This window comes from Anguilla anguilla, chromosome 3, assembly GCF_013347855.1.
Source record: "Anguilla anguilla isolate fAngAng1 chromosome 3, fAngAng1.pri, whole genome shotgun sequence".
Lineage (NCBI taxonomy): Eukaryota > Metazoa > Chordata > Actinopteri > Anguilliformes > Anguillidae > Anguilla > Anguilla anguilla.
Window position 1 is genome coordinate 13,629,010 of NC_049203.1, and position 121,717 is coordinate 13,750,726.

The 121,717-nt window shown below is 40.6% G+C and overlaps 2 protein-coding genes across 5 annotated transcripts; one reads left to right on the forward strand and one right to left on the reverse strand.

The window, feature by feature from the left end:
* Positions 1-34,702: 34,702 nt before the first annotated feature.
* On the forward strand, positions 34,703-68,115 carry LOC118222716 (relaxin receptor 2-like). Its single transcript, XM_035408497.1, has 18 exons — positions 34,703-34,919; positions 42,388-42,543; positions 43,976-44,047; positions 45,283-45,388; positions 48,530-48,601; positions 52,204-52,275; positions 52,442-52,513; positions 52,999-53,070; positions 53,502-53,576; positions 53,969-54,040; positions 58,268-58,339; positions 58,878-58,949; positions 61,680-61,751; positions 61,892-61,963; positions 63,171-63,400; positions 63,927-64,337; positions 64,851-65,066; positions 66,662-68,115. The coding sequence occupies exons 1-18, from the start codon at positions 34,868-34,870 to the stop codon at positions 66,853-66,855; spliced, it is 2,160 nt and encodes a 719-aa protein (XP_035264388.1). The 5' UTR covers positions 34,703-34,867; the 3' UTR covers positions 66,856-68,115.
* A 3,453-nt stretch (positions 68,116-71,568) lies between these two features.
* LOC118223610 (stAR-related lipid transfer protein 13-like) lies at positions 71,569-118,234 on the reverse strand. 4 transcript variants are annotated; one of them, XM_035410355.1, is made up of 15 exons: positions 117,575-118,234; positions 115,971-116,004; positions 91,318-91,389; positions 87,475-87,556; positions 86,190-86,253; positions 84,453-85,735; positions 84,053-84,226; positions 83,467-83,626; positions 82,979-83,177; positions 81,190-81,400; positions 80,184-80,298; positions 78,840-79,061; positions 75,486-75,703; positions 74,620-74,796; positions 71,569-72,993 (listed from the first exon to the last, which is right to left on the reverse strand). In XM_035410355.1, the coding sequence occupies exons 1-15, from the start codon at positions 117,617-117,619 to the stop codon at positions 72,879-72,881; spliced, it is 3,171 nt and encodes a 1,056-aa protein (XP_035266246.1). In that variant the 5' UTR covers positions 117,620-118,234; the 3' UTR covers positions 71,569-72,878. The 4 variants fall into 4 exon arrangements, with proteins under 4 accessions (XP_035266246.1, XP_035266245.1, XP_035266248.1 ...); XM_035410354.1 differs by lacking the exons at positions 115,971-116,004; positions 117,575-118,234 and adding an exon at positions 112,388-112,743; XM_035410357.1 differs by lacking the exons at positions 115,971-116,004; positions 117,575-118,234 and adding an exon at positions 103,222-103,332.
* Positions 118,235-121,717: the final 3,483 nt, after the last annotated feature.

Below are 121,717 nucleotides of genomic sequence, written 5' to 3' on the forward strand. Positions count from 1 at the left end.
AAACCTCCCCAGTAATATGAGAATATATTCAGCTTAAATTCACATGATAAATCAAATTATTTTATTGTAAGTAAAGCATTACAGGCAATGCACCTTTGGTTTCTTTTTTGCATACATGTTTCTGAAAGTACATACATTATATTACCTTGTTATACTGATTGATTTTGCACAAACGATACCGTGGGCCATTTTCTGAAAGTACAACATGCAGTTACTGAAAAAGAAACACGATTTTGATGAGGAGGAAGGAGGACTGGATCAGGCCAATGAACATGTCTACTGCTAAGCAAACAAAAGCAAATTTACTGCAGCTGTCGCAGTTCTAAAGGGGCAATCTGCACCTGAAACAATCTACCGGCTGTTACCATGAAGTAGAACAAAGACAGATGAAAAACATATTATTCTTTGACCCTCTTTCAGAAATATTCTAATATTATATACTGCATGAAAATAAAACAATAACATTATGATTTCTTTTACAGTTTTATTTATTTTACAGCTGGTTGGAAGCATTTCTCAATATTGAGTTTTTTTCAAAAGCCTTTGCACAGTTCCCAGCACCAACATGCAGCTTGGCACAACACATAATTTCACACTCAAAATGCACCAAAATGACTAACTTTGTCACTCATAAAACTGTAGTGAGGTTTGATCAGGTTTATTCAACAACCAGAATTCTGAACATCTCTACAGCCTAATTTAATGAAATGATGTAGACAAGGCAATGGTTTGGAAAAATTATATTTATGTAGTATTGGCTATGGTAATGAATATATGAATAAGCTAATTGAAACAATAATTTGCATAATATGAGGAATAATATTACACAATTCTTAATCAGAGGAAATTATAATTCTGTGATGGCTAAACATAGAGGTTAACAGCACTACCCTTTAACAAAGGTTAATTTGTGTTATAGGTTAGTGACACGCTACTCTATATTATGTGATTAGTTCATTTAATCAGTCTCATAAAATGTCCTGTGTATAGTTAAACTGTTACAAGGCACTTTGTCCCTCATAATGCAATTACTTAATACCACAAATAACAGGTAGCATTACAGTTGATGCATCATTGTATGTCAATCTTTCAAGAAGTCAATCATTTTGTGCTCTGTAGTCTTTTTTTTTCATAGTTTAAGAAATGTATACTGGAAAACTCTTACAATAAATGCCATTGTAAAGTGGTTCAGATTTGGCTGCACTTTTGCGCTAGCCGCTCTGATTGAAAGGCCATGATTTACCTCATCATAAATTACAGTAGTCCTAATCTAATCTGAGACTACAGCTCTTGGTCTTCTTCTTTGTTGTCTTCCGTCATGCCATGTTATTCTCCCTCTCCAGGCCAATCATATTCCTTGGTCTCTTGCTACATCCATCTACATAAAAATAAGTCTGAAGATGCCTCCTTTTACTGAATAAATGGTAATGAAATTGAAAACATGGTAGGTCTTCAATTGAGATGGAAATCAGCTGTGATTAGTCTCATTCAAATAACTTCAATCAACAGTTTTCACAATTTCTCACCATTAACATATCTACTTTTTCACTATTTTTTATTTATTTCAATGTTGTATTTGTGATGTAGGAAATCATTGTCCACTTTAATTTTATATGTTTTATAGGTATAAAACATATACATGTTTTATATGTTTTGAACAAAAATTTTGAAAACAGTGTGTAAACATTCGCAAAATGGGCTGAAAATACATGCTGTCTTTCTGGTGGTTGAGTCTGAGTCAGAAAGGAATACGAGAATTCGGAAAGTAGTAGTCATTGAATGCATTTTGTGTCAAAACAAAATATAATTCAGTTTAGTCCATGTAGACTGTGTGAAGAGTTTTGAAAACATGAACTCTGTATTCAGAAATGTTTGAAACCAATTGTAAAAAAAAAAAAAACTTCCCCAGACTGGATCAAATTCAAAATGGCATGTAAATCCATTTTGGAAAATTGGACCATATATGCTCAAACCCAACAAAATCTGGAAGTCATTTCCATTCCATTTCTGAGTTCATGATGCCAAGCCCACTTCATTTCCTTTGAGGAACACAGCTTGAGGGTATCAAAAGACCTTTATTGCACACACTGAATCCTAGGATGCATCTTCAATATAAAGCACAGTTCAGAATTATATTAATATATGAATACTTAAATATACATATACAGATAAGATACATATCACCTTTTGTTGTGTTACAAAACACATTAGAAATAGGTGAGGGGCAAAAAGAAGAAGTACATGATTATCAGAAAAATATGTTACAAACTGGGTGTGTGTGTGTATGTGTGTGTGTGTGTGCTTTTGTGCGTGCATGCGTGCGTGTGTGTGTGTGTGCATAAAGGGATGGACTGTATCTATATCTGAAATGCTTTTGAGCATTCTGTCATTTGTGACCTTAATTTGTTACAATACATTACAATACATGTATAAAAATTAATTATGTTACAAAAATAAATGTTATAAAATTTGCAGACTCAAATATTAAAGTGTTTGCTGAGAAAATAATGCTCTAATATTCTGATTCTACTATGCATTTTAAACAAATCTTTAAAGTAACTGTTGATAGCACATGTTAAACAAAGTTAAATAAGCCTATATTTTGCCAACCTGCTGTGAGACCAGGTTAGTTTTTGATTTGCATCACTCTTAAGAGCAGTTTACCATTCAGCAATGTATGTTTGTCTAATAGATATCGCTACAGTACATTGTCACAAACACTCCATCATCACTCATTTTAGATATCGAATGCTGTCACTCATAAAATGAGTAAACACATAAACGATAATAAAATTTTTTGCAGAAATGGAGTCACTTGCACTTCACACTAATGATAGCTGACTTGCAGATGATGAAAACGTTTTACGTTGTTGTCATGACAACAGTGCCAGCGACGGAGTCTAAGTTCAATGCAATTTAAGACTGGGCACAGCCATGATCGCGACAATGACAAAGCACCCTTTCCTTTTGCATAAAACAAAAGTTGTTGCAAGCGAGCATCATGACGGTGGCAACGACCACGCATTGCCAAACTGTAAACTGCCCTTTAATCAGAGCATAGTTTTCTCAAAAGCCAAATTGCAAGGGTTACCTTGGACAATTGTCTTTAGTGGCTTTACGATTATCTAGTGCGTCATCGGTTATGGGAATTTTAGCACTGACCAATGTTATTCTTCCTCAAAGACAGAGACGTCTGCTTCTTTGTGATTGTAGACAGTTGTTTGTTCAACTTTTACAAAACCTGGCTAGACATACAGGACTGTTAGGGGAGTTAGTGATATAATCCAGATCTTTAATATTTAACAAAAAAATTTGACCAGGATGAACTGGAAGTAACAGGGAAAAAATGGCTCTATGCCCTAAACATTATGCTTTTCAAGAAATATAGTTCTGTATTTTCAAACTACAAAAGATTTGTATCTGTGTCTGTGTCTGTGTGTACACACACACAGACACAGATACACGCACACACATGTATACTCACATGCACACACACACACACACATGCACACACCCACATGAATACACTCTCACACACACACGCATACTCACATGCACACACACACACATATTATTTGTAACACACTTTTCTGATAATCATGTACTTTTCTTCTTTTCTCCCCTCAGCTATTGATGATGTGTCTTGCATTCCTGATATATTACGTTGCTGTGGTACAATCAATACCATGACTGGCTCAAAGGAACTCCAACTGCACAGGCCTTCAGTAAACTACAGCGGGAGACAGCTTTTAGTTAGAGGTGCCAAAAACAGACATGGAGAGATAAAATGTTTTTTTTTTTTTTTTAAGTCAACAGTTTTGCTGAAAATCAGTTGCAAATGATACCATAATACTTCCATATGTTATCCTAGCTATTGACTTCATAAGTCACACTCATGCACACACACACACACACACACAGGGCAATATCTTTAGCATTCCCTTTGCCTTCCATGAAGTACACACCACACACACACTCGCAAAGATTTTTGCTTAATTCTCTCCAGTGTTTGATTTCACGCCACTGTCTAAAACCACCTCACCTCACCTCACCTCATCTTCTATCTCATCTGCACCCTACCCTGGGCTCTCTGTTTGAGAGAGATCATATGCAAGTCAACTAGGGTGACTCAGTTTCCTAATTACCCAGCTGGCCCTGGGGAACAGCACTGATAATATAGAAAATTCACAAAAGAAAGGCTGTGCCACATTCAAATATCATTTTCTGTCATTATCTTGTTTATTGTATTTCATTTCATATAACGGTTTTTTTTCTCAGTATAATGGCTACACCACATAATAACTGGCCCAGGTCCTGATGCTCTCCTTGTTGACCTACACTAACTCACTCCTGTTGGTGACTAAACCTGTGAAATTCCCCCAGTTGTACATGAGTATATTTGCAGGTTTATTCACAGAAAACATGACACAAAATGAAATTACACTCATTTTCAACCTATTGTTATCCTTCTATCACACCTGTAACCAAAAATTCACAAAACAATGTGAGTCACAGAAAACGTAAGAGGATAGCAAAATAAAGCCTGGATATTCTGGCTCTTTAGATTAACTGTGTTTGCCATGCTGAGCGGTCCACTCAGTTTTTGGCTGTAGGAGATTTTAAAGGTAGAAACCTTGCTCCACACATCCTGATCTATTGAACAGTTGCACCACACTAGCAGTATCCTACATGATGAGGAAGAATTTATATATATATATATATATATATATATATATATAAAATTACTGCAGTGGTTACTAACTTGTGGATTGAGACTCATTGCTGGGGTCATGTAAAGGGTCACAAGCTACATATCGATAGTACTGGTACATACGTATATCATACACGTAACCCAAAATGAAGGCATCCAGTTGCCAATATGGAATTTAAAATATTAAAATTCCATTACTGAGCATATGTTATTATTTGGAATAAGACATGGGACATACAATATGTACTTGTACAAATCAGAGAACTTGGCCTCAGACAGAATGTTCAACAATCATTGCATTACGGTATCATTACTGACGGAACAATTTGCAAATTGTAGCTATTATTATAATTAGGGCCACCAGTTTGTCTCCACCATGTGACCTGCAGGGATTTAAACTTGTATTTCAATGGTTATCCTCCAGTGGTCCCCATAGGCACTCCAACAGCACAGTAAAGTTACTAATCACACAATTGAGTTTTCAATTTAAATATTTGTAAAAACAATGAATAGATCTAATATGTGGAGAGTCAGGAAGGAAAGTGAACATAGATGGACGTTTCAATTCTAGGAAAAGTATATCTTTGAGCCAGTGATCCTCATTCCTAGTTATGCTGGGCCACAGATCCGCTGGTTTCCTTGTTACACAGAACTTGAGTTACACAGCAATTGATCAATTAAAACAGTTGAGTATACAGTTAACCCAAGTCATCTGGTTTCTTAGGTCTGAATCGATCGCAGATCTTAAAGAAAAAAATGAAAACCTACAGACTCTGTGGCTCTCCAGGAGCAGGACTGAGTACCACTGTAGTTAAAAGAAAAACGCAACTATATAAACCAATCTTATCTGAAAAGGGCCAGTGTGGGTGCAGGTGTTTGTTTTAGCTCAGAACTAAGACACCCAAATCTACTTAAAGTCTTCATTGAAGTCTATGATTAGTTTAGTTTTTTCCCATTTACTTTTTTAAAAACTTTTTAGTTTTTAGTTAAATTTAAATATGTTACATTTTACATAACTGGTCTCATTATCAATTTGAGCATTTCCCTCAGCAACCTATCATGCCCCCCTACATTAAAAAAAAAAACTGCAGCATGTCCACAGTAGTAAGTTTCAGATTCAGCTGAGCAAAGTGACTCCATCACCTTGCTGTAATCATAAACGCTCCTCACACATGTTGCCTGATTTGAACCCCTGCTCCCACCCACTTCAAATCATCAGGAATTCTACGCCATGGCCCGTCTCCCCCAGAACCACATTACACCTTTCACTTTCCACAGCTGTGGGCACAGACCAGGAATTAAGCTAGGAGATAAAGGGGGGACATATTTATGCCAGAGAATGCATTAATAACTCCAGATACTCCTCAGAGCAGGCTGTCCCATCTTAAGTGGCTCTGCCTCTTTGAGCCAGGGCATCACCTGCCCCCCCCCCCCAACCCCCTCCCCCCAGCTGCTGCGGACCAGCGGCGGCTGTTTCTACAGTGCCCTTACATAAGCATTTATGCCTTATTGCCGCTTTTTATGAGCGCTTTGCAGCAAATGTACAGGAAGAGATCCATTACGCTGTTGCGGTTAACGCCATAACACTTCAAACCTGAGAGGTAAACAGCGATGCGAGGGAGGGTTGTTATTTATTTGATCCGAGACTTGCAGAGTTTCCTGAAGTGGAGTCCCTGACACGAATCTGCGACTCTCCACCCCCTCGTTCCAACCCCTGCTGCGATTCAGCACAGAAATCACGTATGTCAGCCGCACCAGAATCTACCGCTTGGCTGACACTAATACTCAATCGCAAAGTTCTTTGTAACAACAGACAGGAGATGCCCCTTCACCAACCAGAAAATGGATTGAGTAGCCAGCTTGCGAACTTGCTTGAGCAGCGCTACGTATTCTGGAGACTACAGAGAGAGGCCAGCTTCTGCATTTCTTCTGTGCTCCCTTCTTATTAACTCCAGGAGGTTCTAATTTGTAACAGGAGTTTCCGGTGCTGTTCTGCGGCACAGAATGTCGGTTGCCACAGTTTTGCTTGGTATTCTCCACTTCTGTCCATCGCTATGGATAAGTCGGTCTGATAAGTGATTGTAATGTAAACGTAATGCTACTGTACGTTATGACCTTGAGTGAAAGTTCTTGAGGTGCTACAGTTCAGAATGTTTCAGCTTCAGTGGTCGGGGGACATGAAGTTCGGTGTTAAGAATATGGCAGCAGAGTATCTGCTGATTCTAGGGCATCTGTGGTCTCAGCTGTGATGCGCTGTGACTGCAGGAGAGGTCAAAGGGCACTGCATGGCACATTGGAAAACGCAGTCGAAATGAGCCTTGGGTCATTAGGGAAGGAAGCGGGACATCCGGAGAGGAGTCTACATTTCACTCAGAGGATGACCTCTGAGGATGACGATGGGCTTTCCACAGGCTGCATGGAGAGAATATGCTCATTAACTATGCCCCCCACCCACCTCCTACATCCCACTGCAAACCTGGGCTCGAACCCGGGGCCACATACTCGTATTCCATAAACGTATAACCGACTAGAACCAGCTAATCCCGCTCTTGTTAAAAAACATGCCAGCGCATCAAGGTGATGATCACGGTTCTTCCATCTCCTGGCAACAGGGTGTATGAACGCTCGGCTACCGCCTGTGAGGGAATCCGAGAGAATGCTAATGTTCACCCTCCACTTCCACACCAGTGCTGCACCATGGGAGATCCAATACCCCCACGTGACTAAATATTTAATTTATAAATTTGTATATTTTTTTAAAGGTTTCCTTTTTTTACATTTGTATCATGCTGAAATTCATTACGAGTTCAAATGAAACTTTCAAGATGCACCTCTTTAATAGGGAAAGCTGCATCTCCCTTATCGTCATGAGTTAAAATAGGCAGTAGGAAAGTTAAAAACAGCCCTTTTTTCCACAATAAGTACATTTATAATAGTGAGAAAAGAAATGTTAAAGCCAACATTATACAGACTGGAGTGCTTCACTCCGAAAAAAGTTATAAATATATGTAACGTACATCAAAGCAGGAGATTTCATTAATGAGAAGATGGCCCCTGGCCCTGAATTCTGGATTGTATCTAAAAAAGTGTTCTGGGTTTTTCAGTACAAGTCCAGACACTTCAATCATGCATAGGCAATGGCTCCACATTGACTTCCCTACCATGGCATACAGATGAAACTAGGAATGGGAGCACGAGACCATACCAACCCTATAATAAACATGACTACCACAACCCATCAATCACTGACTCGGCTCACACACCCAAACCTGGGACAAATAATTATTTTAGACTTTAACCCTGTAGACACCAGTAAAATCCTTGAGAAAATTTATTTCATCAATACTCCATTGAAGATTCTTATTTCAGGAGATTGTAAATTCATTTTGGAACATGTTTTGATAGAAATTCTCAAGGAACTTCTTTACTGCTAGGGGGAGTTAGGGTGACGCTAAGGGCCCTGACAGACAGGGGCCCTCAAAAATATTAGAACATAAGATTTTCTGGGGTGGTGGGACCCAATTTGAGATCCTTTTATGGGGTCATACCTGGTGGCGCCACTACATATCACGCACATACACACAAACACACACACACAAACACACACAGTATCAAGACCCAATAAAATTATAATGTGGCATATCTGTGAATAAGACATGAGACCAAGCCTAGGACAGGGGAAGCAGGTTAGATGTAGCATGTGCATTGCACCTCGTATGAAACATTATACGCATCATTAATTTCACAGAGTACAGCCTGTTTACTGGGCGCCTGTGAAAAATTCCATGACCCATTCAATTCCAAAATAAAAAGTGTTTACGCACAGCGCCAGAGAGAGCCTCGATTAATCAGCCTGATAAATGATGTTTCCAGTGAGACTGTGAATGCATGTCCCTACATTTATATGAACTTTCATATGCATGTGTGACCGTGTGTGTGTGTGTGTGTGTATGTGTGTGTGTGTGTGTTAGTCTGAGTACATGTGTACGCATAAAGTGTATGAGTACACATAAACAAAGGTTTTGTGTGTGCATTGTGGTCCTCCAAATCCATGTTAAATGCAATGATCATTGTGCAGACGTTATGGGTCTCCCAGCCCAAACCAGCACCGGCGTGGTCCATAGTCAGATCTCGGTTATCAGGTGGATCGCTGTGCCTCAGACTAGCCAAATGAGAATGCATGATGCTTTTTTGAAGCACTTCAAGGCCATTGTACTAACGAGATCACAACAGTATTGCTTCTCCCGAGATGCATATTCACAGCCTCCTAAAAATCTTCAAGCCAAGTTGTAAAACACTAATCACACACCACTGCCCCACATCACTGCTTATCAGCAGTCCATTATACAAGCATTTAAAACATCTGCTTTACCTCTCCCGTATAGCTTTTACACAGTGCAACACTGAGTGCATGTCATACCCTAAGTGCCCGTAGATTACTCAGAACAAATTCCAGACACCCTTTTTTATATATCTTACAGTTCAAATAGCACATTAGTTGCCAAAATAGAATATGAAGAGAATGAATCAGCATAGTAGGACTGAGCTCTCGGTCATCTCTTCATATTAGATTAGAAGAGTGAAAGAGGACAGCTGTGTTCTGTTTGAGCTGTGATCTTCTAGCTCCTCTAGAGGTGACAGGATTGAGCATGGACATGTGGATGCAACCATAGCCCTCTGAAGACCGCACCATGGGTGGGCTTCTAACCCACTCGTTAACATTTGCCATCAACTGTGCACATTAGCACGCTGTTTGGAGAGTGCTCATTAATGCAGCAAACCATGTGTGTTAATCTTACAGTAGGTGTTCGCGTTAATGTTCTGTGCAAGCTTGGACGGCATTAATGGTGAGCGTTAACCCTTGGTTTTCGTGATGTCCAATAACATGCTGTGTGAAAGGTGAATGTGAACATTCTGCATTAATGGCATGTGGTAATGGACACAATTCACAATGAACATGAATGATCTTCCTTAAAAGTATGCATTAGCGCATGCAGTAACAATTGGATGTGCCAATGGTTGGTTACTTGAATCATGAATCATGTAGGACAAGGATAAACTTCAGTTGGAGGTGGCCATTTAATTCATTGCACTTATTGACCCATAACATTACACTGGCTAAAATGTGCTAGAACCAATTAGATTGTTGGAAACTTCCAATGTCTAAGTTCCCCTTCCAAAATCTCTATAATTGTGCAGTAATTGTGCACTGGATGAGTTGCCAGGAAAATTCCTACAGCCCAGCTGTAGAGGGTTGGCAGAGTGCTCTTCATCAGGAATGTTACTGTGGTCTGGCAGGGACAGCCCACAGAGTGACACTCCTCTTTTATTGCACATCATACAGTAACACATAAAGTGAATCAGTAAATCATTATTCCATGCTGCCCTCCAACATCATGCACATTAACCAGGGACCGAGGCACAAATCCCTGCCCAACTCCCAACTCTCTATAAATCTCACCAAAGCCCCCCAAACTTAAAATGGGTCATTTTAACTTTCACATAGTTCGCTAAGCACTCTGAGCAGCTGGGCCATTCAGCCTCACCGCAGCAGTATGCATCCAGTACAGTCCCCCAGGGCAAGTGTCACATTTTCCCTGAAAGCTTGCACACCATCTGGGTGTGGAAGAAATAGGACTCATTCCCAAAAATTTGATTGTTGTACATCCATCTTATTTCCATCTGAAATTATGACCCAGGGAAAAATGTGACCCTGAAAGTTTTGGCTGGCATTTGTGCAGCCTAATCTCCAATTCCCTCCCTGTGCAGAACCATTTGAACACATCCTCAGAGCCACCATTTTGTTTCTGTTCCAGATATCCCCGCTTCTAAATCAGCAACTGACCCTGGTGTGAATAGTGTAGAATAAACTACAATCAAAATGGTGGAGGCGGAGTACACTTTGTAGATGAAGTCGAGCGCAGTATAAACCATTTAAGAAAGTGGGGCACAACCTGTATTACATATGAAATTCATAAATATTAAATAATTATTCACATATTTCAAATGCTTGTATTTGAAAGCTGTACACTTGCCTCTCCATCTCCCTGCACACCTAATCTCATGACCCACGTCATGAAGACGGAGAGAGGCAATTTCAAGACTGCCAATGAATAAACCATCACCCTCCTGATCTTACTGGATCTATTTAACAGGATTCAGTCAAGATCTGAGAGAAGGCCTCAAAAGGATATATATAGCTACTTTCAAGAGTGGTCTGGCACTGACAAGTACGGACTGAGCGGCTCTGTCATTAACTCTTACAGTACATTTACATTGCTCTGTTTAAAGTATAGCATTATCATTATTATTGTTTTTGAAACTGTATTTATTTTTTGTAATAAGATATGCACTGTAGTGACTGTAAGTGCCTTGGCAAACATCTGAAGGGGGTGAGCTGCAAACTTCAACCTGAAAAACAACAGATCAGAGCAATATTATATTATGTTATGTTATAGAGCATTTATGTATGAATATATATATACTGTATATACATATATAAGTATATAAGTATGGTTGTTTAAATGGGACAGCAGTACGTGGATCATTCAGGCAGAATTCTGATAAAAATGAACTTAAACACTTACTGATCCTGTAGGTGAAAAGTTTTTTTAAAATAAGAAAAATGTAATCCCATGGGTTATTATTATTATTATTATTATTATTATTATTATTATTATTATATTATTATTATTATTATCTTGAACAGGAAATTGTGTCTGTGTACAGTATATGTTTGCCAGTGTGGGAGTTTATGTTTATTCATAAATACACACAAACACCAGCATTACATTATGCATGTGTGTGTGTCTGTCTTTTTTCACACTCACTCTGTGTTTGAGCACATTCAGGATGGGAAAAATGAAAGAACCAGAAGGAATCATGCAGAGACAGAAAGAATGTCAAGTGACCAATCAATCAGTCTTTATTAACCCTAACAGGAAGTACACTTTGTTGCCTAGTTGCAGCTCTCAACATAAATAAAACAATGTAAATGAAAACATAGAGCCTAGAACATATTGAATGCATATAAAGTGAGTTCATTTGCAGTACAATTTGCCTCCCTTTAGCTTTTTGCTACTGTCAAAAATAATTGTTAAGATTCAAGTAAGGATCTGGGCGAGAGTCCAAGCATTTTCACTTGACTTACTGAGCGGCATGACAAACACTGCAGCTTTAATTACCAAGGACCGGAATAAAAGCTTGAATCATTCAATAGACAGTGGTGCAAAATGACAAAATTTACAGTCATGGAGCTCAATATGATATTCCAGGTTTCGTTGAAAACCGAGCGAGATGTGTACGCCTGCCTGCACCCGGTTTGGCAAGATGTAAATGCCTTTTCCCATTCGTGAGAAATGCCTGCTTTGTCTCACGTTTCAAACCAGCCCATGTAGGATCTCTTGCGCTCTGTCAAATTTCAGACATTTCAGATAATTACACGGTGAGAGTCTATCTATGGCACCTCATCCATTTCCTGGGATTTTGGTAATGTTTTGACTGCTGCTAGACGTTATTTTTCTTCTAATTAGGACCTTTGTTTTTTTCCGTTAGAAATACAGTCTTCGGGAGGGGCCTGAAAAAAGAAAAAAATGCCCATTTCCCCGTGCAAGAAGAGTATAATGTGTTCCCCCATTAATCATGAGATTTTGCAGCCAATTAAAAATGCATAAAGAGGCCTGCAGTGGTAGCTGTGCTGTTTTGTCCATTTAGATATCTGTTTATGCACTGGTCCTGTCCACTGGACCGTAACACATTCAAAATGGCAGGGGCTGGGAAGGCTTAACTCTTAGTGCACACTGGTCTATTGTTTAGCCACAAGTTCATTTAGCTATGTTCTCCCTTGTCTATGTCTGCGACCTCAAATTAACATCAATAATAAGAGAAATACATATATTAAGTAAAAATAAAAAATCAAGAGTCAGTGACCTTGTGTCATTGTTATTATTAAAGTGTAAGAAATTTAAATTAAAGGCACAGCTTTCCTGTAACCTTACACAGTGATTTTGGCTGTTGTGGTTAGGAAGTTAGGAAATGTCTTTTATAATTTTATCTGTTTTCATAAGTTTGCTTAAATTGTTTTCCTGCAGTATAAAATGAACAAACAAACCAACAAATAAATAAATGATTTTTTTAAATGAATACAGGAGAATTGTGGGTTTGGGTGATAAAGTTTGAAAAAATACTGCTCTGTTTTTATTCACAAAAGTTGCAGTAATGTTAGTGCTTTGTGAACAGTGAACTCATATATGGCTTACAGCATGAGACTAAAAAACCCATAGAGAAAAAAAATAAAAATCATACGCAAGGAATGTTATTTGTTAAAGTTTTTTTATCAACTGTCATGTTTTTTTCCACTCTCAATTTTCCGATGATGTGTTACAGCATTGGCAGGATTAGCGAGTGGGAGTGACCCTGAATTATGTTCCGATACCGGCCTTATCAGACAGTCTGGGGCCTGACTTAACCTGGAGAGGCATGCGGACAATAATGGTGAAAAAGCGCTCTCTCATGTGAAGAGGTAATCTTACACAGTGAGGGAGATCAGCCAGAATTAATGGGTTATAAAGCTGACAGTTCATTTGAAATGGGAGACTCGGGGAGTGGTTGCTCGTTTACAAAATGGACGTCACTGCGAAATGACAGACTCTGAAACCATACACTGCACAACAGACCATTAATAAATAAAACAGCCCTGGCCCAAATAAAGTTACTAGGAATGGTAGACAGGAAGAAATCACTAGTGGCAAACAGTCATGAGCCCCACTAACCAGCACATATTGAATAACAAGCAGTTGTAGTATACAGGTATATAACTGAGCAAAAGAAATCTGCAGTCTTAATATCCTGTATGTGTCATTTTCACATGGTCTGAAATTTACAACTCAAATGTTGAAAATTATATTGATTTCTGTGATATTTTCCCTCATCAAAATTGGAACCTATGTGCCACTCACAGTAATGAAGAGGCCTATTTCCAGCACATGTGACATTTATTACATATAGATTTAGAATGATTTAAGATGCATTAAGGCATCGAGCCTTCTCAAATAAGCTTTATGGTGTGAGATTAGTGTTTGCAGGAAAATGAAATTATCTGCTATGTATTCACAGCCTTGTGTATTTGTGTATGTGTGTGTGTGTGTGTGTGTGTGTGCGTGTGTGCGTGTGTGGGTGGGTGTGCACGCACGTATGTGTACGTGGAACATCTCCTTGCAAATATAGTATACCATGTTTCCCAACACTACCTTTGAGTGATGGCACGCCAATCAAAACAAGCTTTATTTAATCAGTTTTGACTGTCAAATGTGTTTGTTCCCCAGTCTAGCATATTGCGATTGTCATTATCATTAATTAAAATGTTTTTCATTGCCATAGGTTTTTCAGTCAGAATGAAATTAAAATCATATCACCATGAGTTTATTTTAATGTGCACACAAGCATGAAGTCAGCGTCTGCAATGGCTACCACGCCCCATTTCCCCCGTCCCTCCAAAAAATGCAGCCGATCAAGTGAAGTTCTGTGGGGAACAGCGCCCTCTATTGGCGGGGCTTCCCTTTCCTTCACAAAGGAGCCGAAGACTTCTCACACAGAACGTTAACTTCTCTGACATTGAAAACTTTCATGCTATGTTGTGTGCAGTTTCTCAGTGATTCAACACTGTCAGGTTGCATATACCTGTCCTTGATTCACAGGCAGACGTGGCCTACAAATAATGCACTTCTAAAGCGCTGTCGCCTAAGGAAAATGTGTGAAACTTTGTGAGACTGTTATTGTACCATCCTGTACTTTTAAACACTACTTGCCCAGGGGTCAGCTGCTGTAGGTCTGTCCAATCACTGTGGATCTGTCTTCCCCCATTATGTAGCCTGTGAGGAAGAACAGGCTTCATGGGTTATTCATGCAGGAATGGGACAGCGGTTCAGACAGCCATCACTTAAAATAGCAACACTGATAATGACCAACAGATTCAACTAGGGGAGAGCCATCTGCGTCAAACCTTTCCCGTTTGGTTGCTTTTGAACAAATAATACTTTTCCTTTCTCGTTTTAAGGGCAAAACCAACGGCACGATGAGCTGAATGTTTGCGGCTGGAGACCCGGGGCTGGGCCGTGGGGGTGTGTGTGTGTGTGGGGGGGGCGAGCGGTCGGCGCAGGCGATTGGGTGTACAGGCTTTCCGCATGGCTACGCTCCGGCTTTAGAGCTCGTTTCGCTCACTCTCCGACGTCTCCGGAGATCCAAGAGCCTCTGATGGAAACCGGGGTCCGGAATCTGACAAGCGTGAAAAACCCGGCCACTGAGATTATAGCTACTCACTTCAGGCTATGTTTGCTGTCAGACAGCTTGCGCCAGGAACACGCAACTATTTTTAAGTACCGCCTCCTTTCTCTTTCGTTTCTTTTTTATTTTTATTTTTTTAAATGTAATTTCAAGCAGGGACTGAAAGAAGTGAAATTCATTGTAATGACTCAAAAGGGTGGGATGTGACATGTCAAAAACACTGGTGGTATGATTCAGCAGCACAAAACAGGCATTAGTGACAGGTTCGTGCCGTGTCAAACCACCAGACGCGGTTCTGTGAGAACCAGAGGTCGCGAAAAGGGCACCCCTTTGATTCTCCGTTCCCCCTTCTGAGGGCAGAGAAAGCAAATTTGAGTCGGACGCGATCTCCGTCTGTGCCACAGAAGGGCTGCCAAAAAGGTGTGCCACAACAGTACGCCCCCACACCTTTTTTTCCCCCACAAAAAATACTTAAACAAAGCGATTTGGTTGATTTGTGCTCGTGGAATGGCAGTTGCCACTTTTCCACTCTTAAGAAGATCACCGCGAAGCACAAAGGAGCCTTTCATTCACCCGAGCCGCTTCGCTCTGGCAGCACTCTTGCCAATCCACATTCTTGTGCAATCAAGATAATTCCATGTTTTTTAGGGAATGATTCACTCAAGGAGGCAATGCCACTTCAGGTTCTCAAAGGCTAATGACCCGGAATAATAGTTTTAAAATGTACGACATATAGAGCATTGTTCCATTAAATATTTAGAGTGAGAAAGTTTGTCTGCTGTTTGAAGATACTTAAATTTTTCTCCTTCGAGCATGTACAAAAATACAACACGTCCGATAGATCACACAGAATTGTTCTTATTAAGCTTGTCTCCAAGGGGAAGAGGAGAGAGCGAAAAAAGAACAGGTGACATTTTATCATAGTGGAGCCAGGATTGTGCTTTAGGTCAACAAAATCGTACCATGTCACCTCAAATTACTGAAAGTTCTTGTTCAAGAAAATGCAATGAATCTGCCAATTGTGGGGTGGTGGGGGAGGACGGGTTGTGCCCTGGGAGGGAGGTCAGGGGATTCTTAAATCTCTCATCATCAGTGTTGGTGTCATTGGGACATGTGGTAATCATAAACAGTTTTGAGGTGCATGTGGTTCTGTAATGGTCTGTAGGTCTGTAGAGCCAAAGCCCTTTGTCATTATTGGTGACAAAAATTCCAAACATTAAAACACATTAAAACTGTAAAGAAACTTCCCCAAAATGACAGAATCATCAAAAACTAACATGAAAACAACAAGAACCCATGTTAAAAATCAACAAATACATGTACAACCAAAAAATAAAAGAACCACAATGACAAAATCATTTAAAAGTATAATGTGGTTTTACATTAAAAGCAGTACAAGTGACAGGTGAGTTTTACTAAAGAAATTGGTGTCCTTCTCAGGGAGGTGGGCTGGATGATCATTTCTTTCCTGCGGTCCACCCCCCATTTCTCTTTTGCCAAGGTTTTGTTTTTTGAATGTCCACCAAAACATCGTCTTGGAGGAGGCTCTGGATCCTCCTCTGGAAAGTGATCAGGTCTACGGATGTCTTCTGGTGGACCTTGACGTTCTTCATCTCCCATAGGACCTACCTGATGGTGTCAAAGGCCTATGGCACTAACACTAATGAAGCCATTGCAGCGTGTGCCCTATATACAGTTTATAAGATCATGTGTGCCTGTTACCACTGTCTGTGACCCTTTCGGGTAACGTATTAGAGCACAGAAGGCTTGCCCGGGTCTCCTTGGAAGCCAGTTAAGTCTGCAGAACTGATTGGAGCTGATGAGGTCAGTTTCAGATAACCAGGTCCATGTGGGCCAAGTGACAGAGTCGATTGCTTCCTTCTCAATGACTCTCAATGGCTGGGACAAAGGGCTTGTTTGGAAATTTGACTGAAAATGTCCAGGTCAGCTACTTCATCACACTGCTATTATTATTATTATTATTATTATTATTATTATGACAAAGATTCCTCATATTTGTGCAGTAATTATTTTTGTTGCGCAAAGAGTGACATATATTTATATTATTTCCTTAAAGTGTTTAAAATAAATCCCTACTTCATTGTGTGACCTAATTTTAGAGTCAGCACCAATATTAGAGGTGGATGCCACTGTCTCACTCATAAATTTGTGAATTTAATATCTTAATAAGGAATTTTTGCTTTAAGCCGTATACAACTGAAAACGTCTAACATGATATGATTTATTCAGAGCTATCTGATTGCTTCACAGACAGGGCTCAGTCGCCCAGTCCCTCCCTTCGTATGTAAGGAAGAAGGGGGAGGTGCCCTCATACACTCCCACTGTCTGGAAAACATCACCCTACAACGCCGCACTCTCAATATGTAACTTACCGTTAATTCACAGGCTGAAAGTAGGAGTGCTGGGTCACAGGAAATGCATTCTTCTTATGAATAACCTCTTTGAAAAGCTTGTTTTTTCTGTGCAGAGTGAATAAGGCCTTCGTGTAGCTTCGTCCGTCGAAGAGACAAATAAATAAACATTTTACAGGGAGTCAGTTTTGTATTTCAGTTCCTGGTAATGGGAATGGGTTTTGTATTGGCAATAATTTACACAGAGGACATACTTTACTACGCTCATCAGTTCTGCCTGCTGAGCACATTTCCACAGTGTAGGTTCCAAGAGGCAAGCAGTAAAACACATTTTAATGGCTTTTATTAGCGTTGAAACTCATCCTCTGACTAATTAATCACGCCAGCAGCTATTAGCCACTGGTGTCGGCTTCCCGGCGTTAACCCCCCAATCTAATCTCTCCCAATAAGATGGGTGTCGTAGTTAAACGAGCGTGTTTCTCCAATGACCTTCTGCGCACCTTTGCAAATTGACTAATTGCATAATAAGCTTCCCTTGATTAGTGATTAGCTCATTTTATGGTTTCGAGACAAGCTGAGTACTAAAACAAAAACCATCACTCACGGGAATTCTTACAGTATCAGCAGTGATTGTTTATAGGGGAACAAATTAAGGTGAGTAGGCTACTAAATTCAGTGCTAAAATCAAACGCACTGAATTACGTACTGAGTTAGGGTTTGGGTTTTAAGTCATTCAAATATAAATGTCAATGTTAAAATGAAAACGTCAACATCCCTTGCTACTGTGCTGCTGAGAAAGGTACATGGAACAGCCCGTTTGGCATTCGGTGACATGGCTGGCCCGCTAACAGACCAAGGTCAGAGCCAATAGCGGTGATTGCAGGAGCGGCTGACCCAGTGAACTCAGCGTATTAGCCCTCAGTCAGGGGAAGCTCGGTGCCTGGTGAGCCGCAGTGAAGCGGCAGTGTTTGGCCACCTGCCACCTCATTTCCCATCTATTTCCCTAGCGTGCATGCTAGCTGTGAGCGCAGCTCCAGCAAGCCTCACAAACATGCAAATCTTTAGCGGTCCCTGTAGGGATTAGCAGGATACCTGGGCATTTGGCTTCATAATTCCCTCTAAATGGATACTCATATCTCTTCATTAATGTCCTCATCGAGGCATGAAGTGTTTGCAGCATTAAACGATCGCTCCACATTTTTTAAATAAAATGTTTATAAAACTGAAATATCCTTTCTGCATTTATTCTACATAAAACATAGCTTGTAATGAAATATTTAAATAAAAACGCAATTTCGTTTATTTCTCTAGTTGATAGTGTAAACGTAGATCATTGAAATATATTGTATAATATATACTGTTTCCTAGTCATGGTATCAATATAAAATCCTTGTAGTATCAGTGAAATGTTATTTATAAGACAGATGAAAACAGAGTTTTCATCAGTTGGATCTATGCTCCTGCTGACATTTCTTCAAAAGCACACTGCAATGTATTAGTTGTGTTACCTTAAATCCATTTTACACTCAAGGTTCTAAATCTAAACATGTAAGTACAAAGAACTGTGATTTTTACATATGTGATATATATGTGTGTGTGTATGTGCATGTGTATATATAGCTGTGCCTTGGAGACATGGACTCTACTGACAGGAACAGAGCAGGGTTTATAAATCCATTATTCATTTCCTCCATAACTTTCTGAAGTCAGTCATTTCACCTTCATCCAAACCCCAAATATCAATATTCTCTGGACCTGTAGCTATGAAATGAAAGGCATAAATATCAGCAGGAAATATGCAAATGAGCACGAGTGGCTGTTGGTGGGAGGGTGGGGGGATGGGATGGGGTGTCTCTACATCTATAGCTGTAGCTTAAAGAGGACACAAGAGGATGGTTTCTCTTGCTGACAGATCTGGGTTACCATCTGGGTTTCTCAAAAATAGTCTTAAAGAACCATTCTCTTGGGACTTGTTTTCCCAGCATCCCTAGGGGGGTGGGAGGTTGGGGAGGTTTACCTTATATACTGCTGATTAGGCAACTGCCTTGAATTCATTTTTTGCACACATGCGTACACCTTTTGAGTCGAGATGGCTTAGGTGTTCAAATCGTCATCACTCTCTTAAAACACAAACACACAAACATACGTGCATACACACAAAAACACACGGACACACGCACACACACACAAACACAGACATATTTACACACAAGCACACTAGCACACACAAACACAGGGGCACAATAAGGTATGCACACACGTACACACACATACACACAAACACATATACATACACAGAGAGATGATTACGTGCCTCTCAATTTCAGTCTCTACAGACACTAACTACTGCTCTACAGTTGTTATAAATGTTCCATATGGCTCTTGATGTTGCTATAACCGCTGCTCCACAATCACTAGTGACGTAGCATCTACGTCACTAGCGATTGTCTCATGGACACCGTTTTTTTTCATGACAGGTTTACCAGAATCCCACCAAAAGTTAGAAACGTGCAGTTCTTCTATATCCCTTGGCTTACTTTTTGCGTCACCATAAAGCAAGGACGTAAGTTTCAGCAACAAGCTAGCTTACTACATACAGTATCATTTCTCACAACAAGCCAACTACCCGGCTTTCTGCTGAATAATTCAGAACATGTTGTTCTTTGTTGCATGATACATGTTAGGAAACAGGCTAGAAAAAAATTTTGTTCAAAGTTCAAATCGCATCGAATGAGATAACTACTTCATAAATTATTTACCTTTTTAAGAAAATAGTGCTGTCCTATATTTTGACTGACTAGGCCTCTCCTAAACTAGAAATACTACAAACATAAAATATTTCAGGTAGGTAGACTACCCTTTTGGAGAGGTTTGGCTGATTTTCTACTGATCTTCTGTTTAAACAGTTAAACTTTTAAACAGTACTTATTTTTTTGGAAAGCAACCGAATGCCTGCGCCATATCAAGTAGCCCTGCTTCCACTGCCAGATTCATGCTCCTGTTGCAGTTTCTGGCCTCTCTCTCTAAGAACAGGAACACCAGCGAGCGTCTTGTTCAGTGCACGTGTCTGAAATCGATTGCCACAGATGGTCTATGAGATAGAGGTTTGAATTCACTGAACAATTATTGGAAAGGAAAACAAGAAGAGAAAAAAAAAAACAACTCAATAGCTCTACAGAGACAAATCGGAATTAAGAACCACATGAAATCCATTCTCCAGAAATAAGTCTTGTTTTTACCCATAATGCTGCAAAATTACTGCTAATGTACTTTACATGCTATAGAATCTCTTTAAATATGGGATAAATTCCTATGTGATTATGCATTTATGCATACATTTATGCTGGTGTTGTATTATATTATATTACATTATATTATATTATATTATATTACAGTCTTTTACCGAGCGCTCTTATCCAGAGCAACGTATACAACTTCCTTTTCTTTGTATGCAGTTCAAGTTATAGAGCATTCTTACTGTAACTACTGAAGTAATCAAGGTTAAGTGCTGTTCTCAAGGATACAATGACAATGCACCACCTGGGAATCAAAGATACAACGTTGCAGTTACAAGCATGTTTCCCTTCCCAAGGATCCAAGCAGCCATTTTTATTTACTTAATCCATTTATTGTAGTCAGTGTTTTCTTGGCACTATTTCAGAATGCATGGTACTGTAGACAAAAGAGCCACACTGTATCTGCTGAATTGTTTGGAAGTAAAATATTATTTCTTGTTTGGAATGAATCATTAACAGTAAACAATCCTAAAATCCGGTCACATCTGAAAAGTGCTTGAGTCACTCTCTGTGTGTCTTTCTGTCTGCAGCCTCCCCTGACAAAAGAATGAAAATGCTTTTTAGGAGTTCTGATGCCCCAGTAGCCTACATTTAGGACGAACCCCTCCGGCTGTTCGGAGAGTCAATGCCTACACAGCCACACAGCTTGCTCATGGGTATAGTTGAGGTTTTCCAGTATTTTTGGCCCAAGTAGCCTCTGTATGCATTACACACAACTTCAAAACAAAACATGCAACACAGCCTCAGAGTATTTGGGGATTTCAGAAAATAAACATTCATGAACTAACAGCTTCAGCAGAGAACTGACTAAACTTCAGTTATATTTAGACATACAAATATATTATGACAAGAACAGAATACACAGCAACATTTAGCAATAGTAAGTATTATCAAGGCAAACAAAACAATACAAATTGAATTTCCCTTTAAATAGACCCTGATTTTTCATTCATTGCTCAAGTCAGACAACACATCAAATCAAAGATGCTGAGAGTATTAAGCTGTATAAACACGTGTGTAATTTTCTTTGCCTATGTGACTGAAAGAACTCTGTTGCCATATTTCTGCCATATTATAGCCACTTAATGAACTTACCTCGAGCATCCAACACTGCTCTTTTGATTTGACCTCTCGGAGTAAAGAGAGAGATTAATAAAAGGTCAAGATGAAATGTTCACTTTGTTTCTGGAATCTGCAGCCTGGCTCAAAACAGGAGGGAAAAAAGTGTTATCTTTACAGACTGGCTGTGATATGTTCCATACCACATCATAGGTACACTTATTCGATCTTAAACAAAAATCTGGTTTGTGCTTCCTCCATTAACCGACTGGGGTCATGTATCTAGCAGCCTGACAGAGGTAGTGTAATTTTCTTATGCTTTTTTTTTTTTCTCTCAAAATGTGAACTGCTCTGTGTGTATTTTGATCAATAAATGCGTTAATTGCTCCCTGGCTTTGATGTCTGAGAGAAGTCACATGGAAATGATCTGTGGTCCAGGCTCCACAGATTTAACTCTCAGTTGAGGAGGAATTGGCAGCGCTCCCCGAGCAATGCGCTATGTTTACTCCTTTCCTGGGTAGATGAAGCCTAATCCATCAATCTGTGAAAGGTGCAGAGAAATTTTCTCTCGAGATGATTCATACTGATTCAACACATCTATAACAATTACATGGAAGCTTTTTATTTTTTTACTATCGTCATTGTCCTTGCATCAGGAAAACATAAAGCACATATTGCAATGCATATTCTACAATGTAACAACTGATATGTTTGCACGAAGCATGCCAAGTGCTTTGACATTCTCTTTAATAAAAGCTTTTACATTATGAAGAATTCATCACAAACAAACCTTTACATTCACATTCTGGTTGTGCAGAGAAGTTACATATGATTGCCAAGCTAGCAGGAGTGAATAAATAGAGTCGGCTCCACGCACAAGTCTCACCAAGAGGTTAGTTTTACACGAAACTGTCATGTGCGAGTTTCCACTTTCTGTCTGATTTTGTTATATATGCAGTTTATGCCTTTTATTACCATCACATTCACGTTTGTCTCTCCATATATATGCTTTTAAATTCCAATCTACAACTGTTTGCTAACAATGACTTAATTTTATTTTTATTTTTTATTTTTTGGGGGGAGGGGTCGGGGCGGGGGGGGGGGGGGGGGGGGGGCGGTGTTGGGTAGCAGGGCTTAGGGTTGGCACAAGAGAGCAATCTATAAATGTAGATGTATGGTGACAATCATCGATTCCATTTTGGACAAACTACTCAGTGTTTTAAAAGCTGTCTGTTGCGCTGTGCATGGTTGTCATGGGTGTCCAAATTCATTTTTTAATGGCAGCTAATCAATGCTGGAATAATCTCTTTTGTTTACTTTTTTCAGTGATTACATATTTTTCATCTTTGAGTTTTAAATTTAATATTTTTCTTTATTTATCCAGGTAAAGTCCTCGACAGCGATGGCAAATTTCCATCAACTGAACTGTATCATTTGCATGTTGCTGCCACCAAGTGGCCATTCCTTTCACTGTATTATGCATTTTAATGCATAACCTTTAGATAAGTCAGCAGTCCTGTATATGTTTCCGTGGTGTTCTCTGTTTGACGGTTTTATATCTGAAAATATTAAATCGCCTTCAAAAAGGTTAATTCTTGGATGTTTCAAAGGGTCCACATGTGCGACAGGTACTGCATGGCAAACAGGTCTTTAATCTGCACGGAACATCATTATGCACTAGCATCAGCCAGACAGCTGAAACATGTATCACTGGACTCATACAGATACACGCACACACACACACACACGTAAGCTGTAAGCTCTCTTTTAATGTGCTCTGAAATCCTTATAAAGTAAAATGCATCAATGCTTCAGTGGAACTTTTCTGGAAGAGTGTAATTACATGTTACTCACTGCCACCCATACAAACTGGTTAGCGCAATAAGCATGTGTCTGATGAATTGCATCTGCTCTAATTGCAGTCATGGTTAAGATTCAGAATGCTATTTAGTCTATTTCCAGCAGTGTTTGCCTGGAAATACATCCATAGTGTGTGGTGTTTGCATCCTGTTCCTAGTTTCATAAGTATTTCCTTTTGGTTCTCTGGTGTCCTCCCACAGTCTAAAACCTCACCAAGTAGTTTCTTCGGCTTCTCTAAACTCAGAGTAGACCAAACAATCCCTTGCACTCCCTAATTGCCCACATTGTAACGGCAAACTGTCCTCAGTTGCCCTAGCTGGCGAAAGCAAAAATAAAGCACAAAAAAAGAAGTAAAGCAAAACAAAATGTGTACAAAAAAAATCAATCCCAATAGCAAAACAAAATTTGTAGAGAGAAAGAGAGAGAGAGAAAGAGGGAGAGAGAGAGAGTCACACTGGCCTGCGGTATGGAAAAGAGGAGCCAGTGGCTTGCCGACAGGTAATGGCAACACTGGAATACACGCGTCTTAACCACAGTGCTCCAAGCGCTGGGGTGGAACAGCTGTGACTCATCAGGCATACTTTCTCATTTTGGGGACAAACAAGTTAAAGACAGCATTTGTGGAGAAACGCAGGGTGGATGGAGGGTATAAGGGTGCAGGTAGGTAGTCCTCTGTTATAGCAGCCCCCACCACACCATCAAGCACCTTCAAGCACCTACAACAGTATGGAAGTGTTCTTTTTGTGGAGTGTGTTGTTTTCACTATGACATACTGCATGCAATTAGAATTTTACCTGCTTCCTTCAGAGGCATGCTTGGATAAATGTGTTCTATTCGGCCCATGGAACACATGGCAGAGATGAGCTGTAGCCTGTAATCTCTCTCTCTCTCTCTCTCTCTCTCTCTCTCTCTCGCTCCGAGTGCCCATGTGCATCAGCTCGATATTTGCGTTAGCCGTCCCGCCATCAGGCTCAATCCGGCGCAACCGACGGGCTATCGGGTTGCATTAGCACTCTCCGGTCCATTACAGGAGGCCTCTTTATGTTCTACTAAAAGCACATCATGTTGAGACACATCGGGTGAACCCTTCCATAAAACAGTGCGTAAGGGATGCGACACGGGGAGGTAAAATATTAATAAGCTGTTGCAGGCTCGTTAATGGGTACGTGTTGGGAAAAGGCCGGACCCCTTTCCATTAAATCTGCCATGGGACCGGTCATCTTGTGGTTGTGGTATTGTGAAAACTCAAAAGTGATTGGGGTCATCTTTCTAGCAAAGTGAAAAGGACTTGAACGAAGTACAAAGACCGTTTGGAGAAAAGTGTTCAGAACTGTTGATTCTTTGTGGACACACTTTAGTGAGCCAATCAAACCAATACATTTTTTCTGTTGCTTTACAATTTTTATTTTGTAAATAACAATAAGAGTGAAGGGAATCTCTGGGAATTGTTGTTTTATTGTTGAAAGAAAACAAGAATTATGTCATTTTCTGAAAAGGTAAAAAAAAAGTGAAAACAGGAATAAAATTTCTGGGATTAATTCAGCAAAAAACTGTAAAACACTAACAGAATGGTATATATGTAGAAGGCTCAAAATTAATGTTTTACCATTAAAGCCACCTAACAAATTCACACATATAACTTTAAGGTTTAAAAAAGTTACACGGAGAAATCTCACATGGTCAGGTTTGCTTAAATGCAAATTAGAAATTGTTTTTTATAATCTGCCATTTGTACAATAAATAATTGTGGCTCATAAATGTGTGCAAATGTTAAAGCACAGAAAACTTTTTTGTCAAATCTCAAATCTAAGAGCTTTGCAACCTAAAAATAAAGTTTCAGTCAATTATTAAATTTTTTAAGTTGAACCCCAATGTTTTTATGCTTTTCCTTCAACACAAAAAATATTTCTCTGAAAGCTTGCTATTTTTATTTGCCATAATGGAAAAAAAAAAAAAAAAAACATCTTGTAACCTATTCATGTGTTATTACATTACACAAACAGTATTGGAGTTGAAAGCAAAAGTCCATCAGAGCATATAAATGTATAAAATGTATTTCTTTACTCACATAAGTCACATGATTCAAAACAAACCATGCAATGGGCACTACAACTGAAATGATGAAAAATATATGTATCTGGATACTTTTTGGGAAATGTCAGAAATGGAATTCCATTAAAAAGAGCTTTTTGATGTTTTTTAAAGCATTTTCAAGGCACTAGTATTTCCTTTCAGATAAAATCTTTCTTTGTAAAAGCAGTACAGAAAAAATGCAGGATAAAGCATAAGTGCTTCAGTTCAGTATTGACATGAAAAGTTTATTTCACTTCAATCCATTTCTGTAAACAGAATTTTAACAATATGCTTTCTCTCTGTCTCTCTCTCTCTCTCTCACACGCACACACACACAACACCCTGTTCACGCCAAAATACTGTATCTTCATTTACGGAAGCAGTATTTTTATGTTTCTTGTGTGTCAATAATGGCTTCAGTCAATGCAAAAAATAATAATACATTTTCATCTCATGCATATTGCTTACTTACATCTGTGCCTCCAAATATGTATATTTCATATATTTATATTTAGATTTATCATTTTAACAATTTTTGACAGTAACTTGTTGTTTTCTCTTGTTTCAGACTGCAGGGAGACAGAATTCATTTTTCCGCCAAGACAAATGGTGAAACGGCTAGCTATTAAAAAAAAAAAAAAGAATATATATATATATATATATATATATATATATATATTTACGGTGTTACAATTGCTCCCACTCAGTCTAAATCCAAACCACAGGTGCAGATGTTTGTTCCAGAAACTGTAAGAGATAGTGGGCTAAAAAAAAAAAAAAAACATCTCACACTGAATGAAATGATGTTGTCTGAGCTGAAACGGACAACACGTTTCCTCAGGGAGAAGTTAATTATACGGCTCTTCCCAGCAGGAATGAACAAGCGCTGTGGAAACAGAACAGGCCACAGGCAAAATGTTGCCACAGCCGTTCTCATTCAACAAAATGTGCACATTGCATGAAAATGTGAATATATGATAGCAAATGCTTGCAATTTTGTAACACTTTTTGAAGCTCCAAAATCATGTTCTGGTGTATGTTCTGGTGTGCTTTTGTTCCTCAGCTATGATGGATGGAAAGTCACAATCAGCACATTCAAAGCCTTGAAGTCCTTTCTCTTTGTGAGTCTCTCTGTGAATTTAGAGGTGGGCATGTGTGTGTGTGTGTGTGTGTGTGTGCTGGGGTGGGGTTGCCTAAATCCACCTCCCCTCATCATTGGGTGCATTTATTCAGCATTTAATCAAGACCATAACAGAGCCGGTGTCAACAGGTCAGTATATTCTGAAAAGTCAGGGATGGATTTTGGTGGACAATTAATAAGCACAACCACGGGGTAGGGGATCAGTTTTTATAAAATCAATCAATCAATCAATCAATAAATAAATAAATAAATAAATAAATAAATAAATAAATAAATAAATAAATAAAATTTGTTTGTCTTTTCCAAAACTTCTAGTTTGGAGTTTGGACAATGGAGCCATTCCATTCAGAAGCAGTCTCCTCACTAGAGTACAAAGGGCCTGCTGTCAGATTAATAATTTATGAATAATTCATAATATACAAAGCATATGAGAGTTTTGTTCAAGTAGAGTACATCTGGTTTTGTACAAAGACATAAATAGTGCTTTGAAGCTAACTTTGAACAAGGAGACAAAAGCACTTGTAGCACCTTTCTACTTACTTCGCAGAACAAATAAAGTTTTATTGCGGAAGCTTCACATTAAAAAAAGAAATTTAATGCGTGTGAGCTATATATTTCAAAACAAGGCAATATCGCCACCTAGTATACAGTAATTTGAATTTCAAGCCAATAATTAGACACTAATCTTTCCTCCTTTACCCCCAATGGACAGTGGGCTCAAGCCTCAGGATGAAGGTCAGTGTTACACAAGATAAAATCAATAAAATAGATTTTTTTTTCTTCTCTGGGCCAACATTCACACTTTGGAAGCTTATACACCACTTATAATGACCTTATCGACAGTATGAAAGGACTGTTGTTTTATCCTATAATTTTACTTCTGATTTAGCTAACTATCGATCACGGTTGCGACATCCAAGAAAGCCTTTATGCCGTGGTCTCTGTTGTTTCATCGAATGGGATGGTTTTATAAATTTAACCTTAAATGTCTCAATGAAATATGCAGCCATATAAATTTGCTGTGTATATAAAAATGTTATCCATGTTAGTCACTGTGGATAAAAGCATCTGTAATGCTGAAATGTAATGCATTTTCAATGCTCAACAGTGGGTTTGTATGGCTGTGTAGGAGAGATACTAGTCTAACCCTGACCCCTTTATTAAAAAAAAAAAAAAAAAAGTTTTTAGTTTCCTCTGGGGGGCAGTACACACGTTTGATTGGCATCGTGGTCATGATCTCCTGCCTCCCCCTCTTTGCATGTGTTATATGCATCTGATAACGCTGCACAGGTGCTGCAAAGATCTTGTATTTGTCAATGTCAAAATGCTACAGAGAGAACTTTGTGAGGAAATGGCATACTCAAGTACTAAGCTGACAGCAGCTGCTGTGGAGTCTGCAGCTGGTTTAGTATGTGGCGACTCTCAGGGTTGATACATCAATCTAGAACAGCGGTTCCAAAAATGTGGTTCAGGAGTCGCTGATGATTTAATGATGTTTCCAGTGCATTACGCTTTTGCAATTCAATTATTTTTCATATATAATGCACTTTCCAAGCACTTTCACGCAATATGCTTTGAACACATTTAAATTCTATTTATATAAAAATGTATTGATTATTTACATTTCAATTAGTGGTGGAACGGATTCACAGATTATATGTGTTGGGCTTACTTGGATTGTGGGCTCAGATTTTGGAATCACTGAGCAAAAGGACCTTCAGTTGGCGTAGTGAGGACCTCCACACTCAGACAGGGTCCATTCTAGTGTTGGGGTTCCTCTGAGACAACACATAATTGGTCACATAGTGTGAGAAGGGCATTCTATGGTCATATGTTTGTAATTCAAGTTCACCGAGTGGGTGTTTCTCATCACACCAAATATGTTGTCAGTTGAATTTTCTCTGAGAGCCACAGGATGGGGCTATTGCATTGCTTTTCCAGGCCCCTGGCTGCTTACGACAATGTGTGTTTGCTACAGATCATTTACGGATGCTCTCTATCCAGAGTGACTCGTACAGCTTATCTGCTTTTACATAAAATGTATTTGTACAGCTGGACATTGTTTTCCTGAAGTAATTAAGCTAACACAACAGTTATTGTAGTGCCTCATCTGGGAATCAAACCGATAACCTTAGAGTTTGGAAACCCAGTTCTGCATGTAAATCTATTATTATTATTATTATTATTATTATTATTATTATTATTATTATTTTTTGTTGCAGTAGTAGTGTAGAACAGTAGTAGTGTAGAACAGTAGTAGTAGTACCGATTGGTACCATGTGATATTTCAGTTTGTAAAAGCTTTCAACACACTAGTTACTAGCACAGTATTGAAAGCTATGGCTGCAATAATGGACTGAGAAATGAGATTTAAAAATTTAAGACCAGGAAATGAGGTCCACAAGCAGGTTATTGAGAATGGCATACATTTACAACAAATTTTAAAATGAAATGCAAATCATCCGTCCTGCAGTGTACTGCAATGTGAATAAATTAACTATTGCATATAATTAGTTTGAATTCTTCAGTGCCTGATGTGATGTTCAGTGTGCTTACATGCTGTGTAGTGAAGCTGTGTGGACTCAGATAGTACCTAGTTATTCATCAGCAGCATCCATCCGCATGACTGAATGAATTTATGAATGGGGTAGGGGTTATTTTCTAATTTAGCATAATGATTCACCCGTGATGACTGTTGAACATAAATAAAAAGCAGGCTGTTATGCCTGAGATTCGTATGTTCTTGAAACATTATGAAAAATTATCATGTAATTTATGGTATCTGACGCAAACCAAGAGATAACGCACAGAGGTTCAGTTAAATAATTTAAAGGTACAGTACATTACAAGCATTTAGCAGATGCTCTTATCCAGATTTCTTTTTATATAGCATTTATATTGTATCCATTTATACTGGATGTTACACCTTCATGTTACAAGACCAGCTCCTTACCCATTATACTACACTGCCATCCAATTATGCCAGACAATATACTTCACTGTGATTGCATGAGAGGGGATATTTTGCTTTTCTTACTTCTTTGTTGTCTCTACTGCCTGGCAGTGGCTTTAACAGATCAGCCCTTGACACTTGTAGGTGAGTGGAGGAAAGGCAGTAACTTGTCTCCTTACTTATCCTTGCACATAAAAGGAGGGAGAGAAAGTGGGCACTAGATCTTGCAGGAAAACATTCTTGCACACTCGATAAGAGAAGTTCAACATGGAGGCCAGTTTCTGTTTAAGACAATTTCATTTAATTGTGAAAATGGGGGTGAGGGGGGGGGCAGGTTCAGGATACAATTAATACAATTCTTCTTCTTCTTCCCCCTCCTCCTCAGACAAATACAAGATAAATTGAGTTCAGTCTGCCGCTACTATACAGATGAGCTTTTGAAGCACTAGTGTGAACAGCCTCCATGGTGAGAGAATGAAATAAAAAGCCCTTGCCTCCAGTACACTCACTAACTCTCAGCTCCATCAGCTTGTGACATGGACACAAATGCAAATACAGAGCCCCACCTCTGGCTATAACATGGCCTCCTTCAGCCAATAAACGTGCCTGCAGTCCGTGGCAGTGCTGGCCGTGTGCGATGTCATAATTGGGCCGGTGCACAATTCATCATAGTGCCAACTACGACGCAAGCAGGGTCTACTCTACCCTCGTCACATAGCAGGCTTATGTACTGTAACAGCAGTGGATGACATGCAGCTCTCTTGCTGCACAGCTCAACTTGTGGGTTACAGAGTGAAAAGGTGCAACAGCTGGTTGTGTGTACTGTATGTTGGAGGAGGCAATGGTCTGCACCCTTGCAACTTAACAGAGGATGGTGAAGCTACAAGACATGTGATCGATACTTGCTAGTGAGCATTCCTAATTAGGAAAGAAAAGACATTTTGAGATAGTAACACTGATTGTTTAGCCTCAACAGATCACCAGCTCCTGTACTTCTGGTAACAGGTGTTGGTCATACCCCTTGTGTGAATTTTGAGATCTGCAATTTGGAATGTTTCAGCTCTGAGGGTAGGGAGACACTCTATGTAAGGATCGTGAACCTGAGTATCTGGTGGAGCTAGAGAATCTGCAATAATAAGCTGGTGAAAAGGTTGCTTCCTGTCATTTTTATCCGTCTGCAGAAAAGATGTGCCCTCTCTCCCCCATACCTGTCAACCTGAAAGACGAAAAAAAAAAAGAAAAAAAAAAACTGAGCAGCCTTCAGCCATGTAACAAATGCCTGGGCCAAACACCCAATTCTTGAGACGCGCACTAAATTCCTCCTTCACCCGAAGGGAAAGTCCTGGACAGTCTGCACAAAGCAGAAAACTCCCCACGGACGGCGCAGCGTATCTGGAACAGCGGCTGAAACGAACCCGGCGGTGCGTGGTGAGATAAGCCTGCCGCTGCTCACAAACATGTGAGGGAGACGTCAGCTCACGTCTCCCAAGGGGAGGGGTGCCCGCGGAGGGGTGCCCGCAGAGTCCGGGGGCAGTGTTGACATGTGCTGTCACCACTGACCACTGGACACACATTTCCAGGATTGCAGATCAGACAATCACCACAACAGTTACCTGAACAACTTATAGATAACTTGTGTCATGTAAAACTCATAAATTGTGCTAATTATTATTATTATTATTATTATCATCATCATCATCATCTATCATCATCTATCATCCATTGTCTATTCCTGTTTGTTCCTGGTCAGGGTTGCAGGGGGTGCAGCTTACTCCTTCTGCAGTGTATACTACATATTTACATATATTAATCTTTTTTTTTTGTTGATCAATTATTCAAGGAAAACTATTTATAAATACTCATCATGTATGCCACCACAGGACGCATCAAAAGAGGAAGCTAATTATTCACCTAATCATGATTATAAGTGAAGCGTATAACTTTGCGCATTATAATGCAGATTTAGCATTAGGCTTTTGGCAGAAATATTACTTGGAAAATGTAGGAGATAAAAAGCACATTTAGAGGACATTGTCAAAGTTTCAGCTTTTCACCACGTGGTTAAATTAAGCTTGAGCCGTGTCCTTCACTGCAACTACTATAATTGATGCTTTTGATGTATTAGCAGTTAGCCCCCCCCCCCCCCCCCCCCCCCCCCCACCCCCCACCCTCCAGGTTTTTTTTTTTAAATGTTTGTAATTGAAGACCAAAAAAATCATATTTCAATGCAATCTACATGTGAATCTATTTAGAAAATGAAAAAAAAAAAAGATTTGGATATTGAATTTATCAAAGTAGTAATGTTTGAGGAATTTTAACTGTTCACTGTACAAACATTTTTTTTTTTCATCAACCCACTAGTATCTACTTCTTAATGTTTAAAAACTGGCTAGAATGGAAAATACATATGCGTACAGCACATGTGTCGGAGTACTTCTAGAAGTCTGTGGAAATTCCCAGAAAATAATACTGTTCTATTGAAATCAGGTTCAGCAGCTTGCACAGTCCCTTTGCCTCATCAGTACATCTGTGGTAAATACAAATTTGTCATTACATTAGCTGAAACAACAGCACACCATTACACCTTGCACATATCCAGTTGTAACATACTTGCGTAAACAATGAGAAATCACTAGCATGCTGATTAGTTTACTGTTTATTTTAGCTGGTAATTGGGCATGCATTATCACTTGCATTAGAAATAGGCGACTTTCATCTACAGGAGATCCTCCATGCTACCAATCTCAAAGTTTAAGACCAACCAATCAATCAAACACTGCGCATACCTATATCATAAGCATATTTTGAAGGTCACGAACATTTTAGAATTCCAAATGGCCCATATTGCCAGACAGTTGGAATCTGCCCAGGTTCTATATTTGTGTTAGCTGGGGGGGGAGGGGGGGGGGGGGGAGTACAGATTTAAAAAATCAGATGAGCTGCAGTTCCAAATGGCTTCACCGTGTGAATTGAAAATGAGTGACTGGCAGGCAGCAGGACGATTTCATCGGAGAAGTAATTTTCAAAGGAAAACTGGCTACCACGCCAGCCGCATATAGAATACATTTTCGGAGATATTGCTAGCAGCGAAAACGAAGTTATAGCCCATGGCCTTCCGTGACGCATACGCGCTAGCACGTGCTGCCGGAGGACTTCCGGCTGAGCTGCATTGCACATGGTGCTCACGGCAGTCTGGCGTTCCCCAGCGAGCTCTCTCTTTGCCCCAGCGGGCAGGACTTAAGCCATGTACCTGCCTGCGTCTGTTTCCTTCTTCAAACAGCTTCAGGATGTGAGTGAACATTGCGTCTCCCCTTTTATGAGTTAACTCTGATGGATTTGAATCTCCAGCACAACCAACAACAAAAAGCATAATCCTCAATTGTCCAGAGATACAAAATATATGTCCGTGTTTTATTTTAGTATTTATACAAATGAAATATAAATAAAATAAATGAGAGAGTTTGATGTTATGCTGTGGTATTTCACAGTGAAATATTCAGCATAAAATATTCTCTTACAGAGTACATAATGTCCTTATTGGACTCAATTTTACTCTGTTAGAGTTGAATTAACACTGGACATGGTGCTGTGTATGTACAGGACGCTTCATGTTTCAGCCAGTAGATGTCAACCTAAACTTCCACAGAAGTTGAATCATTACCTACAGTCTTAACTACCAAAGAGCAGTCAAAGACAAAATGTCAAACCACTCAGTCTGACTGAACCAGTGAAAAAAAAAAAAAAAACTGAACCATCGAACAGTCTTGCCATCGACATGTCTTACATAATATCAGTTCCTCCTGTTCTGAGATCTACGTACATTCCTAGCATTCTAGCATCTACATAGCTAGTTCTACTGCTGTTATTATAGTTAATAACCTTTTTAGACAGCAATTTTGAATGTGTGTCTATAGAAAAAATTATTATTGACATGGCACTCTGTATGTGATTCATGCGTTTTCAGGTACTTTTCTGTAGGAGAAGCTGTAGGAGACTTTTTGCCCATAAATTTCTATTGTTGTTCAAAACCCAGTTTAGATCAAAAAAGCAAACACTTCTGCCTAACATATTAGGAGCTACAGAGATCTCATCCCAATTCACACTGAAAACACCTTTGCCTTTTGGGTCATTTTGAACAGGCAAGCACCTTAAATGTCATTGTGCTCTTCTTGAATCAGACTATGAACTTTGCCTCTCAATCTGATTCTAACAGCTTGTATGTGGCGAGACAAAACTATATTCCCTCTCTGGTTCTCCTGGCTGTGAAGGTATTTTTATTTATTGATCTATTTGTTTGAATAGTTATCATTGCATGAATAAAGAGGGAAGTCAAATCAAACCCTGTGGAATATGTTTATATAAGACAAGCAAGGCACTGGAATTTGTCTGTCTCAGAGTGAGAGTGGATGTGAGTGTATGCGACAGGGATTACCCTAAGTAAATGCATGAATATGTGTGTGTATGTGTGTGTGTGTGTGTGTGTGTGCATGTGCATAGGCGTAGACTTCGGGGGGGATGCACGGGATACGTCCCCCTCAATATATAGGACACGTGCATTTGCCCCCCCCCCAGTGAAAACATGAAAGAAGCAGAGTACTTTTAAATTGATGCAGAAAAGGAACAAATTGGTGCATAAAAATTCACCAGAATGCAGGAAATGATTGTGTTTGATGCTAAAAATTTCCTGGACCCCCGAATTAATGTGTCCCCGCCCCAATGTTCAAACGAAACCTACACAACTGTGCATGTGTGTGTGTGTGTGTGTGCAGTTAGTGCTCCAGCCTGTGTTATGGTAAGCGTAATAAGTACATGTACGTGAGTGCGCGGTCAGTGCAAGGCAATGTGTGTGCGTGGCTTTCTGCGTGCGAGCATGTGTTCGGCGAGTGAGAGTGCGTGTGCTCAGTGAGGGTGCATGTGCTCAGTGAGAGTGCATGTGCTCAGTGAGTGTGCATGTGCTCAGTGAGAGTGCATGTGCTCAGTGAGAGTGCATGTGCTCAGTGAGCGGTCGCCGGGAGCTTGAGCGTGCGTCTCTGTGAAAACGCCAGCGCGTGGAATCAGCTCCTCAGCCAGTCGTGTTTCCGCCAGCCCAGTGAGAGTGTGGATTATCAGGACGCCGGTGCCATGTCTCCTCTCTCCATCCTGACACACTTCACTGCCCTCATTGCAGTCGCAGGTAAGTCTCTTATTGCATCCCATAATAACCAACAAAAATTTATTACAGGGTAGTAGTAGCTTGGGGAGATGAACAGAGTAACGGAGAGATGCAGAACTATTTGGAGTGAGATTAGGATTCCTTTTCTTACTGTAATACAGGCGGGGAAAGGTGGAATGAGAATGTATATGGGACATTGCTGGTCACAGTGATGCTGGTCGCAGTGACATGGTGCTGTGGACTGAAATAGCCAGAGCTTTGAGGAAGATGAAATTCAATATGTTGATGATTAGCTCTGTGGGGGGTTTGTTTTATGAGTGTTTCAATTTTCCCTAGAGCTCTGTTATCTGTCAAACCATGAAGATAATAATAATAATAATAATAATAATAATAATAATAATAATAATAATAATAGTAATAATAATAATAATAATATGGGAGTCAAAACACATTAACTTTCATCAGATCAGGTAAAAAATAATTGCATATGAGCAAATGCATCAGAACAGCTCACCTGTTACAAAGGAAGGGAAGAGATTATTGAGTGATTAATGAATAAATTACTCTTTGAGTCATGGTTAATTAAGGTGAGAGGCTACCATCTGTGCTTGACAGGGGGAACGAACACAAACCTAAAAATAAAATGACAACAAAATAAATACTTTTTAATGGCCACGTTCTCTAATGGAAGCTGTCAAGCAGACATGTAACTTGTTGACGACCATCATGCTTTCTGTTTTGTTTTCTTTTTTTAATAGTAAGCACAGTATCTTGGTTGATTTAAAAAATGTGAGTAATTGACTGCTCATTGTATGACAGCTCACTCTGCCATCTGTTTTTTTATGTATGTATTTATTTTTGCAACCAGCCTGTAACTGACAATAAAGCCAAAGGGCATATGGAAACATAGAAAAGTTTTGCTTTGCTGTATATCATTTTTATGATACCATTTGTATCATTAACAAGTGTTCCAGAATTAATCAGTTATGTTTCAGGCAAGCGATTCATTTTGACTGCTGCAAATGTATGAATATGCCAAGTTACTGCGACAAATCAGGGAAATTGCCAAAAGCCACTGGGGATGCGGCAGATTAAAATAACTGCAGACTGAAAAAGTGTGAATTTATTTTTTGCCTTTTTTATGAGAAACCAAAATACTAGAGCAAGCAATTCACTACATCTAGATCTCTTCATTTTGCCTGTCATCTAGAGTGCGTGTATCCTGATGCCGTGCCTGGTCTTGAACAATCAAAAGTCTCTGTTTCCACAAAGTCCTGGCAACCTATCACATGCATTGCAAACAAAAAAAAATGGATTACTTCCTATTGTCACTGAATCTTCTGTGACTACTCCACAGTGTCCTGTTCTGCTAACAGAACTCTTTAAAAGACACGTGAACTTGACAAAGATGGCTTTTTGTCATTCCTAGGGTGAGGCTGTGAAATGATAAACGATTGTGAGGGGAAGAGTGGTTCTGTGCATCTGTTTTAAATCATTTTTCTGTACAGAATAAAACTTACACTGTGACGGGCTGACTTATATAATAGTTAGCTTACACGCTTGAAATACAAGTTATTCATTGTGTCTACATGTACTATTTTTGTATAATCCACTCACATGCATACACACACACACACACACACACACACATTCATAAACATTTCCTCATGCACATAAATAGTATTTTAAATATCCTTTATGTTGTGGCATATTGATTCTCATGTTATAACAAGGTATCTGAAAATAATAATGGTGATGACTGAATAACAGCTAATCACAACCCATTCACTTATATTGACTAGTAATCTTCAGGATTACTCTACCCAAATAATTGTTTACCTTAATTACTTAATCATGTACAGTAATGGCTAGGGAAGGTTTTGCCTCTGCCTCTAAAACACAGAGATACTCTAAAGAAACAAAAATCGCTTTGCTCTGTGATGTGGATACAATACCTGGTATCAGAACTGTCAGCCTAGGTTTTCTTTGAAGAGAGAATGCAGGGAAGCTTGTTTTTTTTCTGCCGAATGCAAACAATCACTTAGCAATTACCCCAGTATGAGAACATTTAAAGGTTAATCCACCCACACTCGAGAGCGCGGTTCCCCAGCCCTGGTCCTCGAAGGCCACAGAGTCTGCTGTATTGTTCTTTAACAAGCAATTTAGACCTTAAAAGGCAGGTTAAGGTGGGCAGGCTGTGTAATTAACTGCTTTAATTGACCAAAAAAGTGCTCATTAACAATAAAAACCAGCATATCCCACAGCTCTCCAGGAGCAGGGTTTAGGAGTCTTGCCCAGGAGAGAATATACTGAAATAGCTCACTGGAATAACGGAACAAAAGTAGCTCATGGTTTTATTGCATGCATCATTTCCAAGTACAATGAGCAAGCTGAGACAACCCAGTATGTATTCAGATATTCAACCCCAGGCTACCTTTTTGAGCTATGGTCTTGATTGAGTTTGGTTGCGCTGGACATTACGATGACTCATTGATGCTAGGGTGGTACTATTTCAGAAATTCTAAATGAGCAAATTATTGTATGAAAATGACTAGATACATGTTTTAATATTTTAATATTATTAAGGTGGTTTTCTTGAGATTGCAAGATGAAAACCTCTGGATTCCAACCTCGGGATATCAAAAAACCACAATAATGTACAAGTTAATCTCCACCATGAAGTGTGTTGGTGAAAAGAGCAGCAGCACACAGTAACACACATAGTTTTAGCAGTTGCGCTTGTTCATTATTATTGTTCTAATTTAATACGTGTGATGGAAGGTTGTGGCTGTTCATTTGAATTTTGACACGCCCTAATCATACTGAAGTCAGAATGAGCCATCATAAATTAAATAGACATGGTCAGCCAAAAAAGTTAAAAATCAAAAAACCAGATATGTTGCATATTTTTCGACATCACAAACCAATTTATTTTTATTTTACCATGGTCGCAATGGGCCACCATAGATTATCTCCCAGTCTGTCTTGATTTGTTTTCCTCTCTGTGTGGAAAGAGTTCCTGGATTATGAAGCACTGGCTGGAAAACCTGCCAGTCTAGCCCCTGTGGACTGAAGCCGAGAAACTCCAGAACACAGCCTTTTCAACCAACTGCCTTGAAACTATACAGATGGGCTGCAGAAGAGGACTAGAAGTGGGGTTATTCCCTTTCTTCCAATGGTGACTGTACTAAGTCATGTGGGACTACTGAAAATACTGAGGGTACTGAAAGACCATTTCCTTTGCAAGACCAGCTATCCGTGGTACCAGCTTTCAATGTGTGAATCACAAGTGTGAGGTGGTGAGGGATATTTAGAAAACCAATTGGACCCCAACAACACCCTACACCAGTTCATAGAAACCCCCCCATCTGTGTATATCAGACCGCAAGGGGTTCACTGTAAGTTGCGGAACCCGTTGCAACTTTGTCTAAACAACTGCGATTAAACGGCAATCTCCAGATAAAAAGTCCAGATAACACTAAAACTGAAGTAATTGTCAACTCCCTTTGCTTGGAAATTAATCATGTGTAATTAATAAGATGAGAACAGTAATAACTAAGTATCATTTACTGTTTTTTTTGTTTGCTATTTCTAAGTTTCTCTGGGTAAATTACTAAATGTGGAGGTAAAATGCATGTCCTATAAGAGCTCAACGCCGGTAATCAGCATGGAACGTGTTTCGTGAATAGTTTGGCCTTGAAGGATTCCAGAGGCCCTGACTCGCCTGTGACTGTCGGCAAGTTATTTCACATATTTATAACTCTCGCCGTGGGGATATGTTTTCCGGTGTCAGTGTAAACAAAGGGCGTGCATGTATTGGGATTCCTCTGACCCCCCTCCCACAATTTCAGCATGTTACTCTGACATTAATCATGGGATCGTCCAGCTGATCCAAACATTAAAGCATTTCAGTTTCACCTCTAATGGCCTGCAGAGTTTATGTGTATAAACACTGTTAAATTTATTGACTCATACCATCACTGGTTACCAGCACATTAGTAGTTCAGAGGTATCGGCAAGGAGGTTAGCATCTGCTATAAAACACGACATGACCGTTAAGGAACTACAAGAGTGTGATTATGTCCCTCGGCTTTTGAACATTGGTGCTTAACTCAGGGGGCTAATCGTACCTTGTTGTGGTACGATTAGACTTTGTGAACCAGTTTATGGTTCACAAAGTCTCACTCTCACAGTGATGATTCACTATTGCATTTTTCCGAGGGATATTCAGAAAGCCAGCAGTTGGCTGGGTGACTCATTCAGTTAAGGGGCCATGCTGTGGTGCAAGGATGAGCCGTGTGGTCTCGGGTGTGATCTAGACTGTGCCAACTGGCCAGTATCTCAAAAGGGCGTTGCGCGATTGGTGAACGTTTCACCCTGGAGTATGCAAGGTCAGTATGTCAAGGTTCAGTCAGTTAGGGGTCCTTGTGTCATCTCTCAATATCGGGCACACGTAGACTGCATGTCAAAGCCACATATGATAGGTCTTCCTCTGACTCCACTCTATACAACCTTAGCCATAGTCTGAGATGAAAACAAACAGGCTTGCAACATGACGTGTTTTCCAGAGGAGAACAGATGTCTACAATCTCCCTAATTGGGGCTGCAGTTTCAGATACTTACACATTACAAATTAGGTTGGAAATTGGACATGTTCAGCCTGACATTGAGTGGCAAATTTAAAAAAAGAAAAAAGAAAAAAGAAAAAAAGAACAGCAGTCCTGACTAAACCAGTACACAGAAACCCTTCAGCAGTCTGTAATAACCTGTGCATCAGTATGCATTGTAATTCCCAAACTTTGAAGCCATTAGATTTAACAATAGTGGGCAATACATCAATGCACACTGTCAGCTACGGATTTTAAATCCCAATTACAGTTGTTAGATTTCCAATGTGTAAAACAGACAAATTCTCTCAGTTGTCCCTTTTAAACTATTTTAAAAAAAATACAAATCTGGTAATTAAGAAATAAATAGAAACATTTAATTTATTATTTAATTCAAAATGATTAATCACAATAATGTACATATTTGCAATGATATAGTCATTAAGCTGAAGCAGAGATATTGTGGTGTTCAAGACCAAGTTGGGCACAGTGTTCAGTACTCTTTACATAAATTTAATTTCCTGACCACTACCCTACTGTTCTCTGCTCACAAATACCTGTCATCACCACAGAGCTTCAGAACCTGCAATCAGAGATTTACTTTAGTTGAACAAGAGTGATATGATGAATGGATAAGAACTAATCCTGCCGTTTGGTCCATTGTAGTTTATGCGTTAGACCACAACTGCATATGAAAGGCACTTCCTCTTTTCTATGCGGAGCCAACAGAAGCCCCACCCATAAAGGCGGATGCATGCAAATGTGGGCCAGGAGTGAGGTCTTGAGGCTGTGAGGTCACGCGAGTGGTGGCAGAAATGGGATCATTGTTGAGGATTACTTCCATCAGTCATGTGACCTGACAGCAACATGCCAGAGACACCTTGGAGCCAATGACATCGCCGGTTACCGAAGCTCATGAAGCTTAAAATATGTATGCATTATGAGTGTGTGTTTATATGTAGCAGAACCTGTATATGTGTGTTTGCATTATATTTATGTGAAATTGGATGTTTTTTTAAAATAAGAATTTAAACGCTCTGCTCTTCAGAAAAGAGCCACAAATTCTTTATGAAAATACCGGCCTGATCCTAGATCACCACTATGTGCTACTCAAATGTGAGCCGCCATTTCACTGATGATATGCCATCAAAGTTGATAATATACCAAAATTTGTTGAAAAGGTGTCAATAATTTATTTTTATCACTCTATAACAGGGGCCAATTGTCATCCATCTATCCATCCATTATCTATACCCACTTATCCTGGTCAGGGTCACAAGTCAATTATCATCATATAGTATTTTACATCTAAAAGAAAAAAGAAAAATTGATTGCCTCTAAATGAAATCTTGAATATGCCATGTAATTCAACAAATTATACTTGCTTTCATCATATTGCACATTTGAACACATCTGTCTTGGCACGTATACATGGTTGCCATGTCAACAACAGTGTTGTCATTTAGAAGGGACAGTAGTTTGAGTTCATACAAATGGATAAGCGTAATTTATTTCATTACATCCACTATCCTCATTGCCTAGATTTTGTAACTATCTGGGACCTCAGGTCCTCAATGGCAATCTCTGTTTTTTTTTTTTGTTTTTTTGGCTCCCTGTGACAGGTTGTTTTTAAAATCCTACGCACGCCCCAGGTATATGAAGAACATTTTTCATACAGATCACACAAATATTTGAATGACTTTAAAAGTCAGTTGAATTATTGTTGTCGTGATACAGTATATTCATAGAGCAAGTTAAATGTGACAAGTTTTTTTCTGTTTCTGCTTTGGTATTAGTAATAGTGACATCAAACTACACTATCTTCTACCTGTTTGTCATTGCCTCATTTTGATGTCTCGGCAGAATAACAATGAAGGGGATATTTTGTCTCCAGTCCCATCCCCCCCCCCCCCCCCCCCCCCCCCCCCCCCCCCCCCCCCACATGTGTTGTGATGTAGATTTTCTAGGTTTTTCAGACAGGTGCAATAACAATCTCCCCTATATTGCATTCAAGACAGAGAGGGATTCATGGGGATGGGCCTGAATCCAAAATGTGGTTTTACGATTTAATGCAATTAATCATTCATCTTTGTCTTCAATAATTTAATTCAATAAAATGATGATTTGGCATTTATTCAGGCTAATATCAAGGAAGAAAAAATTCTAATGACTTTAATTCAATTTTAATTTATCTGCTGAGAGATGTTATATGAGAGGAGATCAGAGGTTAAATTGCACATCCTTGTTATAATTTACAAATTTGTGTGCACAACATGCTTATTATTTTGTTTCAATGGAACATAAGATAATTAAATCAGTATTTGTAATCAAGAGGAAGAAAGTGCTATCTTCTGTAAACCCCCTCCTTCCCTGTCTGTGGCTAATTGCACTTAAGCTTGCTAAGTCCATCTTAATATGTCAATGTCAATGTGCCTCCTTCAAAGGTTTGTGTGTGCAGGGAGGGGGGGGATACCAGTGGTCTCTCCCACAATGCACTTGGGACAGCTAGAAGAATTCTCTCTGTGTGTGTGTCTCCTGCTCCCCCCTCTGTCAGTCTCTTTTCCCGTCCCTCCCTCTTTCTATCCCCTTCCGTCCATCCCCCTTTATTCTTTTCACCCTCTCTCCACCTCTGTCTATTTTCCACCTCTATCTCTATCTCCAGCATGCCATGATTTCAGCATGTCACTTCAGACGGGTTGAGTGAGGAGCCAAACGGTTCCTTCTTCCCCCTCTCTCCTTTTCTCTCCCCTCCTTCCCTCTTTTGCCCACCTTCTCTCTCTCTCCCTCTCCCTCCCTCTCTCTCTCTACCTCTTTCTCCCTCTCTCTCCCTCCGCCTCTGCCTCTCCCTTCCCAGTTAGAAATGCTTTAGTATCTCGTTGTAGAGGGATCCGGTGAGGAGCCGGCCGTCACGCTCGCGGTGGCGGACGTGTGCCCGCTGGGGGAGTTCCCGTGCGGTAACCTGTCGGTGTGCCTGCCCCAGCCGCGCCACTGCAACGGCGTGCAGGACTGCGCCAACGGAGCGGACGAGGAGAACTGCGGTGAGCATCGCGCGCACGCGGTGGACGGGCGCCATCCAGCCAGAAGAGAGGGCACTGATGCTATCGTGGCTTTGATCTCATCCCCCTGCCGCTCATATCTCCTAGCTACCGTATGACTTACAGATAGTGAAAATATACGCGGCCATCATTTGATGTTTGCTATTTGTCCCCCGATGCTTTGGACCTAAACCTCATCAGATGGGCTGATTTACATATAATTGATATTTAATTCAAGCAAATTTCACACTCATAAAAAATGACCTATTTTGTGAGAGGACTGAGGGAAGCACTTGTTCAAGAGAGCGGGCTGATGGGACGGAGGGTGTACTGCCACCAGTGACCACCCAGCAACATGAGCTCATCACTGATATTTCTGGATATTCATTTTTAATGATTTCCTCGCCTCCTTCTCCCTTCTCCACTTCTGACAGTTTTTTTTTTTCTCACATGGGATTAGAATAATAAATATCCAATGCAGAAAAAGAGAGAGAGAGAGAGAGCGAGAGAGAGAGGGAGAGAGAGAAAGAGAGAGAGAGAGAGAGAGAGAGAGGGAGAGAAAGAGAGAGAGAGAGAGAGAGAGAGAGAGATCAAATAATTGTGCTTCCCTTTTAAAAACAAAGCACTAATTTGTCAATGTTAATATTACATTTAGCTACACATGTCCATATGTTACATAATATGACATTGATACATGCAAATTGTAAAGGAAAGGAAAGAGTGAAACAGAAAGGAAAGAGAGAAAGAGAGGCAAGGAGATGCAGAAACAGTCACCAAAAGTCACAGGAGGCACTGCTAAAGCTATTTAGTCTGGTCCAGAAAGCGGGCTCTTTTCTGACACCTAGAATGAAGGACTAGTGACCCCATTTTCAAGAGCAGAGGCCAACTACTGGGGCATCTGTGTCAGCAGCAATCTGTGAAAGACATTATAGAGCATTTCTTCTGTAAAAGACAAGTTAGTTGACCCGGGACCAGCAAAATAGGAGTAAGAGTGTAAGACATAATGGACATTACCTCATGAGCTTAATTCCTACAGAATTTGGTACAGGTTAGATGTGTGTATATAAACACTGTATTGTGACACTTCTTAAGATTTGCATTCTATTGAAAACTTTTTAAAAGCAAAATAAGGTCAGAAAATGTACATCAGAGTGAATATGTTTGAAGATGTGTTTGTTTTTGATAATGGCACAGCGTGCAACAGTAATAATTAAATATGTGACCATGATTCAAGTTATGACCAAGCCATAATATTAACTGTTGGCAAGCAACTGATAATATAAGACATTGATGTTTAGTTGTATTGTACTGTATATGCGCATGAAAAACATAATTCCATTATTATGTGCATGAACACTCATACACACTCACAAACATACACAAATGATACATTCTTTATTCCCTTTTACCCATTTTCCCCCCTTACTGTCCACAGTTGATAACAGCGGATGGCCTCACCTTTTTGATGCTTTTCAGAAGACAAATGTCCAAAAGTCAAAGGACTGCTGTGAGTAATATTATTTCTCTTCTTCTTCATTTACCAGAAGTATGTAGTACAAAGAGAAAAACAAGAAGTTCTTTGTGAGGCCATGAATATATATATATATATATATATATATATATATATATATATATATATATCTTGCACTTATGTTGAGAAAACAAGCTAAATTCCTTGCTAATTTCTTACTTCTGCAGTTTGTGTAAGTAGCATCACATATCAAGAAAGGAAACATATACACTACTGTATGCTACTACTACATATATGTCGTCCCAAGAATGTGAGAACATTCAGGGAATTCCTAAGTGTACTTATACTAATGTACTTGAGGTTTGCAGCAGCACTTGATTCTTCAGTGTCAAAATTCCCTATTTGTAAGTCCAGTCTTGTCCAAGAAGGGCCAGCATTCTAAACATTCTGGGTAGTATGCAGGTATGTGTTTTGAAACACAGTTTTGGTTTGACTACCTGGCAGGCATCTGCTATTGGCTCATATGAATTATTTGCACATTTGCTATGGGTTGGTTTCTGTAGACAGAAAAACAAATAAAGGGATGTTTGCAATGGAATCAGCTTTCTAAGTGTTTTTTTTCCATCCACTGTGCAGATTAGACTTTGTTAAAGATTACCTAATTGTTCCATTATTGCTTTAAGTCTCAGAACAAAACAATAGATTTCTAATTAGGGAATGAGGAGACAGGTGCTTCAAATTAGTTTAAGTGTCATGTAGTTAAAAGTCAAAAGTCCCCTTTTTTACATCTGTTATTAGCACACACACATCTTCACTGACACCTCGATTTCATCTCTTTACGTTTGACACCAGCATTTAAGCAAATTCATTAAGAGATGCAAAATTCATATTAGCATCCAATTAACAGTAATCTATTTTTGAGGTTGTAAAGATCAAATAAATTAACAAATAGAAAAAATAGCATTCACATGGACCAGTAGTGAGAATGCCAAGGTAAACATATATATATATATATTTTTTTTAGAGGTAAAATCCCTGAAGCAAAACACCATTGATTGCTTGTGTGTTTCCAAACACTATGCCAATAGCTAGAATTGAGTTGATGTTCTGTTTAATCCACATGATAGATTGATTTCCAAACTCTGCCTTGTTCATTCAGGTTACGTTTCTTCTGGCTTTATTGACAAACCTCACTAGAATCCTCAATCCTCAGTCCTCACTTGAATCCTCTTACTGGGTTTCTGACTGCCCATTTGACTGTGGTGTTGCAGTGCTGGACGTGTTTCCAGAAGCCTGCCACTGTGAGGACCGGAGGGTGAACTGCAACAGCAGAGGGCTCCGGGATGTTCCGGCGGTGTCCTCCAACGTCACCGCGCTGTGAGTGACTTCACTCCCCTCTCATCATCTGCTTCACCGTTTCCTCCCTCCACTGAGGGTTTAATTCATCATACCACCCCCTACGCAGTGACATTTTCAGAGGAAACGACCATAGAAATGACACTGGCCTTCACCATGTCACTAGTTTTGATCCCGCACTCTCTCTAGGGAAGGGATCTCAAACTCCTGGACTGCAGGGCGGCAATGACTCATCTGGATTTGTCTAAAGAAGTAATCAACAGTTTATTTATTAGCAAAGTACTTCCCCGGAAGTTGTGCTGACTTTCCTCACAACAGAGGGTCAACGTGGTTGTTCTCCATAAGTCTATAAGGCTATTAGGTGACACTGCTGTATCACTGGTTGAGTGATTAACTGGTAGGCCCTATTAGCACAATTAGCAGTGAAGGGCAATATTCAGTATTTCAGTTTGATTATTAACTGAATTGATTGAGCTGTAACTTTCAGTCTCAACATGAAAATGTGTAGTAGATAGTTCTCTCCACTACAAAGCTCCACACTAAGGTACTAGCTGTACCACTACCGAATCAATGAAATGATGTTGCAAGGGTGTGCCAACATTAGTCTCAATATCATCAGAATAGTAAAGCCATCATGCAAAGAGTTCACATTTCCCCACACTCTAGAAAATGCAACAAATAGTAGTATAAATTGCCGAAATTATGTTCTTTATTATAGCCTCTGTAATTTTAAAATCCTATCATTTCCATTTTTCAATGTGGTGATTCAAGTCATCTTAAAACATCGGATCTCCGCAATCTCATGCTTTCAGTTTTTTGTCAGTGACTGTCTGTTATACGGAAAATCTCTGATCGGTTGTGGCAGAGCAGAAGATCAGCAGCTTAGTTGTTCTTACAGCAAGTTTAAAATCAGCGGGGCTGCTACTCAGATGATGAAAGGTGTCAGCGATAAAAAAAGAGCTGATAATGGCTCCTCATTACAAATGCATTGCAGTCACCGATCTTGTGCTGTGCCACTGCTTTGAAATGTCACTCAAGTGCCACACATATTGAGGTCAATACTCACCATCAGAGGGGGCAGTTAAGCTATGATTACGGTTACTTCATCTTTGCTTAATATACATCGTCATTTCAGTATGCATATACCTGCACGCAATGCTATAGTATACGGAACATGAATACTGTTTACCCTCCAGAGATTCAAGTCACAGCTCAGAATTCTATACATTCATATTTATTTATTCCATTGAATATTTTAAAGTTTCCGTTTAACTTTGATATTTTTTCAGAGCGGATTAATGCCGTCCTATCCCTGAGACAGTACAATCGCCTTTTCAAGGGGCTTACCTTTCATTTGTAGCCATACTACCCCTGTCAGCTCAGCACGCCAGCATTTATAACATTGACCTTTTTGAGGAGACAGCAAGCTGTCGGGCCATGTTCCCTCCATCACCGTCAACACTCAAAACCTGATGACAGAAAATCATACGAAAGGAAGAAGGAGAGAAAGCGGCAGGATAAAATTTGAAGAGAAGGATACAGACTGCAGTCAAAGACGATGGGAAACAGCCCTGTTGCGGAAGATGAGATTGTGTTTATGTGGCCCCCGCAGTCATTTCCCTCCAAATACTTTACCACAGCGCCCTCAAACTCCAGTTTCATAAAGCCACAGTGTCCGCAGGTTTTGTGATTTCCTTTCATTCATCTGTCAGTTTAAGCCCCAGAAGCCAGGTGTGTGGACTGTTTAGCCAATCAAGCACTTAAGTGATGAAACACACTACAGTATAAACCAGCAGCTTTACAATCTCCAGGAGAGCAGTATGAGATGGGTGAGTTGACTCACCTTTCATCACTGCCAGTGTGTACCCATGATTTGGGTGCAGCATGGCAGCAGTAATTCTCTTCGAGGGCGAAATGAACATCACTTGACGCACAACCTCAATACCGTGAATGCGGGAAGAGTGCTAAAAGTGAAGTTTATAAAGTCAATAGTAAAGTTAATGCTGTGAGTTTTTTTTTTTTTTTTCCTTTCAAAAAAAAATAAAAAAGTAATAAAAGTCACACTGCGCTTTTATTCACTCAGAGGGCAATTTGAAATGAGCATGAGCTGAAGGCCTGGAAAACACATTCAGTGTGTGGCAGAATGCGTCCTTCTTTTGCGTTTGCAGCAAAATGGCCAGAGCCAAGTGATTTTCAGCAATTTGTACCTGAAGTACCCAACCGAATATCGATACAATTTGTCAGTTTGAAATCCAGTGAAAGTACACTCAGTAGTTTTGTATAAAAATGGATTGCACCAATGAACAAACAGCAGTTAGATTTAAGAAGCACGGACACTTTCTGGAAAGTGTCGATCAGCCAAAAGCAAAGCTTCTGTCTACTGTCAGCGAAAGCCTCAGTCGAGTCGGCAGCCTTGCAATGCTAAACAACTTTATCACTTTGGCACATTTGTATAACAATATAAGAGTTACTTCCTGGTGCTGCACATGGTTGAAATGAAAACAAGTGAAAACAGATTTTTTTTTCTGGGTTTGAAGCAGAAAGCAGAAAACACTGCATGTACTGAATACACTTATCGGAGGTGTGGAAGTTTCAAAAAGACAATACTTTCTACACCTCTCTCCACCTGGCCACCGAACATCCCCTTACATTTAACTGGCTGTTGAATCTCTTGCAGTCCCTTCCCACTTTAATTCTATTGGTTGTCACTGAAAATGAGAGTTATCAATTGACCTGGTCAAATTAGGACAATTAATAATGTGGGGATGTCTTGGACTCCCCAGGGGCTCAGTCAGTATGGAGCGAGCAACAAGCACAACGTACATTGTCCTAGAGTTAGGGTTAGGCTGATTTAGGGTATGGTAGGTACCCAGTAGTCTGTTATGGTGGAACCAGGGTTCAACCAGGGTTCCTTGGAATAATGCAGCCTTAGTTCCTTCCACTAAAAGTAGCAGCCACCCACAAGCTATAAGCTGTCATCAGTGAGTCATACAGCTCTCTTACTTTTCCTATATTTTCCAGCTATAGAGTGGTGTTATGGGCCAACCTGCTCTACAAAGGGACAAAGGTATAATGAGGCAGGCTGGATCTGATTTTGCAGTGGATTGTGGGAATCACAATGATTTCAATATAAACATTGTCTTTTCTTTTTTTTACATCCAGTGAGCTGAATAGCAACCAGATAACATCCCTTCCCCCGGACCTGTTCATTCGATATTGGAATCTTGAGAGGCTGTGAGTGAGAGCTTCTGTCACTATTGACCTCTGACCCATAATTATTCTCCCAGGGGTTTGTTGTTGTTATTAGGAGGTGGTAATATCCAGGGCCTAGCTCAGAAAAAAAAATGTGCATGTGTGTGCGTCTGTGTGTTTGCCTGCATGCAAGTGCGTGCATATGTTAAGTGTATGCATCCATGTATCAGGAAACAAGACTGCATTTTATATATATATATGTGTGTGTGTCCTATATATATATATATATATATGAAGCAATACTGTGAGTAATAATGATTTGTTGTGCTTAATATTGTGTTAAACAGAATAAAAGCACATGAAGTAATTATGCAAGCATTTCAAAGCACTACAAAACAGAGCTAGAAAATATAAATAAGTTTGAGAATACTGTAGATGATGAAATTTTCCATTTTTGATCATTGTAATGTTTTAAAAATAAGTAATGTTTCAGGAGCTTTATTACATTTATTATTTTTATGTTTTCACTGCTATTTCAAGAAAAAGGAATGTTGTTCAAAGGCATAGAGATTGTGCAATTTTTTGAATCCTTTCTATTGAGTGGTGCACTATGAGACAATTAAGAGACTGAGGAACTCATCTGAAATAGATGGTCATTGTATGGCATACTGAACAACCTTTCAATTACACTTTTATAAAATGCTTCCATAGTTTACCTGGCTGACTAACAGCTTACATTTTAATAATTTTTCTGGGCCTAAAACTGCATTAAACTGCATAACTGTGTTAAATAATAATTTGAAATGGTTTAAACCTTTTGCTATCACTAAAATGTCTACAGATTGTGGGCACTTAATAAACTAAACCATCAATTATAAGTAAATACAACCTCGATTTTCACCCACATAGTGCTTGTGTGACTTGTGTGCTTGTGAAGTCCCATTTGGCTCAAAACATTGTTTGGATATAAAAAGCATTATTGGCAGTGTGCGGGCATCTCGTTTAATTTGCATTGCGTTATTTTACCCTGCACCTGCTTTGAGAGTATTTGAGATGTTCGTACTCAAGCCTCTACATAGCATCAGAGGAATAGCAATTAAGGCGGTAGCCATAGCCGCTGCCTCCTCAGTCACTGGCTGCATGGATGGGTCGTATGAATTGTGCTGGCAGGGAGCAAATGGAAAGGCAAGTTTACGGGCCAGATTGCAATGCTGTGAACTGCAGGGTGTTAATAATGAGGGTCAGCAGGGTGTCTTATCCTGTTAGGGCACGGTTATAACGTGTGAATGGGCTCCATGGTTTGGTTTTGAATCTGGACCATGCCAGTGCCAACTGTGACTTGTGTCCCCACAGGGCAGAGCATAATTGGCTGTAGCATCATGAAGGGAGGGAAGAATTTCCGTCAGCAGGTTATCTGTGTCTCATCACAAATTAGCGAAATCTCTCAGTTTAATTGGGAGCCCACAGTCTGTCTGCCAGAGCTGGCCCTAGGGTCTTTGGTGGCCCTGAGCAAGAATGATGTTGTGGCCTCAAAGTTCTCCAACGTAAACCACACAATTGAATTGTGTGGCTCGGGGAAGTTTGTGGCCATAAACGACTGCATAGATTGTTTATGGCAGCAGCTGGCTCTGCTGTCTGTTCAAGGTATACACAAAGTGTGCTATTCCAACTCAATGTCTGCGCAAGCTTAACTGTTGAGCAAAAAAGGTCATGTGTTGTCATGCTGTCCTGAATTAACAGTGGGGGTTGCAGAAATGAGCATGAACACATTTTAGGCATTCCAAACAAGGAGGACATACGGGTAAAATTTTTACAAAGTAAAAAATGTTAACAAATAACTTATAAAATACTTTTCAGTTACCATACTGAATATAAGGCCAAAGGAAAGTATTTGGGAGTAATGCTTAGACTTCAGTTTCTCCAAACTCCACACAAGTAATTTAGAGCAGTTTCTAATAACACATTGTGCTTGTCACTGTTTTGTAGGAGCCAGGTCAAATGAATTGCCATATTACTTCTTTTCCATAAGCATTGCATATTTTCTTGTAACAGCTCAAAGTTCTGGTCTGAAAGACAAAGGGCATGTTAATGATTTGGCAGTAGTGTGAAACAAACATGACTTTATTTAACGATCAACAGTGCAGTACCAAGTAACAAGTTGAGATCTCTGAGATATGCTTGTCAATGTTGTGTACAAACCAAGCAAAATGAATCACCATAGCTGTCCTTTCATATCCCTGTTAAGCATTAAGAGTAGATTTTTTCTGGGAACTCTGTGTAAATTGATATGACTTTTTGTGGTGCGCAGTTACTATAAATTTGCTCGGTAAGATTCAGTGAATTCTAAATTTCAAATACAGTAGATGACATTCACTTGAAATAGATATAAACAACCTGGTACTGTCTAGGATTTGACAAATGGGAAACTCAAGATAGGTATAATTTCACATTGCAGAATGATGAATCTAACAGGTGGTAGTTACTTTATGGAAGCAATCATGCATTGGCAGTGACTAATATATTAGATCAAACATATTTAATAATAATGTTATTTTTAATGGATAGTTCCCGAGTCATTTCATGACATCAAGAATATTTGCTGCTGATCATATGAATGTTCAATTGAGCATGTTGATAAAAACCCAGACAAAATGTAAATTGTAAGAGTCATAGAGGCTGTCTTTATAAAAGGGGAATAACAGAACTTGATGACCCCCCCCCCGCCCGCCCCCACAAAGTGGGTCAGGAAGAGGGGGAGTCAGTCAGTCAAAATAATAATAAAAAACACAGTATTAGTAATCTTTGCTATTATCGCCTCAAATTATCATCAGTAGAAATAGAATACATGCTGAGTGTAAAGTTTTATCAATCAATCAATCAAGTAATGCAAGTAAATGCAGTTCAGACTGCTTTGCTTTTCATACAAATAGTGATGCTATAATAATGCTTTTTTCCCTCCAAAAAATATTTTATTATTATTATTATTATTATTATTATTATTATTATTATTATTATTATTATACAAAGCACTGGCCCTTGCTTCAGACAGAAACACCATGCTTTTCCCATTTTATTATATGTATTCTCTATTTGCTTGCTTTTGATCTCAGATCAAAGCTTGAAGATGCTTATAATAATGGCATTTCTTGTGACAAAGATAGGGTGGGCTGACTTATACATACCCCCTCCCTGCAGGATAAAATGGGTGGGTTGTGAACTTGTGCTTTGCACAAAGAAGAATATGAACTTCAAAGCATTTCTTAAAAGTGCAAATGCAAAAATGAATAAAACTATTAAGCCCATAATGAAAGAAATCTACCAACTGAGTCCAGTGGTTTTTTACATGTCATGGATGGGCCCATATGCACGTTGCACGTTTAGACACATTGAAATCAAATAGAGTCTACAAGATAGCAAACTTTTCAGGGAGTCTGGATTTATATCAAGGTAGCGTTTACTTGCCTTTTTATACTGCATAAAATCACTTGGCAAGAGAAGGGCGCACAGAAGCATTACTCTTCCCATATATAGGATGTATGTGAAATGAATATGGAAAAAGTGCACCATTGAAATTTGAAAATGTAGCAACCAAACACTTGCACATAAAATAAATTTGGCTTTTTCTTTCTTTCTTTCTTCTTCAGGCACTTGCAAAATAACAGCATTAAGTCGATATCCAACCGGGCTTTTTCAGGACTCTATCACCTACGGAAACTGTGAGTCATGCTTTGGTTCCATCAGGGTACAAAAAAAGAAAGGTTTGTTTTTTTGCTTATAGTGCTTGATAATAAAAAAGTAGCTTTGTGTATTCAGGCAGATACACTACCAATCCGTGTGCATGCATGCGTTCTCATGTGTGCGCATGCATATATATATTCTCAGATTTCTCAGTCAGAACAGGATCACCAAGCTGAAGACTGGAGTTTTCAGAGATCTTCACAACCTGGAGTGGCTGTAAGTCTTTCTCAGAGATGCACTAGCTCAAAGACACTGAAAACCAATGGCCGGCAGTACAAGTGCTTCCCCGAGAACCTCTTTCTCACTTATCTCCTTCCTGCAACATTGCAAATTTATGAAATCCTTCAACTCTTTCAATGTATGGAATTTCATTGTATTCATAGACAGATGGTTTATTTCCATTGTATAATGAATGGATGCTGTGGGGTGTTGTTCCCTCTGGTACTTGAACAATACCATGACTACACAGTCCAGTTGGTGGACTGTGAAGGAATAAGTAGGCCCAGCTGGCTGAAGACTGTTCAGAGATATTGCGGATTTGCTTGTCCTTGTTCTCCCAAATTTATTGACAAATACAGTAGCAGTGGGAGGGGGGTTGTAAAATATGAATTGCCTGGTTTTATATTTAAAATATATATGTTTATCTATTTATTCTCCATACTCTCCCATTGAATCTAATTACTTATTTTGTTTGATTTTAGGATAATGGATGACAATAAAATATCTTCTATAGGGCAGAAGTCATTCATAGGCCTGAGTTCATTGTTCTTCTTGTAAGTATGATATCACTGTGGTAGACACCAGTCAGCTTAAGGAAATACATTCCAGAGCAAGATTTCTATGTTTTATAACCTTTATTACCTGTCCCTCATCATCAGACTCATCAGAATTATATATGTGTGTGTGTGTGTGTGTGTATGTGTGTGTGTGCATGCTGGCATAGTGCCCTGCATGGAAATGGACAACAAAATTATAGATTATAGATTTACTTCCACCTCATGCCTGATGTGCGACATCTCCGTGTGTGAACATATGGCATGTGGGGTGTTGATTTCAGCACAGGAGAAGCACAGTAATGAGGGGTTTGTTGTGCATTTTCATAGCAATTAGTGAAGACGTGAGATTTCTCCCATCCTTGCTGTCAATTTGCATTAAGGCTGATCCAGGGCTTGAGCATGCAAATTCTACTCTTTCGGATTTTCAGGTCTATGCTGAACAATTCACTGGAGCATCTGCCAAAGAAGTCCTTCTGCCTAGAAATGCCCAAGCTCAACTGGTTGTGAGTAGCATTGATGTGAACCCTGACCTGGTCCTGCATTTGTGTATTGTAAAACATTATTGTGCCAATGGAAAAACTTTTCAGCATCTCATATAAAGTTGTCATAGACAACATACAGCATGAAGGGGATACAACATGGGCATAAGACTTATTTCTGTCAAAAATATACTCATTTTTTGATTTTGCTGTCCTTTGTGAAGCACAAGGACTGATTCTTTGTGGTGATGCATGTGGTCACAATTTAGAGTCAGCTTCACTTTAAAGCCTACTGCCTTGATGATACCATTGCTGTGATTAAGTATGCTGGGACATGTGGATCATTAGCCTTTTCTGTTTGGAGGGTTCTAGTGAAGATCTTTCATTGATATTGTGGGTTTGTCTTTTCTGCACAGGGAACTGGAAGGTAACAGGATTTCCACCTTGATGAGCTCCAGTTTCCAGGACTGCAGTGCCCTGACTGTCCTGTGAGTTTAATTTATTTATTTTTCCTTGCCACACCCAAGTATGTGTCACTGCCTGTCTCTGGCATAGTCTCATATAGCCAATCCACACTAGAACAGTGCCACAACACTAGAAAGGCCACATTCTTTTTATTTCCTATTACTGCCATGCCTGATGCCTTTTTGTAATAAAGAACACAACTGAATCAATTTCAACATTAGTATTTATAAATTATAGCGGTTATGTTCTGTAGGCTAAGGGGGAAATGGATCAAGGCATATTACAGGCCCATTGAGAAAAGTTATTTCTTGAGTCATAATGAATCCAAAATGCTTCTGCCTTCCCCTGCTCCTCTTACTCATCAATTCAGCAAAGAACGCCCAGCTTTGGTGGTTTGTGTAAGCAGGGATCGCACACAAATCAGTTCTATTCCATATAGTTGTCATGTGGCCTATTCAGTTTCTTCGAAGTCTCCGTTTCAGTGAAACACTGATAATATATCAGAGGCATTATCTCTGTGGAATTATCGTTTCTATGACTACAACATCAACTATTATTCATCCCCACCCTATAATCTTAATCAGATTCATCACACGATTTCTCTGAATGAATTTTGGGTGATTATATGTGTGGAATTAGTTTTGATAGCGCTTCATCAAGCAATTTGTATCAAAGCGTTGGTCATTCATATGCTGTTGTGAGGAGAGAGCAACACATTCACACCTGGGTATTAGCATCTGTTTCAAATTGTCTGGCAGGGGTGCTTTGTGAAGAAAATTATACAAACTACCTGTATTTAATTACTCAGTCAATTTTTTAGAATTTTAAAAAATGCAGTTATTTTAAGCAACCAAATATTAAGGAGAAGTCATAGAAGCAGAAGGGTATAGCATTTACAGTGTTGGAGTAATGTTCATTTTAAAGTTTAAATGCCCAAAGGCATCACCTCTGGTCTTTTTAGTGTTAAAATGATGGGGCAGCAAGAAATACTTGTGATCAGTTTGCAATTTGCCTTTTCACATTTAATAATACATTTTTCCTATGACTCCATTTCCAGAGCAGCCCCTCAGATTTACCCAACCCCCATAGATTCCTACAGTCCATTAGGTTTCGAAACTTCACAAACCAGTAGCAAGAGTCAAGCCATTGCTCAGATTCTATTAATTGGATTAGTTGAGTGCAAGTCTGCACTGCTCCTTGGGGGTGTACTATGAAGCAAGATTACAGAGTCAGCAAGCTTTACTTAAGCTTTAACCCTGGTTTTTCCATATCGCAATGATTTTACTTCAGTCCATTTTCCAGAGTGAAACACATAAAAGCACTGCCCTTTGACCGATCAACTCCTTGAAAAAAAGTATCTCCATCCCTGGAGATCCCATGAAGCTCGGGGGCCTCTTTGCAGGATGGCAATTATTTAGAGACCGTATTAATTTGCTTGCTTTCTCTAATGATGCCCTGTACAAAAGATATAAATTCTTAAGCTTCTGTATATATGCAAGCTTCATGAACCAACCCCATGCGTCCATGTCTACTTCCCCTAATTATGTGACTATGGCCTGAGTCCCTTAAATCTTGAGTTTCTGAATAAAGTTTGGTGTGACTGCTTCAGGCAATATTTAGGCAATATTTTAAATATCCTGTATCAAGTTTACTTAGAAATAAACTGTAGGGCAATTAGTGAGAGTGTAAGTTTATTTGTGAGGAGTGGTAATGTAAATAAGGTGTTAACCAACAAACCCTCATCCCTGGCTTTGTTGGCCTCAATGGTGTTACACACATTTTGACATTATGATTGTTATGTTCTTTGTATTGGTCCATTATATCCATCCATGTCCATGTCAGTCTTTTTTCCTCAGGGGAGAATTACACCACTACAGTATGATCCATTCTGTACTGCTTTTGGTTTATTTTTGCAGATACCGCCACCTTTCCGGGAACGTGCACAAAGCTTGATTAACATGTTCACTTTTTATTATCACTAACATTATCACTCCAGGTGTCTAGTATAGTATTTTAACCTTTGTTGAAGTCCATTGACATTTCTATCTTTAAATCTTGACGGTACAGTGAGTTCTGGAAATTAACATGAACAGAGCTTCAGTCACGGCCATCCAGTCTCATAGACATTCTTCCACTGAACACAGGTTGGTCCCCCAGTGGTGGAAGTGGTCACTTTGGTAAAATAATCTCCTCATAAGAGGTCTGTTAAGTCATTATCTTCCACTGTAGACTGAAAACTCATCTGTACTCAGCTGAATCTTACCAGTTGCATCTTCAAGAACTGAAGAATCCCTGAAGTCTGAAACATTATTCTGGATTCAATGCCTCTAAGTATGTCACTTCCGATACTATACCCATAACTATACTATATAGTTATGTTGTAGGTTTAATCAGATGAGTTCTTCAGCTTTGATAATTTGGAATTAGCTCTGCCTGACCTTTTTGTGTTCATGTCAAGTTGCTCTGGAAAAGCATTAGCAAAATGACTAAATTTACTGTATTGCCAGAGATGCTGTGCAATGGTTCTAAATATATCTCCCACAGGTCACATGGAGCCCAGTTAAAGTAAGCAGGTGGCCTGATTTTCAGATTAATAGAGCTCCTTTGTTGTCCGAAATAAAAAACAAACCACGATTGTGTGTGTAATGTGTTCTGTATGTGTGTGTGTGTTTTGTTTTGTTTTTTCAACAATAAGGTCATATAGGGAACTACCGTTAGACTGACTCATTTTCCCTTAAAAAGGTGTCTGAGAATGAGTATGTTTTCAGCCTTTTTTTGAACCACAGATAATGAGAAAATGTTTTAGATTCTTGAGGGCTCCAGTGTCCGATGGTTTTGGTTTTAAAACAGCCTTGTAGTACTCAAGTCCAGGACTTGGATTTCAAATTCCAGCTCCTGGACTGATTCATTTCACCGCATTAGTTGTACTGCCTCCCCCTCGTCGTCCTGTCGGGGAAGTGAGGATTAAGTGAAATACATTACATTATATTTCTTTGGCAGACGCCTTTATCCAAAGCGAGGTACAATAAGTGCATACCAAAGGTCATTGGAACAACTACAAAACACAGGTCCGATAAGGTACTGTACTTATTCTGTAACAGTTATTCATAGCCATGAACACATTAAGTCCAGTTCACATAGTAAGCACAGGCTAGGTCAGAGAGTAATCTTATGTAAAACTAGGAGGCAAGACAGAAAACCAAGTCCAAAAACCAAAAGACAGCTGAATATCCCAAAAAGCAAGGGATGAAAATGTAAAAATGCCAGGTGAGCTGTAAGACAAAAACCTTTGGATCCTGCGCACACCAAATGCCGCACAACACTAGGCACAGGAGCAAGTTCAGATTCCCCAGAATGGAAAGCGCAGATTTTCTCAAAGATGTTATTCTAAAGCCTAGATATCCAACAGTCGCCATTGGTCCTTGCGCTGCCCTGGCTAAACATCGCCCCTATGAGCCGTCCTAATAGCGACATACTGTAATGAAAAAATATTTCACTAAATTATCAGAATGTAAACATAAGGCTTACTTGCAATTACTATGTTTTGCAATTAGGCTACTATAATTTACTATAATATATTAGAATTTGCAATTACTCGCTTGTGTAGGTTGTGCTGGAGCGCAAGCGCATCATACCGGACTTTCATTCCATTTGCTCAATTTTTTCATCCACTGAAATTTCAAAAGGAACAACTCGTACGAAATGTACGAAATGTATTGATTGTACTGAATGTACTGAATGTACTGAATGTACCGAAATACTCGATGAACGAAATGTTTTGATTCTACTGAATGACGTAGGGCTGCAAAAAATAATAATAATAATAAAAAATGAAAAAAGAATCTGCTGACACTCTAGTCTTGCAGGGTTGGAGTTTGAGATCCATGCACTAGATGAACAACAGGAATAGAAAGAAGAGAATTATGAGCCTGGTTCTGTCCTTCATAAATCTATAGGAGTTTGTTCCAGCAAGCATAAGTCTGAAAGTGGAAACTTTCATTATGACAACAACTGTTAGTTTACTGGCAAGACATTATTTTCTCAACAGACATGGGCTTGCTGCTGACTAGTCATTTGAAAGTCATACTTAACATGCAGCTGTGGATCCCCAGTCAAAATAGATTATGAATATGGCATGAGCACATGTACCGCACCCCCATACGCCCCAACCTATGCCCACCAAGCAGTCTGTACATGGCAATGTTATGAATTATGCCAACAGTACTGTACATGTATTCCTCTTGTTTTAGGGCTCTGCGGAGAAACCATTTACAGACAATCGAAGAGGGAACATTTTCTGCGATGCAGAGACTCATAGACCTGTGAGTATAGTGTCTTTGGTTTGGTTGTAACCAGCTGTCTTTTCACAACAGCTGAAGCTCAGATACACCAATTACAGCACACAATGCCTCCGCTTATCTCTTACCAGGTGGATACACTGAGTGTTGTCCAGTTCTCCATCACGCTCCTTACATAGAATCAACCGAGCTTTATGTACGATAGACAGAGAGAGAGGGAGAGAGACAGGCTCCTATACTTGCAAATACACACATTTACTTCACAGACTAAACAAATACTATTCTTGGTGTTTTCTTTGACTCTATCACAATGTATTTTGAAAGGGCTATGCCCTTTTTATGCGATTGTTTCGTCACTGCAATAGAACTAAGCTGTCTACAGTTAAAAATGTAAACTGATTATGTGATTTAATTTACATGTAAGGGCAATGTTAAGTTAAACCGATATCTGGTATGATAACCATAAGACGTGCAAATAAAATTCATACACTGGAATCATTTCAATTTGAAATGCAGGATATGTATGTTTAAGTAAGGAGGCATAATTTGCTCCTGGTTACAGGGACCTGTCCGTGAACAGAATTCAGGAGCTGCCTCCATCTCTATTTAGAAATCTGCAAAACCTTAAGCAGCTGTAAGTATGACTTCGTTGTTTTCATGCTAAAGGACTGAATAGTCTTTTTCTGTTTCTGTTAACTAGCACTTTCGGTCTTTGTGTGATTATTGATAGATATGGTTATGGTGGCTTTGGCATTAGATCGGGGGGGGGGGGCAGTAGATGATGTGGAAGAAGTCAGAAAGAATATTTTCCTGCTTTTACAGACAGTATTGCCTACTGCAGTGAATTAATATTTGAATGCAGATACGGTTTCGCTTGGTTATGTTCAAAAAACGAATAAGCCCTTTCATGTTTTACCTTAGCTGCAGGAATTATTTTTAAATTACATCGATGAGCTGCTCTTTGATAATTTTAATTGGAAAATATATGCTTAGCACCACCTGGCACAATACATAACAAGTAACTCAATTAAGCTCTATTGACTATAGCACATATTGCCCACCTTCGTTCAGAACCATTATTGAATTCTAGAACTTTCTCTGAAGATGTCAGACTTGCTGAGCAACAACAATGTCCCCATTTAATGCAGTCACTTAAGTGTGAACAGACCAGCACTTAACCAATTTAAGATCATTGCAGTTCAATTTCTAGTCATTCATGATAGAAAAAATAAGAGCCTCTATTTTGAGACTAGCTCTATGGGGTAATTTTTTACAATTTATACATTTATACAATAAAGATAGATATCGATCTGATATGAAAGGTCAAGCAGAGCATGATGTTCCAGTTCCAGGGAAGGCAAATCTTAATGCAACAATATTGTAGATGATTTTGTGTTTCCAACTATGTGGCAACAGTTTGGGGAAGGCCCTTTCCTGTTTCATTATGACAATGCCCCTGGGCACACATTGAGGTCCATATAGAAATGGTTTTATCGAGATCGGTGTGATATAACTTGACTGGCCTGGACAGAGCCTCAACCTCAACCCCATTCAGCACCTCTGGAAAGCCAACTGCGAGCCAGGCCTAATTGGCCAAAAAGAGCCTGGGGATGGTCCTGGATGCCCAGCTGGACCTCAAGGCTCACATCAAGGCAACATCATGGTCCTGTAGATTCCTCCTCTACAACATCAGGAGAATTCAACCATACCTGACCACGCACTCCACCCAGCTACTTGTTCAGGCTATGGTGACCTCCTGTCTTACAACTCCCTCGTGCCAGCTTGGGCCATACAGCCACTACAGATGATTCAAAATGCTGCTTCCCAACTTGTCTTCAACCTCAAGCTCTCTCACGTCACTCTCTTTCTGAGGTCACTGCAGCGGCTACCGGTTGCTGCCAGGATCAGGTTCAAAGTCCTGCAGCCCTCAACTAATTACAGGACATGATTCAATCCTACACACTGGCTTGACCACTCTTTTCTGCTGCAGCAGGGCAACTTGTACCCTCTGCCATCCGGGTGAATGGTTCTCGCTCGTCCCTACCATGGACCTTCTCCAACCTAGCTTCCCAGTGGTGGAACAAACTCCCTATTCCTCTACGAACCACTCAGTCATCTTCCACCATGGTTTGAAAACACATTTCTTCAGACTATACCTGGACTATCATCACTCTCCAGGGCACTCCCAATCTAGGATCACTCTTATCACTACTCATATCCTTCCACTTTGTTCCTGTAGAGCTTTCATGTTACATGTTCCTCCATCCAGCACTTTTATTGTTAACTTGATGTTGTGGCTTGTTATCATGCCTCCTTGTTTGACATCACTCTCTGACCTAGCCTATGATTACTGTGTGAACTGGACTTAATGTGTTCATGGCTATGAATAACTGTTACATAATGAGTATTGTACCTTATCGGACCTGGGTTTTGTAGTTGTTCCAATGACCTTCGGTATGCACTTATTGTACCTCGCTTTGAATAAAAGTGTCTGCCAAAGAAATGTAATGTAATGCAAAATAATGAATAAGCATACAAAACCAAGTTACAATAGAGGACAGCATAGAAAGATGTAATTCAGAGGCTAAAGTTAAATAAAGAGTTATGCAAAAGCTAGAAAATATGTGGCAAAGAACTGAAAGATGGGTGAAATATGGGCTTAGGAAATACTTATTCACAATTATTTAATTCCAAGGAACAGCAGAATATTTAAAAGAGGGTGGGTGGTTATGGTTGTACAATAAGGCTGGGTATTAACGCAAGCTCCTGAATGAAATCCTTGAGCCTTTAGAATCCACATTATTTAATTTGGATTCTTTATGTTTTCAAAGTAAACCTTACTGAGGTTGCCTATTCGTATGTATTAAACAAGGCATTAAAATTGATAATTTCATCTGTCTTATTTCACATAATAATTAAATTCAGAAAAAAACCCCTCTGACTTGAGTTTTCAAAATACTTGAAAGGTACATTAAATTCTCAATTAATCACTTAAAATTCTGTCCCGTTCATCTGTAATATTACATCTATATGCCTATGTACAGCTACAGTTGAAAAAAGGACAAGCTTGCAATAGCTTCCGCAATTTTGGAATTCATATTCTTCCAACACTGTGAAATATAATCATTTTTGCCCAGCTTATTTAATTGAATAAGGACGGGGCACAATCAACTGTAGTAGCTCTCTATTGAAACAAGCAAAACATAACAAAGCATGTGAATGTTTGTATATGTGTGCATTTGTGTGTGTGCGTGCATGCGTGTGTGTGTGTGTGTTTTGTTGTTTTTTTTTTTAATGAAAATGTATCAATATTCCAAGAAGGCCAGCTGTTAAATTTCTGATGGGTTGTTTCAATATCTCTCAGGAATATTTCAGATAACCCACTGACTCGTCTTTATGAAGACCAGTTTGACAGCTTCATCAATCTTCTATCACTGTGAGTGTTCTCTTCCGCTCTGGTGCTCTTGAGCTGTTAACAGTAAAGTAATAAAGAAAATGCAACAAAGAGGAAATATTTATTGCAATTGTGTGGTGGGGGATGAAGGAAAGAAATACATCATTTCCATTTCTTTTCAGGGGGATTGAGGGAGTTGAAATCCCGAATATTAGCATCCGGATGTTCAGATCACTCAGCAACCTTTCCCACATGTAAGTCTGGACAATGTTGAAAGGACATGGACCATCTTGATGAATATGTGTCCTTTATTATGATTTATTTATTTTGCGTCCTTTGTTTATTTTCACATTTTATTTGACTTGCTTTCTTGCTTGGTGGACACCCTTATCACAGGCAAGATATTTTATTTTTTTAAAAACTAAACTGTTGTGTAAGTCGCTCTGGATAAGAGCATCTGCTAAATGCCTATAATGTAATGCACTGTAATGTATCCCAGTTGTATATCTGCATAGATTTTGCTACAGGAGGCATTAATCATAAAGGTCAGTGTCACCTCCAGAAAAATGAATCAGAATGCTAAGCAATGGAGTCAAGCTAATTAATTATGCATCATGCTCCCTTTGTTAAATATGTATTATTTATCACCCCTGATTCACTGCCCTAATGATAGACTCCCCTCTACCATTGTTGCCACAGAAAATAATATTTTGGAGTTTTCCCTGCTGTGAATCAAGCAAATGTTTGGTCATATATATAGAGCTCAGGGTCACAGATGAAAAGCATTTCCAGAGGTGAAGGGTGAAATGTCATGAAATACCTATGCTTATTGCATAGTAACAGACCTACAAAGTGCCATATTTTATGATGTCAATTTTTTTTTCACGTCCAGATCAATCACTTCGATCACCCTGCAGTTCTGCCTTTCTGTGTTCTTCAAATATTTTGATTAGATTGAGTACTGTGGCTACTCACTATGCATGCAGCCATCCATTATCTATACCTGCTTATCCTGGGCAGGGTCACAGGGGGTGCTGAAGCCTATCCTAGTGTGCATTGGGAGAGAGGCAGGAATATACCCTGGACAGGCTGCCAATCTGTCCTTAAGTGATACTGTGGCTGCTACTCATTAGTTCTGTCCTTATGTGTTTTGCAGATACTTTAAGAAGTTTGAGTACTGTGGATACTCACTAGTTCAGTCCTTATGTGTTCTGCAGATACTTTAAGAAGTTTGAGTACTGTGGATACTCACTAGTTCTGTCCTTATGTATTCTGGAGATACTTTAAGAAGTTTGAGTACTGTGGATACTCACTAGTTCAGTCCTTATGTGTTTTGCAGATACTTTAAGAAGTTTGAGTACTGTGGATACTCACTAGTTCAGTCCTTATGTGTTCTGCAGATACTTTAAGAAGTTTGAGTACTGTGGATACTCACTAGTTCAGTCCTTATGTGTTCTGCAGATACTTTAAGAAGTTTGAGTACTGTGGATACTCACCAAATGTGCGCAGCTGCAAGCCCAACACGGACGGCATCTCCTCCTTCGAGAACCTGCTGGCCAACATCATCCTGCGCGTCTTTGTCTGGGTGGTGGCCTTCGTCATCTGCTTCGGCAACGTCTTCGTCATCTGCCTGCGTTCCTGCGTGGCCTCGGACAACCGGCACCACACCATGTCGATAAAGTCCCTGTGCTGTGAGTGACGTGATTAACTAAGTCCTGTATGTGAGTATGACATTAAGTGCAGCTATTCTTTCTTGCCCCTGGAAAGCCAGAGTGCGGCAGGCTTCTGTTTTCACCTTAAAATCAGCAACAAGTTCAGTTCCAAGACGTGAGCTAAGGTGAAATAACTATGCATTTAACCTTCTTACTGATGCCGACTGAGTATCTGAGAAAACAAGCACACCCTGTGGCTCTCTTGTTTAGGTTTTAATTAAGTAATCAGTTCAGACGAAAAAAACAAAGTCAGCTGATTTTGTAATTAGATAATTTATTTAATCAATTAAGTTCAACATCAACAAACTTATGGATTAAGCATTTTTTAGAACGGGATCCACAGTCAATAGTTCAAGATGTCTTTCTGTGACCTGTTCTAAATAAGGAAACTAATCCAATTAATTAATTTTAAAGAAATTCATTTTAGATTAGAGTTAGATTAGCTAGTTCTTATTTAAAAGCAAAGCTGCATGTTTCCTCTCTCTCTGATTTATGTGACCGCCAGGTGCTGACTGTCTGATGGGGGTGTACCTGTTCTTCATTGGGGCCTTCGACATCAAGTACTGTGGCCAGTACAACCGCCACGCCCAGATATGGATGGAGAGCCTGTCCTGCCAACTGATTGGCTGCCTGGCTATGCTCTCCACTGAAGTGTCAGTCATGCTGTTGACCTACATGACCCTGGAGAAGTACGTCTGTATCGTCTTCCCCTTCCACAACTGCCGGGCCGGTCGGAAGCAGACGCTGACTACCCTGGTGGGCATATGGGCGCTTGGCTTCATCATTGCAGTCATCCCCTTCTGGGACAAACAGACTTTCGGGAACTACTACGGCCGAAATGGAGTCTGCTTCCCCCTCCACTCTGACCTGACCGAGAAGCCAGGGGCGCGGAGCTACTCCACCGGGATATTCCTTGGTAGGCCCAATGGTAAAATATGTGTGTGTTGGTTCTAGACCTGGGTCAAATACATATTTGTGATACTTTAGATCACTTTATATTGATTAGTAGGCCAATTAAATAAGGTGATTTAGAAAAAGACACCAATTCCACCACTAATACAACTGAGTGGCCCAGCTATTGATGCTAGATACTGTACCAACAAGCTTCAATGCAAGACAATAGGGTTCGGATTCTTTATGAAGTATGATACTGTAATTAAGCCATGATTGCAAAGGTTATGAACATTAAAGAATGTTTTAATCAAATGTCACATGACTGCATGCTAATATGTATTTTTCAAATACCTGAAACCTGAACTGAAACTAAATTTAAATAAGTCCAGGTATGAGGATAAATCCCATGTAAATGTATTTAATGTAGGTTTCCGTGATTGTCAGCAAGCATAGCGTGTGTTAGTGGGTAGAGTTGCATCACTGCTTCACTCATTTGCAAAATATGCTTATCGCATTTATTTTGTTTGTGTTTCAGGCTTGAACCTTTTTGCGTTCATGATTATTGTGTTCTCCTACACCAGCATGTTCTTCTCCGTGCGCAAAACTGGCGCTAAAACGGCACGCCACAGCGTCTTTGATCAAGAGGTCACCATCGCTAAGCGCTTCTTCTTCATCGTGTTCACCGATGCCCTTTGCTGGATGCCCATATTTCTACTCAAAATCCTTTCGCTCTTACAGGTGGAGATCACAGGTAAGTACTCCCGTCCACAAGTAGTACAGCAACTAAGTGATTCTCCAGAAGAAAATCTCAACCCATATGAGTTCAAATTGAACTGCTCTGGTGACAGGGTGGCAGTTTGCTTTCAAAATTTTTGGGGCTCAGGTGCTTATGCCTGATGGTTGTCGCTGGAGTTAAGTCTTTATGATTTTTGTGTTGATTGGACCTTGCTGCTCAGTGCCCCCCCCCCCCCCCCCCCCCCCAGTGTCGTAAGTGGATGGCAACCCGGCAATCAGTCTGTGAATCATGTTGTACAGGTCATGCTGTTATTTATGGCGCTATCAGAGGGGAATTGTCCTATTTGTTCTGCCAATCTAATAATACCTTAACTTGCTCAGATGGCCTTGTGCTTTTGACATAAATATTCTCATTTCCAGGGCTCTATCTGAGCCATTCTGAGCCAAGCATTCAGATGTATTGCTAAGCCATTACCTCTTTCTTTTATTAAGGAATGATGCCCATGCTTACAATCCCATTGCAGCTAATTAAATACATAGATAATAGTTATACTATGGAAAATTGTATCCACCTGCATGAGCTGCATTTTGAGTGTAGGCAGGCAGATGATGTCACAATGATACTTTGCAACAGGCTTGGGCACTTTTGTTTGACAAAATTTGGCACGGACACAACCTACTTTCATACGAGGTTTCCCAAAATAGTTTGCAACTGGCTGTGTCTCAACTCACAGTGTGACTGACCTCCTGTCTGCTAAAACACTTGAGATAAAAGCCCCAATTTGAGATTTATCTTCTCAATATCAATTACTGACACGCAATAAAAGGGGAACCTAAAACTGCTTGCATCGGTTCTCTGGATACAGAGAAGAATAATACAACGTGGAAAAGGTCTAACAGGGAATAAACATTTCTGGGAAAAAATAAATGAAAACATCCAGTGCTGTTTTTGCAACTATATTGGCAGAAATCGAAAGGTCCATGCCCCCTGCCTGTCAGTAGCTCTGCAGGGTTCTTGTGCTTTGGATTTGCTATTCGCCAAATTCACTTTGTGGCAAATTAGGAATTAGTTACTGTCGCTAATTTAATTATTTTAGCAAATGGCAGCTGACCAATGGTGGTATATTTTCCCACAAAAAAATGTGAAATTACCATAACTGTGGCACATGGCCTTCCCAAATATCCACTATACCTGTTATTACAGCACGTCCCCTTAACACCTTGTCCTTGGCACTGAAATTAGCTCTGGCTAATTAGGCCTCTCAGATGGTTGTTTTTGTCTTCCAGGTTACAAATGGCTTTTGTTACCGCCTGCTGACCATTCACGCTCTTATTTTCTTTTCTTCACCCAATCCAAATGAGGTCAAGGTTGATAGCTTAGATATGAAATTTGGACACTCAAGAAATTCCAGCACTTTTTGTTCTGCTTGCAATTAAAGGCTTCACAGGGGTATTGTTTAGGTTAAAGATCATACTTTCTTCAGCTATGCCTAACTGATGCTTTCTCCTAACATATCCTCAATCCAACTGTGACCACATCCCTTCCCCCACCATACCTCCACCCTCGCCTATCATTCTCTCTGTCATCTGCTCTTGTCCTTGGTCCTCCAGGTACCATTATTTTATGGGTGGTGATCTTCATCCTGCCCATAAACAGCGCCTTGAATCCTATCATGTACACCATGACGACGACATACTTCAGGGAGCGCCTGAAACTCTGCCTCCAGATGAAGTGGCAGCAGCTGGGGATGAAGGAGACCCCTCATGACATCGCCATGATCTACAAGCATAACAGTGCCCCCTAATGGACTGGTGGACCTGTTGCAGAATTTTGACAAACTACGCACACGCCATCACCCTCTAGTCACAAGATGGGGGAGGGGGCATTTCAACAGTGTTTCTATGGTCTGCAAGCATACACACTGGTCTGGACACCTGTTCAGTAACTGTGCTTACCCGCCCTACCGAGAGCCAACCATCAGGTGGGGGAAATATGGGCGGCACTGGAGTGCTACATTCACAGAATTAGCTTTAAGGCTGTAATTTTCCAGGCATGTTATGAGGGCTACAATTGGACGGTACTGCAATGCTGCTGCTTTCTACAGTGGAGTCAGCTGTAAGACCACTTGTCTGCGACCCCTGACCAGCTTGTGCTTAAGGCCTACCGCACAGCCAAAGGAGAGTCATCTCTGTCCTGTCTCAGGTCTGAGGGAATGCCCAGATCACATCAGTGTATTAAATCAGCTCACCTCCTGCCTGGGCCCCTCATTCTCGAAAGTTCCGGTCAAAGCCGCAGATGAGAGGTTGGTCAAAGGGTTCAGACTGTACACAGCAACATGTGCTGCGCTTGTGTTGCTTTGTTGCTTTGCTGGTAATGAATGTATGTGTGCACTCCCGTGCCCTGTTATAGTCCCACTCCTTACTCAGAATGGTCCGAGTCATCTTTAAAGCGCTCAAACAACTGAAAAAGGCAAGCATTTCCTTATTTGTCTATTTAAAGAGGATATTATACATGTTATCATTTTATGGATTTCAATTAACTGTAATATGTAATTTTCTTCTATTTTATTACTTCATTTTAATGAATATTTCTAAAAGGGGAAAAAATATTTAATAACATTGTATCGAAGAGCTTGAAAAAAAATGTAAGACAAAATGTAAAATGGGAATAAATTGCATCCTAATTTCTTATGGGGGGGAAAGAAAATGTGCTTCATATAAATGTTCTTGTGTGATGGGGGGCGGGTGGGGGGAGGGAGGGGCATTTTCCATAGCTTGGGATACAGGTGCATTTTCAGCATCAGTGATGTTTTGGAGATGGACCATCCCTTCGGGGCTGCAGTGAGCTTTTCATTTGTCCTGCTGCTTCTTCGGCGACTGCTGAGCCAGTTGCGCAAATTTCCGGAACAAATGTTCAGATGTTCCATTTATTTGCGTTTAATACGGGGAAAAGATGCCTGCGGAGTAAATATCCGCGTACCGTGGGGCGGCTGTGACCGAGGGGACTGTTCCTTCCATCAGTTTCCTTTGCGTGTGTATTGCTGGCCACAAATAATGTGACTTTCCATGAGAAAAAAAAAAAAAAAATACAAATAAATAAATACATGTCTATAAAAGTGAATACTGTTTCCTTTACTTTGAAAGGCCTGCAAAGTGGCCAAGTGTGGATGGGTGGGCATCAGCTAACTATAAAATGGACCGAATTTACATTTTGGCCCATCTATTATGTGCAATAAATATCAGAGGGAATTATTGTGGGATCAAAGCTGTTAATGATTAATGTTTAAAAGGGAACCCCGCTGATGTCATTTGCATAATTGTCAATATTGGTTAACAGACTCAGGCGTATCATTAAAGTACATGTTCTCTGTAAAGCAGCCCTGACCGGCTGGTTTCGTGCCACATTATGATTTCAGCGCAAGTAGTGCATATTTCAAAGTAGATATGTTCAGAGGATTTTATTTTGCGTGTACAGCAATTCAGTCTTCCAGCTGCCAGGTGCTAGTGCAGCCTCCTCATCAGTACATCTCTTGTTCAATTATTAAAAATCATCATTTTCATCATCATCAAATCATCAAGGCACTTGAACCATCTTATTTATTTCTTTTAATCCACACCAACCATCGCAATTTCCTAGTGAAATGCAATCAGTAAATAGATTATTGCATGGTTAGATATGATGGGGATTTCAGCTTTTTTTAGGATGGCCCTTGGGATGGAGCACAAGCGAAGCTGTTGCATTAATGAGAAATGCCTGAGACATGCAACTGGGAATTCCAAATTGGAAGAAAATGAAAATGAATATCCAGGAATATGTTATGTTCATGTTTTTCCATGTATTCCATTTGGTCATATTTGTAGTTATGCTGGCAGCAATAAGACAAACACACACACACACATGCATGTCATCACACACACACATTTGCATAGGAGCACATGCACACACACCCACCTACACACACACATACATGTACACACAGACACATATGCATACGAGCACACACACACACACATAGGTTTTAATGTTTTATTTTTTGTGTTATCCGTATAGTTCCACCTCAATATAATTCATACAGTTATATAATTCAAAAGCTCATTTAGTACAGGGGACACAAAATACATTGTTTAAATAATAATATTAAAAAAGATTAAAATCAATTGTGCAAGATGCAGTAAATCTGATAATGTTACAAACATTTTGATAAATCATCCAATTATCATGTTAATAAATAATCATACAAGGCTAAAATGCCTCCAAATTGTATATATTTTTTTTCCTAGTTAGTGCCTGTCGGATTGCTTAATCTTGTCAGTTTAAAGGTTTGAAGATAATGCTGGCACTAAAATTGCTGAAAAGATGCAATCTAAAATACCCAGGTAGGGTGTCACTTGTAGAATAACAAAAGAAAGACAAAAGTATCAGAGGATGTGACCTTTAGTAGCCTTATTATATTCATACCATTTACCATACTATAAATCATCTGGGGTATAGGCTACATTTTCTATACACTGTAGAGAGCACGGCACATTACGATAAACCAAATTCCTGGCGAAGATGAATGTTTACTGGATGAAGCTAATATAGCATGATGAACTTTCCAGTTGAATTGCTAAAATATTCAGTCAATGCTTGCAACATCAAGCCAGAATATCTGGTTAATTCCTCAGTGAATAACTAAATTGGTAAATAATTTCTTTATTGAGTATTTTTTTGGTAAGAAACACAAAATCCTGTGTGTGTATATATATATATATATATATATATATATATATATATAGTTTAAAATTTCAACCATCACATATCATAGCAGCCTCCTTCACTGCATGACATAAAGTTAACAGGAAATAAATAAATAAAATACTTAATATAACGTATCAGTTACAACTCATACATCACTCAAAGTCAAACAAACTGAAAACTAAAATGTGTCCATTCCACTACTCTGCAGTGCCATCACTGGCACCTGCTGATGGGTAACCTCAGACTGTTTGTCATCCTACCCATCCTTCAGTCAGGGTTCAGTAGAAATGCCTGGGGCTAGTGACGCTTGCAAAAAGGCATCTCTGCTAAACACAAGACACATCTCGTTTGCAGTGGCAAGATATATATTTCTTTTTTTGTGTGTGTTGGCAGTGCAGTTGACCATGAAAGGCATGTACTGTAGGCAGCATAGGTAGAAAAAAGTCTGGCTACTTTAAAGAGGTCACCTTTGATGCCTGCTGCCATTTTTCATCCTATTTATGAAAATCAAGATGGCAGTTTAGATATGAACAGGACTAGGATGCACCATCTTAAACCCTGATTCTTGTAAGAGTTTATAGTACAAATGTGCAATTCAAGTAATGGAAATATCATCGCTTACACCGCAATGTAAAATGCAGTGTACAACCAGATTTAATTCATGAGACTGCATTCCCAAACTGACATCATTAGCCAGCTGAGGGAGATATGATCCCATATAATAAAAGAAAGATGATAGGAAACATCTGAAAACATTAATTTTGTTTGCAAAACTAAGACATAAAATGCAGTTCCCTTTTACACTAAGGAATTGCTTCTGAGGGACTGTATTACCATAAGGGACCCTCTTTCAAGTCTTATCCTTAACAATATATCATACGTGCAAAGAGACAATCCATTAGTATTTTTTTCTTTTTTATGTTTTTCTTCCTGTGAATTTAAATATTTTTTATTAATGGCACGCATTTTTACACAGCAGTGGTGGCCACTTTATATTTAAAAATGATGCACAACATGTTATTTATCTTATTAGTAGCTGTAGAGAAGAACAGCCTAAAAGATAGCACAGCACGTTTTCCTAGTGCTCCAGGGTCCGGATTCATAAAGACCCAACAGGCGCCTCATTATTAAATGGTCTTACCATTGTCTGTCATAAAATGGTCTCACAATCAACATTGTATCTTAGATAGTGGTTATTGCAGAAAACGATGACTAATTGGTTAGTTATGAAATTCCACTGTAATGTGGATATGATCATACTGTATCTCTACATACATTTTATACCAGACATACGTTAAGCACCAGCTGGTTTTGTGGAGGTGCTGCAAATTTCAGGGCTGCCTGCTAATCTTAATTGGTAATCAATTTTAGCCATGATGAACGCAAGAAATGTTGAAATGCAACCTCATTTAGAGGAAAATGGTTGTAACTGACTCGGTAAATGTAAATGTAAAGCATGTCCACGTGGGTTCGAATTTAAGTTCATTTGAGATTTAATACAGGTGCATGAGACACAGATATGACAGTTTAAAGGCATGCTATGGAAGATTTTCAACTTTTATATTTTATAAAAATGACCCTGCTAAGGCATCTACGATAGACGGGCAATTGTTGTCTCTATGAACCTTTGCTGAATTTGTGCACCTTTACCTGTATTTCTTATTCTAAAATGTGTTTGGGATGTCTCTGGATGTGGTGCTCTTTTCTGTGTGTGGAGGGGTGTGTGTGACTACAGAGACTGTAGTTTGGGATCAGATTCAAAGGAGTGTTTGTTGCTATAGCTAGCTAGCCACTATAATGGGCCAGATACAGCAAAGCAAAAAGACAAGGCGACAGGGCTCATTCAACAACTAGAGTTACTGTAACGTTGGAATTGTTTTTCCTCAGTGGCCTCAGCTGAAGTTTGCCAAGGGGATGAAAAGCAATGTGGAGTTGGCCTGTTTTCTGTTGGACATGCAAGTAATGTTGATGTTACACTATGCAGCTATGGTTCCCAGATGTCCAGTTTTTGACCAGAACATTAATTATTTTCAAATTATTTGTGCATGCCTGGTTTGTGGTCCCAACCAGACAATGTAGCCTAATGTCTGGTCTGGTCTGAGAAATGTACCAATAGTGTCTAATGAATTTGAATGTCTGAGACTCGGTTTGGTGCTCAGGGGTGAGTGGGCGGGGTTGAAGATTTGACTTCTTTGATTGTAAACACAGACTTTAAAAATCCTGCATAATATGCCTTTAAATGAAAGCAACTTGCCTTGGTCTTAATTTTTATAAATGAAGCGTAAGCACAACTTGGGAAATGACCTTAAGATTAAGTTTAAGTTCAAGAATATTTTTATAATTAGGCCCCAGGAGTGCTGATCTAATATCTGGTCTCCCCTGTCTGTATTCTTATCCACCATGAGCTAAAAGGCAAAAACAATCCTAGAACAACCCAACTATGAGATACCGTATAAATACGGACCCGGACGAAACCTGTCCATATCCTAACTGTATCCATTAAGAGCTAAAAAGAAAAAAACTGATACTCATTCCACACGCTTACTCTGGGGTGCATCAGAAACACAGGCTCCAGATCGGTCTGTTTTCGGATCTCGCAATAGCACACAGCCCTGTCTCCCTGTGCTCCACCAGGCTTTCCCACGATCCCCCTCACACAGCAAAATCCCTCAGTCATCCTCCATTTTAGGACCAACACATTAAAACCACTTCTTTTCACATTCATATCCTCAGCCTTCTATGCATATTTTCCTCTTTTTTCCCATCCTTCCATCACATGCTTTTTCAACTCTCCACTCTTTACTTCATATACCCGCAGACGTTCGGTCCAAGAGTCCTGGCAAACCTGGCAGACACAATGCCAAAAATCCTCATTAAAGTTCTTCGATGTTCTTTCATCAAAGATGAAATCAAACATTTTGTGATGTTCTTTTCACTTGGTCGTGGGGCCACTGGCTATATCTGACCATTGAGACAGTGAGGACACTGTCTCATTCCCACCCATGGGGACCCCACACCTCTATGGTGAGAACGGCACACGGGGCATATGATTGCGTGAGAAAAAGCCCCGGGTGAATGACAAGAGCTCTACAGCCTCGCCTCCTGCCCCTGGACGAAAACCGGGAAGGAATCCCGTATCCTAGCAACCTCCACCGCGCAGAGATGTCCGAAGACCTTATTATACCACTCGGGAGAACGACCCCTGTACAGAAAGAGAGGGTGGGAGAAACAAACACATTCATTGGTTACAATCAGGAAATCCATGGTGCATTAAGTGCTTTCTCACTTGTTCTTCCTCCTGGTTCTATAATTGACTACAATTTTTGTCTGAACTATTTTCTTGGTCGAGCACTATTCTCTGAGTTGTTATAAGTACTTGTACATCGCTTTGAATCAGTCTACTAAATGCCTAAGTGCTGTAAATTGTCAGTGTTGAATGAAAAGCCTGGATCAGCAAAAACTGAAGTCTCAATAATAACCAGCTGTTTTTAAATTTTTACTGCATAGTATTATGATTTAGACCAGTGGGGTTTTTAAGAAAATGTATTAAATGTCAAGTGATGATATACAGAATATATAGAGGTGGGTGAGGTCTATCTAAGGGCTATTAACAAACAAGGTTTTTCATGAAACCAGTGGAATGCAAATGTAAATCATGTCAGTGGGTGTGTAGCACGCCATTGCACATGCTCGTAATGTTATCAGCAGCAATGAATAGACTGTGAATAAAAGCTCTGAGAACTGTAAATGAAGTTAATGAAGAAAAGAAAGTTAGTGAAGAAAAATCCCATTAATTTTGGATGATTTCAGTTAAGTTATGAAACTAATTATCATACATTTCCCATCTATATCTTTCTTTCCCATTGTTATTGCCTTTGTAATGAAGAAACATTACCAAACATCTGGGCTTGGAGTAGAAGAAGCTGTAATAACCACTGGATTGCCTCTTAAGACTTTTTTGGGTTTGGGCATACAGTATCTCACTGCAAGTGGCTGCAGGTTTATTTTGCCTTCTCTCACTTACACACACACACACAGGCGAACAAAAATAGGTTACACCTGTCTGCTGACTGTGAGTAGAAGCATGAGGTTTACACACTGGTGCTTCAATTTAATTATCTGCATCTTAGCACTAAAGATATGGTCATTATGAGTTTGTTGACTCATTAAAATAAATTGGATCTTGTTCATATCCACCTTTTCCTACTGCAAAATATATTTTTATGCAGTATCCCTGGCAACTGTGGAGGCGTACGAGTGTGGGACGGGAGGGGACAAAGCAGAGTTTGAAACAAACCGCAAGCTGCTAATCACCCAAAACTTGCTTCGCAGGATTACTAAGTGGGCTAATTAAATCAAATTGACTCGCAGAGGGCTGATCTTCAGTGCACTGGGTAGGCCTGTTAATCGTGAATAAGCAGGTGCAGTTATCAGACTGAAACGGAGCCACTCTGGCTTTGCAGCACGTGGCAAAATTAGCATTATGGGACACAGCTGCAGATGGGTGTTCAGCTTATTAAAACTGAAGTGCGTGTAATTCGTGGAAAACAATCAAACACAGGCCCGGGTACTGAAGTATACAGGCAGGTTCTGACGTAATTCACCCAAAAGCAATCAAACGCAGGCCCAAGTGCTGGAGTGTACAGGTAGGTTTTGCCCCTCAAAACACAATTTCAGCAGCCTTCAGTATTTACAGTAAGTACTTTGCTCAGGGGTAGAGTAGTTCCACATGTAACTCTGCTAGTGAGTTAAGAAGCCAAAAATGTGCTAATACAGGACTGATTTCCCTTATAAGTAAGGTTGTGGTGGGACGGGCGCAGAGACTTGCCTCAGGTCAGCCCGACAGTAGTGAGTGAGACGGGACCGGCCAGGCCCGACGGGCTCGATCAGCCAGCGGGACGTGAGCAGCAGCGCCTGAAGCCCCGCCTCCAGCCGCGCTGCATCGTGGTCCACGGACGAGGACACCAGCAGACACGCCCCCCGCGGGAGGTCACTGCGCCACCTCCTGCGGGAACACACACGCACGTGCCTTCCGTCACCAGCAGGAGGCCACGGGGAGGACAGGAGTAGATAGCTGCATGTTTGGGAATCTGTCCCAAAATTCATATTTTCATGTAAAATGATTTTTACATGAAATTTACATAAATTTATCACATTTGTTATTTTACTAGAACGGACGAGGAAAACAGGTATATGTTTTTGTCAGTACACTTCATTATTTTGAACACACATCCACACAAAAATTTTTACCGGGATCTACAGACTTAAAGTATTTCAAATATGCATTTCAAATAGATAGGTAGAGAACAGAGTTCAGAGCTCAGCACTACTAGCAACAGTGAATAAAACTGTAGATATATTTATTTGTTAATTAACTACTACTTAAGCACAAATCCAAGTAATTGATAAGGGACCTTGTGGTGGAACACACAAATAAGCTCATTAATGGTGTCCCTGTGCTCAGAAAGCAGTTAGTTCAATAAGCAATGCTCACCCTCAGGATTAATTAACAGACCAGGTCTTTCAGAGATGTACAGAGCTTATAAATTAATAAATAAATAAATGTCGACAGAACGTAAGCAAGAGAGAGAGGGGGGAGAGAGAGGGAAGGGGAGAGAGGTTGGAGTCCTTTTCCTGAAGCCCAGTGAGCCTGCGACGAGCTACTGTAGGAGCCTGCGTGATGTCACACTGTACCTCAGAACCACAAAGTCCCTGCGGGGGTGGGGCGCCATGCTGTCCGTCACATAGTGGAAGACCTCCGTGTTGCTCTCCAGGGCCTCGATCACTCGGCTGTGCAGCAGGTCGTCGTCCCACAGGTGGCGCTCACGCAGAACTCTGTGCAGCACGGCGGTGGGGGCGGCCTCGATCTCAGTCGAGGACCTCCACAGGCGAATGGGCGGCCTGTCTCCCACCTAAAAGGCAACATGGCAAAAGAAAAAGGGATATAAGTCAGAGGTTCCCAAATTCACAGGTCAAAAACCGCATGTACAAATAAGTAATTAAATATACAGTATAAAGTGTTTTCTGTTTGCTTATATTTTATATGTACAGTAATGTAGGTTAATAACCTACTGTTGTATGCAGGCTACTCCTCCACCATTTTGACTAACATATTTTTCATATTTCATATTTAAGTGTAACCGTTTGGACTGTTGAAGCCGCTTAGTTAATGCTCACTTATATACTGCGTGTATACACATGCTCTGATTAGTTTTGTTAGCCACATTACTATAAGGGGAGGAGCACAACAGTAACCAGAATCATTCTAACAAATTTTTCTCATCCCTGATGTTTACTGCAGCCGTTGCAGTTCATTAAACAAAGTAAAGTGCTGACATTTTTTGTCATCTCATGAACAACCTCAATCAACCCGCAATTTTGGGAACGACTGCTGTAATTTGCAAGATACAAAGTTTCTTTTTTTATCCCCATTTAAGATTTAAAAAGTGGGACTTGATTGAGGGAATTTGCGGAGGAAGAGTACAATGACAGGGATTTGTCTAGGAAATGGGGCTGACAGAATTAAAATCCGCTCGCTTCTTAGAAATGAACTGTTTCAAGATCATAGCGATATTCTCTGTCATTCTGCAATATGACACGGCCCTGGATGTGATCATCAGCTATCATTCTGCACAACTAAAACAGCAGCTGATGATAAGACATATAGGCTCTATTGAATCTAGTTATAATGTTTGGTCTTAGCTTATGTTACCAAATTTAGATAAGGATTACTTTTTCATTTCTTTGATGCTATTTTTCAGTGACTGCATACGTCAAATACTTTTGTATTTTGTGTACTTTTACGTCAAATTAGAAAAAGGAAAACGTGCTTAAATTCCATCTTTACGGACAGTCCTCTGCAGGTAATCTGAATGAATAACATATTAGGCAACATCTAAATCACTTAAACCCCATTGCACATGACTGCATACATAAGGGACCAAAAATGCAATGCAGATTACAAAAAGAGCATATGCATGTTCATAAACTGTTTCTTAAATGTACTTTTGGGGTATGAAAACATGTAGCATATCAAAGTTAAAGAAAGTTCAAGAAAAATAGAACTGAAAAAGAATCAGTTTGATTTCAACTTCCAAAAGCTGTTTCTTAAAACATTTCCATCTTTCAAGACTGACCTTAAGGAAAAATACATCTCTTTTTGACTGAGAGGTATAAACAGAGACGAAAATCATGCAAAGGTGAAATATATTGTGGGTGACTGTCGATGACAGAAAAATAATTTGATCTGTCAAGAAAACCCCTCAAACAACCGTTAGAGAAGTCAACCACAATCTCCTGAGGTGAAGGAATTCAGTAGCAGGTTTCAGAGCTGTGAAGAGCTTACTAACACCAATCTTTCTTCTGGAACAAAGATTTATGAACAGATGAATTATAGATAAGTCTTAACAAAGTGAACTAAATAATATTTTTCACACTACCTCCTGCAAGGAAACAAGGGGGGCTTAGGTAGAAGGAAGGTAAGTACACAGATGTCAAGAAGTATTTCTTAAAATAGACAGTTGTCAACACATGAAGTGGCTTTCTATGGAATATAGTAGAGCAAGAGACCCTTGTGGCATTCAAGTCCAGGTTTTATTCAAAGCTGGATACTGCAAGTAATTTTTGAGCTTGATTAACAATTTATCGTAATTGTGTATATTCTTATGCATGCTTTTACAGTCCTTTCACTCTTGCTCTCAGCAGCGACTGGAGTTCCTGTACCAAAGACGACGCCCATACAGAAAAGTGCATTTCAATAAGAGCTTCCGTCCAACATCCATGACCGGCACAAACCATCACGGTGCAAGGATGGGCTAGTATTTGAAAAGGTGGATGTTAATATATGCCTGCATTTCTTTAAAGCATTACATTACATTACATTACATTTATTTGGCAGACGCTTTTATCCAAAGCGACGTACAAAAAGTGCATTTCATGGTCATAGACAACTGCTTAACACAGGTTCAGTAAGGTACAATACTTATTTTGTACAGCTATTTCTAGCCAAGAACACAGTTTAGCTCACACAGTGAACACTATTCAGACCTAACCTCTGCAAAGCCAACTAGGCAGAAGAATAAGCTACAGAAGCTAAAGCAGTGGTAACCAACCCTGTTCCGGGAGATCTACCATCCCGTAGGTTTTCATTTCAACCCTAATTTGGCACACCTGACTCTACTAATTAGCAGCTCAACGAGATATCTAGCTGTTGAATAAGGTGTGCTTTGTTAGGGTTAGAATGAAAACCTACAGGATGGTAGATCTCCAGGAACAGGGTTGGTTACCACTGCTTTAAAGACAGCGGAGAGTCCACCCTCCGTTTGTATTTTTTGCTTTATTCGGACTGGGGAAAGCAGAGAGCACAGGTGCCCGTGGCTCCTCAGTTCACCTGGGGGGTTTAGCATACGGTGTGAGAGTCGGTGACCCCAGGGACTGCACCACGCGTCCCATAATTCCAGCATTTTTTTATGCAGCTAAGCCTTTTCCCCTACTGATAAGCACAGATGAGTCATCTGTCTTTGGTCTATATTTGGATATGTGTAACTGTGTCACACTGACCTTTGAGGCAAATTCCCTCTGCTAAGCATAATCTAGTGAATTATGAAATCTTAGGCCTTTCCTTACCTTTCAAAAATTTTTATTTATCAGTTTCCCAGCAGAATATTTATTTGTGTACGACTAAAATTGAATATTTGTTACATTTGTTTAAAGTAAATTAAACTAAGCCAGTTCGATGTGAAAAACGTCTTTAGAAAAAAAATATGCTTCGACCGTTAAATGCACAGTCATTAACAAGGTAAACAACTAAACAGCTTTTCATTGATATTGGCAGAGACCCAAACCCCATTCAGTGACTGCCACAGATAAATGAACCCATTTAGGTTTAGTGGCGTTGTAAATTGCATTGCATTGTGATGCAGGCTGTGCAGAATCAGTGAGGCTGTGGTATGGACTGCGTATTAGCGTAGCGACATGGTTGGAATCCCAAAAATGGTTGTATGCCTGAGCCATCTACCTGCCCTTCCACCCCCCAAATGCGCTAGCTACCTTCTTGTACGCCAGCTCAGTGTTGCTGGGCGCGGTGGCGCTGTGCCAACCGCGGCTCTTCTCCGCCATCTCCCGCAGGAGGCACTGGATGCTGTCCTCCAGGAAGGCCCGGTAATCCACCGGCTCGCCCTTCAGGTTGATGCCCAGCCCGTGGAGGGGGAGGGGGTGGGTGTCCGCCGCCAGGTACGAGTTCCGGGACTGCAGCATCATGTCGGGGGGGATCTGGGGCCACCGGGGGAAAGAAAGAAAAAAGGTCAAACTCATTTTGAGAATAGTCAGGAGATTAATAAATAAAAAATTGGGGGGAAGGAACCATGTGAACAGTGAATTCATCCACTTAACCTTCTTCAGTCGTGCACACAGAGCGCACATTTCTTCAGTTTTTTCTCCATGTATTCTTTATTTCCTTTCGGTTGAGCCACTACCACCTGTGCAGACGAGCCACAGAAAGGCCAGAAAGGGGCATATCCATTGCAAAATGACTCGCTATGAGCTTAAATTGACAGCAGGAAATACGCATGGATGTCTGCAGCATCTCTTCAACCTGAATGACAAGACCCACAGAAAGCTAAAACCCGCATATTTACAGCTGTGGTGATGTAATCAATTGCTTCTTGTTACCCTTGTGTTCACTCTTTATTCTAACAGGTCAGACTTAATTAATTAGGACAGACCCAGATCAGACTCTTATTCTTTTTGGGAGAGAGCTGGATGCCTCAAATTGCCATTGACAATAAGCAGCCCTTAAAAATAAACTGATAATATAAACAGCTAGTCAGCTTTCGCACGTAAATTAATTTGTTGTTGAAGCACGAAAAATAGCAGAATTGAAGCTAATTAACAGATTTGTTGGGGTAAAGTCAGTTTCAGGCCCTGCATCAAAGCCAAAGACCTACATTATATGTTATAAACATGGAAGTAGATGGACGATCATATGTTTGTATGATCAAAATTTGATGACAAAAAAGGACTAAACAGAAAGTAACTTATTGATCCCAAAATGCCAAATTGATGAGCAGTACTTTCGGTAAATCGATAAATCTCTATAAATAAACTCTATAAATCGATGCCAGAGATGTATTATCCACACGTGCTGTGTAGATATATTATATGTGGATGTCCTCTGTGCAGTTATGGCACAGACATGCTGTTTGTAAACATTCTATTCGTATATGTGTAAGAATAGATATACTATGCAATAATGTGTATTCATAGATGTCCTGTGTGTACTGCATACTGATTGCGTGTAGATGTCCTGCGTGTACATGTATTATGCATAGATGTGTACACCAATCATGTGTGGATGTGTAGTGTCTATTCTGACTGTATATTGGCGTAGTCTACCTGAAAAAGTTTCTTGCACTCCACAATCATGTGACCGAGCCCGTGCGTGGCGGCCATGTTCTCATTCAGATCTCTGTGATCCGGTTTGTTGGTCGTGTTCCTCCCGTGAATCAGTCTGTCCGAAAAAAGCAAACAGCAAACAGTTAACAGAAAGCACTGATCCACAGGAGGGCTGCCGTATTGAAAAATGGCTTAAGCGCGAGTCATTGATATTCAATGCCAGCATTATGGGAAAAAAAGAAGGCTAACTTCCGTGGTGGTGATTTGATCCACCGGGAGGTTTATGATAGATAAGGTACTCTAGAACGGACTAACAAGCGGGAACGTGCACTGCATACAAGCACTTTAATGTTGTTTGAACACAGATGACAGTCTGCAGACAAGTACACACAGGCAGGTATACACATTTAGCACCAGAATCAGAGGAAAAAAACAGGTACACAGCAGGTGGGGGTTGGAGAACTCAGGCTACAGCGAGCAGGAGAGCCCTGGTGAACTCAAGTTAAAACAGGGAATAGGTGTGAACAGGAGAGTGTTCCCTGGGGAGAGGAGGCCTTCAACAAACCCCAGTGGAGGCAGGTAAGCACTCAGATGCCAACTGGCAACGAAGACATTTCGACCTTAATGAGCTGGTAATGGTGATGATCTCGGAATGCATCATTCATAATGAAAACCCACAAACACCGGTCGGCACTGAGCACATCTGCGCGGCCGGTCCGGCCAAACTGCGCAAGATGGTAATGAGATCAGAGCTGGAGGCAGGAGCGGGGGACTGAGCGGACCCTGGTCCATTATTACAGGGGGGTGGGGTGCCGTATCCGCAGCAACCCTGCTACATCCTGTCACATCCTGCAGCGGCTCCCTAAAGACAACAAGGAAGTGGCCTCTGCGCACAGACGTGGGCACACCCACACACACGCAGGGACAGAGCGGGAGGGAGCGAGAGAGAGGGGGGTAGAGAGAGAGAGAGAGAGAGCCCAGTTGAGAGGGTGTAGGAGCCGCACACCTGGGTGAGCTGCCCTCCTTCTTGGAGACGTTGAGGTGGAAGATGGAGGGCGCCAGGCACACAGCCAGGTTCCCCGCAGTCATCTGGTTGCCCAGGGCGGAGGCGATGTCACTCAGGAAGTACAGCAGGGTCTGCAGCACCTCCCTGCTCTCGTCCGGCAGCAGGATGACCGCAGCCTGGGCGGCCTGCAGCTGCTGCTCCTTAGGAACCCCTGAGAGAGAGAGAGAGACAGAGAGAGAGAGAGAGAGAGACAGAGAGGGATAGAGAAAGAGAGAGAGGGAGAGAGAGATATTGTTAAAATTCTGTTTACAGAAATGGACTGAAATTAAACTTTTCATGTCAATACAGAACTGAAGCACTTATGCTTAGTAGTGAAGACTCCTTTATTGCACAAAACGACGACATAAATAAAATAAGACTAACATATTTATGTATTACACGGGGGAAAAGGAAGATAGAGAAATAGAGATAGACAGGAAGAGATAGACAAAGACAGTGAGAGAGAACCATCTATGTCATTATTTGTATTTAAACGGACACATATAGAGAGAGAGAGAGAGAGAGAGAGAGAGAGAGAGACATGGGAAAGGAATGGGTTGGGGGAGATAGAGAGAGGGAGAGAGGGTAAGAGAGAAGGACTTAGGGTTAGACAGAGAGATATGAGGAGATGGGGCAGGGTGAAGTCAGAGTGAGGAAGGGGGTGGGATGATGGGAGGGTTAGAGTCAGATATTAAGGAATGGGGGGGGTGAGAAATATAGAGTAGACCCCCTGAGATAGAACCTCTTTGTCTAACTTTAATAGCATTTCAAGTTTTTTTTTTTTTTTTAAACTAAAGTTTGGTTTGGTGTCATGTTTGTCTTTAGCCATCAGTGAAAATAAGGGCCTGGATAAGACATAATTACACATGCTACGTCTGGGTCGGTCAATTACTCTGTAATTAGTCTGTTTTTATCTTCAGTTTAGTTCTATTGTAACTGACAGAACAATAGAGATGTAAGACACTGGGGGGAGGTGTAGGGTGATCGGGCGGGGGGGTAAACTAAGAGGGGCGTGGCTGACAGGAGGGATGGGGGCCGGTCCTGGGACTCTCGGCTCCCAGGGTAAGAGGAGTGACCTCTGCTCTGGGGCGGATCCGAACCCCGCTCGACACAAAAAAGGGAAGCGGAGGAAGTGTCAGCTCTATTGTTTTTAAAGCAGGAACCGAGAAAAAAAAGTGGAACGGCGTTGTCAAGAAAAACTCCAGAGCGACAACACGTTTTTTTTTCTGTCGCTCCATCTGTTTGCATGTGAACTTTTTTTTGTCAATTGCAACTTTATGAGTATAATTAAGTCTGCCAGAGTCAAGGAAGGCAAGAAACAAACAAATCCGAGAAGATGTTACAAAAGTGCATATAAGTCAAGAAACTGTCAGCGATGCTGGAAGAAGCACACTGACAGATGGTTGAAGCACATAAGGAATTTCATTTGTACGTGAAATTAAACTGGTACTGGCCGGCACGTCTCTGACAGTCTGGACATGAACACAGGCTGACACTGGTGCATCTCCAGAAATGCCAGAAAGTTTGGCCATGAACACAGACTGACACTGGTACATCTCCAAGAATAGTTGCAAGTTTGGCCATGAACACAGACTGACATTGGTACATCTCCAGAAATGCCAGTGACTTTAGCCATGAACACAAGCTAACCCTGGTACAGCTACACCTCTGTGTTTGAGTTTGGCCAGTGTGTGAACACAGGATTAGACACGATTATATGCGTTAATGTTAGTGCCTCTGTGTCTCTTACATTGGTAAATTTGCAGGAACGTCTCTGTGAGCTTGGCGGTGAACACAGGCTCCGGAAGGTCCCGGAAGTACTGCTTCAGCATGTCAGCCACGTCGTAGGCGGACTGGCCTTCGTAGTCCACGTGATCCGGGGAAGCCTCGTTCAGTCTTCTCAGCGCCTGGATCCGGGACTTCACCCCCGACTTCCGGAATATTCCGACCTGCCCAGAAAAAGTTTCTCAAATAAGGACATGATGTTTTTTTGACCAGGAAATAGGAATATGCACGTCGACCCGATATACCTTTGGACTCAATGTGCGGCTGTATTACAAAACTTGCAAAAGTAATTCAATAGATGAATTAAACATACTGGGCTCATTGTGCTTGAAATAAGTTTGACCGGCATTGACAGATAAAAGGGAGGAAAGCAAGGGACGGATGATACGGGTAATGTTCCCAGGGCAGAGATGAGTTCATTTCTGGGGCGAGGGGATGGGGGGGCGGGCCCACCTGGTCGCGGCACCGGCTGCGGAGGTAGCGCATGGCCTGCTGGATGCTCTGGGGGAGGGGCTGCCCGCTCCGCTGCACGTTCACCAGCGGGGGCACCCCAAACACGTTCTTATCTCTGTAATCCGGGGCTTTGCTCCTCTTCATGAACTTCGGTACGGTCCTGTAGAACAGGCACAAGGGAAGGGTGGACTTGCTTAAGAGCTCTAATTTGTTTATGAGTAATCTGTTCCATAAAGCCTCTGATTCAGGAATGAGGTATTAATAGAGCAGAAAGTACTGATCTTTCAGACGCTAAATATCTCAACCTAAGACTGAGGATTTGTCATAAGAGTAGGCAATTAGCACACATATTGGCACATACCCAAAAACATGTATAGCCTTTATCTCTGTTCTAAACCCACACTCTTTTGTTGTCTGTCTGTGTCTCTGCTTCCATCTGTCATTTTGTTTGTCTGTCTGTATGTCTGCGTGGTTTTTTGTCTGTCTGTACATCTGCAGGTGTCTGTTTATCCATGGATCTACGGTCTCTGTGTGTGTCCGTGGTTCTATGCAGTTTGTTATTTTTGTGTTCGGTTTGCCCACACACCAGCTCCAGCCTTGCTTGCTGGGGACGGAGTAGCGCTCCATGGTGGCGGTGAGCCTGAGCAGGGAGAACTTCTGCAGCAGGTTGAGCTGCGCAGCCGCCTGCCGGTTGATCTCCAGAGACGCAGACGTCAGGCTGGGCCTGTGCGAGTTCTGGAAGCTGTGCCAGCGCAGCTTCCTGAAGCACAGGCACGGGGAACCACAGTGAGCAACCACAGCAAACTGTTATTACAGCAACAAAGCTATAATTATACCTTTCCTTCAACGTCAATCTGAATCTAAGGCACTCTTGACAATATCTGGCAGAATTATCATTCATGTTAATATAATGAATACAAAATTATAAATATTATTAATATTATGAATTAGTATTAATATAATCAATATCATATTGTTTTCATCACCTGTTGGGCCTGGTCAGAGAGGCTCCCACTCCTGAATCCCGCCGCTCCCTCATGTCCTCATGCTCCTCGCCCTCGTTCAGCGAGTTTCCCGTGCTGTCCACGTCGCTGGCCGCCGTGCCCACGTCCGATATGGAGTGCTCCTCGAAACGCAGGCTCGGGGTGCAGACCGTCTCCACCGTCCCGCCCGAGATGAGGCTGCCCTCCTCTTCCTCGTCTTCCCCCTCCTCCTCGTCCTCCATCTCGGGGCAGATCTTGCGGGACCACATGTGGAGGCTGTGCTGGATCCCCTGGACATGCTGCAGGATGTCGTCCAGGTGCTGGGAGATGTCCTGGGGGGCCCCGCCCAGGGGGGGCTCCGGAATGTTGTCGTAAACGCTCCCCTCCGAGTCGCAGGAGCCCCGTCTCCAGCCAGTCAACCCCGGCGAATCAGCGGACTCGGCCCCGCCGACGCACGCATCATCGAGCGAGGCTCCACCCACCCGCCACGCCCCCTCCAGTTCCTCGCCAGGACTAGGGGGACACAAGCTCTCCACAGACAGGGACCTGGGGAAGGTACCGGGCTTGTGGTCCGGGGGGAGGTGCACCACTTTCGCCCGCCGATCCCTCCCCCTCTGCTCCGGCGAATCGGAGGAGCTCGGCGGAACCTGGAAATCCTCCAGACAAAACCCACCACTCTGGGCCCTCCCCCAACGCCCAGTGCCGTTTGGCCCGTTCGCGGTCGAGGCCCTCCCCAGGGTCAGCGCCCGCCGCGCGAAAGGCGACCGGCTCCTCCCCCCGCCTCCGGGCAGCCTGTCACCAGCCGTGCAGGCCAGACTGGCGGGAGGGGGCGTGTCCGCTCCGGTGGCAGGGGGCGTATCCTGAGCATCGGCAGCCGCCCTCTCGCTCCCGCTCTCCCTCTCCTTGCGGCGGAAGGACTCGATCCTGCGCAGGAAGCTCCTGGTGCGCCTCTTGGGGCGAGCGCGTCCAGGGGGCGGAGCTTCGGCGGGGGGCGGGTCGCTGTGCGAGGAGGAGGCGACCGTCGAGCTGGAGGAAGTGATGCGGGCGCTCTGCATGCCCAGGCTGCTGTTGCTATGCGACGAGGCCGCGCCCAGGTCGCTGAGGTCACTCAGAACGCTCTCCCTGCTGCCCCACTCCCCCTCGGAGGTCTGGGCATGCTCTACCCCCGGGGAGGGGGAAGGGGAGGGGTACGAGAGGGCACCCAATCGGGACCATCTTTTACTGTCCCGCTGGAATGCCCACCGATCGCTGATTGCACATAGATCATCCTCTTCCGAATCCTCACTCTACAAGGAGACAAATACACACATGTACATACTAACATATAACATACGTACATTTCTATACAGGCACAAATAAACACAGACAAAAAATATCTCTACTAATAATCACAGGAATATCAGGTATATGAAGTTGTCATGTATACATTGTCAGTTAGCGAGATCTGCCGTGGGGAACCACCAAGTGACTGGTTTTGTATTATGCCATGACTGCATAATAATCTCACCGTTTTCTACTGTGAGATTATAATTGTGTTATTTATGTGTTCGTGTCCTGTGGTCTGCATCTAGGGTGAATTACCTTTCACACATTGGTTTATACAGCTCAGCATCCACAGCAGGAGCTCAGGCTACTGTACCACAGTGATAAGAGTGATAGAATAATGCACAACTATTATACACAGATTTTTTTTCCAGAGCGTAACTGAAGGTAAGAACAAGCTGTAAACATCCCACCCACCTCTTTCCGCTGAAAGTGGACTTCCAACTTCATGGACGCACACTTGTTCAGCGCTGTCAGCCTCCTGTGCAGAAACGGACAAACACAGAGATTAAAGGAGAGTTCCTGCACCTGGCAACCGCAAGTGTGTGATGAAAATAACAGGAAATTGTACGCTTCAAAAAAGTCTCCCTCCCTCTCTCTCTCTCTCTCTCTCAATTCATTGCTTTATTGACATGACTCTATGAACAATCCCGCCAAAGCGATTCACAATTAAACAATTAACAATGACCCATATGACATATAATCTCTCTCTCTCTCTTTCTCTCTCTCTCTCACTCTCTCTCTCTCTCTCCCTCTCTCTCTCTCTCTCTCTCTCTCTCTCATTTCCATGGTAATAGAATCATCATAATTCTTCAATTCATGATAGAAACACTTTTGGTTTAAAACTCGGTTTATTCCAGCGATTCGGCGGAGGGACTGGGAGCCTGTCAGTGTTTTCATGCCAATAAGCGTGGCATAAGGAGATTCCCGCACACAGAAGGGGTCCAGACTGAGATTGCACAGACAGACCATCTTTGCAGGCCTCTAGAAGGGGTGAAAGGTAGCATTTGATGACTGTACATCACTCAAGACCCTCAGCCCACGAATTTCACGCCATGCCAAATCCCAGCCCTACTGAGAAACAGAATAAATTGGATATTTATTTCCAAATGTATTCGACTGAATGTTTTTTTTTTCTTCCCTACCCTCACTCACTGCAGCACTCTGAACCAGATATGTACGCCTTGGCTCTGAGATTTATTGCCATCAGTGTGATTTCCATGTTCTTTGACGAATAAGACCTCGCACTTTTTTGTTTTTATGAATAATCAAAGTACGAGTGTTCAGAATGCTGGTAGTGGTCAACGACCATGCAAATTTTCCTTCTGTTTCTCTGTAAAGTACCTTTGCGACAGTCCTCTGTAAAAAAAAAAAAAAAAGGGCTATACAAAATATATTGAATTTAAAGTTCAAAGCATAATTCAACTGCAAAGGGATTTTTCCAGAAGCTGGAGACATAGAGGGCGCTTCGGGGGGAGAACAGACAGGGCCGATTTACAAAGTTCACTTTCCCGCTCAGAGCTTCTCAGCCTTGCAGAAGAGCCCACTGGCACCTCAGAGGGGCTGTGGACTGGGGAGTCCCTCCTCAGGTAATGTTTCAAAATGAGCCAGTAGTTATACGTTAGAATAACTCAAACGCTGACTTGGATCCAACTGAGAGCTCACACACATTTTAAAGGGCCAAGAAACTGTTTTAACTTACCTACAAAGCGATTTCAGTGAATCCTGGTCCAGAAAATCGTGGTCTTTTTTGACAGAGGAAATGTCAATGGGCAGCAGGCCATCTGAAAGGCAACGGGCAGAAAATCGAACACTTTCCCCCTTTGGATTTGACCAACAGAAACAGAGGGAGTAAAAAGAGCTGTCACAGATGCCCTTCTGGCATCTGCGATTTTCAGTTCAATCCAAGCGGGCGTAATCCAGTCACGCTTTCTCTTTAAGCCAGAACTCAGATCGATCGATCAACAGCTCAGTGTAGAAAGCAAGGCCCACATCTGATGTGTCTATCAAGTAAGTCTGTGCAGACTGCATGGCGAGAGGCCAACAATCATTGCTCCAAAAACAAAACAAAAACATCCAGCCATGACTGGGATTCTCACAGCAAAAAGCCCTTCCAGGTAAAAACAATTTCCAAAAGATCAGTGAGGAGTTCATCATTGAATTCTGACAATTTGCCAAACATACAGACAGATACGCACACACGCATGCACGCACGCATGCACACACACACACACACAACACAAACACACATAAGCAAACACACACGCACACAGAAACACACACGTACAGCCACAGATACATGCATGGGCACACCGCATAATATTCACCAGGGCTCACTTTAATTCTGGTGAGATTAATCAGTAAGAAGATGCCCTAGAGAATAATCCATTCCAAAATGCTGATCAGTCGGCAGCTCATTCTTTTACATTTAATTAACACAAGAACCCATTGAGTATTGCTCCATTATACTTTTTTCCATTTGTGGAATCTGCGTAACGGCATTACACTCTCGTTCTTCAGCTTATGTGTGCAGTCTACTCTCGTCTAACACAACCGCCAGGGAGCCAGACAGTACATTTCACTCTACGGGCTCCAGCACAACAGGGGAGCTCGTACCCCTCACTGACAGCTGATAGCACGCACATACCTGTCTGGCTGACTGCAGAACACCTTATCTCTAGAATGTCAGGACGAAAAGCAAAGTTCCTGTTTATGAGACTTGCTTCCGCTAAAAATCCTGGGAGTTTTTGTAAGCGCTGAGCTGACTGGTAAGTTCACTTAATGTAAACTCATCAGAGCTGCATTTATGGTGAGTGCATTTATAGACAATGGATATCACAAAAAATAAGGATCAGATCTGGGTCAAATACTATAGTTAAAAAACCTTAACACAATTCAACTCCTTTCAGATTACTGAGAATGAACTAAACCCATCTATTTTTTTTAATGTGCGGAACAAAATTCTTATTTCATATCTTTAGGCTAGTAACGTGTTCTGTTTCAGGGGTCATTGAGATGTGTGGAGCACTCTCCACGCATTGTGGGGGTTCAATCTCCCGCTATGGTGCCTTTGGAGTTGTGATCCCTTCTATATCTGCGGGAAAAACATGGCAAAAAATATGAAAGGAGGGCGTACTGTCTGCTCTCCTCAAAAAAAATAAAAATAAAACACAAATATCTCAGTTATATACATGAGGATATACAACTTTTACCGGCATCTAAAGAATTAAAGCATGTAAAATATTTATTTGATCCAGGTCTGTCCCCTCTCTTTTGTTTACACGCATGTAGAATTTTTTTTGTGAGGTAAAATTTGGGCATTAGCGCCACAAATGGAAATAATTTTCGACACCATCTGTATTTCTCTCCGCAGACTACTTTTAAAGCTCTCTTTCTCTCTCTCTCTCTCTGCAGGGACTCTCCTTTTAAAGTCCCTACCCAGGAACAGCTCACTCTGAAAGCTCATTTTCTCTAAGTAGTGCGGCTGATAGCTTCTATTCCACAGATTGAGGATTTGCTCGTCCCCGCAGAGCAGGACAGGCCGCGCCTGACAGGCAGGTGATGAAAAGAGAGTTAAGATTGGCATTACTGAGAGGCTTCATCTTCCTGCGTCGACACGAAATCCCATTCCTCCACTTCCACGTATTCAATGAAAGAGTGCGAGGATTAATGCTATAACAACAAAGGTAATAAAATGAAAACTCTCCATTCTGCATTCATTCACAGGAAATCTAACTTCCCAGTGTGGAAAATAAATAAGTACGTAAGCAAATAAATAAGTAAATGAATGAATGAATGAATGAATGAATGAACGAACGAATCCTGCGTCTATTGTCATTCTTGCTACATCATGTCCTGCTATTGTTTTTCCCTCTTCCTCTGTTCAAGGCCACAGAAAAAAGCATGCTGATACACCAGTCCTGAAATACAGAAACGCAGAACCCAATCACAGTCCCTAAACACCACAACTCCTGCTTGTGCATCTCTTTATCCTAGCCAATCCTTAGCCAGTATCCCAGTGCTTGTTTTCTTTCTCCCACATGCAACTCATCTGGCTTCAACAGAGAACAAGAATGCCTCCGACAAGAATGCCAAATGGGGTTCGATATTTAATACGAACATTGCTTTGGAATTAAGATCGCCCTAATGACAGAGTGGCAGCTGGTTCAATTATCTTCCGTCTGGCCACTCCAGTGATCTGCCTGATTAGCCCAGTTTGCTGGGGAGCTCTTAATGCTAGTCGCACATCGCGCTAGTGTTTATGGCATCCGGCCATTAGCGAGCTTTCATGCAGTTTTGCTTTTTCTTTGTTCAGAAGTTTGATTATGCAACCACATACTTCAGCAACTGTACTTTTATGTTGTGCATATGTAGGTTCCCGTTTTCAACAGCACCGCCAGTTAATCTGTTGCTCTATTGCAAAGTTCAAAGAAGTTCAACTGTGTCTGTCTGAATTGTTTTTAAGTTAGGGGGTGTTCAAAAAAGTGCGAACATAAAAATTCAATGCAAAATTATTTGTTGCAAAGTGAGAAACAAGAGTTATAATGAACTACGGTCCTGGGTGACATTCCCGTCTGTATAATTACACATAATTTACCTGTAATTTCAACTGTCACATATTAAACAGTAATCACAACACCTCTATAAATAGAGTATATTAATACCAGAAGAACAAACCGGATTCATATTCAGAAAGTTTCTCAGAGTAGCACTCCTGATCTAAAATTAGTTTTACCACTAAACTTATAATGGATAAGTTTAGAATATTACCATGAGCTAAAGGCCAAAGCTGGTCATGGATCAGCATTGCTACTTTATGTTTTATGAATACTGTCCTGAAGAGTAACCCCTTTTGTTCTCAGATCCAACACTGACAAAACATGTTCAGATCTTTAACCACAAATCAAAAAAGGAAAAATAAAGTTGCTGTATGAGAAAATAAACTTGGGAAAAAGGTGTTGGTTCAACATGCCAAATAATCATAAGGGCACATTACTTTTAATGTGCAGGCTATTGTCCAACAACAGCCATGTTGTGTTTATGAAATAAACAGTATCCTGTAACAGTATACTGTATGCACAAGTACAATGCACACATGGCCTAAATGTAAATGTAAAATCTAAATGAAATGCTACATGTACAAATTAATTGTGGGTTGGTGTGACATTGTTGGTGATATCAGTAATTTAAGAATAATTATATTCAACCCCTACTATCAATCCACCTCAATTATTCTTCCTCAGGAATATTGCACCAGCAATGACCCCTAGTTTTGGATTATTAAATTAATTATTTTAAGCATTTCTGAAAAAGAAAACACATATACATTTATTTCCAGAAAACACATTGCATAAATATACCTTTAATTAATAGCAATTTCATAATATAGCCTACGCTACAATTTAGAACCAATCAGATTGTATAGTTTTTAGTGGAAACCAATCACATAAACTTCCCATTCTAGACACTAGTAAAAAGAGTGTATAACATTGAGGCTAGCTGTGCTATAAAAGCAATGCACTGCAAGTACAATTGGGACGGTTACCTTCATAGAGATGTGCATATTGCGGAAATCCAGCTGCTCGAAGCCAATCACACGCTTCTTTCGCCTCATGTTCTGAAAGATAAATAAGTAAATAAACTTATAAGCTTGTGCCACCCTTAATTACAAGCTGAATTAGAAGTTGATTTTAAAGAGCTGTTTAAAACACCAAAGGGATATTTTCCATCTTCAATTCCAGCTTCTTTTCTCCAATCTCTTGGGTCAGCAGCATTCCTTAGCAGTCTTTGTGATAAATTTTCATTCTGCTTTTTTCATTTTTCAGCCTGAATGCTCCTATGTTTGGGGGAGTGGGTACACTTTATGTCTGGTTTATTGACATACATATTGACACCCTAATCATCCCATGTTAACATCTAGTCTATAAATTAGAAATGAAAAGTCCAATGCATTATGCGGCCATTGCCACCAGAGAAACTGCATTATAGATGCAAAGAACACAGTCACATCTGTTTGACTTCCTGTTCAAATATTTATTTATGGAAATTAAGCGACAACTGGTTTATTGACACTTCTGCTGAGAATCATACGTCCCTGGCAAGTATTGCTCGCCACACCTTTGTCCTCTACCTCTGAGTGTCATACTGCAGCTTGCTGCAAAAGGTACATCAAATAAAGTCAATAACATCTGTGAATTCCCCGCACAGGAAGATATTCTCATACAGGGATACTGAAGCCTGCTCCTGGGAAACCAGAGGGTCTGCTTTTTCTTCAAATCACCTGAAATCAGCTTTCCACTGCATAAAGAGTACCAGGGATATCCTGGCTATTCACATTCGCATCTCGGTTTCCAGAAGTTCACTGGAACCAAACAAGGTAAACTGAGCTCTCAGAAGTGAAAAAGGACTACGTTGAAAGCCACCAGCTCCACAGTACTGCCAGATTGATGCAGATCATCTACCTAAGGGGGTGACTTTTGGGAGAACGTTTGCTGCAAAAACGAACTTCAGTTGGTTGTACAAACTAAATGACATAAAATTTGGTGTTTGTGGAGAAAACAAAACTCCCCATTGACTTTGGTCACCGCAGTGCACACAGCCTTCTTGGCCAAACTTTTCTCCATAAGCACGTCATTTTACATAATTTTGTTCATATGAACTAGCCGAAGTTTCCACAGCAAATATACACCCAGCTTTAGGATCAACGAAAGGTGAACTTCACCCCTCGGGCGAGTGGATCGACAGTTTGAATTCTGGCTGCATCAGCATGGGTTTCTGTAAGGTGAAGTCTATGAAGTATATGTGTATAAAGGTAAGCTATTGCTTCTGTCAGTTCCTGTCAATGTCAATAAGGGTAAACGTACGCTAGTGCTTCTTCATGCCAATGTCAATAGGTGCAAGCTAATGTCACTACTTGCAAATAGCCAACAGCGAAATTTCACCTCTTTGCTACCCCTTTCATCGCTGCACAACTTCAGAATTTCTATCCCTTCTTTATCTTTCCTTTGAAGGAACTCTAATACAGGAATATGAACAGCTCCTTCTGAAACTTATCCAGCTCCAATCATATATGAAAGCAAAGATACTGTCATGCTATCTTTTATCTCTTATATATTCATTAATATTTATCTGGGTGTAATCCACATTTAATTAGGATTCCATCAGTGTCTTGCCCCAATTACAGACATCTATAACTCAATTAAGTCCAGTTTCCTCTTTAAAAATGCATTAGCTTTTTCAGGAGGGAGGTATAACATCAAAACCCACGCTACACCACAAGGGCAGTTTTCTACATTCATTTGCATCTCAGAGGAGAAGGAATTTGAATGGCATCAATCAAGTGCACAGAGCACACAGATGCTCCATATAATTTAAATTTTTCTTATTAAAATGTCATGATGACACGTGGATCATGTTTGCACGGTAACCCTTCTTGTTCTTGCTGGACTGGTCGCCATATTCTCTGGATTCGGTGATTGTGAGTCGTTCCACAAGCACACCTCCTTGGACAGAACAACTCAATATTCACTTAGGGTCACAGCCAAGAGCCAAGTGAGGCTGTCATCACTCCTCCCACTAATGGAGCAGGCGGGAGGGGGGGGGGGGGGGGGGGGGTGGAGACTGGTCTGATCGATTCATCTTCAAAAGATTCAGAGAAGCTTTCATTCTGAGGGAACGGTATCAGTGCGTCATGGCTCAAACAACCCACATAGACACACCAGGAAACATTTAAGCAGACCCGCCATTTAGAAGTCTTAAAAATGAACGATGGCTTTATAGCCCTTATAAAACCAGACCTTGATATGCACTTTTGTACGTCACTTTGGATAAAAGCCTCTGCTAAATAAATGTAATGTAATGTAAGAAGCTTCTGTAGGCTCCCCATTCTCGCTCCAATGCAACATCCAACCTAGTTTTTTGTGATAGATATTTAATTTCGCTTTCCCTTTTCCCCAATTTGGAAGGCACGGTTTTCTTTGTAGGCCCAGTCTCATCACTGCGGCATCCTACTTCTGATCAAGGGGACACGAACATGTTCTCTCCTTCAAAGCACGTTCTACCAGCCACGCTCTTTTGATTCTTCAAGGGCATGCTCTATGGGCTGCTGGCACCTCAGGCTGAAGAACATCCAATCACCAAGGTGCAGAGTGAGACATGGACAATCCTGCTAACCGCAATCCTGGACAATGCTGAGGCCAATTACGTTACACCCTGCAGAGCTACCGACCACAGTCACCACTGGCACGGCCTGGATTCAATAAAAGATCAAGGGGTGCATTCATACACTCAGCGTAAAATGTGAATTATTTGCATGGTAGATGCATGGGGTAGATTTGCACAGATTTTTCACCTGCGGCCAAAAAAACAGCATGGGAACAGATTCAGTTCAAATTCCCTGTGCAGTCATATTTGAAGCCAGGGGGAATTTCACTTTGAACTCTTTCACCGAATCTATCTATGAGGTTTTCATTTCTCCGTTTTTATGGTAATAACTGATTAAAATTCAAAATGACAGCTTAAGTCTGAAAAACAGAGACTTGTTGGGTTATGGGAATCCCCCTCCCTATTGCTAGCCTAGCTCTTTGGAATCAGCACCTCGGCATGCTCCCAATATCGATGTGAATTCTTTGTTTCATCATATTTTTTTAGGCTTTTTTCATTGTGTGACTTCCATATTTTTTGGAAGTCATACAGTTTCCAACATAAGAGCTACTGCCCACTGGAGCTGAAACTCATCTCTCATTTGATGACAGTCCCCTGCAATTTCCAGGTAAATTGCTCGGAAGCGCTACTACCATGGAGACCCAAGAATCCTTTGGGGGGTCCATTCATTACAATGGGAAAAATGTAATGCCTTGTAGCTGTAACCTCCCACTCAATTTTAGCTTAAAGCCAACACTCAAACACACATTGCCTGGGTTACATTCCACCATCATATTGAGAGCCTTCACTGACCTAGGCACTTGGGAGCAGTGGTGGAGCTGTTGAACTTTCATATCTGACATCACTGTACACATACTGACTGATCCCGTGGCTGAAACCTGACACCACTAGAACATTTCACTATAATACAAACTGTAAAAAAGGAGGGGAGAAAGTAACAAACAGAAATGTTCTTTTTTGTTAAATTTCACAGATTGAAGGTGCTAAAAGGGGAGTTTAAAAGAAGTGTAAGTGCGGATGCCTGGCAGTCCCTGTCTCCGATCGAAACTGCGAAAAGGAGTGTGGGCTAATGCCTCACACCCGCTTCCTGTCTGTGAGACTCAGTGTTTTCCTCCTCGGCCCGACATTCCTCAAACCCCCCAGGGTCCCTCGGCAGCGCTAAACAGGGACGGGACCTCCTGGTTAAACCCCCCACCCCGCCTGAGCTTCCCAGTGACTTCACAACCCAACCCCCCCACCAAGAGGAGCACTCCCTGTCCCCTAACTCCTTAACCATTGTATTTTCCAGACTTCAGTCAAACGTTATTTGGAATACTTCTATAACCCTGTAAGCCCAGTAAAAAGTCAGATATGAATGGCCTTACAATGTTATAAGGAGGCTAAGTCATACATGTAGCCTGTGTATGGTGCCTATTGTATTTTCTGGTTTTATTAATATTCCGACAGGATCTCAAGCACCATGTCCATTTTAAGCAGCTTGGCGTATCGATAAAAGTCTTTATAAATGGCCTATTGAGTGATTTTGGCCAACACGTAGGCATTAAAGCAGTTAAGTGAAACTGAAACCTTTAAAGGGAACCTCCAGTGGGAAAAAAATCTAAAATACAGAGAATGGTACTTATCTTTTATTTGGTTCCCATTTAATTACTTTCCAAAGATCCTTATTTGTTATGTGCCTTTAAAAAGGCTGAAGCCTTTGTTCATAAACACAATAAAGCAATGCACCATGGGATCGCTGGCCTGACAGTCATTGATTTGCTTTGAAAACATGGCATTCAGTTGAATGCATGAATAGAGATACATGAATAAAATCAAGATGCATAAAACCATACCGCCTAGATACAAAGACATCTGACCAACAACCCTGAAAAAGGGTGGACTCTGGAGCCGGAGAGCCAGCACTCCCTGACCGTTCAGGAAATGTTGTCATCATAATGTTATCTCACAACCTAATGACCATCTAATCAGGTTGTTCCTCAGTGTGCATGAAACATTTTGTGATGGCTATAACAATTTTATAGATTTATACATTTATTTTTATTTTTTTTGATCCATCGTGCGGTGTTAATTCCTCAAACCAATGAAAGGGGAACTGGTAACCAGATGACGGGAGTGCAACTGAGCATGTGCTCCTCTTTCACAGTAACTGGGTAAACCAGGGGAAGTGTGTTAAGAGACACATGGTAAAAATGCGGCAAGTCCATGTGAAAGAGCAAAGAATAAAAAGGGGGGAAATCCTTTAAGGGTTTCAGTATTGCCCAAGAGGAGGGTATTGACGGCTAGAGCTGTAACAGAATGTCTCATGATACGCAAAGTACTGAATCCTTTACATACCCCACCAACCAATGAGAAGCCTTACTATAAAGCCAACAGTGTAGATGAGAAGTGGTGGCTCAAAAATGCAGAAGGTAAAAGGCAAAGCATTCAGATTCAGATTCCAGAATAGTAATGCATGTCTTAGAAGTGAAGACTGACTAACGATGCAGGGACTACCAAAAAAGTGATATATCTTCAAACACTACCATTCAGGGACTGTTTGCCATCGTCAGGCAGTGAAACATTCCAGCATATTCCAGGACTTCTTTGACCAGTGTGAAAACTGGTCTGTTTGTAACTGTGTACAGTACGCATTCACGTGTATGTGTGTGTGTGCATGTGCGTGTGTGTGTACGCGTGCGTGTGTGTAGGTATGTGTGTGTGTGTGTGTGCATAGGTGTGTGTGTTTGTGTGTGTGTGTGTGTGTATGGAGAAGGAGGGAGACAGACTAAGAAGCTCCCTTTGACCCGTTCAGTTCCTCCACCTTGTGTTTCCTGTAGAATGGCTTTGAAATGTGGGGAGACAATGTCTTTTGATCCCTCAGCTAGGCCCACGGGTGCTCGTCAGAACTCAGCCAATAAGCCACTTCCTCTGGGTACACAGCTGGGGACATAATGGGGCCATAGTCATTTCTCCTGAAAATCACGAATTTCCGCTATGAGCTTCTCATGCTACTAAAAGAGGACTGCAGGTTTTTTATTATTATCTGCAGCCCAATTACCATAAAAGCAACAAAAAAAGGACTATGACACGATGCCACAAATCAAAACACAATACTGACTAGCTTCTACTGGAGTTCCTCCCGAATATACACGATATTCTCTCACAGTGAATCAGAGAACCGCCTGGGCATGCAAGTGTGTTAGGACTTTAAACACTGTCATCCTGAAACAAACACAGGGTACGGGGAGAGATCCTCCACCAGCTTTCCTTCTTTTTACCATCCTGGCAAGACTAGCTGTCAAGGTGCCTCTCGCCCCCCATTCAAGAAATCACTGCACCCCACTAAAGCTACCCCCTGGCGAGGGGACAGCTACTGAGATCCAGTCCAGGCAAAAAGCAACACTTAAAACATCCCTACACAACACTTGTCCTGATTCTGTTCACGTAGCGCTCCCCGAGATGGACAGAGACAGCAGGACAGTTACAGTAACTAATTAATACACATTTTGCCAGATGGTAAATACAGGTTCAATGCACAACAGGGGACACAGTGGCAGGAGGAGGTCTGACCAATTTGTCAGCTGTAGCACTCCTAGGGTTACTTTCAAAACAGATTTATTTTACTGCACTGGTAAACAGAGGCAGCATCAGCATCTCTCTTTCAGAAGAGGTAGTGCAACACTGGACATCAGGAGAAGTGATTTTCCCACGAAAACGTGCTTCAAAACAGCTCTTAAGCTCTTCTGCCTCACCGGTGATAGCTCGCACAACCAGCTTTAGATACGTTTTGCAATAACCCTTTTGAGAGTCAACACAAGTAGGCTTTAAATAAAATGCAATTCTGAGTCCATTCTAAAAAACTGTGGGCTTTAAGGATGCCTGCAGACTAGTCAGTTCAGGATCCTGAAAGATGTTACACAATATGGCATTTCAATGGATTCTCTGAAACTGATAATATAGGACTTTAATAAAAAATAATATGGGAATTTAGCAGGTACTCTCATCCAGAGCCTCTTACACAGCTTGTATAATTTTTTTACCTTAATTTATACAGCCAAATATTATACTGAGCCAAGTCAAGTTAAGTACCTCAGTCAAGGATACAATCACAAGTATCTCACCAGCGAATCAAACCTACCTTACAGTACAGTTGCCTAAAAAATAAGCTACACTGCCACCCTTAGTCATAAGCATACATTCAAGTTTACCATGCGTACTGTACATAACTGACAAAATGGTGTGGCACTATCGGACTTACTGAGAGAGGGACCCACAGCACCACAGGCGGAATGGTATGCAGCAACATGCCATAGCTATTGTACTATTACTAGTTTTCAAAAGCACCAGAGGGGTGGGGCAGGACAAGGTGGGCGGCACGGACCACTCGGTCCCACTCTGTCGGCTCACGAGCAGATGGTCTGCCCACTACGTGCTCAAACTGGGGGGGGTGGGGCTAATGGCGGTTAGGAAGGCCTGAGCACCAGGAGGGCACTGTCTGCACTCAGGGAGGCATTTGAATGCCAATCGGACCCCAGCTTTCCTGCTGAGCACCTCATGGTTTATGACTGAGAGAGCTGCGTGTGTCCGGCCTAAACCCTCAGTGGCATTTCATTTGACGATTAACATTTTTGAACATTCTATATTTATTGGGATTTTTAAAAATGTGTTTATATTTAGTTAATGAGCGCAGGAGGGCCAGACTCTCTTATTGAGTTTCAGTTAAATTCAATTAAATCTTATTTCCATAGCACTTTTTACAGGGGCACTGTAAGAGAACACAAGGACACTTTCCAGAGATAACAAAAAATAAATTAAATGTAAAATCGGGCAAAAAACAGGCCTGAACATCCAAAAAATGACCCAGTGAGGTAAAAAAGCTCCACAATGGAAAGAAAAAAACTCACACAGCGGTGAGGAAAAAATTCCCAAAGGTGAATAATTCTCAGGGGAGCCCATCCTCTGCTGGCCGGCCTCGAATAGTAATAGCAAATATAGGCTAAATGCTAAAATAAATGTAGTTATTCTATTTTATTCTATAAACTGGAGCACCTCTACCCACAGCCAAGAACCTTGAGTATGAGCACAAGCACTAGCTTGTTCTAATAGGATGTATGGTCTTGCCTGCCTGGCTAGTTCATGGTTATTTGGTGGGATGGGGAGTCTGTGACTGCAGTTAGCCAGCTGCAGCTCTTTAACAGGCTGGAAACCGAGGACTCGAAGCTCATTAGAGGATTCAAATCGGGTTTCTGTGGCTGCTGGTGGTCTTTAAGGGCTGGTGGTCACATCAAACCTTGGTCAAACAAGTACCTAAAATACTTTACGTCAGCATACAATCACATGGAAGAAAACAAATCTGAATATTGTTGAAGATGTGTCGATTAAAATTGCAAGTAATGAATTCAGGACTTTTACAGCCATCGAATGTGTTAAAATATTTCAAATATCTGAATACTGTGTCAGCCTGAGCAGAACTGAGAGCCTGTGGCCATTATTGTTGCTTCTGTTGTACGGTGCCAAAATGGTGTTTTTAATATCAGTGAAAATAGATGCTTCCTGTAAAATCGATAAAATCGGTATCAGCAATAATATTACTTGGGTCTACAGTCTAAGGGTTCAGCTTTCAAATAAACACTTGACCCTGCTCCAGTTCACATGTGGAGGCAAACTCAAAGTTAACAATGAGGTGAGATCATTTCTCACATAGTGCCCTTCAGGAACACAGACACAACCTGGGAATTGGCCTTGAAGGTGCAACAGCGTTTCTTAACACCTCTTCAGAGTCCGAGTGTGAAGACCTTTAAAAGAGAAGGCAAACACCAAGGCCAGATCTCCCCATAGCTCATTAATCCTACCAATAACTTTCTCTGTTTTTTGTGCTGTGATGCCAATTGCCACTTTATAGTGTCTTCAGGCAAAAAACAACTTTTGAATAGCCAAAATCGACTTTTGTCTCTTTCTAAATATATAAAAAATAATTTTTAAAAAGCAAGCAGGCTACAGAATTCAAAAGTAACTTCTGTTGCTCCTTTCAAGTCCTAGTGGTAATTAGTTACGCACAGTAAAGGCAATGTTTTCATGCCTTTACAGATGCATTTATTATATAACAATGTTAGACAACACTCTAGCCCCCCCCCCCCCCCCCCCCACCCCCTTCCCCTAATTAGTTCCCCAAGACCCCTCTGATTTTTAAAAATCTTAAGTTTGGCTACTATGTCCTTTATATGATATTTACACTGAATCTGACAGAAAAGATCAAAGGGCAGCAAGCCCCCCCCCCCACCCCCACCAGGCCATGACCCCCATGCTTCCCTGCTCTCATTTCCTATGATGAACAAGCGTGAAGCACAGCACAATTTGAACACATGTATGTGGTCTGTCGTTTACCACTGATTCCCTAATATGCCTCCACGCCTATCACAATGAGGACCATTGAAGTCCAGGAGTTCAATGGCCATGCTGCTGGGCTCTTCCTGCACATCATTACCTAATTAAAATTCCAGCTGGGCTGAACATGTGTGCTAACACAAGGGAGATGCATTGAGGGTAGGGTTTGAGGGGGTTCGAAGGTCACCTTTGTCTCAGTTCCAGTAAATGGCTGAAACACTTGTTGAAGCTGTGAGGTTGGGCATTGTGTTCCATTTTTAGGCATTTAGTAGATGCTATTATCCAGAATGACTTACACAGATTACATTTTTACATATAGTCAATTTATGCAGCTGAATATAAGTATCTTGCTTCAAGAATGCAATGGCAGCTGGTAATCAGACGCACAACCTTTAAGTTATAAGGGATATTGCACTGCCATCCCAGTGTAGACACAGGGACGCACTAAGAACAGCGACGCTTCGATTGGTCAAATAGGGCATTTTGAAATACTAATAAATTAATTGAGTTGCGATGCACCAGAGTGTCCTCACGCCCTGTCTTTCGCCCCAAACGAAAAACCTAAAACATGCAGCGACCACCTGGGCGAGACAAGCAGCCATTTTGTGCCTGAATGCTCAACACACTTCAGCTGAGGAGGAAAGGGAGAGAATTATTAAACCAATGAAACTGACATAGTTAGGTGGCCATGTTTATAGAGCCAGGCTGGACATTTTTCCAGGACACCAGGGAAATATCTGCAGTAAATGCCTTGTCAGGTCACGGGAGTCAGGGCCTTGTTTTAAAATCTCGTCTGAAAGGTTGTGTCACCTTCAACACAGTATGCCTTCCTGTACACTGGAGAATTGAGTTGTATTTAGTCGAGTGGAACAGACTGTTTTACAAGCACTTACCCCAGAGCACTACAGATATACAAGTCTCTCAATCATTTAATTATTTACATTAATTATAGTTATTTACTTCAGAAAGCACTCTTAGATACACATAACCCAAGTGAGACCCTGAAATGGAAAGCACTATACATATATAAATAAGCAGAGTCCATTATTATATTATTCAAATGTAATCAATACTCAGCAACCACTTGGACCTAAATGAATACCACAGTCTGCAAAACAGCACCGGAATATAGAATAAAATGTGTTTTACAAGCACTCACAGTATACTTCACATTGTACTTATCTGTTAGCATTACCACAGTACTACTTGAGTTCTCAAGGTCTGTCAGAGAGAATACTGCAGTGTTACCAATTTTCTTGGTAATTTGCTTTTTTTTTTCTTGTACCATAAGGTCCCAAGGAGAGGGGCAAGTGAGGTCCAGAGGGCTCATCTTCAAATTTAAATACAGGTACAAACCTCGCAGGTACCATGACTGCTCTTTTGGTCCCTAACAGAAATAAGACCGTTTTAACTGCATGCTAACATATATTTTACCTTACAAAAATGTATAGCCATGAGACCTTAAATGATGTTCTGTCTTAAATGATGTCTCAATGAGAAACACCATTAAAGAACCTTTGTAACACCTGCATTTTTGAGAAAAACTGAGTAATGAAGTAATACTCTGCAAAAAACAGTAGGTGGGGATTATTTAAACTATGCAAATTTCCCATTTGAAAAAGTTATTTTGGATCCAACAATTCACAATGTATCATGGCTCAGCCGAATACAGTACAGCAAGAGATCAACATGCTATTCCCATTAAAAATGCTTTTAAAGCACCTTAGACAAACTTAATTTCACTGAGAACTTCCAAGTTGTTTCAGTAAGCTCTTCCTAATTAACAGCCTATCATCTTTGTTAAATAAATGAAAAATGTTGCCTCACAAAGTCCAATAATTTGACAGCTTCCCTAATGGTGGTCTATCAACGCCATCTTCAAGTTACCAGTATTAAGAAAAAGTATATGTAAAAGAATATGCATATTATATCTTAAGAAAGCTAGGTCAAGAGTTGTCAAAACAGAAAACAACAAAATAAAAGACATGGAAAATAATTTATACTTACATAGAACCATGTAAAGTCAATATTTTCCATGTCTACAAAAGTGGAATGTGAAGAAAACGTTAAAACTTGCAGAAAGCAATGTGAAAACTACTGACTGCACACTTTAAGCCCAGACTTACCCCTTTCCCTGAGCAAACTGTCAGACTTATTCTGAGTCCTCATTGAAACCCAGAGAACAACAGAGAAACCAGTTCTACACCCATGAAGGAACAGCCTGGCAATGTTCAAAAATCCCACAAGTCCATGCCATCCACAGAACAGCAGAGGAAATTCCAAAAAGCAAAAAAGAAGTTTTAAACAAACTGCCTCCCAGTAAGCAACAGCCAACAGGATTCCACAAAAGGGGTCTGACTGACCAGGTTTGGATTTGGTGCTTAAAGAAACATGCTTCTCCTGACTCTTCACATGCTGAGAACCATCTGGTCCCTCCAGAGCAAAAGTCCCACCTCAGACACCCCCACCCCACCCACATCCACCCAACCCCCCACCACCGCCGCTCATAACCCCCACCACTTCCCATGAGGTTATACCATTTTTAAAGGAAGGGGGTGAACAGACCTTACTTAAACATTCAAAACTATGTAACTAAAGGATTCCAGCCTGAATGGAAGGGGAAAGTAAAAGGACAACATATAAAATTCATACAACTATTTTTTGTTTGTTTGTTAGTTTGTTTGAATCCAAGACAGGGACAACTCTCCATGAAAATGTGCTCTTTTCTAATGGCAGTGTAATATCTGCCGCTGTGTGAGGTTCAGAAAGTTAAAGCCCAGCTATGACAAACAACGTTTTTTTTCCCCAAAACTTCAGGAACAACACGGGAGAAATATTAACTTTCAAACTTGTCTCATACACACAAAACACCCACATACCCACACACACACAAATGTTCGCAATCTCAGTTTCTCATAAATACCTTTGAGAAGCCTCCTCATTAGGTATGAATATGTTGGCTTAGCTCTGTCCCGTGCGGCTTTCCCACTTCTGGCCGGCGTAGGTGACTCAGTCTGAGGCCACTTCCTGAGTGTGTGCAGTTTTAGAGACCCCCCTCCCCTCCCGCAAGCTCCTCATCACCTTCCCCTGTTTCCTCTTGCATGGACGTGCGCCGGAAAGGCCCAGTCTTCGGAGACCGGCTGGCCCCACTGGCCAGAACATGACGTCTGATCCCGTCAGCGGGAATGCAGAGGCTTGCTAAAGCAGTGCTATGCTAACACAGCCAACATTAGAGCAATAGCACTGGGTGGCACACTGGGTAGGACAACAATACCACAGGATAGCACTAATGCAGGGAAACATTAACAGAGGACACTGGCACTGGGCAACTCTAATACTGGGTGGCATTAACGCAGGACTGGGTATCACTAACACAGGGCAACACTGACACAGGGCTGTGCTAAGACAGGGTAGGCCACTACACAGGGGAAAAGCAACACAGGGCAGCACTACCATAGAGCAGTTTGATTCAAGCAGGCTAACTCATAGTGGCTCTAACACCATGGGAGAAGGCCCTGCCGGGTACTGAAAACTCAAAACCCACTCCAGCCTGTAAGCTGTTCTTTTGCCTCCTCCGGCAGTCAGATAAGAATCTGGCGCTCCCTCCTCCCCCCATCCCCCACCAATCCAAACAGAACTCCCAACGACGCCCAACAGAAGCCTGCTCTCTCTTCCGTACTGCCTCCACTGGGTTTGATGACAGTAGAGATTGGAATGAGCCATATCGTATGGCCCCCCTTATAATCTTTTCACTGCATTCATGATTTTCAGAAGCTACTGAAAAACTTTCACAAGTTTGGAGCGGGCCACATGAATTTATATACACCGCAGTGGCAGCAACACCACAGCCCGTTCGTGGGATTCACTCGACAATTCCCACCAGAATCCATGGAAGCGTGAGAAGGAACAATTAGATCAGGGTTCAAACGGAATTCCCCTCAATGCAAATAATGACCAACGACAGATACTTCCTCCGCACTGGGGAGCTGAGGGCTTCGGGGCAGAGCAGGATCCAGCCTGACATGGCTCCTGGCTCAGCCCTAGCTGGGAAGGAGAGACAGCATTCCCTGGAAGCCAACAGCTCCAGACCTGCTGTGATGCTCCATTTGCAGAACAACAAAGTTCCTTTATTCAACCGCCTGGAGGCCTCTCGTATCCATGGTGACTCGCATACAGTACGTTAGCACTTATAATGTAAATTTACATACGACTGGGTATGACTGTAGTCAGACTAATCTGTTATTTGATATAGCTTATGTATACAATAAAATCACTGAGAAACGTGAGCTATAGCAGAGTGAACAGAAAAAAACTGGAACCTACAAAACCAACAGGGAAAAAGCCTGAAAACGATTCCAGAGAGGAAAACATGTACCAGTGACACAAACATACTCATGAAACAAAATTATTAGGAAGCCTTTGTAATATTGATGTGTAGATTTATTTTAATAAGAGCCGGTTTATGGATGCCCCAGCCACCCAGGTGGGAGTTAATCCTACAGCTTAGTTCTTTAACTTCTATACAAACACAGAAACCTCTGCGCGCTTGCTGGTACACACAAACGTAAACACACGCACAAACGCGCATGCATATGCAAACAAATCGGCATACATATTCACACATACATGCTCACAAACAACAATCACACACAAACACATACAGACAAATGCACAGAACATTCACACACACACAGAACACACACATACATACACACACACACACACACAAATGCACAGAACAGGCGCATACACACACACACACACACACACACACAGCACACACACACACACAAACGCACAGAACACACACAGCACACATGCACAAACACACACACACACGCTCCTGATTTCCGTTTACTTCACTATGCAAGTGCGATAGCCTGTTTGGAATGGTGTATATAAGCTATCACGCTTGCATTTATTTCATTTATTTATTTATTTTCTTTTTTTGAACAACCATTCCCAAATGTTTCAGATTTCTGACAGCTGTCCCCCAAATATGTAGAGATAATAATGCACAACCTGGGACGACACTGAAATAAACACGGACTGGGTGGCTCAATCTGCTGCTGAACCATATGGCCATATGGTTAAAGTAGATGAGTCACATGGGAATGAAGACTTTTTTATAACACCCCCTGAATAAAGCAATCTGCATTGTAAAAAAAAAAATGAAATGATAGATCTGACAAAAAACATTGCTCAAACTCCTAATCAAAGGAAAATCAGAGTATGCACAATCTGAAATAAAACCTAATTGGATTGGAGGTATATTCCTCAGAAATCCAGCACTGTTAACACTGCAGTAAATAACTTCAGTAGGCAGTAAAGGATAAAGTTGTAAGACACATGGGTTTAAAAAAAACATTAATGGAAAGAATAGATAGACATAGACATCCTAGATAGTTTTATTCGCTTGCTTTTCAACAGATTCACAATATTAGCTTTAAGACTTTTATATTATCTGTCATATTTTGGCATGACTGCTCACTCAATAATGGAATCTGGAAGTTTCTGGAAAGTGTGGCACATCGCAACAGCTGCAGGTGGCTTGTGCAAATCAGCCAGATGACAGGTCTGTTATTATCAGATAAAAAGAGATGTCGGATGTCATGGCGAACAAGAAAGAAACATGTAATTTCTCCTCTTATTTTCAAAAGAGCAGTGGATTGTCTGGACTGAGAGGGGGAAAAAAAACATCCAACAGAACTGATGCCCTAACCTCGAAGCAATTTCTCCTCATCATTGGGAACTAGATTGCATTTAAAGTTGCAAAGTTCGCCTCACAGGCCTCTGAAATCAAAAACGCTCTAAAAGCTTGTCCTGTTCCGAGTTCCAATGACTTCAGCTACAAATAGACTTTTTTCAAAAGCTCAATAAAAGTATCCTTTAACCATTTTTGCTTTGAACAGGACATGCATAAGATTTGCATTCCCAATATCTGTCTTCTCTTGTGTGACAGGTAATATATGGAGCTTCATGGTTCAGAAGTGCCCCGGACATTGGTGGGTAGGTCAGTTCCTATGAACTCTAAAAATCAGTGAATCACTGACAGCATACGGTAGCTTTGCTGAATTTTGATTTTCCACCAAATCTCTACAACAGAAACCTGACCTTTACAACATCTTCCATGCAGAGTTTCTTGTTTTTATACTTTATATGCTGTCATTCGAGACCTTCAGGAAAAGGCATGTTTCTTCCTTCCTTCTCTGTCTATCAAACATCTCCCGTGGATCTTGTACTTAATATTCATTGGTACCACAAAACTGTAAGAATCTGAATTAAGAAAGTCAAGCACCTTCTTGTTTCACCACAGGAGAATCTATTTTGTCACCCCTTTTCTTCAGCTGACATACCAAGCAAGTTACTGTATATGATATTTCAAAGATACAGAACACCCAACACTTGGAGAGACACAGCATTCGAAATCTGAGGTTCTTTTTACTGCTATTACAATAGCTCTCTTTTAGCCTTATAGCTGGGGGCTCGACTTACCAGGTGTTAACGTGCTCATTTCTGTACGTTGTGGAAAGAATTAAACAATAAAGAATATCATAAGACAAACAATTGGACAAACAATGTAATAACCAAATTATATCCTGTTTAATATATATGCAAATATCAACAAATAAGTGATATTCTGTACAATATTATTTTGCATACTCATGTAAAAAGTGTACTGCAGGCCATATGACCCGTTAAACTTTGAAAGGATAGATGTCAGATGTGGTTTCAGAGAAAGAACACCAAGTTCCAACCATCTCACATGACCTTCCATTAGCAGTCACATGAACTGTATACTGAATACACCAACCATTGTCCATAATGAGATGCTTTGATGCTTTCAAGTTTCTCCTGCTCTCCTATTCTTTTAGTCTGATGGACATAACTTAATATCTGCTTGAATAGTTCTTTGTAGAAACTATCCCAGGAGTTCTCCTTCCATTCACTTACAGGTCAGGCATAGCATGTTGTTAAAGGACATACATCTGAAGACAAATCCCAAGATTGTAATGATCCTCCAAAATACCAGGACACAAGGTTGTTATGAGACCGCATTAATATTCAAGGAAAGAACTGTGTTGCTTCGGGGTCAAAGGGGCATTACAGTTCCGGGGTAACTGTTACTTTGGGCTAGGATTTGATTTAATCAGTAAGGCTGATTTAAACCACCAACTTATATATATATATATATATATATATATATATATATATATATATAAACCACCAATATATATATATAGATGAGTATAGAAATAAAAGTATATTAAGTATAGAGATAAAAAGAAAAATAAAGACAGAAAATAACTGTAATCAGTTTTCATTTTATTTTCAGAGCTGTGACTAGGTTACGAGATGTGGCTCATGCCCACCTGCCTGCACATGGAGTTAAATTGCTTTCAAATGTCATCTTAAATCCAGGCATCACCATGACAATTCCAATTTGTAATAGAGATTCACAGTTCATATCCGTGAATAAAAATGACAAAAAAGTGTATTCCTAAAATATACACACTCTGCCGTGTATGCTGATATTTTACCATCATGGACACAATCCTCAGATTTTTGGTTCTGATACTCAAACTTTTTGTGGAGTTTGACAGCGGCCAACAATCATCGGAACAACTTGGATTTGTGAAGAAAAACAAACAAATATTTGCATTCACTTGCAAGTCAAAGTTAGACCAGCTGTCAACTGATGCCAGGTCCGAGCTTTCTGTTGATTCACCTCCATAAGTCCACCTGCCAGAATTTAGGGCAAACTTGGTGACCAAGAAATACATTTTGACTGGAAGAACCATGGCTTTCAGCAGAACTACAACAGGATCAGCAAGAGGCAATTTTACAGAGTGTAGATCTCAAAATGCCTGGGTGTCTTCCTGTGCAGATAGGCAGCCACAACATCTTGGGATGCAGTTATAATGACAGCAGCTAACAGGCAAACAAGACCATTTCTTTTGCTGAAAAATAGAGGTCAGACTTTCCCAAGCAACAGATCACCTATTAACTGGGCTGAAATTCATGTTAATGAAAGCTATCCCACAGTAGATGCTTGAGCATGCAGAGTGGGTCAGGGTCAATTATAGGCGAATAAGCAACAAGCCCAAGCAACGGACTGCAACAGACCAAACTGTGTTGCAAAGTCAAAATATTTCCCAATAAACTCATGCCAAAGTTCAAAGCCATTCAAAGACGCGGTTCCAATTGTGAACTGCGGAGGGGGCGCAAATTCCTTTAAGGCTCATAAAACAACGATGCAATTCATTTCTAGGCTTTTCCATTTGACAAGGAATTCCAAATCACCCACCAGAGTACAATTAACTAGTCAAACCAGTTTATTTTTTTTATTTTTTTCACTGTAGCCTCAACTTTGTTGTACATATTATGCAACTGCAGTGACAGATTTCTGAGTTAATCCTTTGTTAGTCACCATGGATAATGCATTGCGATTCATTGCATAACTGTCTTCAAAAACCAGGAATTTTAGAGGGTTTAACATTGACATTTGCAATGGTTAATGCTCCCCTCCCAGCAGAAACTAAGACTGATTCTAAGAATAAGGAAAAGGCAAAAGAGTTCTTCCATGATACTACTGTACATTAAATAATCAAAGAAATATTATGTTATTAAGAAAGTGATTTCTTCCACCACAAGCAAGTGGTAGAATAATATATTGATGTTTATCACACAGACTTCTTTTACTCCCATCACTGTCATCCACTCCTTCACAACCAATTTAAAAAATGGCACACATTATCCCAAGCCAGGGAGAGGATCAAAGGAGCAGTTACATTACATTACAGTTAGTTCAATTCCAACAGATTTTCTTTTAGGTAGCAAAGTGGATGATGGAAAAACACCTGTACAAAAAATGCGCACTTGCAGTACTGTGTAACACTGTAAATGTGTTATATTGCATTAGTCATAGCCTTCCCCTCCAGGCTTCCATAGTGATAGAAGTAATCGATCATGGGGAAATGAATGAGCTTTCCTTCGAAGGCACTGCTCGTGTTAGCCATGTAATTTCACAGTGGCACGAGCACAGGTATTCTACTTCAGAAAGGTACGTTTAGTACTTCTGAAATTCTATTGCTGCTGTCGTACATAACATGTCGATGCGAGCAGATGAGGTGGATACTTATCAAGCTAATTACATTCGTAGCACACAGTAAGCATAGTCATTCACAGATTAACCATTTTTTCTGTGTTTATTTGTAGCATCCTATTTTCATTCAACAAACACTGTCTACAATGCATCAGTTCACTGCCAGCTTGACCCAAGGTTTCATATTATTCAACCCAAAAACAAAGAGAGATAATCGTGGGAAAAAGACAGGCAGTACACACACGCACCGTGCCTAATATATTAACCGTATCATTGACAAGGCTTACAGTACATGATTATGTAATACACTCTGTGTATATCTGAACTAAGTGTAGCATATATGAAAATCGACAAATTATTCAGACAACAGCCTCCCTTTGATCAAAAAGGCCTTACAATTATGCTTGAATGACTACGTCTCACACAACCCACCAAACTGAAATGCCAAGTTCTAGTTCTAGCAAAACAGCATACAGAAAGGGGCCCTGAGTCTGAGTTTCAGAGCTGTCTTTATGGTGTTCAGTATGACATTACTGTAAGTCCAAAATGGTATAGGTCTTTAGACTGTATCTATAAAGTGATGTAAATCAAACGCATTGTAAAAGATTAAAGCAACATTAAAACATTAAAGCAACATTTAAACATTAAAGCATCTGTAACGGACTGCATGGCATTGTGATTTTCTGGAGCACTGAAATAACCCATTTGTGTATGAAAGCTTGTCGCATGCATTACTCTGAAGTAGTATGACCATGTTGCCTGCTTATTATAATCAGTTATTCAGGGGAGCAACTTTAAACATTTTGCAACATGTACACTGTACGAATGGTGTGAAGGCCTATTGACTTATATTTGTCACACCCCTTCTATTTTTAGGCATTTGACAATCAACAAAGAATGCGTACGCCATTCTGAAATATTATATTACGCGTTCAGTAAAGTTAAAATTGTCTTATTTTTATCACTAAAATACTTGCCTAAAAAAGTTAATATTCTCAGATCGAATGATAAATTCTCATTCGATCTGAGAATATTTACTTTTTTGGGAGTTTATGAAGATCACTGATGACCACTGATATTTGGCTAAAACAGAACTGCAGAACTGAGCCACACCACACACAGGGGAACAAGAGAAGGAGAGGAGAGGTTACTCAGAAAACAGAAGTAAAGGAACATTGTGATGCTTCCACTGCAGCACTGAGAAGTACCCAAGCTGCCTCACAGGACATGTCTTTAAAAAAAAAAGATACGTGGCTCTACATCAGGCATGAAGCGTGACGGGAGCGAGGCGTAACATCCCAGTACAAGCCGCGTTACACACACTTAAAGTGTTTTTTTCTTCTTCCTTTACACCACAAGCCCCTGAATGCCCTTACGGCTGTAAAGCCACCAGGTCCTCCCCCAGCGGTAAAGGCTCCAAAATGGAGGGATCACTGCAAATCCCTCACTCCAAAACTGAGGAGGGAGAATCACAGGGAGAGAGAAAGGAGCCTAAAGAGTATTTCTGCCCAGCTGAATGAGTCCTGTCACTGAGGGCAGCAGTTCATATCCTAGCATGTTAGCAATACTGGTGGCATTCAAAGACTGAGAGATGGAAATCTGAGGGAAGTAAAGGCAGATTCTACCCTCTGAGATATTTACAAGCCTCCTGATGTGGGGCTTGAGGATGCAGTGGTATGTTAACACAGGTTCCACAAGAACTTCCTTAAAACGTCATTTCGACTCAAAGAGGAAAATAGTCTCTACAAACAAATTGGTAGACTAATCTCCCTCTCTTATTTTCTTAGCAGATAAACTCTCCATGACTAACAGGCTGACATACAAAGTCTCACTGTAACTCTACCAGATAAACTGGTACTGTGAGAGGCTGATGTAGCCTATAAGTTCTCTCTGCGTGACTTTACAGTAAAAGGTAGGGTACACTTTTCTGCGACTCTATCAGACAAGCTTTCCCTGTGTGAGATTAACAGACTGGCATATACAGTACAGTAAACTCTGACTCCAACAGGTAGGCTAAATTCTCTATGCGGATAAAAGGCAAACTTGTGACAAACAAGTGTTCATGTAAACTGAGTGACTCTAACATCTGAATTAACAGACAGAGGTGAAACAAGCTACCTAAACTTCCACCTCCCAGCTTGTGCTGTAAATGGAATGGCCGGCAGCCCATCTCTACAACACACAGCACATTAATCACCTGGTTTGAGCTGCCCCTTATCAATAGGGTTCATTGAGCAGGGCAGCACATTGCTGGATATTAATAGCTCATGGCGAATTGCTGGGGAATGGGAACCAGCCCGTGAATGCGAAATTGACACTGCCAAATAACAAGGAGGGCAGTGTGTATAATAAGTTCCACCGCTCAAAAGTCATTACAATGTGCACGGATATTGTATGAGCCCACACATCAAAATGTTCAGTGTAAAATCCATTCTTAACCAGTACATTTTACTACGACAGAGTAGCCTACATTTGAGCCATAATGGACCGACGCATACTCTATTCAAGGTGAATTAACACTATAAACATTCCATAGTGCACCAGGATTTGTTGCAGCTGAACCAGTTACCGTTCATAGATTATTCACATTCATCAAGGAATTCAGCTGTTCCTTTTATGGTAATTGGTCAATTGTGAAATGTCCTTTCATGCCCCTGATGTACTCACTGACATGCTTTGTCACATGAAGGCTTTATCACATGTTCCCCCTTCATCTTTTCTCGCTTTCATTCTTTAAAAAAAAACTTCTTCCAAAGCCATGTCAAGTACAAACAACTCTGGAAGATGGGCAAGTCGTGTTACATCAACATAGAACAATAATTAAGTATTGATTCAACGCAGACATGAGGTAATGACAGAAGTTCACAGAAATACAATTCATTGAATAAACATTGACCACAACGACTAACATCATCCGAAGTGTCTTACTATTGAATCATATGATAAAAACATTTTTTAAAAAGAATAAATGTATTGCATTTACCTGCAACATTAAGACGATTCACTTTCTTCCGTAACAACGTTAACGCTTTGTGTGCTGATTCCCTCAACTGAAGGGTCATTGATCTCGGTCGGAAGCGCTCCCAGTTTTTTCTCTCCATCCTACCAAAACGGCATGAAACTGCAAGTTCGTGTCTGTTTATAATTTAGCTAATTGTAGCCCTTACGAAGCATGTTGCGATTAATAAACAGTATAACCTGAACATATTGTATATCTCCGAAATCTTCATAGAACCCCAAAACTTTTCCTGGACTGTGAAGATGTTCGATGACTAATGAGGATCTGAAAGAGGTGTAGACTATGTGCGCTTTGCGTTCCGTAGCGCTTATCAACTTTCAGAATGATTGTGTTGTGCGGAAGTGATACAACGGTAAAAAAAAGAATGTTTCGTTTCTGGAACTGAAACCATGCGCTCATGTTTTAGCCTGTTGACAGATACGACAACAATCCGTTTCGCACTTAAATTTACGGTGAATATGTCTATTATTTAGGCGACATGCAATACTGCTATAGCCTATGTATATTATACTTTAGCCTATCCTACTTAACGCACGCAGATCTTGATAACTGTGATAATGTACGTTTTTTTATTTGTTTTAAAATGGAAATCTGACAAAGCAGGTAGGATATAGCTCAGCGCATTTCAAAGAACTCATGGGCTGCTAATTCATACTATCTATGGATTGGCCTACGGCCTATTTATGTCATTGTGTTTACAACTTACAAAGCAGTGGAAATTTGCTGTAGGCCTATTAATTTAGAAATTTAAATGTTAAATAAATTAATTTATTTTCTGAGTATGCATGCATGCGTCTGAAAAGTGTCAAGTAGGTAGTGCCTATAGTAGGCTATATCGCAGTTTAGAAATTGAGTGAGTCTAATTTTAGCAGCTTGCACATCAGTAGTTAATTCCCATAGTTAATCATATTCTCATTACTAGGCTCTTCAGCGATGCGACGCGATCGGGCGCGACCCTTCATATTGTGTTGTTTTTGCTGCTTGTAATAGATATCCTAATTACCCCCAAGTAGTTCGCCATAACGAACTAACATGATGCAATTATAAAGACATCAGAAGTAATGAAGTATTTCCTACTATTTAAATTGCTCAGTGCACTTAAGCAATGTATCATACGTTCCTGAGAAAATGAGCTTGTCTCTTATCTTCATGAACAGGGAAATTTTAGCATCTCTCGGCTTATGACTGTGAGCAAACAACTGAGCAAAAACTTTTTTGATGTAACACAGGTAATGAATGTCCCGTCCCCCGATTGCTCATAACGCGGATAGACACAACAAACACACTTAACTACTCTGGAATGTTCAGTAATTACTCTCCATTTTGAGAAGGAATCCTCTGACGATATGGCCAAAATCAAATTTAGCCTACTACCCTGAGTGAAAGGAAAAAATGATTGCAACAACTAAATGTGTGTGTGTAACGACAATAAAATAATGAACTGTATTTCATTTATTTCAGAATATAAGTATACATAAAGAGAACAAGGCAATTCTGTTACGATCTGTATTGCATTATATCGGATCTGCTTCTGGATTTTTATTGTGGTTAGCGAACATATTTTGTAACCTCAAGGTTTCAAGCTCCTATCTCACGAAGTCAAATACAGCTCTTAGAGAAGCTAATTAACTCTGTGTTATTAATGTGAGTGACGGATAAAGGCGTAATCTTAATAATACAATATTTTGTTAAAAAAAAAAAAATCAGTTAACACAGTTGTCTTGTCAAACTGATCATTTTTTGTTGAGTGGAGGCAGGGGCTCTGGCAGTGATTTTGGGCCCTTGAAAAGATCTCATATTGGGCCCCATTACCACTGAATGAAGTTAAACACGGTTCATAATTCATTGTTGTACTTACTGGCCGTTGCAGTAGAAAATTCAAGTTATTGAATACATTTTTTTATTGACAGGGCGTGGAATTTCCAATAGGAAATTTTACTGTTCTTTATGAAATCATATCACACACCATTCTCGACACACACTAAGTCGCTAAGGGCAGTGGTATAGCATAATTGTTAGGGAACCGAGCCTGTAGCTACCACAGAGGGAGTACGTTTGGTTCACAGGTGGGAGACTGCAGTTGTACCCTTGAGCATCGTACTTAATCTGAATTACTTCGAATTTGCTGTATACAGTGATGCCTGCAATGTACAGTGGGCATAGGTAACACTACTTGGAAAAAGTTGCAGCAACTCATTGTAAGTGGTGTTTTCAGCAGTTGAGAGCATCCCTGCTGTTTTTCAGGATTCAACTCATGTTCCTTCAGTTGGTGGTTTGACCCAAAATTACTGAGATTTAAGTCAAGTGACTGAGAATGAAAACTCATTAATCTCAATAATAGTTTCCTTCAAATTACTGCAAGGCACAGCAAAAAGTGGCATCACCGTAATAATAATTTTGGCTACTCTAATCCCAGCAAAGGTTTCCAATCAATTTTTCAATTTAGGTAAAGCATCATTCATTACTGCCATGCTTTCCAATGTATGGTGAGTCATTCGGTTGGACTGTCAGTGCATTTGAAATTGCTTTGCTGTGTATTTTAGGAAGATATACAGTTTTGCTTCTTATTCATTTTCTTCCAGCAATTTCCTTGACATCTGAAACAGCCTCTCAGTTTTTTTTTGTTTGTCTTTTTTTTGCCAGGAAAAAGAACTCAGAGTAACGGTTCTTTAAAAGATTGTATTCCAACTTGCTTTGGCATTTGAGTGACAGGGAGTCATTGCAGACTGAACATCAGTGTCACTCAAATGCACGAAAATACTAACAAGCGTGATGCGATGTTTCCTAGATTCCAGTACAAGATTATATACAGTCAGTGCCTGCAAAGAGAACAGCATTGCATCCATCATTAAGTCATAAATAGATAAGATCATTGTGGCACTGTTAATAATTTTCTGGTAATTGATTCAAAAAGTTTTGGTTATGCAGTTAAAACTCTTTGACATACTAATATACAATATATTCCCCTGTAGTACATGCATCATTAGTCAGTCAAGGTAATTAATCAAAGTAATTAATCTCCGAGGCTTTTATGAGTAGTTTGAAAATCCAAGGCTCCTTTTCTGAAATTTTGACCTTCTCCGTTCCATAAAACAGAGAAAATCAAGATGAAATATTCAATTTTAAAACACTGAAGTATATTTCTTCTTAATAGCCATAATCATCTATTTACAGAGCATCTGTGTTCAGATTTAAAATAATACAGAACTCTTATATTTGCAAATGCACAGGGGTGTCGGTTAATGTCATCCACAAAGGTAAATGAACATGTAATATTTTTCACTGGGAATTCTGCACCTGTATGTGAATAACAGAAAATTTTACATTTTTGGCATTATTATTACCAGTGATTGCCAGAGTAGTTATCCAATGTGAAACAGGACAAACTATGAATTGCATGTAGAATGTTCTGCAGCTTATTCATTGTGGTGACATGACAATTTATTTTTTAAAGACTCTTCAACTGTCCATTTTTTATGAAGTTGAAATGCAAAATGCTAACTAAAAGGTGCACCTGTCCTTTGATAAATGAGAATCCTGCTCTTACCTGAAAATGCCTGGGTCCATGGGAAGGATAAAACCTTAAAGAGGAAGAGAAAGCAGAAAGACTGATGACACCCACATAGAAACAGATAGTATCCAAGGCATGTACTGCCCTGGACTGTCAGACTGTTATTTACCAGCATTTCATTACTTAGGGAATTACAGATTTGTCATGTGTCAGACATGTGTTTCCCATCAGCTGTTTCTGACACAAAGCAAAGGTGACACCACTTCATAGGCATACAAGAACAGGCCAGAATGTGTGTATAATGTTCTTCTACACAGTCTTTTTCCCCCTCTGTGATGTTACTGGCAATGTGACAGTGGTGCATGATAAAGCGGACCGCAGTGGATATTTGAATAATGATATTCATGAAATGACAAAATTCATAACGGCATGGCAACCCCCTTTGATGAGACACTGCATTTCTGTTTTTTACAGTTTTTTTCCCCCATTCCTTTCCCACTACCCTAACAAAAAAAACCACAAGGGTGGAGCATAAAGTTTGGTCTAATGTTTGAAGGGGAAGGGGCAGTTCAGTGGTAATACCAGCATCCTATCGCTGCAACTATGCTTGTGCATGCCTATGAAAATGGCTTTTGAGGGAAACACAATCCACCTTTGATTGTGTCAAATGTCAGTAGTTCCCTGTTTCCTGTTTCATGGCCATTCCTCTTGTCTAAGTGCTTCAGCTAAAGGAAGAATCCTGCTATTTGGCTCATCCTGTCCCTTCTGTCATTTTTCCGTTTTTTTGCTTTGCTTGCACCTCTTAACCAATTTTTTTCCATAAAGAAAAGGACAGTCTGCCCTCCTACTGTATTTTCTCACTTTATTCAGAAAGCAGAGAGCGTTATAGATAGAGATTGAATCTCTTTCTCTCTCTGTCTCTCCCCTCCCACCCTCTCTTTCTCCATCTCACCCACGCACATACACACACTCACACTTTGTCCTGTGTTAAGTAATTTTTAAGTGCGTAATTGGAATTCAACACATGGAACTAATGTTTATACAATAATATAAGTGCCCCTCGGCTAGCTGCAAAACGAGTACATTTTATTTAACAGGATTGAGTAGTGATTTCTTTCTTCATTTGATGTATTTGTTGCCATAGCTCTGCACATGGAGTTTGGAAGTTAAATGTTAGTTAAATTTGAATCCTATTGCTGGACTAACTATCACTTTCTTCTGAGCATGCTCACCAAAAGCAAATGCACATTCAATCAATTCATGTCACCGAATTAGGAATTCCTCTTCTTTTTAAAATACAAACATATACTACAGACATTAATGACAAAAAAAGAACCATGATACTGTTCACAAGCAGTATTCTAAACCAATTCTAATATAGAAGACAGCAAAACATTGTTAAAGCCTTAAAACAATAACTGTATATAATAAACAAATACTGTACATTTAATTAAATTATCAATGGGAAGCATTCTACCAGAATTTGAAACATTATACATAATTATTTTTTAGATAAGCATAAACTGATGTCAGAACAACTTAGCTAATACCCAAGAATTCAAAACAGTTATGTCAGTCAGTCTCAACAATAGTTCTTCTGTAACAGAACAGCATGGTGATAACACCTTTCGATAACTCACTCTTGTCCTTGTGAAGAATGCGCGGAGACAGCAGAAGAGGGCCATGGTCACGTTGCCCTCAGTAGTGTCCCCAAGTCAGGGGTCAGGGGTCGAGGGGTCGAAGATAAGGTCTTCACTGCCCCCTCTGGACATCCCGAGGTGCTGTACGTGACCACAACTGTGATCTGTGTGTTGGAGGCAGGATACGAGCGGACGACCAGAACAGAGTGGAGGGGCAGGCCTGGAGTTGTCAATCACAGCCCTGGACATTGCATTGGTGGTCTCTGCATACCAGCACTGTCCCGACACACCCCCTCTTCAGCTCTAGGAAGTGGGCGGCTGAGAGCAGGAATGGGGTCTGTGAGGCATATTAAACAGTTTAACCCTGACATAATGGAATTAATTTCTACCAACAGTTTTCTTGTATTTTTCCAGTGTCTCCGCACCCTCCACAACAAATAAACCAAAACGTAAAGGTTGTGAATGAATTAAATTCATGCACTTCATTACATTGCAACAGCAAATAAAGAGGGAAGCAGTCCCTCATATATGAAAAGTTAGTTTCTGTTCTTCTACTGTGTTTTCATTGCGTAGATTTTCATTTCATTTTAAATCTGAAAGTTTGAAGTGAGGTGAATGTTAACGTGCATATCAATGTAAGTACATTAGATTGTCTTTGTCCCAGTAATAAAAATAGAAGGAAACTGTATTTTCTGGAAGAAAAGTACATGGGCTGTATGTGGTTTTTTCCCAGTTACATTTTAAAATGATGCCTTCAGCATACGCTTATTGTGATGTCAGGTCAGGTATCTCAGTGCCAGTAGCATTAACCTATAGGTGAGTGACTGACATTTTGTCTTTATCCCCATGCTAAACTGGTCTGCCACTGCTATTTATTATTATTATTATTAACATCAGACTCACTACACTGTGTTAGGGAACATAAAATGTTTTCTTTCTGTGCCATGTGAAAAGAGAACTGATACACACTGAGTACCAAATTTATATTACAGTGAAAATATTTTTCTGCTGCACATTTATTAATTTGCAGGTCACCTTGCTTATCAGTTTGTGTCAATATTGCAAATGCAATGAAAACATGCAGATTCACATTGATTTACGATATCTGCTTTATCTCATTCTGTAGCTAATGTCACGTGGCCATACCAGGATATCTGGGGGGAAAAAAGTTTTAGTTCTCATTGAAAGGGTTACCTCCTATTTCTATATGATAGATGCAGCCTTTCTATGCAACTTCAAAGAGCTTGTCTCATTACGCACGAGACCAGTCCCATTGCTATCCAGTAATGCAGAAACCAGGAATTCTGTTAAAAATATAAATGAGCAAGTATCGGCAGCTGTAGAACTGCAGAAGTGGTGGTCGTAGCAGTAATATAAATATTATAAACTGTTTCAGTAATGGTTTAAGTTATAAAATGTACTCATTTAAAAGAAATAATTTTAATTTGAGTCATAATTCGAATGCATGTCACTGGTAAAGGCTGAGAGGATCACAGATAAGGCTGCAGTCTTGCTATAAGCGCCTAGCCACAGTGCTGATGTCACTTGCTTATTAGCAGGACCAATGGAATTGCTGCTGGTGGCTAGTCAGTAGTAAAGCCTGACAGGGGAACTGCACATCGATATAATCTTTTGCAGTCCCACAAGGCTATGCAGGTGGTTCTTCACATGTAATTATGACCAGGAAAAATATTACCAACATCCAAGTTCTCAACAGCAGACGATTATGGTTGTAGAAAAAGGGTGGAGAGGGGAGCGGGAAAAGCCTTTATCATCAGTCATGATGATGCGAAGGGTTAAATCCAAAACAAAACATTTTTTCGAGAAGTAAATGCTCTGCAACAGACGAGGAGGGAAAAGAGATTTATTGCAGCTCTTGCATTTTGGAGAGCAGTGAAAAAATAAAAATAAAGCCAGCTGTTGTGTCACAGCTAACAGAGTGCTGGAGAAAAAAACAAACCTGTAATCATGGGAAATATTTGAACGCCTCAGCAAATTAAAACTTTAAAATTTTATCAGGTCTCATAAATCTCTTAAACTTGTAAAAACTCCCACCACGAATGCAGGTGGGACCTTTCTACAGTTTGGTTCAGAAAAGGCGCTTGCCACGAATAGGCTGTGTAATTGGCTAAAAGTTTGTTCGGCCTATTGGACGCTCAGGACGCTGATTTGGCCAATCCAAGGCTTTAAATTGTTTCTTTTCAGCCCATGCGTAGAGTTCAACCAGGTTAGGTGTGGAGTGGAAACTCCAAAGTTACAAACTGCATGGAAACAGGTTTCCACTTGAGCCATCATCACAATGCCTGAGCATGTGAGGCCAGGCGCGTTCTATACATCATCGCTTAAGGATAAGAGACACAAAATGTTCTTAGTCTTGCAACAGACAGAAAATGGCTGTTTTTTTTTGCACAGAACAGAGCAATTTTAATCCAGGAAAACCCCACCATCCTCTGATCAGTATACTCAGCTGCGGTTGTCCCTAATGACCTAGATATTGTCATGAAGGATGTTACTCGGAGACTCATTTCCTTTTTTTGAGGGGGGGGGGGGGGGAGCGGTGCAGGAGCTATGGCTTGGTTAATCTTTCAAAAGTTGGTTTAGCTAAGCGACATTCTTCTCTGTAAATACAGAAGAAAAATGTGTCCAGCAGACACAACTCGTTGGGAAACCTAACAGGACGTTGACCACCAATTCAGAGTAAGCAATTCCACAAATTAGACAGACCATAGAAAAGAAAATGAGGCAATAAGGGAACAGACCAGCAGCAGGACCTGACCTACTGACACCCAGATCCAAACCAATTCAAGGCCCCCCCAGTCAGACGAGATAAAGAGTGCTGGAACGGTTATCTTCGGTCCATTTTTCTTGTTTATTTACTTTGATAAGCTGGAATGAGTCACCGTCCGTTGTTCCTCATCTTTAGGGTGTAATCATAGCGCTGCACCGAACAACAGATGGAAAATTGATAACCACAGAAAATAAAGGATCAACAGCACAACCTCTGTCCAGTTTAAATTGCCCAAGACCCACTGTGGTCATACTGCAGGGTGTTGAGGTTTATTCTATATAATGTAAAAGGAAATCCCAAAGTGCCACATGTACTCTTGACATGTTGGCTTTTTCTGGGGAGCTTAGATGCGAGACTGGGATAAGCTCCACCCATAACCTTTGTAGGATTTTGTTCATACGCAATGCATTTTGGGAAACCTCATCTGTGAGATAGCTGAATAAGTGTACTTTTACCCCTTTTTCTTTGCTGGTTCAAAAGTGAAAGATTGGTGTGTTCTTTTGATTTAGTCAGATCACAAAGACTTCATTTAAGACGGCAGCCGAGATATTGAGGAACTGGAGGGATATTAAGCTGAGATATTAAGTAGCCAGAGGGATCCATCTTCAAACTCCAAGTGGGGAAACTATACAATACATCCTTGCGAAACTAATCCACTTAATTAACCAGAAGTTCTTCTGTAAATTATTCTGATCAAACATTAATTAGGACTCCTGCACAAGCATATCAACAAATTAACAAGTCAATGCATTTTGATTATTTAAATAAAAAATCCCTTTTTTATATGAAGCTTTTAAATGAATGGATCCCATTTTTGATTTTCTTATATTTTTAAGCCGCAGAGAGACCCTCTTATTGTAATGGACCTGTTAAAGGCTTAGCTGTTCCAGAGTTTCTGACTTGAACGTGAATCATTACATACATAGGCCAGGGTTCAACCACTCTTTGAACCACTTTAACTCTTTAGATACCAGTAAAATTCCTGCAGATTCCTGACAAGTTGGAAAAGGAAAAAAAAACGTTTTCACCACATTTCATTAAAAAATTCTTCTTCCGTATGACTGTATGTTAGGATTGGACAAAATATTTTGTTCCGAATTTCTGGAGGAGTGCTTCCTAAACTTTACAGTTAAGACTTAAAGTACTCTGAGTAATTATTCGACCTGGGTCCATTACAAAGCACTGAGGACAGTCACTGTCACCGTATCACAGATGTGGTTACACACGCTGGCAGGCAGGTCAAAAAGGGGGTAAAGCCGTTTTTGAAATGAGGGTCCCACTTCAAAGGGCACGCTTGAGGTTCATACGCCTGTGAGAGGCGGGAAAAGGCGAAGGGGAACCGAACAGCTGGAGCA

Coding starts and splice junctions, on each gene's coding strand:
- LOC118222716 (XM_035408497.1), top strand. CDS start 34,868: ATGTCTCCTCTCTCCATCCTGACACACTTCACTGCCCTCATTGCAGTC. Junction 53,577..53,968: donor ATGCCCAAGCTCAACTGGTT/GTGAGTAGCATT, acceptor TTTTCTGCACAG/GGAACTGGAAGGTAACAGGA. Junction 58,950..61,679: donor CTGCAAAACCTTAAGCAGCT/GTAAGTATGACT, acceptor AATATCTCTCAG/GAATATTTCAGATAACCCAC.
- LOC118223610 (XM_035410354.1), bottom strand. CDS start 112,505: ATGGAGAGAAAAAACTGGGAGCGCTTCCGACCGAGATCAATGACCCTT. Junction 85,736..86,189: donor TCCACTTTCAGCGGAAAGAG/GTGGGTGGGATG, acceptor GTCTCCTTGTAG/AGTGAGGATTCGGAAGAGGA. Junction 75,704..78,839: donor CTGAGCTGGCGTACAAGAAG/GTAGCTAGCGCA, acceptor GTTGCCTTTTAG/GTGGGAGACAGGCCGCCCAT.